Below are 144179 nucleotides of genomic sequence, written 5' to 3'. Positions count from 1 at the left end.
AATCTATCATGAAGTCTGAAAAAAAACAATTGTATAATCTTACTTACAATTATATAAAACTGGTAATGGGATGTTTTACGTTGATTCTATTTGCATGATTCATTAACCGAATGGATAACGTGATTCTGATATGATGTTAACATTATTAGACCTATGTAAGTGTATCTAGTGTAAAGGTGTGTGATATTATATTTACTTGGTGTATGCTATCTCAGTTCTCAGCTTGAGAACGTCACATCTCTTGGCCAGTCCCACAAACTTCTGGTGTTTTTATGAACTAGAAGACGCATATCATTCCAGTATTCCTGGTCTTATCAATTTATTGTTGTAGTTTGTCCTCATTATTTTGATATACAGTTTCACGTACATTAGTTAAGATTAGTATCAAGTATAATGGTATAATTATGCTGTTTGGTATTACAGCTGTATATACTCTTTCCAATGATCATTAATTGAAGTAAGCGTGGATTACGTACCGAGTACATGTTATAGCTAAACGTTAATGCATACATTTCGATGTTACATCAATATTCTATTTTGCGAAGAGAAAGCCATGACTCTATGTACTACAGAGAAAGAAAAAAATAGGAAAAACCTCCAAAATATTCAAAATACATTTAATTATTATAACGATGCAATATCGAGGAACATGAAGACAAGAAAGACCTTCAAAAACTCCAAAATACGCTTTATATATCAATGCGAATACAAAAAAGTATCTAGAAACAATTAGATAAGAAAGGGCTCAAAATCTCCTCTTGAGGATACAGAATTAGTTTCAATTCCTCCTAATCTTACACACACAAAAATATACATCTAAGTATACGTGGTTTCTATTCATTAATATGTTACACAAGTCGCAGATAATTCGATATTCAAGGGCCTGTTCCCACCATCACGATTTTCTTGCAAGAAGTCGTCTACTGACGGACAAACTCGTAACACAGGGGTTCAGAACTCAATGGTTGATGAACATTATGAAGAAGTGTAATGGTTACATAGTGCCCCTATTGTGAAATACCCTATTTCTTCGTGCGATATGAAACTGGACGTGTTTGACTTGTCTGTTGGTTCCGTTGTTGTATACATTGTTCTCATCTGAGACCGTCATATTACTTACTTGGTTTGACCAAGGTTTACATGGCGAGTGTGGTCGTTGAAGCAGAAGACGCATACTCTTCCAGAACACCTAGTTTTATTCTCCTTGTAAACCTTATAAACTTCTAAACCAACTTACCTTCATCATGGTATTGGACAGTTATCATAACATAATGATAGACTTTAAGTGCATTTATCTAACAGGTAAAATATAGAATAGATAATGATTTTACACTGATAAGTAAAGAAAGAACAGTAGGAAAAAATAAAGAAAGACTAAAGTACTAAAGATTGGCAGTCCAATAACAATAAGGAATGCCTTTAATTGAAAATTTACTGTTTTTGTTTCATTTGAAAAAACACAGTTATCCCAGACTTCACATGCATATTCTAGAGACGTATGTAAATCAGATAGAGGTTTTCCTACTTAGTGTATATTTTAGTCTGAGTAAAGTTGATATATATATTTAGTGGTATTTTCTATCAATCTATTTATATGAAATTTCCACTTATGGTTGTGATACAGTAAGTATTACATTGTTATCAAAATTTTTAAAAAATGGATTTGAATACAAACAAACAGTTGATAAATGCTGCAGTTTTGTTAGGATTAAAATTCGTAAGCCACTTTTTAGACAAAATATTTAGCTCTTTAATCATTAATAACACGGTTAATATGAAGAAAATTTTCTGATGAATGGCCGAGAAAGTAGAGTGTCAGAAATACCATTTATGTACCAAAGAAAAAGGAATAGCTTAATGACAGAGTCGTAGGGGACTATAACTTTCTCTCCTGATGACAGAGTCGTAGGGGACTATAACTTTCTCTCCTGATGACAGAATCGTAGGGGACACTAACTTTCTCTCCTGATGACAGAATCGTAGGGGATACTAACTTTCTCTCCTGAGGACAGAGTCGTAGGGGACACTAGCTTTCTCTCCTGATGACAGAGTCGTAGGGGACACTAGCTTTCTCTCCTGATGACAGAGTCGTAGGGGACACTAGCTTTCGCTCCTGATGACAGAGTCGTAGGGGACACTAGCTTTCGCTCCTGATGACAGAGTCGTAGGGGACACTAGCTTTCTCTCCTGATGACAGAGTCGTAGGAGACACTAACTTTCTCTCCTGATGACAGAGTCGTAGGGAACACTAGCGTTCTCTCCTGATGACAGAGTCGTAGGAAACACTAACTTTCTCTCCTGATGACAGAATCGTAGGGGACACTAGCTTTCTCTCCTGATGACAGAGTCGTAAGGGACACTAACTTTCTCTCCTGATGACAGAGTCGTAGGGGACACTAGCTTTCTCTCCTGATGACAGAGTCGTAGGGGACACTAGCTTTCTCTCCTGATGACAGAGTCGTAGGGGACACTAGCTTTCTCTCCTGATGATACAGTCGTAGGGGACACTAACTTTCTCTCCTGATGACAGAATCGTAGGGGACACTACTTTTCTCTCCTGATGACAGAGTCGTAGGGGACACTAACGTTCTCTCCTGATAACAGAGTCGTAGGGGACACTAGCTTTCTGTCCTGATGACAGAATCGTAGTGGACACTAGCTTTCTCTCCTGATGACAGAGTCGTAGGGGACACTAACTTTCTCTCCTGATGACAGAGTCGTAGGGGACATTTCTCTCCTGATTACAGAGTCGTAGGGGACACTAGCGTTCAATCCTGATGACAGAGTCGTAGGGGACACTAACTTTCTCTCCTGATGACGGAGTCGTAGGGAACACTAGCTTTCTCTCCTGATGACAGAGTCGTAGGGGACATTTCACTCCTGATGACAGAGTCGTAGGGGACACTAGCTTTCTCTCCTGATGACAGAATCGTAGGGGACACTAGCTTTCTCTCCTGATGACAGAGTCGTAGGGGACATTTCTCTCCTGATTACAGAGTCGTAGGGGACACTAACTTTCTCTCCTGATGACGGAGTCGTAGGGAACACTAGCTTTCTCTCCTGATGACAGAGTCGTAGGGGACATTTCACTCCTGATGACAGAGTCGTAGGGGACACTAGCTTTCTCTCCTGATGACAGAGTCGTAGGGGACACTAGCTTTCGCTCCTGATGACAGAGTCGTAGGGGACACTAGCTTTCTCTCCTGATGACGGAGTCGTAGGGGACACTAGCTTTCTCTCCTGATGACAGAGTCGTAGGGGACACTAATTTTCTCTCCTGATGACAGGGTCGTAGGGAACACTAACTTTCTCTCCTGATGACAGAGTCGTAGGGGACACTAACTTTCTCTCCTGATGACAGAGTCGTAGGGGGCATTTCTCTCCTGATTACAGAGTCGTAGGGGACACTAGCGTTCACTCCTGATGACAGAGTCGTAGGTGACAATATCTTTCTCTCCTGATGATAGAATATTGCCCAGAACAACGCACGTTTTTTATGTAATAAGTTGTTTCCAGTTAAATTTAGGCATTTGCCTCGGATGTCATATATCTCACGTTTTAATAACAAATCTCTTTGCCAAACACGGTGAAAAGCTTTGGAAAAATCTCAGAAAATCAATACATTATGTTTCCTGTTCTCTAAGGCCATAGGAATACTATGATATAATTCAATAAGCTGGTGAGTTGTAGAACGGTTTAATAAAAAGCCTGATAGTAATTTGTTGAGAACGTTATTACTTACAAGAAGATTATATGTGTATTTACACATAACACACTCAAATAGTTTTCCAACACAACTAAGTAAAGATATAGGTCTATGATTTTCAGCTAACTCAGTTTCACCCTTCTTGAAAATTGGCGTCAGGAAATACTTGGAAATCGACAACGATTATATACTTCGTTAAACAAAATGCTCAAAGGTTCGGATATTTCATTAGCAACCATTTTCAACATTTCAACACACTTACAGCCTCTAACACTTCCTGGAATGAAATGTGGATGTTTTAGTTTCAATAGTTGGTAGGAGTGAATTTGAATCATCAATGATGTCTTATAGAAGTAATAAAGAAAACGGTAACTATTCCAACAATGTATTGATTTATTGATATCCCATTGTGTGCTGATGAATAGAACATGTATCCACAAGGACAAACATATAATACTCAGTAGTCGAAAGTAAACTTTGTACATGGTTTACTGGAATACATAGAATAATTCACATTTTAGAAAGTAAACTATGTAGATGGTTTTCTGGAATTTATAGAATAGTTGACATTTTAGAAAGTGAACTATGTAGATGGTTTACTGGAATTTATAGAATAGTTCACATTTTAGAAAGTAAACTATGTAGATGATTTTCTGGAATTTATAGAATAGTTGACATTTTAGAAAGTGAACTATGTAGATGGTTTACTGGAATATATAAAACAACTCACATTTTAGAAAGTAAACTATGTAGATGGTTTAGTGAAATATACAAAACAGTTCACATTTTAGAAAGTAAACTATGTAGATGGTTTAGTGGAATATACAAAACAGTTCACATTTTAGAAAGTAAACTATGTAGATGGTTTAGTGGAATAAATAAAATAGTTCTCATTTTAGAAAGTAAACTATGTAGATGGTTTAGTGGAATATACAAAACAGTTCACATTTTAGAAAGTAAACTATGTAGATGGTTTAGTGGAATATACAAAACAGTTCACATTTTAAAAAGTAAACTATGTAGATGGTTTAGTGGAATATACAAAACAGTTCACATTTTAGAAAGTAAACTATGTAGATGGTTTAGTGGAATAAATTAAACAGTTCTCATTTTAGAAAGTAAACTATGTAGATGGTTTAGTGGAATAAATAAAATAGTTCTCATTTTAGAAAGTAAACTATGTAGATGGTTTAGTGGAATATACAAAACAGTTCACATTTTAGAAAGTAAACTATGTAGATGGTTTAGTGGAATATACAAAACAGTTCACATTTTAGAAAGTAAACTATGTAGATGGTTTAGTGGAATATACAAAACAGTTCACATTTTAGAAAGTAAACTATGTAGATGGTTTAGTGGAATATACAAAATAGTTCTCATTTTAGAAAGTAAACTATGTAGATGGTTTAGTGGAATAAATAAAATAGTTCTCATTTTAGAAAGTAAACTATGTAGATGGTTTAGTGGAATATACAAAACAGTTCACATTTTAGAAAGTAAACCCTCGGCGGATAAGAATTTAGATTTTAAAAAATTAAGCTGGACGAGTAACTTAATAGTCATTCCCCGAAGGTTGAGGTCTACATTTCCTGACTTGTTATATATAAACATGCATGTACCATGTTTTAACAAGTACATCTTATGAAGAGTCTCAAGTATCATAATTTTCTTCCTTACAGATGCTAGTTATCTTGACGTTTTAGATGTCACAAATTCATAGATTATATCTATAATTGAAATCAGTCAAGTATATCCTACGCCCATTTTCTTCCTAGATTTTTTTGTAATACATGTATATACTACTTATGTCATCGTATGTCCTCGTCTCATTAAATTAAGTATTTATTATGAAACAGACAAAACAGTAAAGATAATACATTATCAACAGGTAACATCACCTTAAGTCATTGATAAACTGTAGTTATTCATTCAAAGGAGATGTTGATTACCAGTCAATGAAATGGACATAATACCAACTAGATTGGCAAAAGAAGTAATTTATTGTAATGAACTTGCAGAATAACTGATTTATTATCGAATAATTAATTAACACCAACCGATAAATGTACTTAAAGTTTTACAATCGATATCATCAAAATCAACGTCATACACAGTATAATAAATGTGCATTACTAACTTTATACAAGTGATGAGGAAACCGTGTACAGATACAGTGATACATTATCTGTAGATGAATCAGTACATCAAATACACTCAGATACCTTTATTGACTCGTAAAAAGTAAGAGGCGTGAATGTTAAATGTTCTGAAAGTTCGCATCATCAGTCAATTGTAAACCTATATGTGAACGTTTTTGTCGGTTGTTGAAAGTTAAATCTTTCACGGTTCTAGCAAAAGTTTAAAGCCAAAGAGATGTAGCTTTTGCGGAAGTCATAATATGAACTTTGGTGATAATTTCCATTATCTTTTCCAAGAAACTTGTTTTTACAGTCATGCTCTTCATCCCCCAAATCAGCTAAAACGGAACACTGCGATAAGTAAAACATTACAATGCTAGCTTTACTCTCAAAAGAAACACTTTTCACCGTATGCTTACTGCCGAAAACGAAAGAATGGCATTCATTTTGATAAATTATATTTGCTGAAATACATGTTTGTTAATGAATGGTGGAATATTTTTATCGTGATTTTAGACGAACAAGATTCATTATGGCTATGAATAGTGTCAAGAAAAAGACAATAACCAAACATTTTTTCGAAAGCAATTTGCACCGTGGATTTTGGTAAGTGTTTCCCACCATTGTCCTTTTTATTATTTTCGGAATACAGTTTGTATCGTCGTTTATCACAATTTGTCAGTGAAATATTGAGAACATAAATCATCTTGCAAATTTGACAAAACCATAGAGGCCGGTACAAAACATACAAAACTAGAAACCTGGCCCCACTTGTATAAAACATCTCAACTTGAGATTTCCTCAAGTCAAGATTTTCCTCAGCTGATATTTCCTCAAAAACAGATTGTATAAAATTTTCTCAAGGAACAGGAGGAAGTCATCGGCTAGGATGTCCTGAAATTCCTTGAGGATATTTTCAAGGAGATATTAGCTGAGGAAAATCTCGACTTGAGGAAATCTCAAGTTGAGATGTTTTATACAAGTGGGGCCAGAAGGGGTTGTTTACTTGTGACACCACCTTCAATTCCGTGGTAAACTTTCATTTCCATAAATGTCAGCAAACAATACAACGCAAATTACCTTATCAGATATCAAATCCGAAACCGAACATCTTGAATGTGGAACTAACACGTTGTAACAAGTTGTTACCAGTTAGGTTATCTCTGGACATTTTACTGCGAGTTTTGTCTGTTAGTGACATGAATAAGTAACATTTCTTATGTTAACATTAAAAGAGATTCACATTGAAATTTGTTTTTGTGTTTCTGTATTTTTAATGAGTTTTTTGAAGGTAACAGTACACTGTTTCGCGATTTAGCCATGGGTGTACTCCATTATAAAGGTTTTTAATTTTTTGTTACCATAACATTGTTGTTGATTCTAAGGCAGGTGTTCAGAAATAAGTTTATGCTAGAAAGTTGTAGTGTTATGTTGGAATTAGCAGTATTTTAGCATTTTGAGCATTTTTTGAGTTGGTAACCAAGGCAACTCAGGCTGCGCATTTGTGAAAGATACCATTATTAAAACAATTTGTGAATTAAATTTGTTATTAGTGAAGACACTATTAGATATCCTCTGTTTACTTATGATGGTGTAGAATGATGTCGTTAAGAATAAATATAATCAAACCTAAAAAAACGATACAAGTAAATCGATTATATACATATATAAATTGTTAAGTGTTTTGTGATATGAAATAGCTTCTATCTGTAACTCTGTAGTATATGTAGATATTTTGGGGCATGACACTCGACCTTACAGAGAGAAAAAAATGACATATCGGTCATCGTCCGTACTCTTGACCGTTAATGTCGCCGGGACATGTCACGGTCTAGTTTATTGGTCAGGGGGCAAAATAAATATACCTAGGTGATACATCACATTGACAAATACATAGCTTTCACATTCTGTATACTATATTTATGCTGTTCATTTCATTCGCTGTCATTGCGGTAAATGCTGTTGCTTTTATTTCAACCAGAAAATACCCAAAATTTGACACATTTCATAAATATATTCGATTTCGTTATTGAGCTGTGAAAAACACGTGATTAGAAATATCTGAAAATCCTGTCAATTCTCTATTTAGGAAAAAGAAAAAAATTAGAACGAATAAATGAACTGATAAATGACTTCAATTGATCAAAATATTATTTTTCAAAGAAGAGAAATACCTAAATCAAGTAATGTTAGACCGCCTTTCATGATAAAATTTCGGGTACTATTACCATATTCGATTTTACATGAACCTGGCTCTGGCAACAGGACTGTGTAAGCACAGTTACCTCTGGAATCTAAGACTTCATATTACGATTGGTGAAGGCATTTATTGTTTCAAAATACAGTCAAACTTCATTATTTCGAAGTCGGCGGGACCGTTGGATAACTATCCGAGTATTCGATTTAAGTGAGATCAAATGATTGTTAAAAAACAGACGAATTAAACGGAATCTTCGAGTTAAACGAGATCAACATAATGAGATTCGACTGTAGAAAATGATTGGTAATACATTAATAATACAAAATGATTGGTAATACATTAATAATACAAAATGATTGGTAATACATTAATATGTACAAAATGATTGGTAATACATTAATATGTACAAAATGATTGGTAATACATTAATATGTACAAAATGATTGGTAATACATTAATAAGTACAAAATGATTGGTAATACATTAATATGTACAAAATGATTGGTAATACATTAATAATACAAAATGATTGGTAATACATTAATATGTACAAAATGATTGGTAATACATTAATAAGTACAAAATGATTGGTAATACATTAATAAGTACAAAATACAAAAAAAGCCACACTTTGGAGCCTGCACATGATTGGTTTTTGTTGGCTACTTTCTGCTTATTTTCAGTGTTATCTTGTCGTTTCCTATTTCAGTCTTCGGGATTAAGAGTAACTTTGTAAATTACCTGATTATAAGCTTGTACGACAGAAGATTGAACAGAAGTTGTTGTCAGTACTAGTGTTATGACTGTGTGTCAAGTTGTTTCGTACAGGAAGCAGATCTTGGAGGTATTGGGGTGCTAGTCCATGAACTATTTTGTGAAACTTTAATTATCTTGTGATGTGTGCATCACCGGTTAAGTGGAAGCCAGCCAGGTTCTGCATACAGTTTGGATCTACCTTTTAGCCTTGTTGCACCAGAGACAATGCGTGCAGCTTGTAACTGAATATTTTCCAAAAGATCGGATTGTGCTTGGGTGAGATTGTCCCAGATAATGTTACCGTATTATAATATTGCAGGAATGAGAGAGAAATACAAGGGCAAGAGTCTAAAGTAAACTTAAATTACTGGAATATATCTAACTTTGGCGAAACCTTTGTTAGTAAGTATTCCAACTCCCATTATTAGAAAGAAATACGCCAAGGTGTTTGTGCGATGTTACTTTGGAAATGTGAATATTTTTCATTGCTAGTGATGGATAATTAGGAGTGACAGTTTTCCGGCTTATGAGAAGCGCTTCTGTTTCAGTAGGATTGAAGTTCAATAACCAATCATTTACAGCCATGTGTCGTCTGCTAATCATTTAACAATGGAGTTAATGTTTTCAGCAATATCATTTATAAATAGAAGAAAGGTCCAAGAATAGAGCCTTGTGGCGCACCGGCCTTAATATAGGACCAATTAGAATGTTTAACATTAATAACAACTCTTTGTTTACTTTTGAGAAGATAATATTCGAACAATGAAAGAAGTGGAACACCGAAGATCTTTGTGCCAAACGCGATCGAATGCTTTGCTAATATCGCAGAAGACCATTTGTATTCCATTGCTGCGGTCAAGTGAAGAATATTTAATATTTACGATACATAGAAGTTGGTTGGCGAGTCGCCATGTCTAACAGCTGAGTGGAAATGGAAATGGTAGGTATGAAGTTATATACATATTTAAAATATATAGTTCCATTAATTTTCCTACTATTGATAAAAGAGAGATGGTCCTGTAATTGGTTAGAATAGATTATCTTTTTTTAAACTTGGGTAACATCAGCCATTTTCCATTCAGTAGAAAATACGCTAGTGTTAATGGATTTATTAAACATAAACTTGAGGATAACAAAGGATATCTGAGGCTTCTTTGAGTAACCGAGGATTGATAAGATCAGGACCGACGGCTTTTGAGCAATCAAGATTTAAAATTGCGTCTTTAACGTCAGTGATTGTTATATTCATTGTTAGTAAACATGCATTAGTTTTATAGTCAATAGAAGGAAGATTTACGTTAGAATCATCGACGTTTGACTGAGCACGGAAAACGTTATTAAACAGGCAAGCTTTCTGAGATTATAGGATCATTGTGTATCAGAGAGGGTATGCCAGATTCACCGGAGTTAGGTAATAGTAATCGAACAGTTTTCCATTAGTCTCTCGCACTAAGGTTAAAGGGTTTCTAAAGTTTTCCTCATAAGTTATCAAGATATTGAAGTATTGCCTTCTTGATGGCGTTAACACATACATTTCGAACGTGCCGGAAAGGCAACCAGTGAGCGTAAGACATGTTATTCATAGCATGATTCATTTAATCATTTGACTCTACTATATCTTGTGTGATATTGAAAGGTGCTACCCGTTTTGTATCTTATGTGTCTCTTATATCATTTATATCTTAACTAACTAAATATTTATTTCATAAAATTGCGAAACAAACTGTCAGGATATATTCCTTACTGTTATATTATTTGCGAACAATTCTACTTTTATATTCAGTTTTTTACATAAAAAAAGAATACGCATTTCAATCTTAGGCATCAGTTCAATACGATTTCTTAGTAATTAGGTCTGGTGCAACAAATTATCTAAGTTTTTATAATCAGTCAACAGTTGCACGTCCATTTTTTTCCTCGTTTTAAAACCAAATTCGATAATTTAGTGCTTGTAAGCAGCACATTGTATCAAAGGGAGAAAGTGGAGGCAACGCTGACCTTAACAGTGGCAAGAATTTAATCGTTATGTACAAATTATTTTAACTTTTGATCAATAATATGTAATTGCATTTACTTTTCGTAATTTTCGTCGTGGATTTCGTCGATGTCGTCAGTACTAATAATCCATTTGTATGTATTTGCCCACAACCTGTTAAAGGTTGATTTATAACAATAACAAAATAAAGAGTTCACAAAATACACAACTACTTTATGTAATTATGTATCAATTTATTGCTTTTTATAAAAAAAAAAACAACAAAATTGAGGCAAATGAAAGTATATTATGTTCTATTAGGAAAAAAACAGTAGGTCGTAAATTTCGCAATAACGTCTAAATATTGACTTGTTTAATAATCGAAATCTGTGTCGTTGTTTACGATATCATATGTTAGAATCATGCATTGACCTTTAATTGAATACACTATTTTTCTAAATAAATGTCTGTACTGTTTCATTAAGTGCTGTTTCATCAGACAGTGTTTCATCAGGTGCTGTTTCATCAAGTGCTGTTTCATCAGACACTGTTTCTACAGGTGCTGTTTCATCAGATACTGTTTCATCAGGTCCTGTTTCACCAGACACTAATTCATCAAACACTGTTTCATCAGGTGCTGTTTCATAAGACAGTGTTTCATCAGGTGCTGTTCCATCAGATACTGTTTCATCAGACACTGTTTCATCAAACACTGTTTCATCAGACAGTGTTTCATCAGGAGCTGTTTCATCAGATACTGTTTCGTCAGGAGCTGTTCCATCAGGTGCTGTTTCAACAGATACTGTTCCATCAGGTGCTGTTTCAACAGACACTGTTTCATCAGATACTGTTTCATCAGGTGCTGTTCCATCAGATACTGTTTCATCAGATACTGTTTCATCAGACACTGTTTCATCAGATACTGTTTCATCAGGTGCTGTTTCATAAGATAGTATTTCATCAGATACTGTTTCATCAAACACTGTTTCATCAGACAGTGTTTCATCAGGAGCTGTTTCATCAGATACTGTTTCGTCAGGAGCTGTTCCATCAGGTGCTGTTTCAACAGATACTGTTTCATCAGGTGCTGTTTCATCAGACAGTGTTTCATAAGGTGCTGTTCCATCAGATACTGTTTCATCAGACGCTGTTTCAACAGACACTGTTTCATCAGGTTCTGTTTCATCAGACACTGTTTCACCAGACACTGTTTCATCAAACACTGTTTCATCAGATACTGTTTCATCAGACGCTGTTTCATCAGGTACTGTTTCATCAGACGCTATTTCATCAAACACTGTTTCAACAGACACTGTTTCATCAAACACTGTTTCATCAGGTGCTGTTCCATCAGATACTGTTTCATCAGATACAACTGCAATGCACGTCTTGGTCAATCCAGTACAGATTGTAAATAGCGCCATGTTCTCAAATGAGTGTCAGACTATACTATATAGGCATTATATATTTACATCGATTGCTGTCACTTTTGATATTTGCCAGTGACTTTTTCTCATATCTTAATCCTCTAGCATCACTGAGGAGTCTCAAAACGACAAAGCAATTGTATGGTGCAGTTTAATTCATTGTTTGACTATTTTGTAGCATATTCTAAATTTGTATTGGAAATTGTTATTCACGTGTGTTTTTTTGTTCATTCCTTTATCCTACCATACATAATAATATCGATGGACTGAACATATGCCCACTTAATGACCTTAGTCGTGTGAAAGGAGTATTCTCTGTCATACTTGTGGTTATCTCACAAATCGTCCGGAAAAGGGGGAAACAAGCTTTACGTAATGACATCATTACTATAACGTATAAACAAATTAAAGGTGTTGGTTCAGATCGTGTGTTGAATAGGTAAGTATGGCTACAGTTATGAATCAGATCGAGAATCAGACGAGCTACCTTTAACAACAACAACAGCGCACTGACACCAGGTACAATAATATGTCTGTACTGCCTGTTTATCTGTAGTATTTTGTATAGGCCATTCATCAAAATCCGGATTTCCTCAATTTGATTTTATTGTCGCAATCAATCACAGATTATGATTTATCCAGTAGAAAAACACTGGAATGCATAAAAGACAAGAATGAATTACATGATATTTTTTCCGAATACGTTATGAACGATAATTCTCTTAAGAAACGAATTAAATACTTTTTTCAAAGCCGAATTAATGGTTATGTATTACGCACTTTATTTAAAATTACTGTTTCTAATTAAATCATTTCTTTTAATCAGCCTTTTATTTCACTTGCATATATTATACACATTGGGTATAAACTACAGTCAGACTTCGTTATTTGGAAGTCAGCGGGACCGTTGGAATATGTTGATTGAAGTGAGATCCAATGTTTGATGGAAAGTTTGGCCGCAACAGACGAAGTACTTCGAATTAAACGGGGTCTTCGAGTTGTATGAGTTCGAGTTAATGAGGTTCGAGTGTATTATTTGTGGGTCAAGTCCACCATAGACTTTCTTACATCAACGGAGATCAACAATTGTTATAATTCATCTATTGAAGCATGGAGAACAACAGCTCTGTTTCCCAAAGTTATAGTGTTTACATGTCATGTTTATTCTTAAAGGACATGTTACCAATATGACGATTTGGGTACAGAATGTCAGCAACTGACTGAAAACTCTCAACATAGAGAGAAACAAATTAATGAAGATTTTGAAGGTTGCAATAATGATATCATCATATTCCATTTCATTGTGCTATAGGACGTTGAACGTATTTGGTGTTCTTAAGTTTGTATGGTGGTGCCAATGTTATTTCTCTAATTCAGGCTAACATGGTCAATGGCCTTATGAAGTTGAAGACGCCTACCATTCCAAAACACATGGTCTTATTCTCCTTGTACTTTTTAATAATTAAATTTGAATTTGAATGTCGGTATAGTCCCTTTTTATCATTTTTTCAGAAAACCTAAATCATTTTTTATAAGTGCGTAAATTATCCTTTATACCACATACTGCAAATTCGTTGTATTTTATTTCCGATGTCTATTTACAACTACAAAATAAACTGCAACTGTTTCCATGTAACGAACATTTTCATTTCAAATTTTTTGTACATAAACGGATTGGAAAGAAGATTAATATAGCATACATATGGGATAATATGTCCCTTACGATATATCTAAAAAAAAATGACTTTCAGCGCCTTATATAAATTACGTTATGCTCCTCGTTTAAATGTCATCAGTTACTTTTCTACATCATGTAGGATGTTTCCTTTTGCGAAAAAAAAGTTATTTACAGTTAAATTACCAAACAGATAACAAATTTACAGACTGTTTGGCAGCACACACGAGCAATTTTGTCTTTTTGCTCCCTTTCAGTTTGTAAACTTTCTTGGAAAAAAAAGACAAAACAATTTGAAATAGATGATTTTCTACAATAAAAGAATGGACCAGAAAGCATACTGGATCTTAAGACCTCCGAAGCAGTACAACATATGATTTATTCTACATGAAGGGCGATATACCAAAACATAACTGAGGAGTTTCACGTAACTATTCAAATGTGCGGGCTACATTTTCAGAAGAATATGGACGTGAAATGTAATTTTTACAAGCTCTAGGGGTTTTGGTGATCCATCATAATATATTCGGAACGCATCGGACCATTGAACCGTGCATATTTTTGTAGTGGGATTACTTATAAATGTGATTTTAATCAGTGCGTGAAAATTATAAGCCGGAGATGAAAAATGATTTTTCTCAATGCGATCACCGTGTTTATGAGGTGTTCGTCCTTCCAAATTCCTTCTAATTTAGAACGAATTTGGATCACCTATTGTAAATTGTTTTGAATTGTGATGATTTATTTGCTTTTTATCTTTTTTGTTATGATGCCAAATCTATAAGGTTTAAATGGACAGAACAATTATATGTTTTCGTATGAACATGTGGTGCAAATAAATGCCGAGGTTCGAGAATATTGGTGGAAAGATGTGTTGATTGTTTGGATATGTGAGTAGAGGTAAATATATTGATACTGTTTAGAGTGACAACAACATAACAATATTTAGAATGTTTATTTTGAAATATCTATTGTGTGAATGTATGGTATTGATAAAATTCCTACATTATACGTTTATCGAAAAAACATTTGATAAAAATGTTTATTTAAAAAAAGGGGAATTTTATGCCGGGATTAAGACATAAAAGTATAGTCGAATCTCTTTATCTCGAACTTGTATAACTCGAAGACCCCGTTTAATTTGAAGTATTTCGCCTGTTCCTACCGGATGACTGGACATTTTTCCAAAGGTAGCGCCGACTTCGAAACAATAATGTTCGACTGTTTAAATTAAAGTGACGTTTAAATTTGGTGATACATCGATCTTAAGATAACACAGTTTATGTTTGTTTGTGTGAAAATGCGACATTTGGAAATTCCGGAACTAGAGGGTTTGATTTTTAGTATTGAATTTCACAACAGAAAATAATTTGTTTGAAATCAGAAAAAAATACGTGTATTGAGTGTAACCTGAATGTAAATGAAGAACTCGACCTGGGGCGACGGGTAATTAGTACAAGGATCAGCAAGTATGTACAATGTATTCTTACCGGCTAACCTTAATGACAGATGACCTGTATACCCTGTATACAAAATGTAGCAGGAAATACGCAAATTTATTGTGTCAGCTTGATAAAGCAACGGATAGCTGAAAATTTACTGTGTCAGTTTGATAAAGCCTCAGATAGCTCAAAATGTACTTAATGAAAGTGTTGCATATCAATATGCATATTCAAAAGGAATTAAGACATCACAAAATAGTTTTACCTTCAAAACATTTCTATTTAACTTGTTTGGTTGACATTCCTACCATACGAATACAACCATAGAGTTGGTTTTTTAAAATCATTATTGGACTATTGGTTTAATTTTTAAACTCTAATACAAGTTATCTCATATGATTCACAACCAGTGCTGATAGTGATGCAGGATCAGCAGATTTCGGATGAAAACATCAAAATATAAATGAAAGCAAGACCTATGCCGAAATCCTTCAAAATCAAAAGGAGAATAGCTTTGACCGTCGACATCAAAATGTCATGTTCTCAATATGAGTACCATGTTAACGAATTCTACATCTGCCATGTCTAAGTAATCTTCTGAAAAAAGAAACAGTTAATTATATAACATGTAATGACACTAACTGTATATATTGTTATAATTGTGTTGAAAGATTATAATCACGTGGCAACAAAACTACAAAGCTTACTGACGAATACCGTTTGATCGAGTAGCGGTATTGTTGCTATCTATAGACGGGAAATTCACATAGGGAAATTACAATTGTCATGCTTAGCTTAAAGCTTTTAAGTAAACTGGTTCCTCTCTGTAATGTTAATAGATCGGAGTACGCTACTGCTGTTGAAGACTTTACTTCTGACTGCCATGTACAGTCAAACCTCGTTACATCGAGCTCGATTTCGTCTACCCCGGCCAAACTTTTCACCAGGCATTCGATTCACTTCAATCGAATATTCAGATAACTCGAAATAACCAACGGTCGCACCGAAATAACGAAGTTCGACTGTAGTTTGTGTGATGTCCATTGTCAATTATCTTCTGGTTATCTAAAGTCAAAGCATCTTTACTAGATTTAGAATGACATGGCAAACCTTTGTACCTTGCAACTTGTTATGATAAGCTCTTCGATAATTAAGACTCGTATCAAATACTAAAGCAAGTTTGCCGGGAGAGATATATACAGTTACTTCCATTGTCAAGCAAAAGTTCAATCGACTCCGCCTTTATAACTGTGACCTAGAAAAGGGTGTCACTTTGAGTTTGATATCTTACCATATATAATGTTAACATAATTGTACTTTTGCTTGTTAAAACTAAAATTGAACATTTTTGTTGGCTATTTAAAATTTTGATCAATCACTTTCCAAATGTATATGCTGTTTTGAATATGCAAATTATCTTTCATGTTACTGTATACTTACAAGACGTAAACAAACAGTCATATTATGGCCGATAAATCAATCTAACGAACGCTTGTCTTGACAATGTCAACCGTGCATGGTTTATGTAGATAAGTTATGGAAATTAAATTTAACAGATCATACGACGATCATTGGGGTGTACAAGATGTATTTGTGTGCTCGTATTTCAAAACGCTTTACTCTGCATACCTATATCAATCTCACATTATATAATTTGTGAAAATGGCGCCTTAATTATTGAAAATTTTTTACCTTTGTATTAATTTTCTTACGGTTGATTTGGATATATTTACATCGTTACCTTTCAGGCTGAAAAATGACATTTTCGTTGTTAAAACTTCGGATTGTTTGACACAATTTGTCTATGTCAAATAGTGATTTTAAAGTAGAAAAAAAATCAAGCAAGTCATTTGATGACTACTAAATAAGGTTTAGCCTCTAGGTAGACACACCTAACATGGATTCATCCTCATCGTTGTTAGACTAAAAGCGGTTCAATCTATTCGTATTACTGTCCCTTCTTTCTAATAGTGATATTAACCGAATATAGGTGATGTGATAGTGATATTAAGCGAACATAATTATATCGTATAGTTATATTTTCCAAATATAGTTAAACTTAATCGTTATATTAACTGCGTAGAGTTCAGTTCAATTGTGACATTGACTGAAAATGGTTCGGATTAATGATAATGTAAACCGGTTATTGGTTTCTTGTATATTGTAAATCTTTAAAATACATAATATATTTTTTGAATGTATGTCACATATTTTCATCAGTTAAATCCCTAGTCTTGCATCATTAATCAGAAGATACAAAAATATTTCATGTCGAACCTCTAAACCATTGTTGACGAACACTACAAATACAAGTAAATACGAGTAAGGTGTTTATAAGATAGATTCGAATTTTACACAATGTTACAATTTGAACACTACAACAGATATCTCTTATATGTAAATTTTATCGCCAACGTCATTGGACAGATAGATGTGCAAAGAATTTTACATAATGTATTAGAATTTCTTATTTATATACAGGTATAAGCATATAGACAGAGATGGCGCGTGGATTCTATAGGCGTGTGATAATACACAGTAAATTGTATACAACATATAAGAAACACTAGTATCTAGAGTACTCCAATTGTCTCGCTTTATATACATACCTACGGATCATTTCCCACTGGTGCAGATTGACAGGCGATGAAAGAGTGTCGTATACTGATCTAAGCATGAAAGAGATCCTGAAGGGTTACATCGTCCACAATATAGACAATGTAAGCTTTCTCTCCGGGAGGTTCCATCTGGGCCATGCAACCTGCTTACTCAGTTCAACTGATTTCTGCTTCCGTCTTCCCTCTTCTACTCTCTGTACCTCTTTCTGAACCATCTGTCGTCGCTCCTGTGTGTTTGCCCTTTCCCACTGCTGGAAATGTGAACAGCCAACACCTTGCCTTTCGACACGTGTATTCCCAATATTATCCCTCAACTCCAGCAAGTAAACGGTATGACACTTGGACCTGGTGCTGATCCTGTTCTTGCCTTCTTGGCAATGTCTTGAAGTTCCTTCCACGTTGGGGACTTGATATCCAGTGGAGTAGTTGGGGCATCCACCTCTTCGATTCTAGGACAATCTTCCAGAGGTTCTACTCTCCTGTTATCAGAGTGAACACTGCTTAGATGACCCTCCACTTTCTCCTTGGAACTTTCAAGACGGCATAATCTTTCACCCTCCAACAGGGACTTTGTGAAATGGAATGAGTCTTTCACGAAGTTTGCTCTTCTCTTTGCTCTATCCTTCCTTTCCTTTCGAAGTTTTTCTGCATTCATTAGACGGCGAAGTATCCCTCTAAGGTCATCTCTAAGCTGCTGTAGCCCATACTTCTGCTCATCAGGTGCTTGCTTAAACCGCCTCCCTAAGTCTCACAGCTCACTTCGTACTTGCACAATCCGATGTTGTCTTCTGTTCGCTCGTTGTGGTTGGTGATAGATGTGCAGCTTAGCCATTTCCACTCCAAACCGCTCCTTACTCACGTTGTATACAATGGACGTAATTGCCTCCAACTTCTTCTCCACTGTACCCTGTAGAGTCACGTCGAGTATAGCTTCCAGGTCGTGGTCAAGATTTGCCCATGCTGTTTCCTCATTCTGTATCAACGTGTTTAATATCAAAATGCATTATGACATCATTATGTCAAAAATGTACAGACTGTTTGTAGACCCATCTCAATACGTCGCAGCAGGCCTGTACTATACAGAGACAAAGGGGCTCATAGACACTCGCACATCTGTTTCCGGGTTTTAAACAAAGCGTAGCTGATTCGATTTAAGTGGGATAGTGCATTGTTACCACACATGGAAAATCAACAATTCGGCCTGTTATTGCTACAATCCTTTCGTCATCTCGTCACACGTCCGCCTAATTGTATACAAGATAACTACAGCCAAAGAGTTCTGTGATTCTATCACCATCCCGTGCACTATATACCTAATTTTAAATGATCTGTGGATTTCTCTGAATTTTCTACTTTTATGATGATGATGAAAAATGAAATAAACTTCTCGAAAATAATATAACATTCATAAATTTTTGCTACATATTAAAACCAAATATAAAAACGAAATTTTACATTGGAATATATAACCATTTTAGCTCTATTTTTAGAAAGTGATGACGTTATACACTTTCTATCTAGACTTTTGTATCTGGCATGCACCCAACACACTCTCTTGTCCCCAACCCCCTGCACATGGTACATCATCCAATTTGTACTTTTCGATGTCGTAAACTCTAACTCAAAAAATAACAAAAGCTGTATAGTTTCTTTCAAATTTCAAGTCTTTTGCTTTTTGCGAATTTATCTTTAAATGTGTGTTGTAAATCGGTGGAATAAGCGAAGTTAAGCTTACATTTAACCATTTCCAGTTTTGTTTGGATTTACTACATGTATGTCATGTGTTGTTATACATATTGTAAAAACGTCCAACAGCAAATCACAGAGGACGATAGCGGAAATATACACAAAAGACCGGACATCAAGCATAAAGAAATACTTGAACAAAAATGATACACAATACGAGTATTGCATAATCTGTGGCGGGGACATGTTTCCAGCATTTGCACGTTTGATAAAGTATTCGTAATGTGTAATTATTTAATGATCATTGGAAAGTACTAAAATATAAATCGATATGTTGCATTTATTACATAAAACAAATCTAAGTCATCAAAATCGTAAACTCCCACTGTCAAAAAGTAAATAATGGCCTATTCATTATAACGTAGGTGTTTAATTGGTCATGCCTCATCTGTTTGGATGAAGGACAATACAACTGGCAAGTACTAAACACTGTTTTGTCACGCACAGTTGACCTCTGAACTTAAAATAATCATTTCACAGTTCATAACGTTTGGCATGTTCGTGATACCGGTGAAAAATTATCACAAGTGAACCATCCAGTTTAACCTACTGGTCTAAATGTGATCTTCACCGGCTTGTACCGATTTTTCTATATTGAGCACAGTTCAGCATTTTCTAAAATTATGCTATTCTAAGTTCAAAAGGTATATCCTACGCTTTGAAAACGAAACAATCAATTTATTTACCCTATAAGTACATATGTTGTCTTGATTTCCTTTAATCTGAAGATTTATAAATTTGTACTGAAGTTTGCGGTTCACGTTTTATATAATACGTATATATATAATATCAAACGTTTGGCGATTTACTCCGTGGCATGTTTACACCAATAGGTGGCGCTGTTGTGTATTTGCACATGCGGATTGTACCGGTGTTCCCGTAGTAATTTTACCTAGAGTCCTTATTTCAAAGTTAGGTTATGATTCATGGTATTGATATACAATGTTATTTTTGATAGATGGGGTTTTAAATGGCCTAAGAAGCAAACATAACAGTTTAATGTGCTATAGGTAGTCTCTGTAGTCGTACGTTTACAAAAAGGCATGTAAGTCCTAACTTGTACAAACGCAAAAGTACAGTGCTCTTTTTGTACCAAAAGGGGATAAATGTATAGTTTTTGGTGAAAATGCTGCAACATCATTTCTTCATTTTTTAAAGAAACTAAACATGAAAATGCTGATAATAACATGAAAGATATCATACATGCAAAGAAAAATGTGATGGGTTTTGAGAAAGAACATGCTCTTACATTAAGCGAAATTTGCTAAAGGACAAAAATACAACTTCCTATTTGAGTACATTCGTAATTACGTGCTAAAACATCTAACATTATCAAATAAATTCTCCGAAAATAGCCATTCTTACAACTGCTGAATCACTATTCTAACAAGAATGATAAATGATAGATTTAAGTTGGTCTACACATTAAACCACCTAATTTGGAGTCCAATAAGGCTTCTTCGTCCTAGAATCTGATTGGCCATGTAAGCGTTGGTCTAAATCGTACAGTAATGTTGTTCTAATTATCTAAGTCAGTCATACATAATACCTTGAAGATTATAGTTGACAGCGAAATCTACATTACTTGAGTTTTGTCTTAAACCTTTTGACTTTTGTATGCAAAGGCTTACTGCTTCCCAAATGCATGTAGTATCCTAAATAGTACAGGATATTGGCTATGTGGGCACATACCCCCATGGTTCTGTGTCCAGTAGGACACTGGCAATAATAATTCTTTATGGCATTAATGGTGTCGGAACTGTCATGCTGGATCCAAACATAGTATAATACACTGTTCCTCGAGTGGATCTGACATCGTACAATGTCTCTTGAGTGCCGATAGATCCAGACCTCGTAGTTACCATCATCACTGAGGTGCTCACTTATGTAGCCAGCTGACAATGATATTAGGTATATGCCACATTATATTGTCCGAAAATATTCTCTAGCGAACTTCGGAAAGTCACAATTATCCACAGTAGCATCTAGTTTGACAAGTAGTGACTTGGCCCTTCTGGTATGATTTGGTTCAATTTTTTACGCTGAACTAAATTGCTGTGAACACTAAGGCACCCTTTCTTTTTGGCCGCCAGCGCCCTATCCTTTGCATCTCATTGTTGTGTTCTAACATATATGGGCCATCGGATTCCATTGAAACATGCTTTTACTATTCAAACGAATGTCTCGATGGCATGAATGGAATAGTTGGAGGCAAGTTGTGTTTTGAAAAACAGCCATTGCTTGAATCGTTCGTGATATGACTCAACTGTCCATCTGGTTTTAATCATGAATCTATCAAAGTTAGCTTGTATGTCGTCATGTTGAGTGTACCCGGGCTTTAGATAAGACGGAATATTTGTTGTCAAACATTCCAAATCGTGTAAAACAACCCGTAACCCTCGATCAACAACGACGTTGTCATCTTTCTCCAGCCAGGACAGACTATCCATGATGACTTTTGTAACCTTCGCATCATTATCGCTTGCAGGGAAAAGGTCCTAGCGTGTCCAGAGTGTAACCATCAGGCAGAGCTATACACACGAATTTCAAATAGTTCCGCTTCTTCTGATTACAGTAGATTTGCTGGAGCTTGTGATCAGAACTCTAAGGAATACAAATATTTGTACCGTTAAGTATAAAAGTCACCCACTGGCCGAGAAATGCTTCTGAGAACACAGTGTTGTGCTCCAGTATATTTTCTGTGTAAGATGTTCACGTCCAAGGAACAAAGGAACAATGGATATTTATAATGCTTTATTTTACTATGGAATGAAATGTTTTCGATATACTGGAAATTGACATGTTGAAAAGAGTTGACCACTGTTTCTCTGATATGTCCGTCTTCATTTTTACCTAGAACAACAATAGTGCATCCTCGTGGTGTGGAGTGTAAATATCACTGACAATAGAGGATGAACAATAAGAAAGAATTTTTCGAAACTGTATTCTTGTCCGCCTCCGCCCAGTCCAGGCATTACCATCTGCATCATTCAGAGAGGAGATACGCAGAGTAAAAGAAGACCCCTGCTTTGATAGCATATGTGATTTCTCCAAGAAATCATTGATGCTTTCCTTTAATCTGGAAGGTAGCTGGGAAGTCAACATTTCTCTTTCATCAGTGCGGATTTAAAGGTTAGGGTTAAGTTATCCCCTATCAAATGTGAACAAAAAATACGTTAGGACCAAGGACACCATGGCTTGTGATGAAAGATGAGTAGGTGTTTTGCGCACTAGGGCAATATGGTCGAGTTTTGATCGAAACTCTTCATACATAGTGTGTATTTTGCGTGGGAAGACTGTCCATAAACCAGATCCTGTGGATAATAGTGGAATGTTTCGACACGTTTCAACACTTAGCACTTATACCAGTATCTTGATCAGCAGTAAAGTTATTGCCATCTGTTTTAAAACATCGAACAACCAGTTGTGCTGGGAAAGTGTAATAGTTCTAGCAGATTTCTTGGTTTTAGTGTCTCTCCTGAAGACAACTTTACCGCCCCACCTACACATCTACCTCTCATTGTGACAACGGTACTGTATTAGGCGTTTAAAGTTTCGATCTTGGTAGAAAATGCAGAAAGTAACGTCAAACGAACAATTGATGATATTGGGGTATATGAGTATATAACATATTGATTTGTATAGTAACTGTCGGTCATATAATATATTGTATTTAACGTCCTAATTACAATAGACAGATATAGTCATTCAAGAACAGGATGGCATTACTTGTATGCGTGCTAGTGGTTGTTATATATTAGGAAAGGTACATGTGTACATGAAGGTCTGGAGTGTAAAAGGGTGGTCTCCTATGTTCACTATCGTTCAACATGCCATTGGGGTGTTGTGCGTCAAATCCAAAAATCAACACTTTGCATAAATTATGAAGTTTTAATCTTTGGGCGGGATTAGGGTAAGAGATAAAGCATCTATTTGCTGAACAATTTTGAATGAACTAAATATGGAAGACATTCAAAATGTCAGTTGTTCACAAAAAAATGACTTTTTCTCACAAAATCAGCATTGCTGGAAAACTCCACCTTTAAATGGAATTAATTGTTAGTTACGTCAAACCAGGAAAAATTGACGAATAAAATCTTTTAGTTTGTACTTTTGTGGCAAGTCAGTATATTAGTTGAATAAGTTATGCGGTGCCTCTTTTCGCTTTGAAAATACATTTCTGTTTTTGTGTTCTTAATTACCTTAAACAATCTAATAAGGAACAGCACAGTAATCGACTATGATACCATAAGCATTGTCTTAGCTTTATGTTAACATAAATTAAAGTGATTGCTAATTGTCGAATGTAAAATAAATTATACCCATTCAGATACATAGTGATATACACAGTACAATAAAAAAAAATTCCTACAGCAAACAAATTCCGTTTGGTGGTGCTGGACGGTTTACCTCCCTTTACCTTTAATTAGTGATAACAGCAATGCATCATTATTATGTTGATACTCCTGTCACATGTTTGTAACACTAAAAATATCTACAGTCATTTTTCTACGTATACACATTATAAACTTGGTGATCCATTTTTTCAATTACGTACGGAATGCTACACATTGAACATATTTTCATAGCATATAAATTTCGGCGTGACCTCTTTAAGATATATATATATATCATTTTATAAATCAAGCACGTGTGCTTGATACAAAGGTAGTTCACGCTAGCTTGATCGATCGACAGGACAATTACACGTCATCTTTTTATTCTTTATCTGTAAATAAACAATCCTGGCAGATCACATCGATCTATCACGACATGATTAATATGAAACAGGAAAACCATTTAAAAAGCGTAATATTTGTCAACCTACAGCGCCAGCTTACCTTTACCAAAACGAGGCTGCTATTTAAAAGGTCACAACGTTTCTTTTGTGATTTTAACAAAGAATAATTTCGTTTGGCTCTTGAAAGGGCAGCTGTTGATTCAACATATGTGAGTCATCGCTCCACATTACCCGCGGTGGTTTGTGTTTATTAGGAAGTTGGAACGTACCATCAGCATCGGTGTCCTTGTAAAGACATTTATCTCAAGGTGGCATACGGAGGGCCTCTCGTTTGTTTTTCAGTGGTGTAGCTACCACCTACCACAAGGAGATCGTCCCTCAAAATGACCCTCAGTGTTGAATGGGGAGGAAAAAGGCTATTTATCGTGTAAACAAAAAGTATTATCTTTTTCTTATTTGTCATTTATCTTTTTTATTTATGCAGAATATCATGAAAAAGGATTTGACACATTTCTGAAAAGCACAAACGGAGTGACGTCAGAACGTGTCCACCATCATTACGCTGCAGGATATTTTTTTATTAGTGGTGACACGATGACGTATTCATATCTTGCCAAACTACAAAGGAATTACGACAGTGCTTGTGTGACTCTGTGGTAACAATCAATCTTATTTCGAAACTATGTCTTTCTATCAAGGTACGCATTTCCTGTTTCCATTGTAATACTGAATCCGGGCTACCCGACGCCCAACAGGATCTTAATATCACTTGCGTTGTTACTAAGATCGTGTTACATGTATACGATATTTGAAAAAAAAACACTTCATGTTGTCTCAACAGATTGGTTTTGCATTGTATCAAATTTCTTCAAAACTACCATTTTCTTTTAATTATTATCATTATTTATTTATTTGTTAAATGATAACAAGAGAAGCTGCTCCCTTCATATGCATTGTGTTTAGATATCCAAAGACACAAAAAATAGCACCCTTAATCTAATAAATTTCTTGATCTCAAATTTTACGTAGGCATATACGTATGTAATTCAGGATACAAGAAAAATTCTTTACCTTAAACGTGTCCTTAAATTTTGGATTTTAAAAAGAAAAAGTTTTTGAAACTTTGACCCGCAACATTATATCTAGCAATTCGTCAGATATATACTCCTTCATTACATACACGTAAAACAATGAAAAGAATTCACAATACGTTGTCTGCTTAATGAAATACTGGCAATCGGAAAAACCATATCATTCTCTGCATATAAGAAAAAACTTCAAAACCAGACAGAAAACAAACTAATAAAAACAATAGAAACCCTAGAATCTAGTGATAACATAGATTATACATTATTAGATTCTAAAAAAGAAGAATTAAGAAAAATTAGACAGGATAAACTAAAAGGAAGTATTATTAGATCTAAGGCAAAATGGACAGAGGAAGGAGAAAAACCATCAAAGTATTTTTTGAACCTTGAGAATAGAAATTTTACTTCAAAGATAATTCCTCAGATAGAAAAAGAGAATGGAGAAATTGTAAGGAAACAAGAAGATATTTTAAATGAAACAAAGCTTTTTTATGAAAAACTTTATGCAGGTGATATGATATGATATGAATTTACAAGACTTAAGTGAAATGAATATTCCAAAACTTAATCAATTTGAATCACAAAGTCTAGAAGGTTTACTAATTATTAGTGAGGCTTCTCAAACATTGAAGAAAATGAAAAATAATAAGAGTCCAGGCTCTGATGGTTTCTCTGTAGAATTTTTTAAATGTTTTTGGAAAGAACTGGGTGATTTTGCTGTTCGATCAATTAATTATGGTTTCTTCAATAAAAAACTTTCTGTAACTCAACGCCAAGGAATTATCACTTGTTTACCAAAAGGAAATAAACCTAGACATGTTATAAAAAATTGGAGACCAATTTCACTGCTAAATGTAACATATAAGATAGCATCAGGCTCTATCGCAAATAGAATTAAAACAGTCCTAAATAAATTGATAGATTTAGATCAGTCTGGTTTCATTGAAGGTCGATATATAGGAGAAAACATCAGGCTCATTTATGATACAATGCAATTTGCAGAAGAAAATGATATACCGGGTCTTCTATTAGTTGTTGATTTCGAAAAAGCATTTGATTCGGTTGATTGGAAATTTATTGACAAAGTACTTGACTTTTTTGAGTTTGGTGAAGATATTAGAAATTGGATAAAACTTTTTCTTACTCAACCATGTTCTTCTATTAATCAAGGGGGGAATTTGTCAACATTTTTGAGATTAAAAGAGGGTGTAGACAAGGGGATCCAGTTTCCCCTTACCTATTCATTTTATGTGCAGAAATCTTAGCGATAAGATTGGGAAATAATGAGAATATAAAAGGTATTCAAATAGAGAATACACCTATTCTTTTATCACAGTATGCAGATGACACCACTATCATTTTAGACGGTTCCAAGAAGTCGCTAAAAGAAACCTTACGTGAATTAAATGATTTTGCTAAAATATCCGGATTGAAAATAAATGCCAGTAAAACCCAAGGTATCTGGATTGGAAGTAAAAAATATAGTCAGGAAGTCTTTTACCCTGAACTCAATCTACAATGGGGAGACCATAAGTTTACCCTATTAGGTATTGATTTCCATGTTGATCTACACAGAATACCAAAACTGAATTTTGATAAAAAAAACTTAAGGCAATTATTAAAAGCTGGAGTAGGAGAGCCTTGACTCCATTTGGGAAAATACATGTTATGAAATCACTTATAATTTCACAATGCAATAATCTTTTTATATCAATACCAAATCCAAATGAAAGCTTCCTAAAATGCATTACCACTGAAATATACCATTTTTTGTGGAACAGCAGAAGGGATAAAGTGAAAAGGGAGGTAATTACAAAACAATATGAAGAAGGAGGACTTAAGATGTTAAATCTGGAAAGTTTTGTCAGATCTCTGAAGCTAACATGGGTAAGAAGACTATTACCACAAAGTGGAAAATGGCAGATTTTGTTAAATACAAACATTGATATAACTATGTTAATGAGTTGTGGACCACAATTTATCAATGAATACCTCAAAATATGTAAAAATCAGTTTTGGAAAGATGTCTTTAAAGCTCACATAGAACTTAGCCGGACAGAGGAACTTTTCTCAAATAAGACAACATCAATATTAAAAACACCACTTTGGCATAACAATAAGATAAGAGTGGGGGACAAGACACTTTTTTATAAGAAATGGTACTCCAAAGGGGTTATGATAATTAATGATTTGATAAAGGATATTAATTCAGGAGTCTTCTATAGTTTTCAGGAATTTGTAACCAGATATGGCGTGCCAACTAATTTTTTAGAATATCAGGGGGTAATTCATATTGTTAAAAAGCTTATTTCTGACACAGATATTACCAATCATCCAGTTGTATACCCATATTTACCAAAGGCTTTTGAGATTTACTTTAAAAATAAAAAAGGATCAAAAGATTTTTATCTTTTATTATGTCACAACAATACATTGTCTACAGGTAAACAAAAATGGAACACCATGTTTGAATACAGTGACGAAAAATGGAAACAAATATACAAATTGCCTTTTAAAGTAACAAAAAATACCAAATTACATTGGTTACAATATAGGATAAATCAGCATATTTTAACTACTAACACTTACCTATCAAAAATAGGGATAGAAAATAGTTCTTCCTGTTTCCAGTGTGGAACAGAACCAGAAACAATTATTCATGCCCTATGGGAATGTGAAAAAGTACAAAGATTTTTACAGAATTTTGAATATCTTGTGGACAGTCTTTCAATTCCTTTTGCATATAATAAAGAATCCTTTTTATTTGGAATATTGAATAGGAACAATATCAATTTTGTAGTGGACAACACAATAATATTGATAATGAAACAGTACATCTATAGCTCTAGATGTTTAAAAACGGAATTTTCTATTCATGGTCTCAAGAATCTAATTAAGGAAACATATTGTGTCCAGAAATTCATAGCTACTGGAAAACGGAATCTGGTACTGGATGAGTTTTAAAAAGTATGGAGGAAATGGGAAAAGTTAATTGAGATAACTTAGCATCATAAATTTGTGTTTCTAGGATGTGGTTATACATTCCCAGGCAGCTCCCTCTTAATTTCTCTCTCTCTCTCTCTCTCTCTCTCTCTCTCTCTCTCTCTCTCTCTCTCTCTCTCTCTCTCTCTCTCTCTCTCTCTCTCTCTCTCTTTCTCCTTCTGAGATATATTCCTTTTATGTAGTTATGTGTATTTGTTCTGTGTTTTTTGAGTGGGTGAAGTATGAGTGATAATAACATGTAAGAATGTTTGTATAGGTGTAGTATATAGGTAAAGGATGAGTGAATATGAATACATAGTGGAAAAATGAGTGAACACATCCTTCAGGGGAGTTTGTATAGGTGTATGATATATATATGAAGAATTAGTGAAAATGTAGTGTATGAAATATAAGTGAATCAGTCTTTTATGAGTGTTTTTGTTATATAAATGAGGTGCAGGTGAAATATGAGTGAATGTAGTATAGGTGAAGGATGAATGAATATATCCTATATAATAAATATACCAGTTGGGAGTGTTGTATAGATGAAGTGAAGGTGATGTATGAATGTAGGTGTATGATGAGTGACTGAAAGAAGAAAAGCTGAATGGGATATAAAATATAAATGAGAAAGTGTGGTATGTTTATTGTCTTGCAATGTATCCTGTTTGAAGAAAAAAAATAAAAAGTTACAAAAAAAAAAAAGAAAAAGAAATACTGGCAATCGAAGGGACGTAACTTATAATGACTTATAATGAAGTGGAACTTCAGAAATTATTTCACTTCAAAATATATGCAATGTATATACATGTATGTCACTGAACAGGAGTGAAAATGGAATGGAACAGGACAGAAATAATGCTATTTTTTTTTTTTTTTTTTTTCTTTATGTTCGACAAACAATAAAAAAAAAGATTTACAATATGCTCAGGACGCTCAATTCCAGTCTTGGTATACCGGTAATTTAGAGGTGACATTGTCAATGATTTTAAGATAATTAACAACCAGCATGACTGGGGCGTAACAAAAGGAATCTTCGAGCTTGATACGTCAGCTGGAACAGGAGGACATGCACAGAAAACCAGGAAAAATTGGTAATACTAAAGCTGGAATAGTACTTGCCAAAGATAAATGATTTTTTAAATCAATAACCTTGATCTGAAATTTAAATAGCATCAATTGTCAGACAAATAAGAAACATAAAGAAATGATCATGAATAACTTTCTAAAGAAAATATGTTTTTAAAAACTAAGATATTGTTGTGGAAGCAAAATATCTGCCTACATCGACTTATGTATCCTTTTGTATACTAGTCTTTGAACTCCTGGCCTCCCTAGAACCTACGTCTCAAGCTTGCTAATGGAATCTCCAAACTCCCCACTTCTCCAAAGAATGTCTTTGTTCTCCGAAAGCCGTCTTACAACAGACATAACTGAATGCGTGTTGTTCAGCAATGTTTTCCTGTTTGTTGGAAAATTGATAAATAGAATCAAATAAAGTGATAATTTCGTACGTGTTTGTTTCTCCTATCATGTTTTTTTTTCTTACAATTTCATAATAGTTCCTGAAACAAATGCCAATGGTTCGATAGTTCAGTCTGGTGAAACGATTAAACCAGAGGTTATACGAACATGATTCACCTTCGGAACATTCGACATTAACTAGTGCTAGAAATAGATAACTTTACGGCGAATCCAGATCATCATTTGACATCAGTTAAATATGTTAGTTTTGATAATTGGATCAAGAAAAGCTTCTCAATCAATATATATAGATTGGAAATTATCGGATCTAGATGTTGCCATTGATCGAATGTTTGTGTGATCTGCACGACCAATACTATAAAACTGAGCTGAAATCATCAAAGTAAATCCACCCTATCACATTGTCTGCTCTTCGGACCGTCAAAATGAGATATGGGATATTTTCCGGCGGTTTAAAAAAACTTATTTGTGTTTTCTCAATTTTCAACACCATGAATGGCTTTACATGAAATAAGACCGAATGAACCAAAACTTATGTATAATTGATAAAATAATCAATTAATGTATGAAATAATGTGAAAGTATTTCAGACGCTGCAGTTGAAACACAAACTTTTTTTCTCTCTCTACTTTTTGAGAAAGAGATTCTGCCACAAAAACTCCATGTGTTATCAGTTTACAACCCTATATGAGAAGATCCGAGGCGTCCGGTTTTTGCTTTTTAGATCATTGTTACCTACATTTTTCTTAATAAAACATATCATGGAAGAAAATAACATGTACATATTATATTTTATATTCTCATCATATTTTTTTCGTAACGATATTTTCCTGATTTTTAGCCATCGTGCTGGAGAAAGGGTATCCACCTGAAAGAGAATGCGCGCTTATATGTTCTGTATAAAACAGTTACATATGTACGGTAGTAGACTTAGTGTCTAGATACACAGTATGTTTACGTCCGTGCCTTACTACACACCAGCAGACTGATGACTTCCAACAGTCCAGGCTTGTTTGTATAATATTACGGTTGCATGCAGGGAGGTATACTATAAAACATGTAACAGATATGTATGTACCATTGTCTTCATACCGAGTGAACTGCCAGATCGGAGAGACAGACCGACCCCCTCCATTCCCTCCCCAGCTTCCCTGTCACGACCCCCTCTCACGTTAGTGAGGGCATGCATCCCTGTCTGATACACGTGTTGTAAGTGATTATTGATACATGACAGCGCTACTCCGATAAAATGACCGCAGTCCTATGTTTCCCCCTTATGGTATCCCCATTAACGTGCCCCGTTACACCGTAAGGAAAATTAACATCTTTACCAGCGTTTGAGCTCTTGGTGCCCCTTTGGGGCCCCATATAGTCTACATGTTGCAGCCGTATTCAGCGTCCTCGAAATACTACTCGGCTACTTGAGAAGTTCGATATGAATGCACGTGTACTTGTAAACCAGGATTATATGAAAAATATGAACGTGTAAACGAAATAGGTATATCATTAGCTGAAAAGGCCTCTGCACGTGCAATTGAATGACAGGACAACAACAGGTAAGCCATTTATTTGTTATTTTCGTTTTGTCTTCAGAAAGTTTTCTATTGTATATGATACATACTTGTATATAGTACACGAGACGCCATATCTGTTCTCATAAAAAATACCATGTATGTGAAACAGTCATACAATATGATATACATTTCACAGGAGACGTAAGATAGACAACACGCAGCCTGAAGTATGTTTCTATTGTATTATTTGACAATAATCGAAGTTTTGGGTGACACAATTTAATTTTTGGTATCGTAATTTTGTACTTTAAAATTTTCATCTTTAAAATTGAAATAATACGATATTTCATCCGTTGTTTGTTTAATATATAGCACTCTTTCAAGTTTCTGCAGCGCACGTTGGAGAGATTGTTTACACATGCGTTGTATGTACGGTATATATATATGTATGTCATATCACACTTGCCTAGTAAATCGTTCGCGGTATACAGTAACACACAAACAAGCGCCTGCCAAAGAATATATAAAGATCAGTTTAATATAGAGAAACAATTACTTCTAAAACTGAACATCTTTTCATTGTGAGTATATCAAACATCACATGTAGACCTTACATTTCCACAAAAATAACCTGTCATGATATTTTTTGAGAAAGTAACAACTTTTTATCAAAACTGATTCCTTGAACATAATTGTAACGGAAATTTAGATTAAAGGAGAGGGGGGTGGGTTCAAATTCAGTGATACATTTTTTTCCATTTTTGAAAAAAAAAAAAAAAATAGCTGATGAAGACGCCAGCAGTGGCCGTGTATCAGCATCAGGGACTTGGCACTAGGCCTATACATACATGTTTAAAGGGATTGTGAGGGTGGAAATCACGGACCGTGGATATGGAGATTTGTGACAAGTATATCTGATAGCATCTACAACATTTGTTTTAAATAAAAATCTTTCCAGAGTGACATCATGGCAACGTCGGCTTTACGAGATCACCAGGAGCTATTGCTTAAGGGGTTACATCACTTCTACCGCCAAGAACAGCTATCTGACGTCACACTGATTGTTGCGGACCGGAAGTTCCCATGTAACAGAAACGTGCTTGCCTCCACTAGTCCTTATTTCCGGTAACGTGCTTAATTCAAATATATTGAATTTGCCCGAACAAATGTGAGAAAAGGAAACAAATCAAAGTAGATTTAATTAAAATATTGTTTTTTTTTCTATGGCAAGTGAATTATAACTTCATTCATATCTGTCGGAGTAAAACGTTGAGTTTTTCTCAAGTTATGGGTTACGTTATTCTGAGACAAATATCACACTTGTTGTGTGTAGTGTGCACTCTCAAAAGCGATATCAACAAGGATGATTTTATCTCAGTGGTCAGACAATATGTTGAGTCTTCTATCCACCAAGTCTGAAAATATAAACGGTAACATGATTTACAGTGTGTTTAACAGATATTTCCAGATTTGCGGGGGTTTAATGTTCATTTCCATGACTCCTAACAAAATATAAAAAAAAAAACTTGTACGATGTTATTTCTACAATCGTTTATAAGTATGATAACTTTATATAAAACATTTGTTTGTTTTCAGAGCAATGTTTACAAGCGAAGTTAAAGAGTCCGATCAACAAATGATAACGTTGCATGACGTCATACCAGAAGTCATCGCAGACATCTTGGATTACATGTATTCGGGAGAGATTGCGATTACGGACGATAACGTACAGAACCTCTATATAGCGGCCAACCTCTTCCAAATGATGCCTCTAATCGATATATGTACCGATCACATGATAAGGGAGATAAGTCTAACTAATTGTCTGGATCTTTTTAATTTTAGTTCCTATCACTACAACAAAAGACTGAAAGCGTTGTGTAGCACATTCGTTACGGAAAATTTCACAGAAATTTGTAAAATGGATAATTTCTGCTCGAGCATCGACGTAGAATTCTTAGAATTTCTGATCTCGCGGGATGATATTGACATAGAACTCGAGGAAACTGTTTATGAAGCTGTAATGCAGTGGGTTGAATTTGACATTGATGAACGAAAGCGTCATCTTGGTAGACTTTTCAAACATGTCCGACTTCCGCTTTTAGAAAAACATTATTATTTGACGAACGTAGCCCAGAATCCATTATTATCTTACGACACATTCAGTAGGACTGTGTTGTCCTACTTCAATTCGTGTACAATGGACAATATCGACGGCATCAATGTCAAGGACATTGAAGAGGAGGAATATGAATTCCAAATATCGGGTAAACGAAGACTTGGAATGTTTTCTCGAAATTTAATCGTCTTTAGCGGTGGAGCGTATGGTCCGACTGAAAGATCTTTTACAGCACATGACCCGGAAACACGCAAGAATTTTGTTGGAATAAAACCCCATCCAACATTTGATTTCAAATACAAACTGGATTACTCTCAGTTAGTTACTGTGCTGAGGAAATATGTATATTTTCTGGGAGGAATTTTTTACGAAAACCATCACTTCGAGGACGCTGGCCCGGCGCTGAATACCGTTTACCTTTATGACCAAAAATCGAGTTCCTGGATTCCTAGAGCGCACATGCTGTTCCCACGATGTGCATTCTCTGCCACTGTGGAAGGTGCCAAAATTTACGTGACAGGGGGCAAACCTACCTTCCCAAAAGGAGATACTTTTGATAGTATGGAGGTATTTGACACAGAAATGAATAAGTGGAACATTCTGGAACCCATGCCGTTACGGCTATATCATCACGCGTCCGTCATTCATGACGGCGGATTATTTGTTTTCGGTGGACAAGATGTCATGGACGAAATGTTGGAATGCTTTTTTCGATATGATATAAGGAGTGGTCATTGGGCTATAGTGACCAATTCGTTGCCAAAACCCCGTATCGAAGCCAGTGCTATGGTCATCAGTGATAAAATTTATATTGTAGGCGGTTCCCACCGGCACGAAAATGCTCTAAGTGTTGATATTTATGACCCGTCGCTCAACAAATGGAAACGCGGATCTGACTTTCCTGACGAACGGAAATTCACCGCTGTCACAGCAATTGATGACGTCATCTATGTTTGTGGTGGCGTGCGAGTATTTGGCCGACCCGGTCGACGTTCAAGGCATGTGGAAACAAAGGATTTATATAAATATGACGTGGCCACCGATACCTGGACAAAGGTTATCAAGATGGTCCAGTTTGCTACTATAGGAACATGTACATCAGCTGTGGTGAATTATAAATATCTAACCGAAAGTGAATTTATAAGTACGACTGCTGAACAGTAGAAATAATTCTGTTAGATCAGTTATGTGTTAGACTTCAGACACGTAAAATATAGAATGTTTAAATTTATATAAGTTGTCGAGGATATTCCATACAAGTGCCCGAAGTATGATGCCAGGAACACAGTTAGATACCTGAGAGGAATCTTACGAAATAAAGTCGTATTTATGTATTTGTTTTATTGATTATATCCGGCAATATCCAACAATTATGTCAAAGACGGAAGTCAAATGCTCACTTAGCTTAACATTGATGGGAAAAAATGTTAAAAATCCATTTTTTACCGGAATCAATCGAAAACGCTTCAACCCAATATCTAAAGTTACCAACAAGAGGATACTCCAGAGCAGTATATAGGTTACAATAATTGACGGTCAGAGAACTAATGAGTCATTTACCACAACTGGTGGTCAGAATAATTCGTTTTGGTATTATATGAAATATTTTGTATCTTCGAAAGATGAACTAAGAAAATATCCATATGATGTTTTACAAAATGACACAAATTAGAAAGATATAAAAATGAATCCCCAATCAGCAGCGGATTCGTTATTCGAACTTCCAACCCGCTACTTGCAGTGTGTTCATTACTCAAATTTCTAATTTGTTGCTTGTGTAAATTCTTTGAATGAAATCAAGTACCTTAATGATAATCATAGATTTTTTCCAAAAACCAACAAATTAAAAAGCTCGAATTTCCCATCTGGCCCTGCTGGCAGTGGATTTGTTATTGGAACCACTAAACTCCAATATCAAATCCGCTGCTTACGTCAAACCCCTTGATTAGAGGTGAAAATAGAAAACCTTCACCAGCAGCATGAATAATTTCTCAACAAATATACTCTTCATCATGGCAGGGGTTTACAAAGCCATAATTGATATCGACATATTTATTACGACAACTTTACAAATTGTGGATATGCAAAAAATTGATTTCATATGGAATATGATTTCACATGAAATGATTAAGGAAAAACATTTCAAGCAGCACAAAACCTATAGAGTGATAACAGCTGTAGAGACAATAAGGAGTGTCGTGAAATCAAACACATTACGGCTCATTGTTCATGAACATGATTAACCCGACACTATCGTGTTTTATTTGTTCCCAAGCAGCTCTGACTGCCGATCAAACTGGTCATACTAGGGCCTTCATTGTTTGAAAGACAGACTATCTTTCTCGTGTAGACATACCCCAGTTCCGAGTGAGGTGAGTTGAAATTAGTGATCATGTTCATTTAAGATATTGTAATTGTCTAAAACCAAGCGTGACAAGCTATGACGCAATCACATAGCAACAAAAGACAAGGTTTTTACGCGGAAAAAATACTTGCAAATAGGAGACCTGGAATGGCACTTATTCACCTTTTCTGAAATAAAAATGGCCACCATGAAATGGTCTACAGACAAACCCATCATATTCGGATCCGTTTTACGATCAAGAAGGCCACAGCGTTTGTTACATCATAGATACAGCAAATATCAGGTGTAGATATGGCACTTATCTTTAATTGTTACCTGTTGATTAGATCATAAGTACATGTATCTAATCACGTTCTACACACTCTAGTGAAGACCCGAGGTGTATAGTTAGATCCCTACTCGGAGAGGTTTACGGTTCTCGGGCACCGAGGAAAGTGATATGATAGACCATGATGAACTCTTAAAAATCGTCAGTTGTCTTAGATGGCGCGCGATGGACCCGTTTAGTGAGATAACAACAGGACAAATGGACCTGTTTAGTGAGATGAAACCAGGGCTACTGGACCTGCTTAGTGATATAACAAAAGGACTACTGGGCCTGTTTAGTGAGATACCAACAGGACAAATGGACCTGTTTAGTGAGATACCAACAGGACTACTGGATCCGTTTAGTGATATAACAACAGGACTACTTGGCCTGTTTAGTGAGATACCAACAGGACTACTGGATCTGTTTAGTGAGATACCAACAGGACTACTGGATCCGTTTAGTGAGATACCAACAGGACTACTGGGCCTGTTTAGTGAGATACCAACAAGACTACTGGATCCGTTTAGTGAGATACCAACAGGACTACTGGGCCTGTTTAGTGAGATACCAACAACACTACCGGGCCTGTGTAGTGAGATACCAACAAGACTACTGGGCCTGTTTAGTGAGATACCAACAGGACTACTGGGCCTGTTTAGTGAGATACCAACAGGACTACTGGATCCGTTTAGTGATATAACAACAAGACTACTGGGCCTGTTTAGTGAGATACCAACAGGACTACTGGACTACTGGATCCGTTTAGTGAGATACCAACAAGACTACTGGATCCGTTTAGTGAGATACCAACAGGACTACTGGATCCGTTTAGTGAGATACCAACAGGACTACTGGATCCGTTTAGTGTGATAACAACAGGACTACTGGATCCGTTTAGTGAGGTAGCAACAAGACTATTGGGCCTGTTTAGTGAGATACCAACAGGACAAATGGACTTGTTTAGTGAGATACCAACAGGACTACTGGGCCTGTTTAGTGAGATAACAACAGGACTACTGGACTACTGGATCCGTTTAGTGAGGTAACAACAAGACTATTAAGAGACTTAGTCTCAATGTGACGTTAGCTGTTAACGGGGCGATAAACATAACAAAAAAAAAAACTACACATGCATGGTAAATATACAGATAACGATATAATAAGTCCACAGTGTCTACATATGCCAAAGAACAGCCATGCTTATACAAAGAGGAATAACTCGAGAATACTCGGCTCCTTTCCAGAGTAGCCTGTAACACGTCACCTGGACTTGTTAGATGTTGTAAAGTCCAGTGGTTGTAAAAAAACATACGTCTAAGGAGATTACATATTTCAAGTTCATATATAAAAGGAGGCTTACTAAATACATGAATTATTTCTGCAATGAAGAATAAGATAGTTCAACAAATATGCCTAGTTGTAAATATAAAAATATATACTTTCAAACACATAGTTAAGTTCTAGTTAAGGTTGATGGTACTTTACTCAAATGTTAATATTATTTATGTAGCCTCTCTGTATTTCTTACCTGGATTTAAGACGCGATAATTCCTCCTTCTGTTCACGTCACGTACATTTTACAGCTTTCTCGGCTGCACCTATCGTTTTAAACAAGAGTTATTCCTCTTTGTATATAAATTACTTCTTTGGCGCAAACAAAACCTCTAACAAGGTACGATTTTCCAACTTATACAGTATAAGAACTATTATATCTAATTACATAATGTTCTCACATAATCACATAAGCATGGCTGTTCTTTGGCACATGTAGACACTGTGGACTTATTATATCGTTATCTGTATATTTACCATGCATGTGTAGTTGTTTTTTGTTATGTTGATCGCCCCGTTAACAGCTAACGTCACATTGATACTAAGTCTCTTAATAGTCTTGTTGTTACCTCACTAAACGGATCCAGTAGTCCTGTTGTTACCTCACTAAACGGATCCAGTAGTCCTGTTGTTACATCACTAAACGGATCCAGTAGTCCTGTTGTTACCTCACTAAACGGATCCAGTAGTCCTGTTGTTACCTTACTAAACAGGCCCAGTAGTCCTGTTGGTATCTCACTAAACGGATCCAGTAGTCTAGTTGGTATCTCACTAAACGGATCCAGTAGTCCTGTTGGTATCTCACTAAACAGGCCCAGTAGTCCTGTTGGTATCTCACTAAACGGATCCAGTAGTCTTGTTGGTATCTCACTAAACAGGCCCAGTCGTCCTGTTGATATCTCACTAAACGGATCCAGTAGTCCTGTTGGTATCTCACTAAACAGGCCCAGTAGTTCTGTTGGTATCTCACTAAACAGGCCCAGTAGTCCTGTTGGTATCTCACTACACAGGCCCAGTAGTCCTGTTGGTATCTCACTAAACAGATCCAGTAGTCCTGTTGGTATATCACTAAACAGGCCCAGTAGTCCTGTTGGTATCTCACTAAACAGCCCCAGTAGTCCTGTTGGTATCTCACTAAACAGGCCCAGTAGTCCTGTTGGTATCTCACAAAACGGATCAAGTAGTCCTGTTGGTATCTCACTAAACAGGCCCAGTAGTCTTGTTGGTATCTCACTAAACAGGCCCAGTAGTCCTGTTGGTATCTCACTAAACAAGTCCATTTGTCCTTTTGTTATCTCACTAAACGGATCCAGTAGTCATGTTGGTATCTCACTAAACAGGTCCATTTGTCCTATTGGTATCTCACTAAACAGGCCCAGTAGTCCTGTTGGTATCTCACTAAACAGTCCCAGTAGTCCTGTTGTTGTATCACTAAACGGATCCAGTAGTCCTGTTGGTATCTCACTAAACAGGCCCAGTAGTCCTGTTGTTGTATCACTAAACGGATCCAGTAGTCCTGTTGGTATCTCACTAAACAGGCCCAGTAGTCCTGTTGGTATCTCACTAAACAGGCCCAGTAGTCTTGTTGTTATATCACTAAACAGGCCCAGTAGTCCTGTTGTTGTATCACTAAACGGATCCAGTAGTCCTGTTGGTATCTCACTAAACAGGCCCAGTAGTCCTGTTGGTATCTCACTAAACAGGCCCAGTAGTCCTGTTGTTATATCACTAAACAGGCCCAGTAGTTCTGTTGTTGTATCACTAAACGGATCCAGTAGTCCTTTTGGTATCTCACTAAACAGGCCCAGTAGTCCTGTTGTTATATCACTAAACGGATCCAGTAGTCCTGTTGTTATCTCACTAAACAGGCCCAGTAGTCCTGTTGTTATATCACTAAACGGATCCAGTAGTCCTGTTGGTATCTCACTAAACAGGCCCAGTAGTCCTGTTGTTATATCACTAAACGGATCCAGTAGTCCTGTTGCTATCTCACTAAACAGGCCCAGTAGTCCTGTTGGTATCTCACTAAACAGGCCCAGTAGTCCTGTTGTTATATCACTAAACGGATCCAGTAGTCCTGTTGTTATATCACTAAACAGGCCCAGTAGTCCTGTTGTTATATCACTAAACAGGCCCAGTAGTCCTGTTGTTATATCACTAAACGGATCCAGTAGTCCTGTTGTTATATCACTAAACAGGCCCAGTAGTCCTGTTGTTATATCACTAAACAGGCCCAGTAGTCCTGTTGTTATATCACTAAACGGATCCAGTAGTCCTGTTGTTATATCACTAAACAGGCCCAGTAGTCCTGTTGTTATATCACTAAACAGGCCCAGTAGTCCTGTTGTTATATCACTAAACGTATCCAGTAGTCCTGTTGTTATATCACTAAACAGGCCCAGTAATCCTGTTGTTATATCACTAAACAGGCCCAGTAGTCCTGTTGTTATATGACTAAACGGATCCAGTAGTCCTGTTGTTATATCACTAAACAGGCCCAGTAGTCCTGTTGTTATATCACTAAACAGGCCCAGTAGTCCTGTTGTTATATCACTAAACGGATCCAGTAGTCCTGTTGTTATATCACTAAACAGGCCCAGTAGTCCTGTTGTTATATCACTAAACAGGCCCAGTAGTCCTGTTGTTATATCACTAAACAGGCCCAGTAGTCCTGTTGTTGTATCACTAAACAGGCCCAGTAGTCCTGTTGTTATATCACTAAACGGATCCAGTAGTCCTGTTGTTATATCACTAAACAGGCCTAGTAGTCCTGTTGTTATATCACTAAACGGATCCAGTAGTCCTGTTGTTATATCACTAAACAGGCCCAGTAGTCCTGTTGTTATATCACTAAACAGGCCCAGTAGTCCTGTTGTTATATCACTAAACAGGCCCAGTAGTCCTGTTGTTATATCACTAAACGGATCCAGTAGTCCTGTTGTTATATCACTAAACAGGCCCAGTAGTCCTGTTGTTATCTCACTAAACAGGCCCAGTAGTCCTGTTGTTATATCACTAAACAGGCCCAGTCGTCCTGTTGTTATATCACTAAACAGGCCCAGTAGTCCTGTTGTTATATCACTAAACGGATCCAGTAGTCCTGTTGTTATATCACTAAACAGGCCCAGTAGTCCTGTTGTTATATCACTAAACAGGCCCAGTAGTCCTGTTGTTATATCACTAAACGGATCCAGTAGTCCTGTTGTTATATCACTAAACAGGCCAAGTAGTCCTGTTGTTATATCACTAAACAGGCCCAGTAGTCCTGTTGTTATATCACTAAACGTAACCAGTAGTCCTGTTGTTATATCACTAAACAGGCCCAGTAGTCCTGTTGTTATATCACTAAACAGGCCCAGTAGTCCTGTTGTTATATCACTAAACAGGCCCAGTAGTCCTGTTGTTGTATCACTAAACGGGCCCAGTAGTCCTGTTGTTATATCACTAAACGGGCCCAGTAGTCCTGTTGTTATATCACTAAACAGGCCCAGTAGTCCTGTTGTTGTATCACTAAACGGGCCCAGTAGTCCTGTTGTTGTATCACTAAACAGGCCCAGTAGTCCTGTTGTTGTATCACTAAACGGGCCCAGTAGTCCTGTTGTTGTATCACTAAACGGGCCCAGTAGTCCTGTTGTTGTATCACTAAACGGGCCCAGTAGTCCTGTTGTTATATCACTAAACGGGCCCAGTAGTCCTGTTGTTATATCACTAAACGGGCCCAGTAGTCCTGTTGTTGTATCACTAAACAGGCCCAGTAGTCCTGTTGTTGTATCACTAAACAGGCCCAGTAGTCCTGTTGTTGTATCACTAAACGGGCCCAGTAGTCCTGTTGTTGTATCACTAAACGGGCCCAGTAGTCCTGTTGTTATATCACTAAACGGGCCCAGTAGTCCTGTTGTTATATCACTAAACGGGCCCAGTAGTCCTTTTGTTGTATCACTAAACGGGCCCAGTAGTCCTGTTGTTATATCACTAAACGGGCCCAGTAGTCCTGTTGTTATATCACTAAACAGGCCCAGTAGTCCTGTTGTTATATCACTAAACAGGCCCAGTATTCCTGTTGTTGTATCACTAAACAGGCCCAGTAGTCCTGTTGTTGTATCACTAAACAGGCCCAGTAGTCCTGTTGTTGTATCACTAAACAGGCCCAGTAGTCCTGTTGTTGTATCACTAAACAGGCCCAGTAGTCCTGTTGTTGTATCACTAAACAGGCCCAGTAGTCCTGTTGTTGTATCACTAAACAGGCCCAGTAGTCCTGTTGTTATATCACTAAACAGGCCCAGTAGTCCTGTTGTTATATCACTAAACGGATCCAGTAGTCCTGTTGTTATATCACTAAACAGGCCCAGTAGTCCTGTTGGTTGATTAATGTTAAAGTAAGCCTGCATGAACATTATCGTGCCACTATAAAGTAATTAAATGTACACGACCATTCATTAAAAGCTTTACACTAATTAGAAAACTATTTTCACAATTCTATTTTATTCCATATTAATATTAAAATGTTATCATATTGCTTTTCTTGTAATCAACTACTGTTGACCATTGAATAACAAACAACAGTTTTGCAAAATATATTGTTTTGCTCTACTCAACCTTACTCTTAATTTGCAGTAAGAAGTTTTATTCACGTACGTGTCTTTCATACAGTTATCAATCCTTTTCAGAAACTTTGAAAAAATTGCACATGTTCTATTACTGATTTTTTTTTCAGCGAAAATTTGAAAGAAGTTAAAAATCGTTATAAATATAGTTTTGATTATTTGTAACAGTTACGCGTTTAGATTTGATTTCTAAACTTTAGAGCAGTCTGGTTTGTCTAGTGGGTCAACTTTTTCAAAATTTCTTGATATCATTCTTAGTATTATCAAATCAGGGTTACAGTCTCATTGTGATATTTTTTGCATAAAAAGTGAAATTGAACCCCAAAATCCTTTTTTATCAATCATCTCTTCTCATCATTTCTTTCCTATAAAATAATTTGTTTTTCTGTAGTGTACACTACCATACGCCATTCCAACTGAAGGAATATTTGCGTTCTATCGTTTTGAGAACTTTTTTAACAAAGATGAATGATATCGTTCAAAATTCGCCCATATCAAAAGAGAAATAAACGGAGGATGAAATGGTTAAAAGGGTATCCCAGTGCCTACCACAAAACTTCCAAATCCAAATATACTTTTCTGGATTAACCTGCATCTCTTTACTCCCTACAGGCTGTTTGTAATCTGTGGAGACCATGCACTGAATTGTGACAAAGCAAACAAACCCGTGGATATCAAATCAGCTGCGAAATATGTTGGATTATCAGGGTTGATAATATCTAGACAGTGAAAATGTACAATAGGGAAATCGGACAGCGTAGCAAACAGCAACTTTTTGAAAAGTTGTGCATGCTTGTTTCCTTGCAGCAGGTAAGCGACTGATAAAGAAAGGCTTTCTGTGTCCTTGATTTCAAATATAATTCTGTAAATGCGATGGACGTGGTTTGTATTATGCTATTGTCACACATCAATGTGTCTCAAAGTGAAATTGATTTTGAGACTCATTTTCACGAAATTTTATACTTATTATCATACCACACTATTTTGCAGACAGATAAGAAAATACCAGTAAATATTTTCACAAGGATGCCAACATCGGTATGATATTTAAATATCGTTTGGTTTGGTATTGGTATAACTGGTGTCGAAATGGAAATGTTGACGTCTCTAAGTTGTGATAACTTGTGCCTAATCCTATTTGTTATATTGGACAAATTTATGAACAAATAGAATATGTTAAAGTCAAAATCAAATCATCGGAAATGCTTTGCGACACACTATATTGACTTGTATTGTACCGTGTCAGTATATAGAAGGTTGTTTCCTCCCAAAATATTGACTCTGCCCTCACCCTGTTTCCTGTTATAGCTATGCTCTTTTCCTACATGATTTGTTTAAAACGACATGTTGATCCAGCTGCACTATGCGTTCGAGGCAACACCACATTTGGACCTGACAAGAAAGCATTTCATATTTCGAGGCCCCTCCCACAAAAAAATAAACATGCAGGATGGATAGACACGTGAATTTCAGGTATCGCGCTACCTTGACAGCTTTTTTGTACGAATATTTGTTTTTTATTCACGCAAATGAGAAATAGCGAAGGAGTCTGTAGTGATACTCATTATTGTGTGGCTACTTTTGAAAAGCTTTTCTTGATTTTAATGTTTTCTTTGATGTCTGTCATCAAAAATGGTCATTTTCACTGCACGAAAAACACGTGTTCTCTTATCCGATATTTCGTTTGCTTCGCTGGTAATATGCAGTCACGTGCACTCTTTTTCTTGTAAACTAATAATTAGATTTACGTTGTTTGGATACAAACATATAATCTTTCAGTGAATGATTATGAATATTCTGTCTCTCGACCACGTTCGAAGGGATCACACTGATTTCGCCTAACATCTCATTTTAGAAAGCTGTTTTGGAGCTCTTGAAAATCCACATACTATTAACTCCACAGAGCAAACAGTCTCTCAGACTGTAACCCTAATTTGAAAGTTCTGAAAATTGTAGGAAGAAACCGATCGGGCTTTGTTAAACAGTAAGACGAACAAGAAATAAAACGCTAATGATGTTATTTTGGAAATCCTTATAAACGAGGGATGTCCGCATCTTTCTCATTAATTATCATGATACTGAAGCATGATGTACCATTATTACGGTTTCCAAAAAAAATGGATGATATGTAGGTAACGCTTCGTTCATCATAAGCAAGTCTAGTTCTTTTGTATCCATGAAATGTAACGATGTTGGATGTTATATCTGTGGGTATAATAACATACCTATCGTATTCAGTACATTGCTGGAGAGGTTAATTCTAAAAGTACTTAACTGCAATATTGGTAAAAAAAAATGAAGTATTCTTTTTTCGAAATTCTGAAACGTCGGGATTATTTTCCAAAATTTCGGACCTGTATCTTAATTGATTGAATTAATATGACCTAATTAAAAAAATATCAGAAGTGCATTAATTCATAAATGTATATGCCATACATACTTAATGACATACATAAGACTGTTTGACACACATCATATTTCATTTGGTCAGCAAACAGTAAATGCGTAAGGCACTTTTAGCCTTAAATAAAGCATTTTGGTAAAATTGATGGCGTTCTTATGTTACTGTGCACTAACAACATAGGTATATCAAAGCAGTGTTGACATGTACATACATGGAATTTAACACTACAGTACAAGGTGTTAACATTACTTGCTGTGTTACAGACAGATTTATGTAACACCATATTCGGGTAAGTGAGTATTAACTATGGCACCAGGGAAAGGGCAGTGTTAGTAAAAAAAAAAGTAGAAAACTTCATTTTACATATTCATTTACACTCAACAGAAAAAGAAATCGCGTTCGCAGGAGATCTTTTTTAATGGCCATAAAAGACAACGTTGTTCATAATTCACTAAAACTGGGAGATGGAAATAACTGCTTCAAAGATAAACGAGGGCGTCATCCACCCGTAAATTAAAGTCCAGAGGCTACCGTAAAACTCCTAAAGTAACACATTGAATCAATCCCAGTGTCGGGTACTCCTCACATAGTAAAGAAAGTTCCGAGGAAGTGATTTGGTATCACAGATATAAATACATACAACTCCAAAAGAATCCCGTCGGTACAGCTATATACAGAAAAAAAAAACATTTTCTGAGGATTACAATTACTCGTTTAACATTAAAAGAGACCAGTGTCGAATAAATAAGAGTCTTATAAAGTAAAAAAGGAACAGAGTATGAAAAGAGCCCCTGCTGCAACTTATGATATCCAAACTGTCCTAAAGAGTAACGGTTATTCACGCGAGTGTGTTTTGTAATTTTTATAACGACTTTTCGGGACAAGAAAATTATAGTAGTGTCATATAATACATTCTGACATACTTATCAAAGTTTCGTATTTGTTATGCCATATAGCATAAAGTAGAAATAAGATGTGGTGACATCGTCCCTATAACAGGTTTTTATAATGGCAGATAGTTCTAACGGCAATGTCATTGTACTGTACTTGGTGCACATTGTTTGTGTCAAAAGGTTGTAAATATAGCTAGGATGTTACTTCACTTACTCTTTGTATATTGTTTTGTTATGCCAGAAAGATTCAGGATAAGTATTACATATCTTAACTTTTTACATACTACACTCATAGTTCACCACATGATATATAGATGTGACTGATATACTGTTTTATCTACATTAGCAATAAATTGAGATACATAATGTCATCCGCCTTAATCTGTATTTCTGAACATTTTCTTCATGTTGGTAATGCCAATAGAATAGAAATTCTTATAACACAACCAGTAGAAGATTCGAGTGTGACGTTTCCATGACTACACAGTCACCTTCATCTTACAACACAACCAGTAGAAGGTTAGAGTGTGTCGTTTCGATAACAACACAGTCACCTTCATCTTACAAGACAACCAGTAGAAGATTAGAGTGTGACGTTTTGATGACTACACGGTCACCTTCATCTTATAACACAACCAGTAGAAGATTAGAGTGTGACGTTTTGATGACTACACGGTCACCTTCACCTTAAAACACAACCAGTAGAAGGTTATAGCGTGACGTTTTGCTGACTACACGGTCACCTTCATCTTACAACACGACAAGTAGAAGATTAGAATGTGACGTTTTGATGACTACACGGTCACCTTCATCTTAAAATACAACCAGCAGAAGGTTAGAGTGACGTTTCGATAACTACACGGTCACCTTCATCTAACAACACGACAAGTAGAAGGTTAGAATGTGACGTTTTGTTGACTACACGGTCACCTTCATCTTAAAACGTAACCAGTAGAAGATTATAGCGTGACGTTTCGATGACCACATGTCCATCTCCATCTTATAACACAACTAGTAGACGTTTAGAATGTGACGTTTCGATGAGACCATACGGTCACCTTCATCTTATAACAAAACCAGTAGAAGATTATAGCGTGACGTTTCGATGACCACATGTCCATCTCCATCTTATAACACAACTAGTAGACGTTTAGAATGTGACGTTTCGATGAGACCATACGGTCACCTTCATCTTATAACAAAACCAGTAGAAGATTAAAGTGTGACGTTTTGCTGACTGCACGGTCACCTTCATCAGACAAATGACCAGTGTGAAGCGTTTTAGCACTGACGTATGTAGTGTCCGAGATGGTATGGATTCAATCAACTTTTACGGCTGTACTATAATCCTATGTACACTAAGGTCGAAAATAGTGCGACGAAATGGTAAACAGATAATAAAACAAAACATATACAAAATGGTAACAAAATGGTAACAATTTTCTACTAGTTGTGTAATTAGAACTTCAGTTCTATCCTAAATCTGCGTTTTTGTTTTTGTTTTTTGTTTTGTTTTGTTTTTTTTTTTGTTTTTATTTTTCTGTTTTTGTTTTGTTTTTTATTTTTGTTTTTTGTTTTTTGTTTTTGTTTTTTGTTTTTGTTTTTGTTTTTGTTTTTTTTTGTTTTTGTTTTTCTGTTTTTGTTTTGTTTTTGTTTTTTGTTTTTGTTTTTTGTTTTGTTTTTGTTTTTTGGTTTTTTATGTTGTTTATTGTTATTTTCCCTCAAGATGACAATTGCTGCAGTTAAGCCTTTTTGGACTTCACTCTTTGTTTATTTACGAAGTTTTTCCGTTTATAGGTTATGATGGTCTTTGTGTATATTTGATAAAAATGATTGTATGGTGGTTTTGTATTCTGGTCGTAAAGATTTTTACGGTTATTTCTGTTGTGGTCCTGGAATTGCCAGACGGATACGCTACCGTTGTTAATTAATCGTGCATGTTCTTATTTCATGAGACTGGTGTCAGGAATGAAATGTTTAACTTTCGGCCAATCGTGACTTTATAGTGGAGGCTTTTGCTCAGAAATCACTGTTGGGTCGCTAGTACAAATGTCCACATATTGTCTTTTCCCTCTCCATCTCCCTATCCCTCTCCTCTCCCTCTCCCTCCACCTCCCTCTCCCCATACGTGTATTTGGTGTCATCACTCGTGTTGCGCATTCTTGAGAAGTATCAACCCTTTAGCAACACTTGACGCTGTTAATATGATTATGATAAAGTTTCTGGACTAAAAAAGAGTGGAAGCTAAGCGTTCCATACATCAAAGACATCGAGCCATATGTGACAAGCCCTAGATAGTTACAAAGACCGGTCTTAAAATCTTGTAATATGTTTTCAGTTGTTGGAGAGTGAGTGTCATTTTTTTGAAAGAAAATATATTATATCACCTTGCAAAAATATCTTCAAGAATGTTTTTAACAAACAAAATCGTTCCTATTGCAAGCTTAAGATCGTAGTTTTAAATCTCCTTAGAGATTGTTGTGTTATTGTCATTATCGTAAATTGCAGTGTGATACAAAAAATGTACCGGCATGTACAAAGCAATGCTTTTGATTTCTGTTGCTATGGCGAGTGTTGTCCATCCATGAAGCAGTACAGGTAGAAACTGTAACAATATCCCTCACACACTCTCTATTTTTCATTTGATGAACTCGACCTTAATCCTTGATTTAAACTTGACAATGGGAAGTAACTGCTTAATTACAATACAAGAATACCAGTATGTCCATAGGAGCTTAATTAAAACTCAATGTCGATTAAACAAAACAACACGTCACCCGTCATTTACATGAAGGGGTGTGATTTTCTCCATCGAATAATTCATTACTATTGAATCATATGTCGTTGTCGTTTGCATGAACAATATGTTACCAACGTGATCATAGTTGAATGTGATTTTTGCGTACATTCGATGCCATTCCATCGAAACGTCTCGTCATTTATTGCCCCGCGGCGCTATATTATCACTTGGTGAGAAAGTCACACTCGTTGCGTACTTTCTGTTACCTTTATTTAAAAATAGCACAACAATGATAATTTTTGTTCTAATGTTCTTTAATCTGCTCCATACATGTACATAAATAAACTACAGTGAGACCTCTGTGTTCCCGCTATCTCGAGTTGAGACCTCTGTGTTCCCTCTATCTCGATTTGATAATGATCTGTAGACATAATAATGGTGCAATTCTCATTATCATTATAACTTATGGTTAGGTGGCATAGAGGAACAGGAAGCCAAATGGTACTGTATTTGATATTGAAGACTTTGGTTATTCTGTCTCCTGTTTGGTCTAATTGGAAAGTCAAATATAAACTGTCATAATAAACATCAAAGTCCTACAGCCAACTCCAGACTTGTCCGAGAAATCGTGAGAAGATAAGCTCACCAGAGAGTTTTTGATTACGTCACTTCCATCTACAATTCCCCAGGCTTATAAGTTTTTCCTATAAAGTCTCACGTGATCGCGGGTACACAGAGGCTAATATTAATTGCATACTTTGTTTGTGACCATCATGACCCATGACTTCATATTTATCACATGATATGACATGTTGTACATATATACGTAACAAAACAAGATTCTAGTTTACTGACGTCAGTTCCGTTCCAATGACGCCAGTTCCGTTTTGACTACTTCCGGTACAGTTCTTCAAACAAACACATGTAGTAATACACCAAGAGTGGATTTGTTTATATTTCACATCGATACAGTTGGACGCATGGAACACAACTCTTTTCAGTTTAAATGACTTCATGCATTAATATCGCGACTTCAAGTCATAATTACGAACAGAAACTTTTGATGATTAAACCATTAAAAAACTATTTCAATGAAGTTTAGATCAACACTTGAAAATTCAAATCCAACAAAACAGTCTGAATTTGGTTAATGTATAAATACTGAAATAGTTTTCGAGGAATAAAATTATCTTATATATTGGATAATAAAATATCGCAGACTTTATGAAAGACAACATTTTGTAGAGATGTAAGAGCCCGCCCACAATGGGCGTGGTCTAAACTGGGCGTGTCTATGATTGACGCTTCTATCAGGGGAGTGTTGTATATGATTTCCATTAAAATATGTAGAAAAAGTCTATGGTGCATACGTCTAAGGAAAGTGATACAATGTGACATATATATAATATCAATGAAGACTGTACATAGTAAGGGCTTCTTCCAGTTTTTAATATTTCTTATTGTTTCAAAATACTGTCGTCAATTTGTCCGTTATGCGATTATCTCCCTTGCATGGTAATCCTTTCGGTACGAAGTGGGAGTATACACGAAGTATCATGAAATGTTCACCCTATCACATCCATTATTATTGCTTAAAAATGAAAATGAACTCATTAACCTGCTCAAAACCAGACATGGATAATAGTTCTATAACTGAAAACGGCAAAATTATAAGTATGCACTAAACGAAAACGGAAACATTTTTACGTCCGGTATAAGTTATTTCATAGATAAATAAGAAACCCAAATAACCATGTTTTTTTTCATAAAAATGATTTATACGTGTAACGTATGAATATATATAGGATGTCAATATGGTAAATTCTGTACACAAGGCTTGTACTATTGATATAAGAGGAATGTATCGTTATATTCTGACAACATTTACAATACCGATATTGCTATGTTGAATAAATATCATAATAACGACGTGATCATAAATTAATGTAATCAAGCCTTGTTCATGATGCGGAACACAACAAATAACAAATAATCTAGGAAAATAAATTGATCATTTACGTACCTTTTAGCACTTAGAAAAGCAAACTGTTTTATCAGTTAAAAAATTTAACAAGCGAAAGCAAAGATGTTTTAAAGACAGCTGTATAACAACAGTATAAATTAATTTAACATGATACTATTAAAAACCATTCAAGAAATACCAGAATTCGAAGTTCAGTCAAGCGCACAAAGTAAATACGCATAACTGAGTAAAGCAAATACATGAAAACAGACCCTGCAAATATTACTTACAAATTGCATAACAGTTTTGTTATTATATTCAACCATCACAATAATGCGCACGTGGAGGAAACGCCTCTCCGGAAGCAACATCTAGTCACATCTTGCTCATGGTCGTATCTAAGGGATGCCGACAGAAGCCAATGAGGCTAGGTTTAGACGAGTATTTGACCATGGTTATCGAATGCAAACGAACAGTTAGTAGTTGTTATCAACTGTGTGGACGAGGAAACCAATTACAGCTTTACCGATTATGGGCGAGGAATATTCCAATGTCAAAAACTTTATACAGCAAAGCAGTTTCCCTTTACAAAACGTTAGGGAAGCGATGAAGTGATGGGTAGCTGTGTGTCTATACGGTCAACTAGTACTCTAGATTCACTCGAACACAAATCTGTTCTTGTTTATATAATCTTCTATCTCAATAGTCGAAAAGATAGAAGACATTTTACACGTATGTTGCAGGTATGTGTATTCCAGAACTATTCTCACACTGCTCAGTTAGATGTCCCTGGATGCGTACGGTTTCTGGTGTCACATAGCCATTTCAGTTACGATCCATATGCTCTTCGTGTCAGAAATATTTAAGAAGTGTTGGAAATTCATATAATAACACTTTTTGAGGCGATCATGCCCACCACACATGTGTACACTACTTGTGTGTTCTTTCACGCACACATCCACCCACACACACATACACTAAACATCCAAAGTAAAAAGCCAGCCTCTCGTACATCCCTCGGTCTAACATTATACCATCTTTGATCCGATAATAGTCGCCCCAGGGAACGTTATTTCAGTTCAGTGATTTACTCCTTCTGTTGGCACTTTCCTCAAACGACACCAGTAGGAAGGCAAGGATGACATAATTGGCTTCTCACGTGTGACACAAATAACACAAATAAGAAATTTACTCGTTCGTTATAAAAACAGCAGAGAAGAAATATTATTTTTCGTAGAAAGTTGTCTGTCATTTGTAGCTTTAACAAGAACTGCGCACACTTATTGACATGGTGATGATGATGATAACAGAACGACCGGAAGTTATATGGCCCTGCGATATTATTGCTGCTACGTCTACATATACATTAAACAATTGGTGATATTTACACTTCCTCAATACTACCTGTAATTTGATTGGTCCGTGAGGTGTGTCAGCACCTGTTTGATTGGTCCGTGGAGCGCCAGTGGCCACCCTTTCATTAATTCGTACACAAGGGTAGTTGTATTGGCGTTCGTGTGAATAGTTTGTGGCCAAGCGATTTCTGGGGTTTCGACTTCTTTTTGCTACCTGATGACACTTGGCGAAGTTTGAGAATTTGACTCCGGCAAATGACGCACCGGAGTGGCAGTGACCTCTGCGCAATCGCTGTCTGAATGGTCTTGACAAAGCACTTCCGGCACACGACCTTGTGCTCGCATGGGTAGGTCTGCATCGTTGCCTTGGCAGCCATACATATCACACACTGTAATGTATGAACGTTATAATTACATATACGGGATACTTAGATGTGACATCAAAGGCAAACTAGATTGGAAGAAAATGGATTTTGAGGAGAAAAAAACAGACATTTCTTTCTAACTGCCGTCAATGACAGACAAGCAATTCTGTTGTACCTTCGTAAAATCAGTTGGCGACACTGAAGACTCAGTGATCCAGTCGGTATTAAATCTCGTTACTTGATTTGCTGCCACTTCAGTTTTGAAAGGGAAATACTATTCAGTTTAGTTTGAAGGATATGACTTATATATTACTAAAGATATCTCCCCTCGTTGAGTCGGTAGAAAGCGACCATTTTTGCCTTGTGGGCAGCAGGCTTTATTGACTTCAAATATAAATAAACACTGGCTTAGACACACATCGAAATGTTTGTAATGTCTAATCTAGGTATTTTTACGATTCGATTCTGAGGTAGAAGATAAAGTCGACAGTGGACCAAAGAATGTCTTGTGGGAGACAAAATATCACTTGATTAAAACACAATATCATGTACCTCTGGGTCAGTGTGGGAAGAGGTGAGTCCGTATTCCGCCATGATCATTGTGTGTCTTAAATTATATATACCTCAAGTGATATTTATTTTCTGGGGCTTCAAATTCATCTGGTTTATCACCAGCTAATAGACCGTGCGACTGAAAAAGGTTGCGACTTAGATTCTGCTTTGATTTTTATTTGTGGATCATACTCATTGTTTGTGACATATAGATCTACTTTCGGGACAATACAACACCATGTATAAGAGGAGTCATGTATAGGTTGTGTGATGTGTACTACGTCATCGGCGTACTACAGGTAAGAATACATACATCTCATGTAAACAACAATTGTGTGTGTCCGCGGATTTTGTGACTAACATATTTCATTGTGATATAAATTCTAATTAAACGTAGACAGATATAGAAACGTGTGTATTTCCTATATCGTCAGCATCTGACATAGTCTATCATGTATTTTACTAACCTCTTCGTCTTCTTTCGGAATCTTCGTATTGCTGTGTTCGTGGTCGTCTATCTTCGCCAACAACTTGTCCTGTAAAACAAGGGTAAAGTACATCTTTGATTTACATGTATCAAGGCCATTTTAAAAGAAACAAGTTGAGAACTGAATCTCAGGAAAACATAGAACAGCTTCTATAGCGGAATTACAAAATCAGAATTCAATGTAGACATTCAAATGTTGTCATAGAAACATGAAGATAACTATACAAAAACATTATATCGGTATTTATAGAACTATAAATGACAGCTCCGTGCCGAATCTGACGGTGTAACTTTATCAAGAAATCTGGAAAAAAACTGGATATGTTGGCAGGCATAATTTGAATTTAAGTTAGATGATTAAATGGGTTTGAGATTATCGAGGCGTTAGCTAAGCTTGGGGATTACTTATTACACTTATGTCATTATATATAGTAGTAACAAGCATGTCGCGTGATCTTAAAAACCAATTATTGCGAGACAAGCAATAGATTATATCGACATGTCTATCTATCCAGTTTACTGACATTGCACTATACGTATTTATCTTAACGAACCGTTGATTATAGAAAATTAAGATTCGTATTAAGATGTTGCACTACGTCCTGATCTGGTAAAGAAGAAAATGTGCATAATGATCATGTACTTTGATGTTTGTACAAAAGCCTGATCGTACAGAGCTTAAATACCCCCACCCACACCCCACCCCATTCACTCCTTCCCTCCCTCCCGTGACAGAATATACCGAATAGAGCTTTAATACATGCACCTTAAGCCCCCTCCCTCCCGTGACAGACTATATCGTATAGAGCTTTAAAAGTACCCCCTCCCTCCCTCCCTCCAACCCTCCCGTCACAGGATATACCGTACAGAGGTTAAAATGATATAGCTTCCCACACCCGTCCCTCGTTATCCGGCTCTGTCGATAACATGTTAGATGTCTGCACGTATGTCTAATCCCGTCCCTCGGTATACCATGAATATCATAATCTGCTTTATTGATACACGTACGCCCCTCCCTCTCGTCCGATGATATTCTGTAAAGAAGATAAAGTACTTTATAACGGTTATGTTCCGTCTAGTTCCTGATATCTTCAAAAACAAGATAAAATCCTTTTTTCTTGTCTTGTAAAGAGAATGCATTGCATATCGCGTTATGATTATGTCCAAGCCAGTCACAAGATATCAGGTAGACAGGACATACAGCTTTATGGTCATCCTACGTCCCTCCAGTCAACTGCTATATATGATAAACAGTGTCGTATTCCCCGTTCCGGAGAGCTGGCATGAATTAGAGCAGCGTCTCAGCAATACAACGAATTGGCAATGTCCTTAGACGTTTGTTTCCTAAAGGAGCATGTTCACTTGTTATTGGAGAACATGTGGCTTTTCTATTGATCTTCAAAGAATTAACACGATACAGAATCATGGTACTAAGCGAGATGTGGCAGACTCCACGTGTACAAAACACGAAAAATAGTACAAAGACCTGATACGATGGCGTAGCCATTCACGTGTACAAAACACGAGAATCGGAACGATGACGTCATGGGATGGTGTAGCCATTCACGTGTACAAAAAACAGACTTTCCTGGATTAATTTCAATCTATATTCTTTATCTTCATATGAAACCCTTTTTCCTAAATCTTCCTATTGTACATGTAAGTAACCATGAACTCAAACTACCAGTGGAGATACATGTTTATCTCTGTTCAGATTTCTGATGCCTTTGAACGCTGCTTTACCATCAATTCTGGTTTTACTTATTATTATTCTGTCCACAAATACCATTTATTACCAATATACTGACTGTTATGAAAAAAATCGCGGATGCTTTCGAACAGTTGATTGTATTCGATTGAAAATCTGTTTGAGGAAAGAATACAAATAACGTAGTTTAGAATAGGAGAAAAGGACAACAGAAAAAATGTTATCCGACTTGGAAAATTAGGTTTCCTGACACAAGTAAAGGAATGATGGTTGTTTTGAGAACTACATCGATCAGAATCTAACGAATTGTACATATAACAAATACCTTCTTTTACTTTTATCTGTGCAAGAGTAGTTTTGCCTTTTTCCCACTTCGCACTTTTCCTTATCTTCGTGTATTTGCCTTTAGCTTTAGAGGTTTACAAGATTTTAAAAAAACTCTATCAAGCATTATATTTCGATGTTATCATTTCACGAGAGCTCATTGTCGCATGAGTTCGAAATCGAAACAAAAAATTGAAAATGTAAGTTGTTTTGTTCGTGGAGAAATCGAGTTAGTTTTGTTCGTGGAGAAATCGAGTTAGTTTTGTTCGTGGAGAAATCGAGTTAGTTTTGTTCGTGGAGAAATCGAGTTAGTTTTGTTCGTGGAGAAATCGAGTTAGTTTTGTTCGTGGAGAAATCGAGTTAGTTTTGTTCGTGGAGAAATCGAGTTAGTTTTGTTCGTGGAGAAATCGAGTTAGTTTTGTTCGTGGAGAAATCGAGTTAGTTTTGTTCGTGGAGAAATCGAGTTAGTTTTGTTCGTGGAGAAATCGAGTTAGTTTTGTTCGTGGAGAAATCGAGTTAGTTTTGTTCGTGGAGAAATCGAGTTAGTTTTGTTCGTGGAGAAATCGAGTTAGTTTTGTTCGTGGAGAAATCGAGTTAGTTTTGTTCGTGGAGAAATCGAGTTAGTTTTGTTCGTGGAGAAATCGAGTTAGTTTTGTTCGTGGAGAAATCGAGTTAGTTTTGTTCGTGGAGAAATCGAGTTAGTTTTGTTCGTGGAGAAATCGAGTTAGTTTTGTTCGTGGAGAAATCGAGTTAGTTTTGTTCGTGGAGAAATCGAGTTAGTTTTGTTCGTGGAGAAATCGAGTTAGTTTTGTTCGTGGAGAAATCGAGTTAGTTTTGTTCGTGGAGAAATCGAGTTAGTTTTGTTCGTGGAGAAATCGAGTTAGTTTTGTTCGTGGAGAAATCGAGTTAGTTTTGTTCGTGGAGAAATCGAGTTAGTTTTGTTCGTGGAGAAATCGAGTTAGTTTTGTTCGTGGAGAAATCGAGTTAGTTTTGTTCGTGGAGAAATCGAGTTAGTTTTGTTCGTGGAGAAATCGAGTTAGTTTTGTTCAAAGCAGAGTTTTCTTAGGGTTGTCTCTCTTGTCTATGTCGTTCGGCGAAGGCACGATGTTTTGCCATCAAACACATGTTACATTTGTCACGTTGAGGCAAATCTACGGTCACGTGACTGCCAAAGGCTGATTGCTTATTTCCTTAACATGGCGAGTAAACAATCAGAAAATTGGACCGGTACGGTCACATAATCACTTCAATACTGACGATGATGGTCTTTGACCGGAAATCGATTTTTGAAACAGGAAGTGACTATTGATGCCAACTGTGGCCTCCATTATTTTCCTCTTTAACGAACTATTTCCATCCCTTTAATGCGGGAGAACTGTGGTTATTTCCTGTACCTGTACGTTGTTGTAAACCGTCAGAGTTATTATTGTTATGACTAGTGATTATCAAACCAGGCATCTTCCTCTGTGGTTGATCAATGGAACAGTAACAGAAGATTCTAAATATCAATAAAATTGGGGAATTTATTATAGTTTTGCAATAATTTTGCAATGACTTTCGGTTTCTTTTACTTTCAAATTGTTATCTCAACAAGAGAGAACTAATAAATAATCAAAGGGTGTGTTTTATGTTCAGTTATTGATCAATCTTTGACAGAAACGTATGTTGATGAAGAATGCCAAACGACATCACTGTCAGAGGACATAAATTGCTGAGGGGTGACAAAGGCACAAGTGTGAGACGAAAATTGCTGATGACAAAGGGAGCTGAATGATACATGTGACAGTGACACTCTAGTGATAAAGAGGTGCACCGAACGTTGATGAGTGATCGGCTGGCGCCTTTCATCTGGACGTCCCGGGTTCGTTTCCCCGAGCGGATATGAAAAGGAATTGGGGTCATCTGAACGGCCACGTGAGTTTTTTGCTGGTATTCCGATTTCCTCGTACCGTAAGACCTCTCGACGCTTCAATCCGAACCAAAAAAGGCGATTTATTTGAGCTGACTTGTTTTTCAATTGTTGTAAAACGACTAAAGCGTATAATCATATTTATGCAGCATATACATGATGTCCATCCCTGGTTCATGGTAATAAACAAGAGTAAAAATAAAGACAACACTTTAATGTCAAATTGATATTCTTTGTGCTGCGATAGCATCACAATTGCATTGGTTAGTTTTTGCTTACATCATGAATACGATGCCAAAAACGTCATCGTTGTCTTAATTTCTTCACTCCAGCCGTAAAATTATTTTAGCTTCAGTGTTCCTATCAACTGAAGAACATAATTGAGATTCGAGAGATGCAGGATAACGACTATTGGTAAGTTTTATGGTCGATCTCAGGAAGTCATCGGGATAAACCCTGCTTTCTTGAGCCTTTTTTGTGGCTGGTTTTTTTGTTTTCTAACCCTGGTTCTCCTTTGGACACATGTATTTCTTTCTTGGGTTGACAAAGATTAACAGTTTGGGTGTCGTCGATGAAGCAGAAGACGCTTACCATTTCGGAACATCTGGGCTGATTCCCCTTGTAAATCTTTTTTCGTTAATACATGTATTTTGGGCAGACATTAGTTTTAAACGTGGGACCTAAGATAAAGACTGTGAAAAGAATAGCCATTTCTCCTTAAACAAGTACAAATGTATTCTGAAAGTCGTGACATATAACACTGAACTGAAACAATTAATGTAATCAGTTACGATGGATACCAAAATGTTTGGTTGTTATTGGTCAGCTGGCGAAAAGTGCCAAGTTGCATGTCGAGTGATAACAAGGGACTTTTGTAGCAGTACACTTGTTGGTACATACTGTACCAATGGAAAGTAGAAATTTTATTGATTTAAGTTGTAACTGTCCATGAGCAATATGGATGCTAGATAGCTTGGATGTATTACAGTGAGAACTCTCACGGTGATATGTGTTTGTTGTCTCTGACACAAGTACAACTTAAACGGCTCGTTTCACGCAGGACTCTATTTAACATCACAGCAAAAATCAATTCCGAAATCCTACTCAAACGAAGTATTTAAGTCCCAGGCGTTTCTAAAGAATGGTTTTAATATCACTGGTAAATCGAGTGTAAATTAAAGTTGGTTGTAATATTTCTACACCTGAATACTCTCTGTTTGATCTATAACAGTGTGACTAATTGGCTGTTTAAATTATTGCTGAATGTTTCCATTGAAAAAGAAATATTTATTTTTAGTTAGATATTGGACGGTTGGTAACGTGTTCCTCACTTCTATAGTGTGTATCGGCCAAATCAACTATCCTGTCGCGGTAAAAGAAGAGTTCCAATGTAGCATTTTTTATAGATCTGAAACCTACTGAGACACCTACCACTGACAAACAGCTGTCGATTCACTTTTTATGGGGCTAGTAAAAACTATATGGTGACACTGCTTGTTTACTAAAAAAAAGTATTCATAAACTAAACCCGTCAATTTTTTTGTGTGATTATCAACAGATCCAAAGAAATTCAGCGTGACGATTTGTTTCGGTTAAAGTATTTGTTTTTCGTGCTTTTACACCAAACCATCAACCAAAAATCAATTCAAAGCGTTTCACATTTTACTGAAATAAACCGACGATGAATAGGCCTTACATTAATTCATTATTGACATAGGATGGATTATCATAACGATAGGTAGGCTTTGATTAACAGTAGGGGGTGCTTATTGAATACGCAATACATAATGGGCGGAGATTTAGATAACAAAGGCTAAACCATATATTAAAAATGGTCAGATAACGAAATACATGATGAACCGTTGTGAGCGAGGCTTTACGTTAAGGCAGTTGTTGGAATTATAATAATAAACAATTAATGATAGATTGACTTCAACTATAATACCTGTATCTTTATTCCATAATAAAATTGACAGGCGATGCTTGGTGGGCGGAGCTTGCAGCAATGAAAGATGTGGATCCTTGCTAAAAGTGGGCGTTTTTTCTTTCTTTCTTTTTTTAAGACTTAACTTCTGGTTGACATGTTTTATATAAGCCTAGTCTGGGATGACAAACTGAAGGACCGCCCCATCGTACGTTATACGTAGTTAAAAGATCCGTAGTGACGGACAGACTATTGGCAGCTGCCCGTTTGGTTTGATTGTCCCCAGTTATGGACAAATTCCATCCTAAAATAGTCGTCTGCTCTCTCGTTGAATCTGAGGACATTCCAGAACCTATCATGGAGTTGTATTTAGTGTCAATCTTTACCGAGTCGAAAGGCGAGAATGAAATCAAATGCCTTACTCCGATTAATTGATCGATTGCTTTTCTCGAACATAATACCAGTACGTTAATGCCATGAGTCATTCGCTAGGCCCAGAAAACTGCCTCTGATTATAGAAGATGTCTTTGGTGAAATATTAGGCTTAACGGCATACACGTATAATAATCTATCAAACTCGAAAATTATTAGGAGCCAAAAATAACTTTACGATCCCGTGCAGTTCAAGGCACGAATGACAAGGATAGCTCTCGATTTCCGATTGTTTAGAGATACAGTGTACAACAAATGTGACAACCTTGCTATGTAGATCGACAAATTAATGGCCCCTATACAGCTCCATCACACGAGGATCATGCATGGTTCAGGATTCAACTTAAGAACCTCTTTATCTGGACGAGCAATTTCCAATGTTAAAATCACAAACGTTAAAAAAAGTTTGATATCTATATGGTAAGCTATTGAAGACATTCAAACTAATTGTGGAAATGTCAATATTTAGATATACATGTACATCTGATATGTTTCTACTACAGTTCGATATGTTTCCATGTTTAATAACTATAAGCATTCTATCATATAGGTCTATAGACCTAAACTATAACTGGAAAGATAGACAAGTGTATATTTAATTTTTTATAGACGGTCGTATCATAAGACCGGAACATGACCTCTATTCAATTTGTAGGTGACTTGCGCTATTTTGGCGATAAAATTATACACTTAAACTACATAGACATGTGTAGAGGGCACCCTAGACCACGGTTAATTCTCAGCATCCGACTCAATGGCGGAATAGCGTCGCCATCCGAACATCTAATCTTAAATCTTGACATCTTACTCTTGGACTTCCTGTTCCAGATGACCTCATCCGCATGACTAAGATGTTTTGCGCCTGGCAATATGAATCCTTTTTTGTAAGAGAAAACATACGTGAAATTTTGTTGGACGAACCCTGAATGTAGTGGCTGAACAACGGTCAGGACCTCTTCTACTTTCAGCTCAGGGAAGAAAGAGTCTTTTACGATACTTTCTAGAATAAACAGCTAAGGTCATACTAGCGGCTCCTACAATGGAAGGGCGTTTGACAGTTGTATACAAGGTACTATAGAGTAAAGCACGTCTAGTACTGTATATATATATAGCAACGGACCATTGCTTTTAGACCAGTCTTGTTAAGACAATGTCCTCAGAAAAGGAGTGACGATCGCTTTAATATGACATCCGAAAGAAATATCAGACAGAGAAACACAACAGCCATTGGCTGAAGTAACTCTGACATGATATTAACCGAGGCACCATACAGATCTGGATTATCAGGAAAGTGTCATTGACACCATAACCAAGACAGACAACATTTTTTACAGGTGTTACTAAAGAAAATTTATTGACGTTTTAAGGCACATAAACTATACTCAAATTAAATAAAACTAGGGTTAAATATGAACAAAAGAAACATTTACAACGATATTACTGAAAAAGTAAAAGCAGCATAAAACCAGGTGTTCCAGAAGAGTAAACGTCTTCTTCATTGATGACTACCGCCATATTAATCTTGGTCAATTAAAGTAAGTAGTGTCACGTTTTAAATGGGATAAAAATATACGACAACAGAACCAACAGGCATACTAACAAACATCAAACACTTTTAGCTTGACATCCTACAAAGAAATGTAATATTTCTCAATGAGATCACTATGATTCCCCATAGTTTTCATCAATCAACATCTTTTTAAACCCTGTGTTATGAGTTTGTGTGACGGTTGACGACCTCTTGCACAAAACTCGTGATATTTGGGACAGGTACTTGATTATCGAATCAATTGCGACATGTAATGGTCATAGCATGAAAATAGAGGTTCTTGCTATCCAGAAAAGGAAAATTCACAAAATGAAATTGCAATCGTCACACTTATCATACATGGCGGAATGCTCTGCATAATGACTTTGTTGAAGGCAACAAATAGAGACAGTAGTTGATGAAGAAGAGCCTCTCGTGTTCGTGATTTCCAATTCTGAAGGGTATATATACGATGGACGTTATCAATATATCTCTTGTTCTAAAGACAAGACATCATCAATATATCTGAAAGAGAAACTGAAGGACTTCGGATTGTATTTGTACCCTGTTTTGATAAGCTCTTTGATTGATTTAGACCCGTATGGAAAAAAAAACTATTTAGCGAAGACAGAGACACGGTTAGTTGTCATAACCAATAGTCTTATCACCAATATTGTCACCATAATGATTTCGTCCACTATATTTTACACGAAATACGGTTAACCTTAATTCAAAACCATATATTTGTACCGCCGTTCACCTTTCTTGGAGACGAAAGCTCTCATAACAAGAGAACGAAGACAATATTTTGGTATAGAATGGAGTATTGTGGTGTACAGAGTCCTGTACAGTAACGCCGGGACCTGAACACTATGGTATTGATATATCTCCCCTTAACATGTCCAATGCTATTGACCAAGAGGGATAAGGTAGAAACGTACTTTATACTTCACATTGATCTTTACATATACAATATAACCTCCTACAGAGAGAACAGTGTTTTTACCACGGTCTCCTCGGGGTCGACTATTGGAGTGGGCTGATGAACGAGTCGGCATGAGCCGGTCGTTACAGCAATTACGTCACAGCTTTCTACGTGGCCATATGTCATTGTAGGGCAGACTATTTGTGACATTTGGTCCAGCTCCCTGATTTACCTACTCCTAGAAAGCATGTCGACCGCGAGAGTGGGGACGTGTCGTGCATGCTGATGGTCTCTTTATCTTGGAAGTACCTTTAACTGGTAAATAATGACATCAATGGATCTTGATTTGTTCCTAATGGAACGGCTAACCTAAGCTGTTTTACCTGATTTGTAAGCAGTTCAGATAAAAGATGAGTACCAGACTTAGATAATCTTGTTCTGTTTCCAAACAAAGATATGCGCGTGCATTCCCTGTGATCTGTACACACAGAACAAGCTACTGCTTCATTTGGCGTGCCTAACTATTATAACAAAACACACACACATCCTATTGTCACATTCACAGGCTATATATTGTAACATATGACGTGTACAAAGTTGTGTTATCTACACCACAATCGGTGACGAGCGTGCAACTTGTGTACATTGTTATGACGTGAAGGTTTTGGGTAACCAATGCCCTCTATTTATAGCGTGATGGGATAAGAGGCCGTCATTTGTCGTAAACTCGTACATGTTGGTGTCACTCAACGCCCTACATCTGATGCATATCTCATCTGTGTTATATAGCCTTACTATCAATAACATTAGCATGTTTACCTATCAGATCGACTAAGTTCTACAAAAGAAAATCAATGTCAAGTAGGCAATAGAAGCAAACGTGAATGCTGTTTTCCTTGTGATGTGACGTCATTAACGAGAGTTGGATAATCTCGATATCTCTCAGAGTATTATATTTCAGAATTGATTTCCAAACGTTTATTTCATCGTTATTTGTTTAGTAACGAGCTCGGAAATAAAGATTTAAAAAACTGATTAATTGTATAATAGTAAAGTATGTTGTTCTACTATTATTGTACAAGACTAACACTGTTCTACTATTCAATCACACCAAAGTGTCTGTACTAACACAGTTCTACTGTACAATCCGCACAAAATACAAAATACAAAAACAAATTATTTCATTTTGGAATCTTGTTTATCTTAAATCGATTCTTGTGTTTGATTTTGGAGTAAATGTTTTGGCAGCATCGCCCTTGTCTACCTAATTCAACTTTCTTTCATATACTTATTGGCTTTTCTTAAACCAATTAATTAATTGAACAGCACCTGCCAAAAATAGATCAACACGTGCATGGCGCTTTATCAGAATATGATCAGGTATAATAATGCATCACCGATATCAGAAAATGGTCAGACATATGTCAGATATGATTAGACATGTACACCACCGTTTGTCGGAACGACGGCAAAATCAACTGTCACGACAATAACTGCAGCACATGACGGCGTGTAAATAAGATACTCCGACTATGGGATTCATAGTGCATCTAAAAAAGTCACTGTCTTAGCGACAGCGCCGTCCGACAACGTTGTTAACAAGACAATCACTGTGGTCATCCGAAGGGGCGCCGAGGCAGGACAGGGGAGACTGTGATTGCTGTCATTTGAAGGGGCGCCGAGTCAGGACAGGGGAGAATGTGACTGGTGTCATCTGAAGAGGCGCCGAGGCAGGACAGGGTTGACAGTGAGTGCTGTCATCTGAAGGGGCGCCGAAGCAGGACAGGGGAGACTGTGATTATTGTCATCTGAAGTCGCGTCGAGGTAAGACGGGGGTCACTGTGATTATTGTCATCTGAAGGGGCGCCAAGGCAGACAGGGGAGACTGTGACTGCTGTCATCTGAAGGGGCGCCGAAGCAGGACAGAGAAGATAGTGAATGCTGTCATTTGTAAGGCGACGAGGCAGAACAGAGGAGACTGTGACTGCTGTCATCTGAAGGGGCGCCGAGGCAGGACAGGGGAGACTGTAACTATTGTCACCTGAAGGGACGCCGAGGCAGGACAGGGGAGACAGTGTCTGCTGTCATTTGAAAGGCGACGAGGCAGGACAGGAGAGACTATGATTATTGTCATCTGAAGGGGCGCCAAGGCAGAATAGGGGAGCCTGTGACTGTTGTCATCTGAAGAGGCGACGAGGCAGAACAGGGGAGACTGTGACTGCTGTCATCTGAAGGGGCGCCGAGGCAGAACAGGGGAGACTGTGACTGCTGTCATCTGAGGGGTAGCCGAGGCAGGACAGGGGAGACTGTGACTATTGTAACCTGAAGGGGCGCCGAGGCAGGACAGGGGAGACAGTATCTGCTGTCATTTGAAAGACGATGAGGCAGGACAGGGGAGACTGTAACTGCTGTCACCTGAAGTGGCGCCCAAGCAGGACAGGGGAGACTGTAACTGCTGTCACCTGAAGTGGCGTCGAAGCAGGACAGGGGAGACTGTTACTGCTGTCATCTGAGGCGTGGGGGACGAGGCAGGACAGGGAAAGACATGACCGTCGCGATAGATCACTAAACCCTTTGCAAGAAGGACATATGATATCCGCCTGGTAATTGTGTTTTGTTTCCCAAAATCCAATCAATTTTAATCTGCAATGTTTATATTTAAAAAACTATATATATATAGAATGCCTACATTTCCTTTGTGTATTTGTTACTCTACGTTCGTTTGCGGTCAAGTCAGGTCATGTGAAGACGATGTCGACAGATGTTGAGGGCACTGATGAACACTTTTGTAGTGTCATCACACTGAAATGAACCAGTCCGTACCAATACACAAACTCTCATTACATTGTATTGACAAAGGACTTGCTGGGCGATATTCAAAGAATACGAATACCCTTTCAATGGCTTTGTCACCATTTCTGGAAAAGAATATACCCTCACGTGGATAACCAGTCAAATTAGAGAGTGTGAAGAGCCACGTAAGAAAACATCCTATGTTGTGTCGCGTCTTACGACCATGGATGGAGGCAACATGTACAATTCATACGCTCTACATATAGGGCAGGTCCTATTTTGCAGACCTTAAAAACGTTTCGATCTTTATTTAAATTTTGCACGCCCAGATATTTAGAAACACGCTATGTGATAGAATATATAGTTAATTATCATGCATTCTAGCCCAATTTCACAGAGCGAAGCGAGAGCTCGATAAACGCAATCAATTTCGAATTCTCGGTGTTGCAACCGCCTCGTAACACACAGTATGTGTTTGTTTTGTTTGTGTGTAAGAAAACTGCATATAATTTGCTGTAGAATGTCTCTGCTTACATTGTATGCTGTGTGAATGTGTTCAAAGAAATTATTAGGAGGTATGCAGTGGCTGTTTAGCAGCCTGTCAAAATATTACAAGGAATACTAAGATAACCAGATAGTGTAAATGCTAACAATGTGATTTATGTTCGCTTACCAACGACGACTAATTTTCTCATTATTGATCAGTCACATGCAACGTACGCATTAAAAATAATTACAGTAAAAAGTATTAACAAAATGTTCGATAGAAAATAAAGATGAACAAAAAGATCAGCAGTTTTAAATCTTTTCAGTGCTCAATGATTTGAACAGTCCGTGAAAACTACTTCTGGTTGTTAGCAACATATACCATCCGTAAACTGCTCGTCTACAAATGAAGCCGGAAAGACCATTCTTAATGACGTTAATAATCTCAACTGACACGTCTTTTAGATGACGTCATCAAAAATGACATGACCCGGAAAGGATAATGGCATTCCATTTCCTTTAAATGTTACTAGTGTCACCAACTGTAGGCATATCTCAGAAATATCTGCACAAACAATGATAAACTATTGATTTCAGAGATGATATGAATATAGGAAAATAAAACCCGAAATACTTTCACCGAAGTATGCAACTACTGACTTCCGGTTAAGAACGAGTTAATGTTCTCTGTGTGCTTGGTATGCTCCTCGGGTAAGGCATGGGGTAACTTACCCTAGAAGAGATAGGTTAGAAAGTATAATCGATCCCAACTGTATCATGTGAACACAGAAGTAATACATTTAAAATATAGCGCTATATTTTACAGTGAGCAAAGTTTTACGAAGTACGCAGTGCTGACCTGTCCTTCCACCAAAGTTTTACAAAGTACGCAGTGCTGACTTCTTCCTCTGTCAAAGTATATCAAAGTATGTAGAGCTTGCATATTCTTCCATCAAAGTCTCACGAAGTATACACAACCATTGTGTTCACTTAAGATGCCACACATCAATTGACTGCATTAATTGTTTAACAGATGATTATACTACAAAGTCACTGAAGTGTAGCAGGGTAATGTCATCCGTGAAATAGGTGTCACTATAAATCTTCACCATTGGTGTTTCCATGGAGACGATAATAGCGATGAGATCAGAAGTGTTTCTTTTATCCATCAGTTAACATCGCCAGATGATGTGTTTTATCGCGTGGAGAATTTAACGCGTCGATTGCGTTTAAACAGTATGAAATGAATGTACGGCACAATGATTTGAGTTATGTCCCTTCGAAAGACACATTCTTACAGTATTAAACCTGTCTGTCACCCTCGGTCAAAATGTATAATAAATATTCTCACATTGACTGACATTGTGAAAATTCTGTCGATCGCAATAAGATGCATTATATGACGAAAATTGACCTCGAATGGTAACGTGGTCAATTTCTCCACCGTTTGCTTTTAAAAAATCCCGTGTTCCGTGACAGAACAAGGGTTCGCGTGCTTCTTTAGGTGCAAAAATATTGATAACATTCAAAGAATCTCCACCACTTAACTATATAACAAGTGCACTTCATCCTGCTCTATAACGTGTTTATTTTGATAAAAACTGTCCACCATATACCTGATTCTCCAATGTGATGTCTGTTGACATTTTCCGTATATCTCCGTCATACTTTATGTTAACTATATACCTCATTCTCAAATGTGACGTCTGTTGACATTTTCCGTACATCTCCGTCATACTTTATGTTAACTATATACCTCATTCTCAAATGTGACGTCTGTTGACATTTTCCGTACATCTCCGTCATACTTTATGTTAACTATATACCTCATTCTCAAATGTGACGTCTGTTGACATTTTCCGTACATCTCCGTCATACTTTATGTTAACTATATACCTCATTCTCAAATGTGATGTCTGTTGACATTTTCCGTATATCTCCGTCATACTTTATGTTAACTATATACCTCATTCTCCAATGTGACGTCTGTTGACATTTTCCGTATATCTCCGTCATACTTTATGTTAACTATATACCTCATTCTCAAATGTGATGTCTGTTGACATTTTCCGTATATCTGCGTCATACTTTATGTTAACTATATACCTCATTCTCCAATGTGACGTCTGTTGACATTTTCCGTATATCTCCGTCATACTTTATGTTAACTATATACCTCATTCTCCAATGTGACGTCTGTTGACATTTTCCGTGTATCTCCGTCATACTTTATGTCCACTATATACCTCATTCACCTGTTTGACGTGTGTTGACATTTGCGTACATCTCCGTCATACTTTATGTTAACTATATACCCCATGTCCTACGTACAGAATGTAACACCTGTCGACGTTTTCCGTACAGTGAGATGAAAGCAATCATTTGACGTGAAGCTATTGTTATAAATCTATGTACTGCCACTAACGGCTTTATCAGCAACAGCTTGTAGTACTCCTGGGCAATGGTGTAACAACATTCGCTCTGAATAATTCAACACTTCACTTAACATCATTATTACGTTAATAAAGCGACCGGTACAAATAATAGGACGGCATAGAGATGTGTGGCGTCAGTTTTCACATAGCACCGGTACATATAGGGGTCATCTTTCCCATTACACCGACAACATAACAAAGAGCTCTTCAAAAATATTTTCACAAGAATCAAATGAAGTCGTCCATTGGTGTGCGGGATGTGAGATACGTTGCCTGTGAAGTGTCTATTGGCCTGGTCCACTGAGAGTTAGTAATATAATTCTGGCTGTATACTTGGGCGGGGTATACCCAAACGGGGTTCCTTCTCATTCGATTTCTCTGTCACGTAATACAACTGTAGCAAAAATGCAAAGCAACATCACGAACAAGCGTCTGTCCCTTTAGGTAGGTCCAGTAAGCATCCCAACCAGAGCCAGTGTGAATATTTTGGTTCAAGAGAGAAACAAGAAGGTCGAGTGAACTGAAGGGTGGGCAGTGGCTGATAATTAGACTTATTACTTATATACAGCGCTCTGCCATGTCGGAATTTCTTGTTATATTTCCTTTTAGCGTTGAACGAAAAACTATGTTTTTCAAGTCTCTAAATGGTAAATTTTCGCATGGGAAGAGTGTAGTTTATATAGTTACATGTATTTCCGGGTCAGGGCTCGGGAGACAGGAGCGAGATTTACTCGTAAAATATCCGAGAACTGAGAGAATTGGTCAGTTTTTCTATGACATTCTTATGTGAGATGGAGGCAGTTTTTCATGTACGTTTGAGCTCGCGGTGAAGAAAATAAGGTATTTCTCCCTATGGTAGCAGAAATCGCTAGGGTCGAAGATGTGCGAAATACCCTCGGGGAGGAAGACGCCCTTTATCTCCCGAGATAAGAATTCTGTCTGTGTTTCAGTGGTATCTTTCAAGATAGCACAATCAGACGAGGCAAGCTAATTACGAGCATGCTGGTCCCCCGCTGTGGAATAGGAGCCTGCGACGAGGCGTTTATTTAATAGCACGGTACAAACTAGATAACGCGTATGAAATATGCGCATTCAAACCTTCCCGTCATAGAAATACGAGTAATCTCCAAATGACACGCAAGAAAAATGGCTGCATATCTAAATGATTGTGAGCGGTATGCTGATGCCACCCTTACTATGAGTGTAGCTGTTTTATATTTTGACGGATTTCCTTCCCTCGGGACCACACTTTCACTCTAAATAATCGAGGGGAGTTCCGAACGTCTGCCCCGTTGCCCTGATCGCCGCCTGGTACGTGCGTTTGTGTGTAGGGGAGGAGGTAGAGTGAAAGGGAAGGTTAAATAACACGTGCAGGCAAGTGCGAGCCGCAAAAGTTACAGTATATGGCCCTTAGTGACCCTCAAGGGACTACTAGTCGCTACACTTACAAGTCGGAACTTCATGAGTCAAGCCAGATCCCATCGTTTTTTCCGGTGTGGGACTGGATATCATCCAAAACAGTGCATGAATCGTTGAGGGTAGAAATAGAAATGTCATTCCTGCATAATTCAATGCCTGCTCTATAATTCCACAATAACAAGGGCACGCGTGGTTCCACCAAATATATAGTCGATATCGCTCACCTCAAAGGACCATCCCATAGTCAACAACGCCCTTTTCATACATACATTCCATAGCCAAATGTGCCCACCTTGTAGGTACATCCCATAGCCAAAGGTCCCCACCTTGTAGGTACACCCCATAGCCAAAGGTGTCCACCTTGTGGGTACATCCCATAGCCAAAGGTGCCCACCTTGTAGGTACACCCCATAGCCAAAGGTGCCCACCTTGTGGGTACATCCCATAGCCAAAGGTGCCCACCTTGTAGGTACACCCCATAGCCAAAAGGTTCCCACCTTGTAGGTACATCCCACAGCCAAAGTTGTCCACCTTGTAGGTACATCCCATAGCCAAAGGTGTCAACCTTGTAGGTACATCCCATAGCCAAAGGTGCCCACCTTGTAGGTACATCCCATAGCCAAAAGTATTCAACCATTCTTTGATCAGAAGTGCCAACACTAAGTCCATCCCAGAGGTACTTACACACTCATGTATCGTGTCTCAACATTGAATAGAAATCACAAAGTTGCCGAAATCTTGACCCGGAGAGACGTTAAATGTGACCTTTGAACTGAAAAGAACCTCTGACCACAACTTCCACTCAACCTCAAATCAAAATGTAATGAATCCAGGGTGGGATTACTCATCCACTACCATACGTATATTGAACAATGAATCACTCTGTTTCGTCAATGCAGGCTTCATGCAGGTGAAAAATACCAAATGATGAACCGAACATGCTTTATTTCCCTTCTTTTCTTTTCTTCAGCGAAAAAAGACTTGTACCTGAAGAAGGATACTACACTTTCATCCATGACATTGGCCGGGTATCATACCTTCCTCTCTGACAGTGGCCTCTGACAGTGGCTGAGTGCCATACCTGAACCCAAGACAGTGGCCAGTTACTATTACCTCTGACAGTGGCCGTATAACATACCTGTATCACTGACAGTGGCCAGAAAACATACCTTCACCTCTGGCAGTGTCCGGGAACAACAACTGCACCTCACCTGGTCAAGTACCACACCTTCATCTTGGATAATGTCCGAGTATCACACCTGTGCCATGGACAATAGCCGCGTACCACTACCGAACCTCGTAAACAGGAGAGACAGATAACCACGGATAGATGCCGAGAAGTGGCTGTGAGGAATTATTAGCCACAGTAAGACTTTTATTGATGGACAATGAAATATTAATAAACCAATAGATAGAGTGAGAAAGTCCGCGCGTCTCGATGTAACAGCCTAGCACCTGTCTGTACTGCTGATTGAAGCGATCTAAGTACCAGCCACACTTCTGTCGTGGATCAACCGAACTGTTGTCACCACCACTAACCGAGAGTCATCCGCATGTCGGTATAATCCGAATACATTCCTATTTGGCGTGGCTCTTCCACCCACCAATGTTTCACCCGTCTAACAGATGTACAATGTCTCAGTATAGGTATACCATTATTTGTAACTCTCTCGTTATGACGGAGAGAACGTTGTCGTAACTCCAATTAGTATGAAGCATATCCCTCTGGATTACATCATTATGTATTAGAGTGATTCTCCCGAGAATAACATCATTACCAACGAAACTCTAGGACATCCATGATTATTCAGAGACCTAGGACAACCATATACTTCCGGAGGTCAAGGATAATAATTATCCGCCCTACCACAAGGACATTTATGGATTTCCGGAGACCTTCAACAGCCATGGACTACTGGAGACCCTCGGTCAGGAATAGACGTCGGAGAACGTGGATATCCATGGACTGCCAGAGATCAGGGATAATTTTGTACTGCTGGAGGTAAATGCAATCAGAACACCCATAGACCACCGAGGAACTAGTACAGCAGTGGACCTGCACCCATGGACCACCGATGAACTAGTAAAGCAATGGACCTACACCCATGTACCACCGAGGAACTAGTAAAGCAATGGACCTACACCATTGTACCACCGATGAACTAGTAAAGCAATGGACCTACACCCATGTACCACCGAGGAACTAGTACAACAATGGACCTACACCCATGGACCACCGAGGAACTAGTACAACAATGGACCTATAGCCATGGACCACCGAGGAACTAGTACAACAATGGACCTACACCCATAGACCACCGAGGAACTAGTGCAGCAATGGACCTACACCCATGGACCACCGAGGAACTAGTACAACAATGGACCCACCATTGCACCACTAAGGAACTAGTACACCAATGGACCTACAGCCATGGACCACCGAGAAATTAGTACAGCAATGGACCTACAGCCATTGACCACCGAGGAACTAGTACAGCAATGGACCTACACCCATAGACCACCGAGGAACTAGTACAACAATGGACCTACACCATTGCACCACTAAGGAACTAGTACACCAATGGACTTACAGCCATGGACCACCGAGAAACTAGTACAGCAATGGACCTACAGCCATGGACCACCGAGGAACTAGTGCAGCAATGGACCTACACCCATAGACCACCGAGGAACTGGTAAAGCAATGTATCTACACCCATAGACCACCGAGGAACTAGTAAAGCAATGGACCTACACCCATAGACCACCGATGAACTAGTAAAGCAATGGACCTACACCCATAGACCACCGAGGAACTAGTACAGCAATGGACCTACACCCATGGACCACCGAGGAACTGGTAAAGCAATGTATCTACAGCCATGGACCACTGAGGAACTAGTACTAGTTTAACAATGGACCTACAGCCATGGACCACCGAGAAACTGGTACAGCAGTGGACCTGCACCAATGGACCACCGAGGAACTAGTACAACAATGGACCTACACCCATGGACCACCGAGGAACTAGTGCAGCAATGGACCTACACCCATGGACCACCGAGGAACTAGTACAACAATGGACCCACCATTGCACCACTAAGGAACTAGTACACCAATGGACCTACAGCCATGGACCACCGAGAAACTAGTACAGCAATGGACCTACAGCCATTGACCACCGAGGAACTAGTACAACAATGGACCTACACCCATAGACCACCGAGGAACTAGTACAACAATGGACCTACACCATTGCACCACTAAGGAACTAGTACACCAATGGACTTACAGCCATGGACCACCGAGAAACTAGTACAGCAATGGACCTACAGCCATGGACCACCGAGGAACTAGTGCAGCAATGGACCTACACCCATAGACCACCGAGGAACTGGTAAAGCAATGTATCTACACCCATAGACCACCGAGGAACTAGTAAAGCAATGGACCTACACCCATAGACCACCGATGAACTAGTAAAGCAATGGACCTACACCCATAGACCACCGAGGAACTAGTACAGCAATGGACCTACACCCATGGACCACCGAGGAACTGGTAAAGCAATGTATCTACAGCCATGGACAACTGAGGAACTAGTACTAGTTTAACAATGGACCTACAGCCATGGACCACCGAGAAACTGGTACAGCAGTGGACCTGCACCAATGGACCACCGAGGAACTAGTACAACAATGGACCTACACCCATGGACCACCGAGAAACTAGTAAAGCAATGGACCTACACCATTGTACCACCGAGGAACTAGTAAAGCAATGGACCTACACCATTGTACCACCGAGGAACTAGTACACCAATGGACATACACCCATAGACCACCGAGGAACTAGTACACCAATGCACCTAAGAATGTCTATGGGTGTCATTGACTGGCAAGAATCTCGGACAACCATGAATTGCATGAGGCCGAGGACAACACCATGGACTGCCTGAGGCCGAGGACAACACCATGGACTGCCTGAGGCCGAGGACAACACCATGGACTGCCTGAGGCCGAGGACAAAACTATGGACTGCCTGAGGCCGAGGACAACACCATGGACTGCCTGAGGCCGAGGACAACACCATGGACTGCCTGAGGCCGAGGACAAAACTATGGACTGCCGAGGACCTAGGACAACACCATGGACTGCCTGAGGCCGAGGACAAAACCATGGACTGCCGAGGACCTAGGACAAAACCATGAACTGCCTGAGGCCGAGGACAAAACTATGGACTGCCGAGGACCTAGGACAAAACCATGGACTGCCGAGGACCTAGGACAAAACCATGAACTGCCTGAGACCTAGGACAAAACCATGGACTGCCGAGGACCTAAGACAAAACCATGGACTGCCGAGGAGCTAGGACAAAACCATGGCCTGCTGAGGACCTAAGACAAAACCATGTACTGCCGAGGAGCTAAGACAAAACCATGGACTGCCGAGGACCTAGGACAAAACCATGTACTGTCGAGGACCTAAGACAAAACCATTGGACTACCTGAGGCCGAGGACAAAACCATGAACTACCTGAGACCGAGGACAAAGCCATGAACTGTCGGAGATTTCGGATAACCATAGAGTACTATTGCATACTATACGCATTGCCGGACTGTTAAGACAACCATTGCCGAACTACTGTTTAGACAACCATTGCCGAACTACTGTTTAGACAACCATCGCCGAACTGTTTATACAACTATTGCCGAACTACTGTTTAGATAACCATTGCCGGACTGTTTAGACAACCATCGGCGGACTGTTTAGACAACCATTGCCGGACTGTTTAGACAACCGTAGGCGGACTGTTTAGACAACCATAGCCGGACAGTTTAGACAACCATTGCCGGACTGTTTCGACAACCATTGTAACAAGAGACCTGGAACAACATGTACTGCAGGAGATCTAGGACATATCAAGATTGTCAAAGTACAAATAAACAAACCAAAATCTATTATTCAATATTAGTATTTTTCCAAAGTTTTATTACATATTGTTTTAATGGTAACACAGAATTAATTGTGCTTGGGTAGCAGAAGTAAACACAATGCAATTGTAGTTATAAATATAAGGCGGTTTACCCGTACCAGCTGTCGCCGTTCCAGAAATATTCGTCAGGAAACAGATCCCTGGTCGTGCCCCGCCCATAACATCATGTGGGCTGTGTTAGTGAATTTCCTCACACAAACCAATCAAGTACCAGTAGAAACTGTCGCACAGTTTGTTTATTGTGTCTGTGTCCTCTGATTTATCAAACTTTCGTCGGAGAAAAAAATCTGCTTTGAAATCGGCTATAATATGAAGTGATAAAATAGCTGCTGGCTGAATGTCACAGATCTTGATTCATATCCCACGTGACTCCCCGTCCACTGCGAACGTTCGATTAAAACTATAAATATTCCGATAACGCGACTTCTGAAACTTTAATTTGTTTTACACATGCTCAAAGGAAATATATGCAACTACCAACCTACAACAACCACAAAGCAGTTGATGGAATTGACAATGTTGTGGTGAATTTTATGTGACAAAGCACACATTTGTTTTATTTATCGAAGATAACATAGTTGTAATCTGATACGTGAGTTGCTTTGTTTGAATACTGATCTGTTACCTACAATATACAGCAATGACTTTGTACGATCTTCCGTTTGTAAGACCTAAATGTATTCTCAATGAGATGATCTTGGTGACCACTTAAAAACTTCCCAGTAGTTTTAATCAACCTCCTTTTTTGAAACCTTTGTGTTATACATTTTTTTCAAGTCATGATTTTGGAAACAACCTATTGAATAAACTGCGACTTATAAACACTATAGATCTTGGAAGCAGAGTAATTACTACAAAAAAATGGAAAATTGACACGGAAATAAATGACATCAACAAACAGTATTTGAAGTGTTTGATAGACCAGAAGAGTTAATTTCAAGATCATCACACATTTTTGTATTTTGATACTACTCTGTAGAGTTATATCATATACCATATACATTGTTTTATATTTTGTATCGTAACCACAAAAAGGTGTTTTGAAATATTGCAGCCTTACTAACTCTACATCTGTAAACCGTATTATGTAAACATACATATTCTTACATTTACCGAAATACAGGTGTAACATTGCGGTTTCAAACGAGCTAATGTGTGTTGTAATACTCCACAAGAGACTTGTTATAGGTGAGAAAAAGGTGTTCCGAGTCCAACCTAGTACATCAACACTCCTATATCAGTTTATAGCTTTGTATATTTTAAATTGTTTTAAAAATACCAAACCCACAATATCGTAGACGCTTTCTAATTAAATCTTGGAGAGTTTTGTTCTTAAGTGCATAGAGTAATTACCCCTTCCGAAAAGGAAGCCATTCTGATGTATGAGAATGTACCCACCAGGCGGCGCCCGTGTACTGTTCACGCCTTCAACAAGTTTGTAGCTGTAAAGATTCGAGAGGGGATTGAATTGGGCGGATAGCTAATGTCACGACAAGACATATAAAATGTTGTAGTCTTCGTATCGAGAGTGTCGTAATACATGTACGCTTGCTTATACCATGCAATATAATGCTGGTGTTTCCGAATGATATAAGCGTTCCCTCGATACAGATCGTAGCGGTTAATGTACTCCTGTGAAGTGTTCCGATAAATCATCGTCTTTAGGTAGGAAAGTATTATTAAATAAACTTTGGAAAATAAAACATGATACATGTATATTAGTATTTTATTGTTGATGAAGAGTTTCACGGCCGAACACACGGGACTGACTCACATCCCTTAACCATACACAAACTCTACTTTGTACTCATTATTCTAATTTCGTAATAAAAAGGGAATATGCAAACCTTCACTTGATAAAAACTTAGATCGAGATAGCGTAGGCTTTTCATAATTATATTATAGTCAAATCTTGTCGGCTAGTATTTGTAAAGTTTATCGAATAGCTCTTTTTTATTGACATCAATTGGCCCATGTTTATCCATATCTGGTCTCTCGGGATATCGTCAGACATTTTTACGATGATGAAGTGTTTTGTAGCCAGTAACAAACCTGGACTAGCCATTTTTATAAGACAATGTTTTCGACTCAAGTCTTATCAACAAAGGAGATATCCAATCTCTCAAATCATCTACGTGTCGACATTCTAGCTGTATGGTAGCGGATGTGACGTCATATCGGTGGATCTACTCAGCAGACTTTAACCAGCCTTTCCCCCCTATTAGACGGCACAATTGTCTCCAGACTTATAAACAAAAGATAATACGCCGGTGACCTAGTCTGGTATATAACACTGGAACAAAAATGTTACCGACATACATTTTGTCAACAGTTTAGTTAACGTATAAACTGGATATGATGACTTATCATAATCGAATTTAAAATATTCTATCATGTGCATGATAATGTATTTGCCTATTGTATTGTCTCCATGTTTCTTAAGATTAATGGATCTAAGGCTTAAATGTCTTACCAAGTCCTCAACTGGTTTGTATTCTGTCTCTAACGTTGTCTTAAGAAATGGTAATTCCAGAAATGCCCTGAATATTTTGATGGTTCTAAGGCGTATATCTTACGGATCTTCACTACCCATTAACATTAAATGCTAGATGAGATATCAGCAGATCATGGGTCCATGTGTTACAGGGTAACTCCGATTTACGCTCTCTGCCTAACTTTGTCATGACAATGACCTATTATGTATCGGATTGCGGAAGTGACGTCACAACGATGGGGTGATGATATATTTCCATTACTTCTAAGAATTAATGTTGCGTAAAGCCTCTACATACATCTGAATGTGTAGACAAAACGTTTTCAGGAAGGTCAAGAACGTATGTGGATTTACACGATACACGTAAATTGTGAATCGCTGTTGTTTTTCGTTGGCTTTTTCATTATCAGAACGGGGGCGATAATGATAGTTAATCTTATTGCACGAAAACTCAAATGCTGACTTTGTCAAACGGTCACGATCCCCTTAATACCATCTCTAACATTGTTCTGCTACACTTGTTTCACGTGCAATGACGTCGTAGATACAATCCTCGTTATGATAGGCTCCATTTACCGACAGCAATATGGCCTCTTTATGAAATTATGAGGTAGAGCAAATATGCCCATCTGTTAAAGCTATTGAGATTCGGTACATGTTTCAGTTTATCGAAATCTACAGCTAGGACTTTGACGATTTTTTGTCAATTTCATAAATTCTCTTGAAATTTTCGGATGCATTGTCTCTTATTTGGATATAACATATGTCGTGCCGGGCATTCAATGTAAAGTAATTATCCGCGTATTCATTGACCAAGGTGTCCTTATGGCGCGTGCTGAGGACACGTCCGAGAGCTCCATTACATACGTCCTGCATGTTGTTGTTTGTGTGACCACAAGTGGCCTGGATATGAGAGGATTAATTAGACGTTATACCTAGAATTATTGCTTTTCCGCTGTAATGAACGACTGTCATGTAAACGGATGGATCCCTAGATACCATCCACTCCCTTAAGTGTGGCAAGAAACCGGACTTAATGGACAGTCCTAATGGGGATAAAACGTTTTCATGACTACAGAACTAGATAAAACCTGACTTCAGGATTCACTGTACCGTACAACTATGTAATCGCGCCACGCTACACTATGTACACCGTAGTTGCGCACATGCATTTGAGGACAATGTTACACTATTTGTTACACTTCTGAATCATATGCAGCTGTGAACATCAAACTTATTTTTGAAATTGTCTTCTGTCTCAATCCGAAACCACGTTAAAGAAAGCAGAAGCTATCGGTAATGAAATATTCCATGCGGATTTACTCAAATGTTTCTGTTTTCTTTTGGCAGAAAAAATGAATGCATAAGTGATATTTTAGGTGTTATCCCTTATATCTGTAGTCCCCTATAACCAAAAGTCAGTTGTCATGTTTGTATCAAACAGACATTTTTTCTATTATCCCGATTTCATTATGAGGGAATGGTTATGAAGTTCTGTCACGAGTAATGAAATCAACATATCAGACATAGATACGGACAGTTAAACATTTTTTCCCTCTACCATTTATCATTATCATGTTTCGTGCTCTCAAGTTCCTGTTTCTTGTACAGTGTCACGTGACTCACGGTCGCGTGACTTTGTTGACAATCAATGTCGATTCATTTACCAAACTTCGCTAGAAAAACCTGTGTACAGAGGGACACAAGTTACAGTTGCCGAAATATCAAATTAAATGTACACGCGTAAAAGGTTCGTTGTCTGTGAAGTGCATGTGAAGAGCGCATAATATAAAATATTGGGTCAGAGGACAACCATCGGTACGTCCTATAGAGTCAGTAATTATGTGGTGGTACCACACAATCGGGGCTTGCGCAATGAGCAATCGGAAGAAACTGAAGTAATATTTCTCCCCTTCAGAAAAATGTTGAGTTGGAAACGTGTCATAAAAATATGATAGAATCGTTGATACCGATGTTTTACCATCTATCTTTGTTATTAGGACATTCAGATTATCAAGCTCCCACTTTCTTTGTTATTCTGGTTTTTATCAAATAGCAAGAAATATGATAATCTTCATTATTCCTACTCAGGTCCGGGATACATGGTGGCCACACAACCTAATATAGTAAACACGTAACTGTATGCACACAAAATGGCACCGGAAAGAAAACACAAACTGGGTACTAATCAAGGGGTTCTTGACAAAACTCGTTATTCATCTCTCGTGAGAAGAAGTCGTTTCGGTATTGGTGCTGTGAATTTGATACAAAATATGGAAAATGAAGTTGATTCTGATGGTAAAATCAATTGTGCTTTAATTTTTTTTTTTTTTTTTTTTTTTTGCGCGTGCCAATTCAACTCCAGATCGCATTCACCGGCTGTGGAAACGTAAAGACTTGCTTCCACGGCAGATCACTTCATATAGGACCAGTCGGCAAAGGAATGGATAGATGCTTTGTAAAGACAATTGGTATCACTTCATGAAAACAGCATATGATTTCCTCGGTGATAAGAGCGTACTTGATCAAATACAGTGTTATAGAATGAAAAAAAAAAAAGATAAAATATAACACACTATATATAGGACTGTAAAATACCTGATTAAATGTAGGATATTCAATAAAACAAATCTACCGTGAAGATCAGAGATTCTGATGAAAAAAAAAATATTAGAAAGAGAAGACTATTAAACTGATAAAATATTCCATACAGGAAACCTTTACGCACATGAGTCCAAGTATTGAAATTATGTCTACGACAATATGACGTCATATTCAGTCAGACACACGAGTACGCTGGTTTTAATTATCTCGACTACATTATGACGTCATGTTCAGGCAGGCACGTGAGTACACTAATTGTATTTCTGTCTCTGTTATAAGAAATCAGATTAAGTCAGGCACGTGAGGTCGCTTAGATGGTACTTCCGCATTATGACATGATGACATAATAACATTACGGTGATGTCACTGCTCTGGCTGGCGCTTAGTCTCTCATAATATGATGTCATATACATTGAGACACCTTGGCATTATGGTATTCCACAAGTTTTCAGTATGAAGAAACAATATGCACGTGGATCGTTATACTGAAGACCCGCTAGGGCCATCTAGGCCACAAAGACACGCTTAGAACACTAAAATCGATAGAATATCATTCTATATATCAAATTATCTTAACGAAAGTGGTTTGTGGCATGCCTGATACAACAGAAATTCGGGGGTAAAGAGAACATTACCAGCTTTAAAGCTATATTTCGTGTCACTTAGATATGATTTCATCTGCAGAAAATTAGGACGGTAGTTCATCATACATATTTATCAGCTGTGCTGGGTGACAAGAACAAAACATTTCGGAAAAAATGATGTTTCGAAGCACGCGTGCCTTGGTCGGATATTTGGTAAGTAAGATATTTCCCGTGTTTGATCGATATATTCACAATCAGAAACTTCTGATCCAAACAAAGAAAAGTGTGTTTCAATTAAATATTTATGTTTTGTTCCTTATGTATAATTGTTTTTTCGTTTTTATCTTCTTCAGACACAAAAAATAACTTAATACAGTAATTTGCTAACAAATTTAGAAATCTGCTAACAAAAGCTTATCACCAAGCTATCTCAGAGAATATACAATGGTCCTCTGTCAATGCTATACGTACCAAGAAGTTCGTTTTCTACTATATTTCCCTAGCACATGATCCCATTAAACGGCCGTATTGTGTCCAACAAAGAATTGTCAATAGTAGGAAAGTCATAGAGAAGTTCCTACTTCACGTCCTTTTGGAACTATTCAATATTGAAGATCATAAAATTGATCGAATTTAATGGTTGGTGTTCCTCCTGAATTGGGTTTGGACATTTCTTTTGATCAATTACAAATTTTCCTAGGTCATCTAAGTTTCAACAATTTAGGCCCTTAGTACCACTGACGAGTCTTGGAACGACAAAATAGCTGTATGACTGAGTTCATTTAATCATTTGACTCTATCTAATTCTAAATAAGTATTAAAAGTGCTATTCACTTGTGTTTTGTTTAATCTTGATCAGCTTGGTACTTTCACGGTAGAACTGGTGTACCAATTGTCTTCACTTCACTGTACTGCTGTAGTTCGTTCTATTATCACTCGTAATATCAAGAATAGGTCGCTTATTCCAACTCCTTTCTGCGTATCGTTTTCAACTGAGAAATATTACCGTAAGAGATAGGGCTCTGTTCTTGAATTACAATCAGCACCGCGATAGTGTCCATAGCCTCAACCTTATCAGTACTAGAAGTGAGAAAGCGCTTCTTTGGAGCGACAACATCACATAATCTGTACAATTATCGCCACCACATCCTTCCGCCGCGCTTTTTCTAATTTCCAAGTGTCGACAATACATATTTTAAGGAAACGTGTTGAGTGTGCGACACGTCTGTAACACGAAACCTTCCGCTTCGCACCTTCCCATCGTGTTCCTCTTATACCGAGCCGCGAAGCCCCAGTACATAACCCCCCTTCTATTTTCATATCTACTGGAGGAAGTGCTCCTCCACCGGGCAAGCTGTACGGTTAATTGACAGCCTTTGAGTGATGGAATCGTATGTCAATTATGTTCGGCACTTATCGGGTGTTGGATGTAATTTAGCTGATGAACTTAAATAAGACAAATTTTGAGAGATGAATACCTTTGTTCATTTAGTTGGCAACACGTCGTTTTAGGAAATAAGGATTAAGATATTACAATGGTAGTTTAGGTCGTATTTACTTGTAATGAAATTTATAAGGGAGGTTGTTTAGTACTGTGTCTGGATAAATTTCTGACAATGAAGACGAATGTTTTACCAGACTAAGAAACATGGTTTGACGATTTAAAACGTCTTCGTGCAATCCATTTTTCGATAATATCCAGCATTCCTAGCCGACACGAGGCCTTCCGCTTATCACTAACAGCATATGGCTTTCATTTCTCACAAACAGCACTAGACCACCCACTTTTCACAGACACAAATAGATCGACTTCTCACAAACAGTAACGGCCTCCATCTTCTCACGAACAGCATTAGACCTCCACTTCTCACAAACACAAATAAACCGACTTCTCACAAACATCAGACCTCCCACTTCTCACAGACACAAACAGGTCGACTTCTCACACAAACAGTAAAGGCCTCCATCTTCTCACAAACAGCATTAGACCTACCACTTCTCACAGACAGAAATAGACCTACCACTTCTAACAGTCAGAAATAGACCTACCTCTTCTCACAGACAGAAATAGACCTACCTCTTCTCACAGACTGAAATAGACCTACCTCTTCTCACAGACTGAAATAGACCTCCTCACAAACAGTAAAGACCTCCATCTTTTCAAAGACAGAAATAGACCTATCTCTTATCACAGACTGAAATAGACCTCCTCACAAACAGTAAAGACCTCCATCTTTTCAAAGACAGAAATAGACCTACCTCTTCTCACAGACTGAAATAGACCTCCTCACAAGCAGTAACGAACTCCATTCTCACAAACAGAAATAGACCTACCAATTCTCAGAGACAGAAATTTAATGATTCTCACAAACAGTAAAGACCTCCATCTTCTTACAAAACTGCATTAGACCTCCAACTTCTCACAGATACAAATAGACCAACTTCTCGAAAACAGCGTTAGACCTCCAACTTCTCACAAACACAAATAGACCGACTTGATTTAAGACCTTTTTTCTTGCTAAAAAACTCAAAACTTTTCACAATTTAAGATCGGTCTCTTTTCTCAGACAGATCCGGATATTCGCCTGTCACATATAACCTGATACCTTCATCATGAGTTTTGAACGTTTACATATTGCCAATTACTTTTACATGTATTCACATAAAATGATGTAGTATTCCCTTTTAATGTTAACGCTAAACTTCCTGTTTGCGCTCTTGGCTTCCATTTACACCCTCGTTAGCTGTCAGGCTGCTCGCTGTTCCATCTGATGGGGTCAAAAGAAGGGAAGTAAAACTGCCAAATCGGATTTATGTCTCCAGAATGGACAGATCATTCTTTTATAATATCCAATATTCCTCTTACTGTTACAAATCTTATAACATTTTCACTTTACTCTTCATAACTGCAACTACAAATGAAGTTTATTAAATTAGAATAAGACTAAAATTTAGAAGGATCTTGGATGTTGGTTTCCTGAGGTGGGCCCATCCATTTATTGACTTTTTTAGGTTAAATCAGCGACCAGCTGTCCCCCATACTCGAGGTTTGAATATAAATATTTGAACTCTTAAAGATTCCTTTTCTCAAACCCGTAAGAAGAAACATATATTACTGTTATAGTTAACTTGTTACAATTGTTAATTTATACACAGCCATTACTTACTGATATCTAATACAAAGAGAAATCATTATTGATACGACTGTCAATACTATAACAGACAACCAGGAAATGGTATATACAACTTTACTATTCAATTTTGTGTTGTTTGTTTAATTCTTGACGAGAGGGAAACTCGATTGTTTGTGTAAGTTATGCTGATATTGATATGGGATATCTAATGGGTGAATTCGTCCAAAAAGACAAGTTCATTTATCACGTTTCCCAGAAAGGATGCCATATCCTTTCCATCCCCTTTCCATTTTATGTTGGTGACAAACGGCCATGATTCTTAATTCCCAAGACAAATCATTCATTTCATAATAAATTTCTTACAAATTAATTTCAGGAAAATTGTAATATGTTTAACTAATGTAATCTTGAAGAATACCAAAAGATGAGAATTACATTATTAAATTTTATGAATAATATGTCTTTATCAGTCGGACTGTAACTACATCATGCAACACTTTGAAGCCCGTAATAGATGTGTGTGTTCGACCTCACGCGCGCGCGCGCGCGCGCGCGCGCGCGCGCGCGCGCGCGCGCGCGCGCGCGCGCGCGCGCGCGCGCGCGCGCGCGCGCGCGCGCGCGCGCGCGCGCGCGCGCGCGCGCGCGCGCGCGCGCGCGCGCGCGCGCGCGCGCGCGCGCGCGCGCGCGCGCGCGCGCGCGCGCGCGCGCGCGCGCGCGCGCGCGCGCGCGCGCGCGCGCGCGCGCGCGCGCGCGCGCGCGCGCGCGCGCGCGCGCGCGCGCGCGCGCGCGCGCGCGCGCGCGCGCGCGCGCGCGCGCGCGCGCGCGCGCGCGCGCGCGCGCGCGCGCGCGCGCGCGCGCGCGCGCGCGCGCGCGCGCGCGCGCGCGCGCGCGCGCGCGCGCGCGCGCGCGCGCGCGCGCGCGCGCGCGCGCGCGCGCGCGCGCGCGCGCGCGCGCGCGCGCGCGCGCGCGCGCGCGCGCGCGCGCGCGCGCGCGCGCGCGCGCGCGCGCGCGCGCGCGCGCGCGCGCGCGCGCGCGCGCGCGCGCGCGCGCGCGCGCGCGCGCGCGCGCGCGCGCGCGCGCGCGCGCGCGCGCGCGCGCGCGCGCGCGCGCGCGCGCGCGCGCGCGCGCGCGCGCGCGCGCGCGCGCGCGCGCGCGCGCGCGCGCGCGCGCGCGCGCGCGCGCGCGCGCGCGCGCGCGCGCGCGCGCGCGCGCGCGCGCGCGCGCGCGCGCGCGCGCGCGCGCGCGCGCGCGCGCGCGCGCGCGCGCGCGCGCGCGCGCGCGCGCGCGCGCGCGCGCGCGCGCGCGCGCGCGCGCGCGCGCGCGCGCGCGCGCGCGCGCGCGCGGGTTATTAAATTATAGTCAATCACTTTTCTAAGTAAAACATTACTACCGAGTGTAATGAATTATTCAGTCGTTGAATCGAATTAAGAAACACATTAATTTTACTTTGATAATTGACTAAATGTCTATCCTTACTGGCACTTATCTAGGCCTATCAATATACATTTAGATGAAATGTATGCCTCAATAATGATTTTGGTTGTGATATTCCTCGAGCGGTATATGTGATAGAACCAACTCATACAGCGATAACTACCTTTTTGTTGATCAAATATTCATCCGACTCAGTATGGGATACTATTGATGGAATAATGACGCATTTATGAAGGCCACACTGATGTGACACAGTGTATTACGCCGTCCTGAGATACATTTATGAAGGTCACACTGATGTGACACAGTGTATTACGCCGTCCTGAGATACATTTATGAAGGTCACACTGATGTGACACACAGTGTATTACGCCGTCCTGAGATACATTTATGAAGGTCACACTGATGTGACACAGTGTATTACGCCGTCCTGAGATACATTTATGAAGGTCACACTGATGTGACACTGTATTACGCCGTCCTGAGATACATTTATGAAGGTTACACTGATGTGACACAGTGTATTACGCCGTCCTGAGATACATTTATGAAGGTCACACTGATGTGACACACAGTGTATTACGCCGTCCTGAGATACATTTATGAAGGTCACACTGATGTGACACACAGTGTATTACGCCGTCCTGCGATACATTTTATCGTACCGTATAGGATTTGATTGCTAGATTAACGTTATCATGTCGCTCTTTCACGCCATCGAGTGTTACCAAAAATGCGGTGTTTACCATCATGCTTCATATTTTAATGTTGTTATTGCTAAATAAGCGACACCAGAAGTTAGCTGTGATGTCTTCGTTTGTAAATCATCACCATTGTTCTGTTGTAAATGCTTTTATTACTAAATGCTAAAAAACACAATCTGGCTCTGGTGTAAACGTTATTGCTTAATTATCGCAGTTGCTTGTTATCATTTAAAACGAAATAATCACCATTTAGCTCTAGTGACAATACCATCTTAACTAGATTAGCGTCATCACGTGTTATCAGGAAAATTGTGAATTCTTCATCAATACGACAATGAATCGTCCGTGATTACTTATTACTTACTTGTTAGTTACCCTTATTGTACCATATGGAGCAATTTCTACGGGATACCATAGGTTACCTCCCCTTAGCGCTTATCGGGTCGTAGGCACGAGAGCCCGCAAGTAGAACGGGGCCACTCGTCGATGAGTGATTTTATCCAGCTTAGTAGGTACCGTTTTACTCGGAGACCCTTACAGTCATAATTATATAGGTTTATGTTGTAGTGTATATAGCGGATACACACTTAACTTGTCCGTGATAACATAACTATCCATGTTCAAACAAAAATAACCAATTATTTGTGATATTTTTACTGTAATTAGTTCCGTGGATTTATACCATCAGCATATTAGAGTGCAATAAAATATTGGCTGGGAGTTTTATAGATTATAAATCTGGATTGATATTTTTTAAGTTGTAAAAGTATAAAATGGGAGTTGTACAAAAAATATATATTTGAATTTATATGAAAAACTGATTGAGAGTTGTAAAGATTTAAAATGGGAGTTGTATAAAAAATATCAAGTTTGATTTGTATAAAATACGGATTGAAAGCTGTTAATAAAATAATTGAAAGTTGTATGAAATATATACTGGGAGTTTGTATAAGAAGCGACCGGTTATATCAAGGCGAATTATTACAATGGTTTAAACTTCTTGTAAATGACATCGGCCATTTCCTGTTCAGGATTAGACAAGAAAGAACTTAAAGTGCCTTAAAATAATAGAATACAAAAACATCGATTACAATATGAACACGTCACACGTAAATGTGGAAGTTGTCATGAAAATCTACCATTACTCAGAATCACTAAACCTAATGATGCCTTAATTCAACATTATTTGAAAGTCGGAAATAGTGCTGAGCAAAAACCCAAAAGATGAACATGAAAGTATAAAAAAAACTGCATATATATTAGGCCTATGTTGGTAATCAGAGACGTTCTCAACCGTGATACAAATACATTCGTTAAAACCATTGCTTGACATGTATCTGAATTTCTGAATTGTTAACAGAAAACATGCACGTTCTTTAACATGGATTCAGAAAAAAAACCTTTGATTCTATTAATAGAAGTGGATAATGGAATGCGATAAATAAGGTTTCCATGAAGACCTACGTTTTGGGTATAAAAACTAAAACGAGATTTATAACACATATTTATTTTTATCGAAAAACCTAAAATAGAAAGCAATATAGCGCTAGTTTACTCTCATGGTACAGTAAAAGCTGTTTAAACACGTGAAAAGCATCGGCCGTTGACAACAAGAGAATCACTGTACTTCTGTCAACGTTTCAGTTATCTGGAAGGTCGATGACATCGGTAAGCCGGAGAGGATGCTGTAATGAATAGAACTGTCGATACTGATAGAATTACCGCTGTTATGTTCCCAAAGGATGGTAGAGTTAGATACCTCCTCTTATCATGGTATAATGTTTAATTACAAGTGCATGGGGGATTTTATTTACACCAGGAAGTGTTATAGGAGCGGGTAAACGGGACATTAAATGAAACTTGTCGACAATAAGAAATGTTACACTTTGGCGTATAAGAGTGTTTCATACTTCCGTTGTTGTCATTTACATTAGCTGCACAGCTGTACATCAAAAGTATGACAGAGAGAAAGTGCAACTACGGTTCTTAGAGGGGTTGCACGTGAAGGTACCGTCTCGTTCTGATGCACTAATCTATAACATTGCCATCAATATCCTACATTCTGTATTATGTAACTTTGGGAGTTAGTGCACTTTATGTATCAAATGTTGAGATATAAAAATTAAAACCCATTCTTTTATTTCATGTTTATTCCGTATGGATGGATATCTCTGTTGGAACAAAATCAATCAACTTTAGCAAAAAGTGGCTGAATAAAAATAAACCATCTACCAATGCAGTGTTGTTGAAAATAAATCGTACACTGAAAACTTTAATATATATATATTGTGTAGCGAGAAACGAAGCTAAGGAAACGTTAATTTTTTTCTTGAAATAGATTTAGATTTTTTATGATGCCGATATTAATACGAACATATCATTTTTAGAGCATGGTTGATGTTTGTATATCAAAAAAAATAGTTTACGTGTAAAAACTTATAGAAAAGTATATTATATATACATATTATATATACATATTATATATACATATTATTTATAGGATTTTCTCTGGATGTCAGTAATGATTTGACATTTAATTGATATCATTAAGGAAAGAAGGTCAAATAAGTTTAAGGCAGTGAAATAATTTATAACTGTCCACAAACACAGATATCAAGTGGAAACTGTAATTGGTATTTAAATAACAAATTGTTTATTACTTGGAAGTCTTACAAACAAGTGGCAATATACCAATGCTTGTATAGCCTTGACAAAAGAATCAAAGTAGGACACATCATTTCGTTAAGGTTATTTCGTCCTGGTACAATTATGTCCCTTAAGTGAACGACCTTTTTGATTTTTGACACCCGCAATCTTCCACAGTAGTTAACTGGTATTGGTATTGAAGGGCACTATTCACTTGTTTTCCTTTCGTAGAAAAGTGGCATGATTGAAATCATATAAATGTTGCAGTGTTAATCCCAGAACTAAGCTAAGGTTATAAAACCAAAAGACATCAAACTAACATGTGATACATGTGTGGAAAAACCAATGCCTAACAGATTTCTCTCTCAGCTTATTCTTTCTTTGTCGAATGATTATGTGGTAATGCTTAAACTTTACCTCCTAAACACTATGCTTGGTTCAAATCGTCCAGTTTCACCTTAAAATAATAGGTATATATTAAGGTCTGTTTGCTTGATCTCAACCTTTTTACCCATGCTGCTACAAGATTAAAGTGAAACTCACCTAAATAGGTGGTGGAGTTTGTTATTTGTTCCCGTAGGTAAACACAGCCTAAACAGGTTGCTATTTCAGATGTTTGGATTATCCTTTGTTTGTTTGTAAATCACATATCTATTGTTCACATGTGAATATTCTGTAAATATATTTCATAAGATCTGTGTAACATCGTATACCTAGTACAGTCGTCGTACTTCGTTATTTAGAAAACTTCGAGTTATCCGAGTATTCTATTTCAGCGAGGTCGAATGTTTGGTGAAGAGTTTGGTCACGGACAGACGAGATACTCTGAATTAAACGGATTCTTCGAGTTACACTCGTTCGAGATAAGGAGGTTCGACTGTACTTTTATCCAAAGATATTGCAGAATTGTTGTAAAACAAAATCCAAACATCAGCATTGTATGGAGTATTCAATGACTTTTCTTCCACCTACATACTCCACAGATTTACTGCCTTTTCTTAACCAAAATAGACATGGCTTCATTTGCAGAACGCTATTTTCCAATTTTGAATGCCAGGTTCGTTGAAGGTAAACCAGATATATCAGTAGTACTGCGTATACCAAGATGTGTATGTTTGATGCTGTGTTGATGTATAACAAATCTGTAAATAATGAGATCTGTCTTGTACACTGATATACGATTTTAAAACCATTAGACTAGCTTGTTTCAGTCGGTATGTGAAATGTTGACATTTTCAGTTTAAATGAGAAAATATATCGAATCCGTTTAAATGATTACAGATGTTGCTCTGTTGTCTAAAGCAGAATGCTCTTAGATCGTCTAAATGATAATGTGGTGGTGTTTTATCTTAGTCCGTCTAAATGATAATGTGGTGGTGTTTTATCTTAGTTAGAGTAAAACGATAATCTCTCTTGCACGCATTTGCATGCTCTGGTATGAAATAAACTGCTGATGAAGCAGGAAAGTGGAAAAATAGATTTTAAATCAAGTCTGGTATGAATTCTTCTGTTGTTTGTCTTTTTTCATTTTTACTGAATATTACATAAATGTACATGTAATAAAAATTTCATAGAAACTATCATTATATAGGTCATCTGAAAAGAGAATTCGATTTTCATGAGTGATATGTAAACTACAGATTCAAGACGAGAAAAGGTCAACGTCAGCCACCCGGGCTTCTACTGCTGGAACATCAACTTCAGTTTAAAGTTATGGATTGTGAAGTGGAACCGAAAGATTGTTTTACTCTGGTAAAACGACGCCAGATTGATCTTTTCCGGTATAAGGTAGGTCTATTGATTAAGGACAAAGACTAAATATACAGGCTTTTACCATCAAATCAGTTCTCCTGTGGAGCAATATCAGCCCATTCTTGTCTTTGTCACCGATGCCGAGTCAGGCCTGTAATTTAACAATTGTACTTATCCTATTGAAATCACATAACCAGTGTTCATTTATAGATCTAATTGTAGTTAAATTGATAGTGACAATAACACTACAGGAACAGTATTTTCGTTTCGATTTTTGGTAACATTTCTTCACTTAAAAGACGGTTTCTAATGAACCATGTAGGCCGAAATACAGCTGTTCATGATTTGTTCTCTTACATACAATATTATTATATTAAATAAGCTTAGCATTCAATACACCTATCAGTGTGCGGTTTATTGCCCATTTGTGTTGGGGGACCATAATACCACCGACACAATTATATTGAAAATTCTAAAGCGATATTATTATTTGTGTACCTTTAAGATAACCTATATTCTTTCAGATTATATACATGCAATGTAAGCTACACCATTGTACTATAGGGTTACTTCTCCTGTTCTGTATTTGAAGCCGATTTCAATCTTTCGACATTGATCCTTTCAAACCTAACTTCACTGTCCTTCTGACGTGAACTCTATGACAAGCTATGATATTGTGTCATGTGTGTTGTGACGCTGGAATATGGTAGATGTCGTTGTATTGCTATACAATACAGTAAAAATCTGTTACCCGTTATTACGAACTAGATATTCACTCAAGATGTACAGTCGAACTTTGTTATCTCGTTGTTGCGCTGGACAGTTGGAAACTCGAGTTATCTGAGTATTCTATTTGAGTGATCTAATGCTAGATTTACCTGGACAGACAAAATACTTCGAATTAAACGGGGTCTTCCCTTAGTACAAGCTCGAGATAACCAGGTTCGACTGTATATCTACTTTGTTTTTTTATATTTCAAATTTATTAAAATCAAAGAACAACAAATGATCCGATTCACTAGTAATGCATTCAATAATTGATCAAAGACCAGGTAAGCAGACTTTGACTCTCAGTCTCTGTGTTATAGGTAAGACTGTGTAGACTCGGGGCAATGAAATGTTTGTTAGTTACAAGGACACACATTGTCGTTACAAAGCAACTAGGACACCTTTAAAACTAACTGTAAATAATTAAATGCCGCACTTGTATTCCTATTAATAAAGGTATTTTACAACGTGCACACCTGCTATACAAGGCCGTTAGGTATGTAATTACCTGTCTCACGTCATCTTTTACCTTGTCATAGATCGAAGCGACAAACTCCCTGAATCATTCATAACACGACATTGAACTACCCACAGATATAAGATAGTCATCAATCACTGCAGGGATTTTCAGCCACTGGTAATGATATTATTTTCGACCCCACGAGGTCTGGTCTAGTAAAACCCAACCCCAACTTTACCCCAGTCATTGGAGTTAGATGTAGCTCATCGCCTGATACAGATGATTAAGTTTCAAATGATATTGGTCTGACACTTACGTACATGTGCGATATAACTGGTTTGATATACCCTACACTCAAGAAGCAATTTTTATAGCCTCGAATACCTGAAAAAATCGCTACCTGAATATATACCAGTATTTTTATCAGCCCTCATCACAGCCTCGCACACCTGATCTCCAATGCCGTGGTTTGTTTTTACGTGTATCTATGGCGCCCTTGTGCTATTACTAATTTACACCAACAGTCTTCAGTGTAAAATAACTCTATTCGACGAAGATTCCCAACTCAGATTTTCCTGGCAAAGAGTTATAGCGTGAGATCGATCTCTCCTAGCCAGCCGGGCTAGCCGGAACACATCCACCCGGAAACACTGACGCAACCACTTCAGTATTTACAGCCAACGAGGGGGCGGGGCGACCATCAACTAGGTCAGCCATTAGTCAGGTCTAACAGTAAAACCGGTCAGCTTCTCTCTAAAAAATGTTCCGCCGCCTTCATGTCTCCATTGTTTTAGTGCTGCTTTTGAACTCCAAAAGATTCTTAAGAAATTTGAGTCCTGTAGATGTTGTTTACGTCACAACACCCGCACTGTACTTCCGTTTCCGGGTGAACCGGACATCGAACCTAATGGGGACTGATGGCTGGTATCCTGTTTTACAGAGAGATGTCTTACAGACCTTTCTACCCATATATCACTCTACTATTCTGTACTTGCGTTGGCTCTATCATGTAGAATTGAAATAGAATTTGTTTTCTGTCTACTTCAGTTCCTATCAGCCAAAATTACTCGATAACTAGATCATTAAAAGGGGTTATTTTGCGTGTAAAAGGCGTCAGGTACTGTCTCGTTTTTGTATCACAATCAAACCCTACACAACGAGTGATATAATTTTGGATGCCGTTCAAGAACAGAAAATGTGATGGGTTACGGTGGATGTATTTGGAAATATTTATATATACTAAGGCGACCATGTTCCTCCATTAAAGAACGCAAAATTCCTATTTAGATAACACGCACCTGCTAGGTTTGTTGTTTCTAGTGTGGTATTTGAACACTTCTACTGAAACATTAAGTGTGAAATAAAAACTATCACCGGGTATCCTAGATATATACATATTCTATCAAAACTCTTTGAATATAAGTCTAGTTTACATAACAGTAAGTCTAGTTACAGAACAGTACGTCTAGTTTACATAACAGTAAGTCTAGTTAACAGAACAGTAAGTCTAGTTTACATAACAGTACGTCTAGTTACAGAACAGTAAGTCTAGTTTATATAACAGAAAGTCTAGTTAACAGAACAGTACGTCTAGTTTATATAACAGTAAGTCTAGTTAACAGAACAGTACGTCTAGTTTACATAACAGTACGTCTAGTTACAGAACAGTAAGTCTAGTTTACATAACAGTAAGTCTAGTTACAGAACAGTAAGTCTAGTTTATATAACAGTAAGTCTAGTTTACAGAACAGTAAGTCTAGTTACAGAACAGTAAGTCTAGTTTACATAACAGTAAGTCTAGTTACAGAACAGTACGTCTAGTTTATATAACAGTAAGTCTAGTTAACAGAACAGTACGTCTAGTTTACATAACAGTACGTCTAGTTACAGAACAGTAAGTCTAGTTTACATAACAGTAAGTCTAGTTTACAGAACAGTAAGTCTAGTTACAGAACAGTAAGTCTAGTTTACATAACAGTAAGTCTAGTTAACAGAACAGTACGTCTAGTTTATATAACAGTAAGTCTAGTTTACATAACAGTAAGTCTAGTTTACATAACAGAAAGTCTAGTTTACAGAACAGTACGTCTAGTTTACATAACAGTAAGTCTAGTTTACATAACCATACGTCTAGTTTACAGAGCAGTACGTCTTGTTTACAGAACAGTAAGTCTAGTTAACAGAACAGTACGTCTAGTTTACATAACAGTACGTCTAGTTACAGAACAGTAAGTCTAGTTTACATAACAGTAAGTCTAGTTTACAGAACAGTAAGTCTAGTTACAGAACAGTAAGTCTAGTTTACAGAACAGTAAGTCTAGTTACAGAACAGTAAGTCTAGTTTATGTAACAATAAGTCTAGTTTACAGAGCAGTACGTCTTGTTTACATAACAGTAAGTCTAGTTACAGAACAGTACGTCTAGTTTATATAACAGTAAGTCTAGTTAACAGAACAGTACGTCTAGTTTACATAACAGTAAGTCTAGATTACAGATCAGTAAGTCTAGTTTACATAACAGAAAGTCTAGTTAACAGAACAGTACGTCTAGTTTACATAACAGTAAGTCTAGATTACAGATCAGTAAGTCTAGTTTACATAACAGAAAGTCTAGTTAACAGAACAGTACGTCTAGTTTATATAACAGTAAGTCTAGTTAACAGAACAGTACGTCTAGTTTACATAACAGTACGTCTAGTTACAGAACAGTAAGTCTAGTTTACATAACAGTAAGTCTAGTTTACAGAACAGTAAGTCTAGTTACAGAACAGTAAGTCTAGTTTACATAACAGTAAGTCTAGTTACAGAACAGTAAGTCTAGTTTACATAACAGTACGTCTAGTTTACATAACAGAAAGTCTAGTTTACAGAACAGTAAGTCTAGTTACATAACAGTAAATCTAGTTTACATAACAGTAAGTCTAGTTTATATAACAGTAGGTCTAGTTTACAAAACAGTAAGTCTAGTTACAGAACAGTAAGTCTAGTTTATATAACAGAAAGTCTAGTTTACAGAACAGTAAGTCTAGTTACAGAACAGTACGTCTAGTTTACATAACAGAAAGTCTAGTTAACAAAACAGTAAGTCTAGTTACAGAACAGTAAGTCTAGTTTACATAACAGTAAGTCTAGTTTACATAACAGAAAGTCTAGTTTACAGAACAGTAAGTCTAGTTACATAACAATAAGTCTACTTTACATAACAGTAAGTCTAGTTTACATAACAGAAAGTCTAGTTACAGAACAATAAGTCCAGTTACAGAACAGTAAGTCTAGTTTACATAACAGAAAGTCTAGTTTACAGAACAGTAAGTCTAGTTACAGAACAGTACGTCTAGATTACAGAACAGTAAGTCTAGTTTACATAACAGTAAGTCTAGTTTACAGAACAGTAAGTTTGGTTTACATAACAGTAAGTTTAGTTTACAGAACAGTAAGTCTAGTTTACATAACAGTAAGTCTAGTTTACAGAACAGTACGTCTAGTTACATAACAGTAAGTCTACTTTACATAACAGTAAGTCTAGTTTACAAAACAGTAAGTCTAGTTACAGAACAGTAAGTCCAGTTACAGAACAGTAAGTCTAGTTACAGAACAGTAAGTCTAGTTTACATAACAGAAAGTCTAGTTTACAGAACAGTAAGTCTAGTTACAGAACAGTAAGTCTAGTTACAGAACAGTAAGTCTAGTTTACATAACAGAAAGTCTTGTTTACAGAACAGTAAGTATAGTTTACATAACAGTACGTCTAGTTTACATAACAGTAAGTCTAGTTTATGTAACAGTTAGTCTAGTTTACAGAACAGTAAGTCTAGTTTACATAACAGTACGTCTAGTTTACATAACAGTAAGTTTAGTTTACAGAACAGTAAGTTTAGTTTACATAACAGTAAGTCTAGTTACAGAACAGTACGTCTAGTTTACATAACAGTAAGTCTAGTTTACAGAACAGTAAGTCTAGTTTACAGAACAGTAAGTCTAGTTTATATAACAGTTAGTCTAGTTTACAGAACAGTAAGTCTAGTTTACATAACAGTACGTCTAGTTTACATAACAGTAAGTCTAGTTTACAGAACAGTAAGTCTAGTTTACATAACAGTAAGTCTAATTACAGAACAGTACGTCTAGTTTACATAACAGTAAGTTTAGTTTACAGAACAGTAAGTTTAGTTTACATAACAATAAGTCTAGTTACAGAACAGTACGTCTAGTTTACATAACAGTAAGTATAGTTACAGAACAGTAAGTCTAGTTACAGAACAGCAAGTTTAGTTTACAGAACACTAAGTCTAGTTTACAGAACAGTAAGTCTAGTTTACAGAATCGTAAGTCTAGTTTACATAACAGTAAGTCTAGTTAACAGAACAGTACGTTTAGTTTACAGAACAGTAAGTCTAGTTAACAGAACAGTACGTTTAGTTTACAGAACAGTAAGTCTACTTTACATAACAGTACGTTTAGTTTACAGAACAGTAAGTCTTGTTTACATAACAGTAAGTCTAGTTTACAGGATGATTGACATTCAGGTATATCATTTTGACGATATTTCTATCACATCAAATATGTTTACACTGCAGAACGGCAATACAACCGTAGAGAGCTTAAGTTTATTGTGTGCCATAGGCTTGTAGTGCGCTTAAGCAACATATCAGCATAAGTACGTCATAAAGAGGCTGTACCAATGAGTATTTAGGACAAGGTTGCAAGTTACTAACTGACTTCATATCAGGGTTAGCAGTGTCTACATCTGATACCAGCTTCTTCAAAGGACACAATGTCCCAGTATACAAATAGCAGTGTCTGCATCTGATACCAGCTACTTCAAAGGATACAATGTCCCAGTCTACAAAGAGCAGTGTCTTCATCTGATACCAGCTACATCAAAGGACACAATGCCCCAGTATACAAAGAGCAGTGTCTTCATCTGATACCAGCTACATCAAAGGACACAATGTCCCAGTATACAAATAGCAGTGTCTACATCTGATACCAGCTACTTCAAAGGACACAATGTCCCAGTATACAAATAGCAGTGTCTACATCTGATACCAGCTACTTCAAAGGATACAATGACCCAGACTACAAATAGCAGTGTCTACATCTGATACCAGCTACTTCAAAGGACGCGACGTCCCAGTCTACAAGGAACAGTATCTTCATCTGATACCAGCTACTTCAAAGGACGCGATGTTCCAGTCTACAAATAGCAGTGTCTACATCTGATACCAGCTACATCAAAGGACACAATGTCCCAGTCTACAAATAGCAGTGTCTACATCTGATACCAGCTTCTTCAAATGACACAATGCCCCAGTATACAAAGAGAAGTGTCTACACCTGATAATACTATAGGGGTATTAAGAGGACGTGTTCCTAAGGATACAGGCCTGTAGTAGCTATAAGGGTATTTAGGGGATGTGTTATTAAGTATACAGGCCTGTAGTAGCTATAAGGGTATTTAGGGGATGTGTTATTAAGTATACAGGCCTGTAGTAGCTATAGGGGTATTTAGGGGACGTGCTATTAAGGATACAGGCCTGTAGTAGCTATAGGGGTATTAGGGGACGTGTCATTAAGGATACAGGCCTGTAGTACTATCGGGGTATTTAGGGGACGTGTTATTAAGGATACAGGCCTGTAGTACTATAGGGGTATTTAGCGGACGTGCCATTGATTATACAGGCCTGTAGTAGCTATAGGGGTATTAGGGGACGTGTCATTAAGGATACAGTCCTGTAGTACTATAGGGGTATTTCGGGGCCGTGTTATTAAGGATACAGCCCTGTAGTAGCTATAGGGGTTTTGAGGGGACGTATTACTAAGGATACAGACCTGTAGTACTATAGGGGTATTTAGCGGACGTGCCATTGATTATACAGGCCTGAAGTAGCTATGGGGGTATTTAGGGACCGTGTTATTAAGGATACAGGCCTGTAAGAACTTTAAGGGTATTTAGGGGACGTGTTACTAAGGATACAGGCCTGTAGTACTATAGGGGTATTTAGGGGACGTGTTTTTAAGGATACAGGCCTGTAGTAGCTATAGGGGTATTTAGGGGACGTGTTATTAAGGATACATGCCTGTATTAGCGATAGGGGTATTTAGAGGATGTGTTATTAAGGATAGAGGCCTGTAGTAGCTATAGGGGTATTTAGGGACCGTGATATTAAGGATACAGGCCTGTAAGAACTTTAAGGGTATTTAGGGGACGTGTTACTAAGGATACAGGCCTGTAGTACTATAGGGGTATTTAGGGGACGTGTTATTAAGGATACAGTCCTGTAGTAGCTATAGGGGTATTTAGGGGACGTGTTATTAAGGATACATGCCTGTATTAGCGATAGGGGTATTTAGAGGATGTGTTATTAAGGATAGAGGCCTGTAGTAGCTATAGGGGTATTTAGGGACCGTGATATTAAGGATACAGGCCTGTAAGAACTTTAAGGGTATTTAGGGGACGTGTTACTAAGGATACAGGCCTGTAGTACTATAGGGGTATTTAGGGGACGTGTTATTAAGGATACAGTCCTGTAGTAGCTATAGGGGTATTTAGGGGCCGTGTTATTAAGGATACAGGCCTGTAGTAGCTATAGGGGTATTTAGGGGACGTGTTATTAAGGATACAGGCCTGTAGTACTATAGGGGTATTTAGGGGACGTGTTATTAAGGATACAGGCCTGTAGTAGCTATAGGGGTATTTAGGGGACGTGTTATTAAGGATACAGGCCTGTAGTACTATAGGGGTATTTCGGGGCCGTGTTATTAAGGATACAGGCCTGTGGAAACTTAAGGGGTATTTTGGGGCCGTGTTTTTAAGGATACAGGCCTGAAGTAGCTATAGGAGTACTTAGGGACCGTGTTATTAAGGATACAGGCCTGTAGTAGCTATAGGGGTATTTAGGGGACGTGTTACCAAGGACACAGGCCTGTAGTACAATAGGGGTATTTAGGGGACGTGTTATTAAGGATGCAAGCCTGTAGTAGCTATAGGGGTATTTAGGGGACGTGTTACCAAGGACACAGGCCTGTAGTACAATAGGGGTATTTAGGGGACGTGTTATTAAGGATGCAGGCCTGTAGTAGCTATAGGGGTATTTAGGGGACGTGTTACCAAGGACACAGGCCTGTAGTACAATAGGGGTATTTAGGGGACGTGTTATTAAGGATGCAGGCCTGTAGTAGCTATAGGGGTATTTAGGGGACGTGTTACCAAGGACACAGGCCTGTAGTACAATATGGGTATTTAGGGGACGTGTTATTAAGGATGCAGGCCTGTAGTAGCTATAGGGGTATTTAGGGGACGTATTACCAAGGACACAGGCCTGTAGTACAATAGGGGTATTTAGGAAATTGAGTATTGTAATTAACGAAAGAGACTTGTCAGGTGTATATATGTATTTCAAAACCTTGAGTTTTATGTTATATACATGTTATACCATCAATACAAAAAAATATTGGACACGGATTTTGTTCCAGGGTATAAAGAATCTCCAACATCTTTACTGATGTAATGAATTATTTACACATTATGCTGCCATGCGTGACTCTCAAAGTCACTCGGTATGCTTATAGTGTCGTATGCTGCCGAGCATTACTTTACGGTGCATGCTCAACAGCTTCCATATATATTTACACTCAGTATAAGCAGCCTGCATCTAAGACTTTCAGTAGACGTTTTCCTCCGGAGAAAAGCTGATGGCCTCGACCATTTGCACTATTGATCGCGAAGCTGTTACACATTGGTGATAAGACAGCCCTCGGTACACTGAGAAGCCTATGACGTGACGTCGCTCTCCTGTCTACGGAGATTAATTGTTGCGTCATGTTTGCTTTTTGTGATGTATGAGATGATAATAGCACATGGAACACTTACAATTAATTGCAAGTCGATTTTTTTTCTCCTTCTATTTTTGAAACACCTGTTTTATACTGATTGCTAAGACTTCTCTCCCATTATTCCGCTCAGACCTGAACAATCCGTACTATTCTGTAAACCACATCCATCTTTCTAATACAAGAGAAGTATTGACAGAGTTGCTGGGAATTTTTCGGTTTGTTGAGAGGAAACAATAACATATTTGCAGTAGACAGAAGAGTAGATCGCCTGTGAGACCTTTTATCAAGACAGTTAACGATAAAAGATCATGATTCATAACACAAAATACACTTTACGGTTAGTATATGTATACAACCGTTCTCTTCTGCTAGGTGAATCCCAAAATGACTTTAAATGAACGATATCTAGGTTGTTTACAGAGGTGACGTATTGGCTATTAGCGGTTTAACAAACGCTCACGTCCTTCATTCGGTCAATTTGTCAATAATTGTTGATGTAAACACCCTTTTGTGCCATTAGTTCCAATGATTTATCTTGTTATTATAAATTGCTCGCTTTGCTTGCAGACCACTTAAAGAGTATATATTCGAGCTTCGTTATTTCGAAGTTGATTGGACCATTGGAAAACTTCGAGTTATCCAAGTATTCGACTGAAGAGATATCGTATTCTTGGTGAAAAGCTTGGTCGGGAAAGAGGAAAGACTTTCGATTTAACGTGGTCAACGAGTTGTACGAGTTAGAGATAGCGAAGTTCGACTGTGCTGTAATACTAGCATACTAATCAAAGGCATATTTATTATCTATGTATGTTTTCTTTTCGCGATATTAGATTGATTTTGCTTATAAGATGAAATTTATTCTCACTCATAAATAATCAGTGAAGATATTTGTCTTTACTTATCTACATATATATTCATCTTTTTATACAAAATGATTCTTATAAGTTTCAATTTTAACTGCTTAAAACGACGAACAATGCGTGATGTTGATATTCTTAATCAATATTAATTTCAAATTATAGTCATATTGTTTGTTTTTATGAAGAGTGCAGATCGATTTTTCGTTTCTGTTTCTCTCTATTTTCAGTTACATAGCAACATGATTATATACGTTTTTATACAGACTATATTTATGTTTCCATAGCAATAACATAACACTACACATTATATAGATCACATATATTTCTCATAACACCGTGTGCCATGATTCTTAGTGACAAGACTGTTTACTTTCCTTATGGTCCACTTTAGTCCTATATCTTAACAATCATTCTCAAAGATTAATTTTAACTTTCTTATTTTTATTAATTAAGGTACAGTTTAATAAACGCCAACAGTAAAAAGATAAGTATAAAAAGACACACAGGTGAATAGCAATGTCAGTAGAGATGTAGAATTAGACAGAATTATATACAGTCATTTCGTCATTTTAGGACTCGTCAGTGATGCTAAGGACCTCAATTTTGATATCTAAGAGCCAACTGAGAAAAATCAGAAGTGATCGAAATGTCAAAATAGAAATGGGGAGTAGCCCCTTGATTCAATAAATAAATTTTATATATCACAAATCTCAAAGGAACGTCCGGTATATTATGAACTGTGCCTCTAGTCGATTGAATTAAAATGTTGGATGCATGTTACGACAAATCTCGGGGACTGAAAGTTCACCAATATTGTCTACCACATGAAATCTGTATGTACAAACGAGACGCAAGCACCTCTCAATTCGGAATTATTATTAGAACTTCGGATACTTTGCCTTGTATTTCTAGTACATTTTAGGTAAGCATACCAACACGCAGATGTTATTCTCGCTTCAATTCGTCTTTTTTAATTGACGTTTGGTTAGACATGATTTGAGAGAAGGGAAACAAATTACCGTAAGAATGTATGAGAACAAACACATACGGAAAGGTATGGAAACGACAACTGATTATTGGGAGTCACTGAACATTTTGAAATCCTGTTCTAACGACGGATTCGTGTGTCACGGATAATCAAACCTGACACTGCAGGTTCCCGAAATTATTCTGCAGATGCTCCGCACATTGTGGAGACAGGATCAATAGCAGCTCTTTACACGAATGATCTAGTGAATGTAGTAGGGACTCTGACGCAGATTTATTTAAATTAAATCTTACATTATTCCTTTTTCAAAATTGTGCATAGAAGAAACAACCACAGAATACAGATGTAAAACTAAAAAGGTGATTCTAACTTAAACCCACAAAACGAGGGTAAGAAATGAACAAAAGAAGGAAACCCCTAACCGTTGGCCAACAGTAAAACGACAATAGACGCCTTAAAATGAAATTGGTGGAAGTAATTTTCGTGTACATTGGTGATGATTGTTGTTAGAATAAAAACGCAGTAGAGAAAATTGTACAACAGACACAAAAGAAAATGAATATCATCCTCTAATACAAATCCAGCTACTCTAAAACGAAAACATGGAGTAAACTGCATCATACAGCTGTTTCGTCCTTCTAGGGCTAAAACATGGAGTAAACTGCATCATACAGCTGTTTCGTCCTTCTAGGGCTAAAACATGGAGTAAACTGCATCATACAGCTGTTTCGTCCTTCTAGGGCTAAAACATGGAGTAAACTGCATCATACAGCTGTTTCGTCCTTCTAGGGCTAAAACATGGAGTAAACTGCATCATACAGCTGTTTCGTCCTTCTAGGGCTAAAACATGGAGTAAACTGCATCATACAGCTGTTTCGTCCTTCTAGGGCTAAAACATGGAGTAAACTGCATCATACAGCTGTTTCGTCCTTCTAGGGCTAAAACATGGAGTAAACTGCATCATACAGCTGTTTCGTCCTTCTAGGGCTAAAACATGGAGTAAACTGCATCATACAGCTGTTTCGTCCTTCTAGGGCTAAAACATGGAGTAAACTGCATCATACAGCTGTTTCGTCCTTCTAGGGCTAAAACATGGAGTAAACTGCATCATACAGCTGTTTCGTCCTTCTAGGGCTAAAACATGAAGTGAATTGCATCATAACGCTGTTTCGACCTTCCAGAGCTAAACCATGAAGTATAAACCATGAAGTATAAACCATCACACAGCTCTTTCGTTCCTCTAGAAGAGTTAAACCATTAAGTAAATTCCATTATACTGCTGTTTCGTTCCTCTAGAAGAGTTAAACCATTAAGTAAATTCCATTATACTGCTGTTTCGTTCCTCTAGAAGAGTTAAACCATTAAGTAAATTCCATTATACTGCTGTTTCGTTCCTCTAGAAGAGTTAAACCATTAAGTAAATTCCATTATACTGCTGTTTCGTTCTTCTAAAGCTATCCGCATCATTCTCCCATTTGCTGTGAAGGGAACTCTTCATTGGCGTCACATACTAATATTTAAATGTTTATAGACTTGTAAACCTTAACACGAGTTTCCTTCCAAAATATACACGCCCTATTTTTATTTGTTTGTCTAGTATCTTGTTCCTCTTTTATAAGTTTGAAAAAAAATGTCTTTTCGCCATGAAAAGCCTCCGATCAGATGGAAGATTTTGGAGGTGTGACTCCCGTAATACTTTTGGGGATATGTTTTCTGGTATGACCAATGATTAATTAAGAGAAAACTATCGTGACTTTAAATCTATATTCTTCTTTTCACCAGCACAGGTATCACTTGAATATGTTGTAAGGAATAGACTTCCAGAACATAAATATACCTGATTTTCATAGTACAGGTGTACCGTTTTCCGATATATATGAATGTCTGTAGCTCTCGTGCAATTGTGCCATGTCTATCCTTTGGATTTGGAGTATTTGATTGAATTCGACAGACATTAAAAAAAATCAAACTTCACGCCTGACTGCTGAAGCTGTCTCATAAACATATATTCAGAAAGACATTAGATAAATACAGTATTAACCCTATACAATAACTTGTAACAGAATACATAATTAGTCTGCTTCAGTACTATCGTCATGATCTATTGCAATAAAAAACAAGTGTGAATACACACGGTTCAATAACAGTGTTTATAACACCATATTGTTTCTAGATCTGACGTGCTCGGTTTGACATTCAAGCAAATCTACATGTATGCTTTAGGCATTAATATTTAATGGACAGAAGCGATTAACGGTATTTCATTTCCATTTCCTTGTGAGACAATACGTGATAATTTAATGTGTTTGAAGAAATTTAATTCCTTGCCACCCAAGTAAACCATGTACACCATATTGCATCTTATACCAATTTTGAGACATAATAATTAACAAGTTATGGGTCGTGAGCCAATTTGGCGGATTGCTCGGTGGAATCGTGTGAGGCAAACTTCAATAAAATGCTACTGTGGAACTTGTGTACGGATATATAGCGTAATGGCGAGGTATCGACGGCCAATATATAATTAAATATATATACCAAATGGAAGTGTAAACAGCACATTTCCCATCCGCTATAGTAATTAACATGAAATAGATTGATTGGGTTTCCAAACATGTTTCCATTTCCAGATATTCCGTGGTGTCATTGAGTATCGATAACACGACATTGACCTGCGTGGAAAGAGTTGTCATGCTCCGCCAAGAGGAATCACATCATTTCAATATCAATATTCAAAACAACGTCATTAAAAATAATTTATATAGAACAACTGTTTGATAATTGAGTCCGTTATTAGTCGTGAACAACTTCCGGGTTATCATTTTACCAGTGTGGGATCTACATTTGTACACTTGATTCAGATTGCTGAAATATCTTGTTATCGGTGATGTTTTTACAATTAAGGTTTCAATTACTTTAAGTACAGACGGCTTATTTCAAGAGTTTAATTTGTTGTCCTGTGTTAACCTAATTTGACCAGGCATGTTATCTTGTTATCGTGTCAATGTTGAAGATTTAATGTGTTGTCCTGTGTTAACCTAATTTGACCAGGCATGTTATCTTGTTATCGTGTCAATGTTGAAGATTTAATGTGTTGTCCTGTGTTAACCTAATTTGACCAGGCATGTTATCTTGTTATCGTGTCAATGTTGAAGATTTAATGTGTTGTCCTGTGTTAACCTAATTTGACCAGGCATGTTATCTTGTTATCGTGTCAATGTTGAAGATTTAATGTGTTGTCCTGTGTTAACCTAATTTGACCAGGCATGTTATCTTGTTATCGTGTCAATGTTGAAGATTTAATGTGTTGTCCTGTGTTAACCTAATTTGACCAGGCATGTTATCTTACTATCGTGTTAATGATGTTTATACTTATGTGTTAGCAGTATAAAAGCGTCCTAAATGCAACCGTTAGTCAAGAAATCTCTTTTCAAACGATATTATCAGCTATGAGAACACAATTTCAAAACATACAAACTAATCTACTAAGGTTATATATATATATTCGTACAAAAACGCCTTGGCATTACTCTTACAACAGATTAGGTAGACATAAGAACACTATACTGATTATTTAGACTACGTCTTGCAATGTGAGACCAAGTCTTGTGTTCCATCTGAAACTTATCTGGAATGCCAAGGGGCTGCTTACAGGTATATGCATGCAGATTGCCTAATCAGATCCCCCAAAGTTTAAAGAAATAATTTGTGCCTGTTTCCTTTGTTTTAATGTTCAACCTTTCAAACACTGTTTTTGAATTCTCGCATAGACATCCTAAAGTTTAAAGAAATAATTTGTTCTGTTTTCTTTTTTTAGTGTTTTCCCTTTCAAACACTGGTTTCGAATTCTCGCACTTGTTACCTAATCATTTTTAGCTTCCAATGACAGTGTTTACATGACGGGGGAATGACTCCGTGTTGTACAGTGGAAGGCCATGTAAAACGGTCTCCGAAGGCGAGTGATGATCGGGGCAACAATATCAAATATTGTTAAAGGAAACTCTCAAACATTACAAGAAGCCATTGATGGCTACAATGGTACAATTACCATTTATCTTATGATTCAAAAGGAAATGACAAATGATGTCGTAGTAAAATTATATTTGGTGATAACGCTAGATTAATGTTTCTGTCTCGTTCCTGGCCAGAGTAATGATCGTGTCTAGTGCCGTGTCCCCGGGATATGTCTATAGCAAACTCCGTGCCCCCGGGCATGATGAACTGTCATCATTTGCCAATGTCTGGCTTTCATCAAACTACATAGACCAAGGGCACAACAAGCAACCCAACTATCAACCTGTACACAAAACCTGTTCAACATCTCAACACGAAATTAGAATCGCGAAATTTGCATTTGATGAATTCATTTTCTCTTCTTGATATTGCAGTTGATTACACTATGTAGAAAGTGATAAATAATATTTGTTGTTAGCGATATTAGAAGTGATAAGGCAGTGTATTGGGACGGTGGCACGCTCTGATCACGGGGTGACTGGCAGTACTGTGTCGAGTGCCGCTAGTATTTTGGACTGTATCCAAGTGTAGAACGTGGCAGTTTTAAGATGTTAAAAGTGAATGTGCATCAAGCGTCAAGCAGAGTGCCCTCCCAATCAATACCATTTTAGGCTATACACAACCCTAGCTCCCAGGTGGCAAAGCGGTCAAACGCATGCGTGCATTCACATGCGTCATCCAAGGGCAACATTTACAACTCACGTGCGCTTACTGGTGTGTCATAGTCATGTCAAAATAATGTGTAATGTGTATCTTTACAGTGTAACATCCTGTGAGAATAATATACTTGTATTTTGAATCACTATTCATTATGGATTATAACAGTTTACTTCATGATGTATTTATAGTAACTATATCAGTATATCACGTGACCTCTTCCTTGGAGGTTACTATGTTATTAACATTATTAACAGTTTATTACGTACTTACTTATTTCACAAAAAAAAACTTTACTCAGAAAAATGTTTCGTAAATCTAGGTGCGTGCTTTAAGTACAATCTTAAATCCATCTTGTTCCTCTCTACACGAACGTAACAACACTAGAGAGTAAATTATTTATTAAAACAATCCGGTTGGTAAGTAAGTAAATGACTTTTGAGTATTTATACATCACTGTCGGTAAGTAACTTTTGAGTATTTACACATCACTGTAGGTCGGTAACTTTTGAGCATTAACACATCACTGTAGGTCGGTAACTTTTGAGTATTAACACATCACTGTAGGTCGGTAACTTTTGAGTATTTATACATCACTGTAGGTCGGTAACTTTTGAGTATTAACACATCACTGTCGGTCGGTAACTTTTTAGTTTTTATACATCTCTGTAGGTCGGTAACTTTTGAGTATTAACACATCACTGTAGGTCGGTAACGTTTGAGTATTAACACATCACTGTAGGTCGGTAACTTTTGAGTATTGATACATCACTGTAGGTCGGTAACTTTTGAGTATTTATACATCACTGTAGGTCGGTAACTTTTGAGTATTAACACATCACTGTAGGTCGGTAACTTTTGAGTATTAACACATCACTGTAGGTCGGTAACTTTTGAGTATTAACACATCACTGTAGGTCGGTAACTTTTGAGTATTTATACATCATGTAGGTCGGTGCCTTTTGAGTATTAACATATCACTATAGGTCGGTAACTTTTGGGTATTTATACATCACTGTAGGTCGGTAACTTTTGAGTATTTATACATCACTGTAGGTCGGTAACTTTTGAGTATTTATATATCACTGTAGGTCGGTAACTTTTGAGTATTTATACATCACTGTAGGTCGGTAACTTTTGAGTTTTTATACATCACTGTAGGTCGGTAACTTTTGAGTATTTATACATCACTGTAGGTCGGTAACTTTTGAGTATTTATACATCACTATAGGTCGGTAACTTTTGAGTATTAACACATCACTGTAGGTCGGTAACTTTTGAGTATTTATACATCATGTAGGTCGGTACCCTTTGAGTATTAACACATCACTATAGGTCGGTAACTTTTGAGTATTAACACATCTCTGTAGGTCGGTAACTTTTGAGTATTGATACATCACTATAGGTCGGTAAGGTTTGAGTATTAACAAATCTCTGTAGGTCGGTACCTTTTGAGTATTAACACATCACTGTAGGTCGGTAACTTTTGAGTATTAACACATCACTGTAGGTCGGTAACTTTTGAGTATCAACACATCACTGTAGGTCGGTAACTTTTGAGTATTAACACATCACTGTAGGTCGGTAACTTTTGAGTATTAACACATCACTGTAGGTCGGTAACGTTTGAGTATTAACACATCACTGTAGGTCGGTAACTTTTGAGTATTTATACATCACTGTAGGTCGGTAACTTTTGAGTATTTATACATCACTGTAGGTCGGTAACTTTTGAGTTTTTATACATCACTGTAGGTCGGTAACTTTTGAGTTTTTATACATCACTGTAGGTCGGTAACATCTGAGTATTTATACATCACTGTAGGTCGGTAACTTTTGAGTTTTTATACATCACTGTAGGTCGGTCACTTTTGAGTTTTTATACATCACTATAGGTCGGTAACTTCTGAGTATTTGTAAATCATTGTAGGTCGGTAACTTTTGAGTATTAACACATCACTGTAGGTCGGTAACGTTTGAGTATTAACACATCACTGTAGGTCGGTAACTTTTGAGTATTTATACATCACTGTAGGTCGGTAACTTTTGAGTATTTATACATCACTGTAGGTCGGTAACTTTTGAGTTTTTATACATCACTGTAGGTCGGTAACTTTTGAGTATTTATACATCACTGTAGGTCGGTAACTTTTGAGTTTTTATACATCACTGTAGGTCGGTAACTTTTGAGTTTTTATACATCACTATAGGTCGGTAACTTCTGAGTATTTGTAAATCATTGTAGGTCGGTAACTTTTGAGTATTAACACATCTCTGTAGGTCGGTAACTTTTGAGTATTAACACATCTCTGTAGGTCGGTACCTTTTGAGTATTAACACATCTCTGTAGGTCGGTAACTTTGGAGTATTAACACATCACTGTAGGTCGGTAACTTTTGAGTATTAACACATCACTGTAGGTCGGTAACTTTTGAGTATTTATACATCACTGTAGGTCGGTAACGTTTGAGTATTAACACATCACTGTAGGTCGGTAACTTTTAAGTATTGATACATCATGTAGGTCGGTAACGTTTGAGTATTAACACATCACTGTAGGTCGGTAACTTTTGAGTTTTTATACATCACTGTAGGTCGGTAACGTTTGAGTATTAACACATCACTGTAGGTCGGTAACTTTTGAGTATTGATACATCATGTAGGTCGGTATATGTAACTTAACAATTGAGTATTGGTTCACTTTTTTTACTTTTCTAATATATTTTTGCATTCCTGGAAGGTGTTTATCTATGGAAACTTATCTATTACTTGTTGATTGTCTGTCGGGATCATCAAGGGGGTTGACAGATTACTTGTGATCTTTTTCCTCTTGATTTGTTTTTATCAGTATTTATTTATTTATTTGTTTATTTATTTATTTATTTATTTATTTATTTATTTATTTATTCATTCATTCATTTTTTCAAATTCATCAATTGCTTCCAAATCGTTTACTTTTCATTACTTACATATATTTTGTCTTTTTTTTTTTTTTTTTTACACATATCAGACCGGTTAACATTTGATGATATTTGTATTCAGTGTACCTTTAAAAAGAAATGTTTCACGGTGTTCATTAAAAAAGACAAGGCAAGCCGGCAATATATAAAGAATTGCAGTAGCATCATTACCTAAAACACAGCTGAATTCTAGATATTATCTGAATATTGATATACACAATTTATGTAATATTGGGTGAAAAGGTTTTTAACAATGTGTATTAATTAACACTATTCATGAACCGCGGATTGAATCTATTCTTTAGTTTGAAAATTGTATAAAAAAACAAGCACCTTCTTTAATACAAATGTTGAGTTAGATACCTTAGAGCAAAACAATTTAAAATGAGAATGGTAAAATAATGAAGTTTAAGGAGAAGAATCGATGTTTTGAGATTTTAGTTATTACTGTGTGCATTCACTACTCCGTTACTATCTGTTATCAAGCTATGAACTTTACCATCATAATTTAGATTATTTCCAACTAACAAAGGATTATTAATTGTGTACATATTTTGGTGTATTATCATAATAAACATATATATATATATGTATGTAAATACTGTAAGAATGAAGTTTAATCTCAATAGGAAGTTAACGCATGCAGCATCAGTAAGAACCATATGTTCACTTCTGTATAAATTACCTGTTTGTTGATATTTCACGCTATACTTTCTGTGTTATGTATCGAGCCTAAAATTGTAAAATTATAAAACAACACCTGGCACGAACGTACAGTATATACACATGTATGAATATATGATATATCGTATTTACATAATGACTCATTCTGTTGTTCGATATCCCGATAAGATACAATACGTTTTAATATTATCGTAACAAAACGTATGATGTTTTAGCACCCTTTTAAAGCCAGAAAAATCTGAAAGATTTCATACCTAAAATGATGTGGTGTATCATATGTTAAGACATAGATAGCGTTTATTACTATTCATGCATATAGCTGTTTATAAGGATGGTCGTCAGGGCTTTGTGTTTGTTTAAATGTAGCAGCACTTTATCTATTATAGTTCAACATCTTTTGAATTAAATAACGTACTAATTGTATTTTTCAGTTATAGACCATCACTTTTAATTAAGACAATAGAAATACAACAATTCACTAAGCCTTTGATTTTGTTATCAAAACGTAAATGTGGCATTCCAATTCATCCAAATAGTGGTACGGTCAAGAATATACACATGCACATGACCTTGTTCTAAAATTATCTGATATATAAAAAGAATGAAACTTATTGAATTATGGGGCTAGATCAAATCCCCATTTAGGTTTTGACATTTCTTTAGATCACTTTGGATTTTCCTCAGACGCCACTTAAGCTTCAAACTTTAGGCCCTACACATCACTGACGGGTCTTAGAAGGACGAAACAGCTGTACTATGTAGTATCACTGACGAGTCCTAGAAGGACGAAACAGCTGTACTATGTAGTATCACTGACGAGTCCTAGAAGGACGAAACAGCTGTACTATGTAGTATCACTGACGGGTCTTAGAAGGACGAAACAGCTGTACTATGTAGTATCACTGACGAGTCCTAGAAGGACGAAACAGCTGTACTATGTAGTATCACTGACGAGTCCTAGAAGGACGAAACAGCTGTACTATGTAGTATCAGCTTTGCTTCACTCTAATTATAAATTTGTAGTTGAAGGTGTTATTCAACTTTTTGTTTTTTCTACAATGTTCAGATTTGAAAACTGATTATATCATGTGTATATTGATTCATCTTAGACGAAGCGAATCGCTTTGACGTACACGTGGGTTATTGTAGGGATAATATATATAAATGATTGAATCATTTCCATATATAGGATTTCATGTTCTAGACATTTTGGATATGATTCTGTCTTCATTAGTCTTTTAATGCCTATTAAGATTCCAATGTATGACATACCACTGTGGAAAGTGCCAGCCCACACATCTCATATCTAGCAAGTTTACTGTACCGTAGAGCATGGAATTTGTCATAACGTCTACCATACTATCATCACCGCACATCATCCGTATCTATATTACACCTATAAGCGACGTCAAACATTCACTGAGTAAAACATTTTTTTTTGTCGCTGATGTAATAACAATTTGTCGTGTATGAGCTCAGTGTTATTCCGAAATGAAAGTTTAAAGTGAAACGGGCGTATTTTTAAAGAAACGTCATGGAAGAAATATTTATGGTTTTCGCTTTTTTTTTTTTTTTTTTTGAAACACAACAGCTCTTACAGTAGATAGAAATTGTAGTTTCTTTCTGTACCGCATAAAATAGCCGTTTAGAAATATGAAGCTTTATTTGTATGATGCGATTTAATTATTTGTTTCAAATTATGTCTTCTTAAGATGTGTTATTCACTTGCGTCTTTGATATGATATTTTACTACATTTTTATATTTCTTTCGATCATCTTTTATTTTCCTTATTCGTCTTCTAGATTTCAATCTTGTGGGCCTTATCATCACTGAAGAGTTCTAGAACGTCGAATCAGATTATAATGCAATTTAATTCATTATTTCACTCTACTGTATTTAATCTGACATTTGTATTGAAAGGTGTTATTATCCTATGTGTCCTTTGTTAATGTTACTGGTGTAGAAATATTTACTATACAAGGTACCTATCTCTGTATGATAGTACTTGTGACTATTATTACCTATATCAGGTATTGATCGTTCTGATATTAGATAGATAAGATTCACTTTACATCGATATATAATTGACAGAACAGGGAACGTATGAATAATTTATAGTATAGCTACCAATTAAAACACAGATATACGGAGTTTGGTTTAATTATAACAGGTGTCTTGATATGATGACATTGATGAAAAAACTGTAGATAGAATACATTAATGTTGGGCTTATAGTAACACGTCAATAATGTTTAGCAAATAAAAGTACTAGATTGTAATTTTAGGTATACGGGTATTAGTCGAATTGTGATATGATATAACTGGATACTGCATGTTTTATATTTATCTCCCAGAAAGGACAGAGATTTAAATGTTAATGTTCCTACTCAAACAGACGACATCTGTTTGGTCAGTACGAGTCTTAGAAGTCTTCAGAAAATGATATCAATAAGTGAAAATTATAGTAAAAGATGGCGTTTTTCATTCTCTGCTGTAAAAAGCAAAATTGTTACCTTCACAAACCCAAATAGTAGAACTTGCACTGTGTATAATGAGCTTTATCTGTACAATTGTATTATACCACAGACTGATGGCATTACACATGTTGGTATCTTATTAAACTGTAAACAGAACTCATTCGAGAGAACAGCACGTGCATGTAATAAGTTAAGATCGGGTACGATGTCCCTTGTTCGTTCTGGTGCACATCCTTGTGCTCTAAACCCTTTAACAGTGGCGAAGCTTATCAAAATTAAAGTTTATCCATCAGCCGTATACGGATGTGAGCTTTGGCAATTGACAAAAACCGAAATAATAATGCTAGAAAGGGCGCAACATTTTATTGTTAAATCTATTCAAGGGTTTGAAAAGAGAACCAGAACAGATATGTGTACATCTTTACTTGGTTGGACCTCTATCGAAGCATATATAGACATTAGAAAGTTGTTATTTTTTGAAAGATTGTGTAGATTGAAAACAATGTCTTTTGTTTATAAAGTTTTCATTACCAGACAATTTTTGTTTCGACTAGGTAGACCATACCAGATCGGTTTCATCCCAGACATAGTCAAAATATTAAAAAAGTATTCACTGCTTCAAAATCTAGATACTTTTGTAGAAACTGGAATTTTTCGAAAGAAAAGCCATTGGAAAACAACAGTATATAATGCTGTAATGAAATATGAAGAGTACAATCTAAAGGAACGTATGAAGTTTGATGATGATTTTACAAGGTTTAGAGAAATACATAACCAAACCAAACCTAGTATTTTATGGAAGTTAGCACTTCGATTTCCTCAATACAGAAAATATATACATCACATAATGAAAATAGTGGTAACCATTCGTAGCTTGACTACCATGGAATTATGTCACAAATGTGGGTTTCTATATCAAGACCCTATGACACATCTAGTGCTACAGTGTATTTATACTTCCGAGTTGAGGGACCAACTGTGGTGCTGTATAATTAATACCACAGATATACTGTTTAGTGTTTATTTACACTCTCTCCCAGACCTTCAGTTATTACATATATTGATTGGAGGAAATGTAAACTATCAAATTAGTGCAGAAGAGCTGATTGAATTCAGGATAAAATCCTGTATTTGTGTGTTCAAGATGTGTAAACTATATTATAATTAATATATATAATGATAAGGATAACAAATAGTCCATGTACATTTTGTAGGAGTCATGTGACTTAACAATTCATTATAATTTACCTGATTTGTGTCAGAAAATTGTATTTTGAAACTCTTTGGGTATACCTTAAAATACCCCCTTTCGCTTAATTTGCACTTGATATGCCTACTCCTAAAGCATAAAGTGTGTATCTATGTTATTCATATTCTGTAATCATTTATATATGTATCGTACGCTTTGTATATATGTTCAACATTCTTCTGTAATCTTCATCTCTGGAGGCAATAAAGAGAATAATAATAAAGAGAATAATAACTGGATACTGCATGTTTTATATTTATCTCCCAGAAAGGACAGAGATAAAACAATACCGGTAAGGGTACAGTTTATTTGGTAAACAAATAAAATACATACATAGTGTCAGGTATATAGATCCTATGTGTTTATAAGCCTTATTTAACTGTATTACATACAGCTTATAACAATTCTGACGACTTTTCTGTGTCCTACACGAGTAATTAAAATAATTGCTTCCCGTTAAGGGAAATGTTTCGCTGCTCGCTTGAAATATAGCAAGATATCCAGCAGAATACCATTAAACTCTACAATATATTCAAATGACAGAGAGACGACCGGGTTTGGTGGCAGTAGTGTTAGATAAGTGGCTTCCTTGTGTATTAAACGTTCTTCTGGATGGTGTAAATACTGAAGGAGAACTTATGTTAAACGCATTACCAAGCCCGTTTAGTTAAAACTTTTCAATGTAAAAATAGAGACGTGGATTTATTTGATGTTTAATAAATTTGTACGTAGTTCTGATAATTGGTAATTTATTATTTATACATCCTGAATTACATTATATACATAAAGAAAATTTAGAAGATGATATATTTCATATCTGTTATATATATAGATATGTAGATGTCAATATCCCGAAAGTTTTTGTTGTGTTATAACAGGAATGATATTCTGTATGGTTATAACTTATTAATTATTACTTAATGTTTGAAAGTAACAATAAACAACGGTAACATATTACAACATGTAAACGTTAGAATGAACTAGTTTGCATTCAAGAAAAACCTATTCGCTACTCCTGTAAAGTCCCCGCTAAGTGTAAATAAAAGGGTATTTGTATAATATATATATGTTATATCTAGAAATATTTCTTAACAACTCAATTATGTAATAAAGATATACAGGTTTTTCGTAAATCAAATATTTTATCTACTATAAATAAGGTTATATTTATCTTAAATGATCTTAGTGATTTCAGATTCCTCGTTCATCATCAACATAATTTTTAAAATGTGGATTCAGGTATGTAGTACACACATGTAGTACGTGGATTCAGGTATGTAGTATACACATGTAGTATGTGGATTCAGGTATGTAGTATACACGTGTAGTATATGGATTCAGGTATGTAGTACACACATTTTGTATATGGATTCAGGTATGTAGTGCACACATTTTGTATGTGGATTCAGGTATGTAGTACACACATTTTGTATGTGGATTCAGGTATGTAGTACACACATGTAGTATGTGGATTCAGGTATGTAGTACACACATGTATGTTGTAACGTTACACTGGTTACTTGATGTGCTTACAGCGTGGTCAGGATTCGACGGTTAAGTATGACATGTTGTTTAGGACGAGTTACGTTAATTTATTAAGTGTTCAGAAGTTAGGTATACAGTAATGTAAGATATTGTACGAAAAACAGATCATTTTATATCTGAGTTAAATTTAGTGACATAAGAACAAATGTAAAACAATATGAAACATAGATCAGAAGGTGTTTTACTCTGAAATTTAACAGCATTCGTAAATTTTAAAAATTAACCTGACATTTAGAGCTACGACAAATCTCAAGGATTAAAGTCGACCATTAGAACTGACCACTATTAAACTTCGAAGTCCTGGGGTACAACACTATATACATAATGCCGAATTTGACCCAAGGAAACAAAAGGCCTTGTGGTACAATGTTATGGAGCATTCGACAATTTCTGCAATAAAACAGAGCTAGTCAGTCCCGTTATTTGTAATATAAGTTGAAATTTAAGCAATTCACTGTAAAGTATGCGGAAGTTTGGCTATTAAAACTATATGCCTAATTACAGTTTAATTACTTGTAAAGAAAGAGATACTGTTGTTTAATCAAGTTTTACGGTTGATAGTACAATTCTTTGTCACGTAGGGGAATATTTAATATTTTACAAGGAAAGTTTGCCTTTTTAACTTGCATTTATAGCAAAGAACAATATTAAAAATTGACAGAACATTAGTCATAACATATCCGAATGTGTGATTTTCTTTCTTTCTTCTTTTTCGTATGATACCTCTTCATAAATCTAGCAATTTTCTAACTTACAAATAAATTTTAAGTATAGTGCTTGAAAAACACTTTTTTGTTAAACATAAACAAATCCTATATTAAAATGAAAGGGCTGGAAGAACAATTATGTGGATGTTGTACGATTATTTTGTTGATCGGAACTATATAGCTGACGATTAAGTAACGAGAATTGTAATATAGGAGTTATTGGACAGTTTAGTAAACATATATACCTGGTATGCAAACGAAATTATGATACCATGAAGTTATATGTGTAGAACGAGCAAGCGAGGGAAGAAAAACTGCCTACATATAAAAAGTGACAATGACATTCTTTATAAAGAATTCTGAAGTGTCTGTTTAACCTATGTATATATTTAAAACTAAAGGTATCAACTTTGATATTTCAACAAAACTGCATCAACATAAACTAATGGTATCAACTGCTGGGTAAGAATGCAGAAATCAACTGAACGTCACACTTATAAGAAAGCGGAAGTAGCTTAAGCAAAGTATGTAAAGCTGACAGTACAAACTGTACTTTGTAAATAGCTTGCCGCCGAGCTGACAGTAAGATGCTTATATTGTATAAGTAAGTTCCTCAATCAAAACTTTGATAGAAAAATAAAGGTGGAAGGTCTCTCTCTGTCTGATAGTAATGCTGAGGCTTATCTCTTGGTACCACAAAACTGACAGTTCAATATTTGGTAAAGTATCCGGAAGTTGAAGGTTTTATCTTTTGGGGCAATGTTATAATGACGATAATGTTAATTGATAATACAGGTTTTTAAAGGTAAAACGTGTACTTACAATTTTATGGTTGAGGTGGTCCAACTCCCTCTCTGTCACAGTTGTCCGCTTAGGGACAGTAGGATGGCTTGATTGGCGTTTTATCTCGTTGTATTTATAGAAGAGGAACATCCCCGGAACAGCCAGGGCCGATAGGGGCTTCAGCACTGGGGACGGGCTCCGGGGGGCAGGCATTTTCTCCCGGTCGCGGCTTTTCCAAAGTACGGGCATGTTGTAGTTTTGGTTGTTTTGCCGTATGGTGCGATCAATCGTAAGGACAGAACCAACCAGCTTTCACGATCCGCTCTCGTCGCGATCTTCCCCGCTACTTTGTTATGTGTTCCTACAACTTCCGACAAATGACATCGCCAATCGATAAACGATTTAAAGAAAAGAAAACAGTTGAATGGTGAGCGCGAGGCGGTTCTATGATCGGCGGGTTGGTCACGCCTCTCCTTGACTCCCCTTCACGTTGTACGGGAGGGCGGGAGATCTGGGCATGTTTGTCACGTGCTTCAACTGTCAAACGTTCCTTAAGAGCCTAATTCCACATTTATAAATTAGTAGTTGTGATAGTAGTAGATTTTCTTGGTTGTACGTGAGGCCATGCGCAGTGTAGGAAGTGTATTGATCGAGCCCCGACCACGGCCAGTGCGCTCTCCAGTACTCCGGTCGATATGCTGAGATCCTACACACGATTAAACAACAAGCTTAACCTGCTTCATCATGTTTTGTTTTTGAATATTAATGTAAGTATATCGTCGATAAGTGGGTCCGATAATTGAAGATGGATTCAGGCCACCTCTTGATGACTGTTGCCGTAAAGCTGATAACGACAGATCAACTGTCATATCTTAATATCCGTATGGATTTTTCTCCTCACCTCCCACATCTCCTTGCTATTGTCATAACACGTTCAATGTCAAACGGTCTCTAACGTTAGTGGAGACAACAGCGTACCTTCTCTCCGCCAGTCTGCCGTAACGTCTCCCACACATGGGGAAGTCTTCCATTCAATAATGTGAAAACCTACTTCCACTTTTCCCCGTACATTACATCCTTTCTACATTATCTATTTTTCACTTATGTTTTTAAGATAACGACCTGCACGAATTAGACAAGGCCGTCATTTCCGAGAATTTATTTTAACGTTGACAAGTCATGGGAGAAATTTATGAAAAAATTGCATTGTTATCTTAGTAGATTAAATATATACTGGAATGCCCATCCTGTAATTGCCATTTATTCTGAGAATGGCATATTGTGACGCCTGGAGATCATGAAATGACACCGCATTCACTGAGACCATAGACATCGAGTCTGGATAATTTTAATAATGACAGGAAAAATAATGATTTATGGAAAGCCTATGTAAACAATTAGTACCCATGTAATAAATTTCCTTATATTCCATGATTTTTGAAATTCGTCAAAAATGAGTCTCTTTTTCTAGTCAGAGGTTCGCTAGAATGATTTAGTCTGTGGATGATTTCTCGAGTCTACATGAAATATGTCAGTAGTGGCATAGCCAATGTTGCCGCTATACTTCAATGCTCTTTTACATTTTGTCGTTTGATGTTGGATAGTCGGCTTCATACTTACGATGCCAAAAGCACTGCATGAAGAGCTGTTTCAGAACATCTGTTTGTGTATTCGATATTTTGTTTAAGTTTCGATTTTAGCGTTGATAGTATGCACTCTTAAGGGTTGGTATGTAATATTCATAAGTAAATTTTCATCTTGTTATAGTTTTTTCTCTCTTGAGATTATAATGTAATGCTTTTGTGTTTTTACTATACCCTAATGTTATTTTGTTAGTCTTTGTTGTCACCAATCGTATGTCTTTTATAAAAGTACTTAAATATTCTGTTTGTGTGGTGTAAAACCACATGATCTCCATGTGATAATAAGCTTGATACGACAGCCGAAACTTTTATAGTCCGATTAATGCAGACGATAGTGATTGCATATCGAACCGGAACATCGACTTGCTTTATGTAAATTCCGATACTAAATACAGCTATAGGCATCTTGCCTTTTATCTATCCCTTTGATAAAAAAAATACCAACGTGTCAACATAATCATAATCCAACATCAAATCAATAAAACCAGGGGAAAATATGAACAAAAGAAAGATCTACCCGGATACTCCTGAAAAAAAGTACAAGGAGAATAAGACCAGATGTTACGGAAGAGTAACCGTCTTCTGCTTCATAGACGACACCAGCCATGTAAATCTTGGTCAATCCAAGTCAGTAATGTCATGTTCTCAAATGAGGACAAGGTATACAACACCGAAACCAACGGGGAAACTGATGAGCATAAAACACGTTCAGCTTCATATCACACAAAGAAATAGCATATTTCTCAATGAGATCACTATGGCGACCGTAAAACTTACCAAAGTATCCTAAAGTTTATAATTATCACTTACTCTGTGACTGCTGCCATCATCGGAGTTTCCAAGTCCCATTTTTATTATAGCTGATCATAATATTTCATTCGAAACAAAAGTGCATGACGTTTTGAAAAGGCATATAGAAATTAACTGCGATGTTTTCACAAACAAGTTTGATTGCTGTGGAAACCTGTTTACAGTTACGGTCATGAAGTTTTTCGTTAGTTTTTAAAGCAACAGTAAAGTAACAGTTATATTTTGTATGACTGTGTATGGAAAAATGAGCTAGTCTGTAGAGATAATCTTACGCTAAGTGTAAGTCTCTATACCGAATCATTGATCACTGAATCATGTCGTGTTGGTAAACACAATTATTTATGGCATCAACAACATAGTCAATGGCCTGCAAAACACAAGAAAAAGTCAATGACGACCAAAACAGGCCAAAATACGAACAAGTGAAAGATTTAAATGGAAACCCTCGAATAAATATTTGTTTTCAAACCCAAAGCCATCAAACCAGACCCATTTAAAATGGACTAAAACTGTTTCAATCGTGACAATGACAACCTTCGTCCGACCAATTCTCCCCGCTTTATATTGTGTCTCCTCACACTTAACACTACAACTCATTTAAGTGGCATATACATATCATTCTAGTATATTTTGCTCTTCGATACAACCATATTAGTTCATGTTACATGCTGGACAAAAAAAAAATGAAAAAAAAAAGAAATAGAAAACAAAACAGGAAAACTATTGTCTGTATAATCAACCCCGTTTTCCGCTGAATTCTGTGAAAGCTTATTTATATAAAGATCCTATTGGTATTCCACTGGGAGATAAATATGCAGCATGTCTAGTCAGTCTTTTGTTATACCCCTGCTGGTATCATTTTTATAATGTCTATTAAAGGAATGAGATAAGATCGCTTCTTTATCTTTTTCTGTCACATTCAGTTAATTGATGTTTTGCTCTTAAATCGCACAGATTCGGTAAAATATTTGCTTTGCGTTTCATTCATCCCCTGTGTTTCTGATTAATAATCAACCAGTTCCCTTATTTGTGTTCTTATGTTTTGTTTTCCTTTATTAAACTCCCATTATTTATAACAAAATGCTCACTTTCGTGAATTTTTCTGTACTGTTAGACAGATGTCATGACGAAATCATTCAGTAAATATATATCTCAAATTTCAATTTGTCTGTTTTCAATGTTTCCTAAATGCAGTTAACAGACTTACTCTATTTCTATAATGAATACAAAATCCATCTATTTTCGTATCTATACGAGATTATACCTATAAATATCATGTTCTACCGACAGATACACGAGATTATACTGATAAGTATCATGTTCTACCGACAGATACACGAGATTATACTGATAAATATCATGTTCTACCGACAGATACACGAGATTATACTGATAAATATCATGTTCTACCGACAGATACACGAGATTTACTGATAAATATCATGTTCTACCGACAGATACACGAGATTATACTGATAAATATCATGTTCTACCGACAGATACACGAGATTATACTGATAAATATCATGTTCTACCGACAGATACACGAGATTATACTGATAAATATCATGTTCTACCGACAGATACACGAGATTATACCTATAAATATCATGTTCTACCGACAGATACACTAGATTATACTGATAAATATCATGTTCTACCGACAGATACACGAGATTATACTGATAAATATCATGTTCTACCGACAGATACACGAGATTATACTGATAAATATCATGTTCTACCGACAGATACACGAGATTATACTGATAAATATCATGTTCTACCGACAGATACACGAGATTATACCTATAAATATCATGTTCTACCGACAGATACACTAGATTATACTGATAAATATCATGTTCTACCGACAGATACACGAGATTATACTGATAAATATCATGTTCTACCGACAGATACACGAGATTATACTGATAAATATCATGTTCTACCGACAGATACACGAGATTATACTGATAAATATCATGTTCTACCGACAGATACACGAGATTATACCTATAAATATCATGTTCTACCGACAGATACACTAGATTATACTGATAAATATCATGTTCTACCGACAGATACACGAGATTATACTGATAAATATCATGTTCTACCGACAGATACACGAGATTATACTGATAAATATCATGTTCTACCGACAGATACACGAGATTATACTGATAAATATCATGTTCTACCGACAGATACACGAGATTATACCTATAAATATCATGTTCTACCGACAGATACACGAGATTATACTGATAAATATCATGTTCTACCGACAGATACACGAGATTATACCTATAAATATCATGTTCTACCGACAGATACACTAGATTATACTGATAAATATCATGTTCTACCGACAGATACACGAGATTATACTGATAAATATCATGTTCTACCGACAGATACACGAGATTATACCTATAAATATCATGTTCTACCGACAGATACACTAGATTATACTGATAAATATCATGTTCTACCGACAGATACACGAGATTATACTGATAAATATCATGTTCTACCGACAGATACACGAGATTATACTGATAAATATCATGTTCTACCGACAGATACACGATATGTACTGATAAATATCATGTTCTACCGACAGATACACGAGATTATACTGATAAATATCATGTTCTACCGACAGATACACGAGATTACACTGATAAGTATCATGTTCTACCGACAGATACACGAGATTATACTGATAAATATCATGTTCTACCGACAGATACACGAGATTATACTGATAAATATCATGTTCTACCGACAGATACACGAGATTATACCTATAAGTATCATGTTCTACCGACAGATACACGAGATTATACTGATAAGTATCATGTTCTACCGACAGATACACGAGATTATACTGATAAGTATCATGTTCTACCGACAGATACACGAGATTATACTGGTAAGTATGATCTGATGACGGATATATTATCTTCTGTTTCTATTTTGAACAATCCTTCCCGTTCACGACGATATTTTCGTTTAGTTGAAGTCAATTCTATTGCACACAACAGACAAATGAATTGCACAAAAGTTATTACAACATACTTACGTCCTTTAAGTTACATATAAATACGTGCAAAACTAAGGTGTCAAGCAACAGCCTAAGATTCTTATAATATATACGTGTACGAGAGACTTTCGAGTTTAAGATGTTACAACAAATAGTGACACACCGGATACATAAAATATGTATGTGAAAATTCATTAGAGATCACATGTGTGACAAACTATTCTGAAATGGTTGATTTACCTTGGAATCACTGAAAAGGCATAATAGCAAATATTGTTAAATCAATTTAAAATCTATTCTTTATTGTCGAAAAACCAACACCAAAAACTACCTGTGTTGGATAGTACAATAGATGAACTTATAGATGAATATCAAAATATTTGATCTATGACACTGCACGTACAATAATTGATTGTACTTTGTAGATCTTGTCATTGTTTTATTTGCTGGTAATATTCATCTTTGTTTTACTTCTATATGGTTCTAGCGTTGTTTCTCTCTTGTTTTGTAGAGCTGAGCACTTAATTATTTTTCAAGTTGTCTAGATCAATCGAGCCAGCTTCTAAAACTTACACTGTTGAGCAAAAAGCATGCCACGCCGAAGTACTTTCACTATTCGGCCAAGGTAATCCACATTGTATATATCGAACGACATTCTAGATCGATTACACTATTGATATCGATTTAAACTCTTTCTAGAACTGATAAAAACTATTCAGACAATGTATTTCACATCATACCCATCAAACCTCTTTCTGGATCAGAAAAAAAATCAGCCGAGGTATTTCACATCATACCCATCCAACCTCTTTCTAGAACTGACAAACAATCAGCCGAGGTATTTCACATCATACCCATCCAACCTCTTTCTAGAACTGACAAACAATCAGCCGAGGTATTTCACATCATACCCATCCAACCTCTTTCTAGAACTGACAAACAATCAGCCGAGGTATTTCACATCATACCCATCCAACCTCTTTCTAGAACTGACAAACAATCAGCCGAGGTATTTCACATCATACCCATCCAACCTCTTTCTAGAACTGACAAACTATTCAGCCGAGGTATTTCACATCATACCCATCCAACCTCTTTCTAGAACTGACAAACAATTCAGCCGAGGTATTTCACATCATACCCATCCAACCTCTTTCTAGAACTGACAAACAATTCAGCCGAGATATTTCACATCATACCCATCCAACCTCTTTCTTGAACTGACAAACTATTCAGCCGAGGTATTTCACATCATACCCATCCAACCTCTTTCTAGAACTGACAAACAATCAGCCGAGGTATTTCACATCATACCCATCCAACCTCTTTCTAGAACTGACAAACTATTCAGCCGAGATATTTCACATCATACCCATCCAACCTCTTTCTTGAACTGACAAACTATTCAGCCGAGGTATTTCACATCATACCCATCCAACCTCTTTCTAGAACTGACAAACAATCAGCCGAGGTATTTCACATCATACCCATCCAACCTCTTTCTAGAACTGACAAACTATTCAGCCGAGGTATTTCACATCATACCCATCCAACCTCTTTCTAGAACTGACAAACAATCAGCCGAGGTATTTCACATCATACCCATCCAACCTCTTTCTAGAACTGACAAACAATCAGCCGAGGTATTTCACATCATACCCATCCAACCTCTTTCTAGAACTGACAAACTATTCAGCCGAGATATTTCACATCATACCCATCCAACCTCTTTCTAGAACTGACAAACAATCAGCCGAGGTATTTCACATCATACCCATCCAACATCTTTCTAGAACTGACAAACAATCAGCCGAGGTATTTCACATCATACCCATCCAACCTCTTTCTAGAACTGACAAACAATTCAGCCGAGGTATTTCACATCATACCCATCCAACCTCTTTCTAGAACTGACAAACAATTTCAGCCGAGGTATTCAATGTCAAATTAATCAAACTACTTTGAACACAGTCTACAATGTTCTTTGTATATAACGCAGTGCTATATCCCCATGTTTTTGTTTAATATTGTTTATGTGTAATTAGAATCCATGGTGTGATCATTAAATCTTAATTGCTTCCAAATATAGTATCTAATTTTCGACATGAAATATTTCATTGTGAAAATCACTTTGTTTCAATATCTACTATGATGATTTTTTTGAGATTTTTCAATGCTTTGCAATTTTCTGCATGTGTCGGGAAAACATGTTTACCTTACCTTTATATACTGGGTTTATGGACTAATCAGCCATGTGTAGATGAGTAAGGATGATCTCAACCTTAATTGAAAATATTAAATTGGCAATCACAAGGATTATTGAGTGATTGTCATCTAAATAATCTTTCCCGATGGATTGAGATCGCTCTTTATCACCCTTAAGGGGTGAATGTTTCCATACATAAAATGTTACTAGGCTCGTCTCAATGTTTGGCAATGCCAACGTGATGTTGCTGAATTGTTGCTATGACGTCATAACGTTGTCTGTCTAGTTAACTGTTATTTACAAATGCTTTTATATAACCCGTAGATTCGTAACCACACGTTGGGGTGCTACAGTAAGATATATGGTCATAAGACGTACATTATAGTGTATAAAACATATTGCCGAATTTAAACAGGGAATGACATTGAAAAATGGTGTGAGATGGGGCTGCCTATTTAAGGCTTTATGCTCTACTTTGTTATCAATCACTTCCTTCTGGACCAAGATGACAAAAAAAACTAAAGTCTCTGTTGCATTTTTCAGCATTTTATCAATCCTGTCAGTTTGGCACGCCAAAAATCTGAGTAGTAGTTGACAAGCAAAGAAAAATGTTTTCTGGATATGTCGAAAGTACAATCTATGGCTATTCAAAACGTTTTTTTGGGAATCATTTTATATTTTCTTATGTCTACATTTTTCTCCTTGGCAGGTATATGTCCATTAAATACAGTATGAAAATATCATCCATTTTCATATTCAGTTCAGTTGCAGACATTTTGAAAGTTGTTGAGCAGATCCAAAGTGTTTGTAAATGCAAATATTTAGCTGTCAAAGAAAACAATACAAAGACATACCTATGCTAAGCGCATTTCGATACAAATTTCAAGAGGTTGTATAAATGAAACATTTTGTTATATCGATCTAGTTAGATATCTCCAGACATTGTGAAGAATGCTAATCAACATTAGTGTAGTCAAGTTTCATAGAAAATAAACAAGTTATATACGACACAAGTGTAGGAGAAATATAACCGCACACTGTCGGCTGTTATTGCATGCTTTTATGACAGCTATGTTTTTTCGATCTGGTCATTGTCTCGCCAATATTTTCGTAACAAAAGAGATTGACGTTCCGCTTTGAAATATCATATATAGCAATTTTAACTAACAAAATGTTCACAATTTCGCATGAAAATAGTTTGACTTAAAAGGCAGGATCTAGTTACCTATGATCTGAGGATGGAAATGTGCCAGTTGGGAAACGTTATCTAATAGTAACACAGTATGAAGGTCATTGTCAAGGACAAACCAAAAAATGAGAAAAATCAGATTTCATTAGGCAATAACAATATAATTTATATATATATATATACACACACAAAGAAAAGAAATGCATGTGTAGACTTCACAACAAAGCATATCTAAAGGCAGAAATGAGAATCTAAAGAAAGATTTCTTCAAAAATGGCTTGTCGATTTCAACGCTAGTAAGACTATATCAATGGTAATAACAGATAAAAACAAACCTCTTCACCACCCTTGTTTGTGAATGATACCAAACAAACAGAGGTAACATGTCACAAACACCGCGGTGTCGCCTGAAGGAAGGTGGACCGTCTAGGCTCTTTAAAGACTGCTTTACGTCCTATGAATAGTTAATGGTGATACCAGAACCTGCCAGGTTTGGTTGGTTGAGAAAAGTCGGAATTTTCGGTAACAAACAACCAATCACCGCCAAATATCTGACGACTGCCGCATGTAGGCCTCGACCCCGAGACCCGGATGAGGACAGCTAATGATAAGGATTGTCAGACGTTTAATCACTCTGTCATCGCAACCCTTTTGGACTAATCATGTTCAGCATATAATTTTTAAAAAATCTTAGCCTTTTAACTTTGGGCCGTGCTTTATTTTTTGGAATGCGGTGGCGTGATATGTGACAGTATAACAATAGACAGAAGCCAAAAATATTCAGTTCGACGCAGTCAGAATTGTAAATGGAGCTTCTAAATTAGCTAGTCTTCAGAGAACATATTTAGAAACCGGTTGAGACCAATAATAATAATACGAAAACATAAAAAATAACACAATTTTATAAGTTTGTTCATGGTCAGTGTCCCTCCTACCTAACTAACATACTCCCTGCTCTTCATCCTGGCTTTAATTTCTATGACAATAGAAACACAAATACTTCCTATCAAATAAGGTGTCGTATAAATTCTTAAAACAATCCCTTTACTTTTCTCCGTTGATGTATAGAACGACCTTCCTGACGACGTTAAGCGTTATCCATCACTTGCTAAGCGTCCGTAGATGTCAATTAACACAATGATCTTGCACCATCTTATGTCATGTAGTAAAAAACCTGCATTTCCAAATGAATCAAGAAACACATTTTCTCCATTCTTTCAAAAGCCTGTAATGATTTTTATGCTATGCAAAGCTGGACGTGTTTGATACAAGTTAGTTTGCTGGTTCCTCTCGTTACTGTATTCCTTGTTCTTATTTGCGAACGTGAACATGACCAGGACTTACATGAAGTAGAAGATGATTACTCTTCCGGAACACCTGGTCTAATTCTCCTTGTATTTTCGCAGGCGTCTCTGTGTGTAAATATTTCTTTTGTGCATATTTTGCACTAATGAATTTTAATTTTGGTTATGATTATGTTGGCATGTTGATTTGTGATGCTTTTCTACCAACGAACTGTTATGCGTTTTCAGATATGTTTGTAGCTTTATGTAGGCAGAATAGTCGATTTTAAAAAATATTTTTCCTCGTGCTCTTTTTATAACTTTATGTTTCCGATGTTTTCTCAAATAGGGTAAAACACGTTTCTATATTGGTTTGATGGTCATTCCAATGTGTTTGCTTCCTCTTTTCAACCCTGGTCTTTTTTAATTTGTACCTTTTTATCAAGAGAGGTACAGTATATTCATGTCTCAATGTTTTGTGTGTCAATATTCCAATTCAAAGAAAATCGTTGATTAACATCTGGTACCGTCCAGTCATCTGAATTATTTCATTGTTGTTCACACTCAAAAAATTAAAATTCAATAGTAATGAAGGAATTCCGTGTTTGGAAATCAGATAAGAAAACTAATGAAAGATAACTACGTCTCGTATAGTTAGAAGTTCTTTTGTATTCCTTGTATATTAGTATTAAACACATGTAACCCGGCTCTAATTTCCAGAAATTGACATCATATAAATTCACCTTTATATGTAATGTATGTGCCTTCGATGGACATGCCTATTCTTCCAGAACACCTGGTCTTATTCTCTTTTGCACATGGTCAAGTATCTCTATGTAGATTTTTCCTTGGATCAATTTTGAATCAATAATTCGGTGTAGATACCGGTGTTTGGGTATTTAAATAGGACTTTGTACGACTTTCTATATACGACTTGCTCGTACTTCAAAGTCCTGAAATGATAACTATACATCAAAGTTAAGATGTTATTATTTTTTGTGCAACATTTGAAATTTTCTTTAAAATTCCCTTCGAGGAAGCGAATGCTACAAAATATTTTAGATACAATCCTCACAGAAGTTAATGGTTTATCCTGGTATTTTTCATGTCCAGTTAAAGCTGTGACAAGCATTGCTCGAGTGATATGGTGTCGTACATAGGGAAATGGTGTGTTGACCTTACAGAGTCCATTAATTAACTAATTCTATTGATGACTCACAGACAATACATAGTGATCATGTTATCAGACACTACTCTCCAGCCTTGCAGGATCGGTTTAAAGAACTAAACATGTTCATCATTTAACATACTATAGACAGCTTAGCTCGCGGTTCTATTTACTATTTAAACACTTTTAGCAAGTCTTTTCCTTGGTTATAACTTATTCTCAAAATGTATTTATTGTGTAGGTTTTATCATTGATAAACAGTCGAACCCCGTTATATCATATAACTCAGTGTTTCGTCAGGAACGACAAAATGTCATACTGAACATTCCAACTAATCTTAATCGAATACACCGATAACTCGAAGTTTTCCCATAATACCGCAGACTTCGAGATACTGAGGTTCAAGTATATCTATTGCATTTATTTTAAAAAAACGATGTAATGTGCATCATATAGTTCTGGTATCGTTTTCTGATTAGAAAAGACGAGATGTAGAAATCGGATGTATCTAAACTCAGATAGTTGTTGACTTCAAAAGGTTTCGATTCATCATCTTAACATGAAATGACGTATTTCTACGCATATTGCCAGTAATTAACTTAGCTGTGAATTACTGTAAAATACCTCAACACTTACTGATTCGACATGTGTGTATTCTGTTCATTTTTATTCGTTTCTAACAACTTCAAATCTAAACATTGTAATTTGCTAACCTTTTAGCCATAGATTAAAGTTTCGGTTGCCATAGAAACAGTATTAACAAAACGCTATATTTGCCCCAGGGAGAAAGTCGAATGTCCAGGTTACTGAAATTGATGTTAATTAAGATACATTGATTTGGTGTTCTCATTTTGTTTTACAGTTCTTATTTGCCATGGATTTAATGTTTAGTTAAGGGTATACTTTTCCATCGAACATTTAACACTGATCTTCCACAATCACTGACTCATCCACCTACCCATCCATGTTCTTTTTACCTTGACATCATGGACACGTTTCTTTTCCAAACAATTTTTAAAATTTACTTTATTTTCTCATTTAATTTGCGTTATTATTTTCATATATACATGTAAACATGTGTTATTAATGTACCATAATTTCAAGCATACACACCATATGAAATTTTAAATAACTCTACCTAACATTCATGTAATTAATATTATCAGTGTCGTAGTTCACCATTCCTTCCAGACAATAAATTCTATTCTGTTAGATTTGTTGTTACTACTTTCTTCCTACAATTTCATTTTGTCTACTTAAATTGCCATTAGTGATAAATTTTGATTACAACTCATTAATATTTTTGATCGTGTTTTTGTATTTGACTGATATCATATATATTAATCTTATATAAGTACTTGTCGCGTAAAAATTTGTTTCTATTTCTGAAAAATATTCTCATAAGAAATGCTCTGTTATCGTTTTAAAATTGTTTAGTTTAAATACAATTCTTTTATTTTATGACCGATTTTGTTTTATGACTGCCTACACTGTATTTAATCTTTAAAGTAAAATGCTTTTCCTTGGTTAACCATCATTTTATTACGTTAACATATCACTATTAGCGAGACATCAATAAGAATCTTTGTGTACTTTAACAAACATTGTGGAGCGATTATACCGAATTAATGTAGAGTTACCACTTAAGCGTTATTCTCAATACTACAAAAACATGTGAAGCAACAGTTATGATGCCCTGGTGTAGTAACAGTTATGATGTCCTGGTGTAGTAACAGTTATGATGTCTTGGTGTAGTAACAGTTATGGTGTCCTGGTGCAGTAACAGTTATGATGTCCTGGTGTAGTAACAGTTATGGTGTCCTGGTGTAGTAACAGTTATGATGCCCTGGTGTAGTAACAGTTATGATGTCCTGGTGTAGTAACAGTTATGATGTCCTGGTGTAGTAACAGTTATGATGTCTTGGTGTAGTAACAGTTATGGTGTCCTGGTGTAGTAACAGTTATGATGTCCTGGTGTAGTAACAGTTATGGTGTCCTGGTGTAGTAACAGTTATGATGTCTTGGTGTAGTAACAGTTATGGTGTCCTGGTGTAGTAACAGTTATGATGTCCTGGTGTAGTAACAGTTATGGTGTCCTGGTGTAGTAACAGTTATGATGTCCTGGTGTAGTAACAGTTATGATGTCCTGGTGTAGTAACAGTTATGATGCCCTGGTGTAGTAACAGTTATGATGCCCTGGTGTAGAAACAGTTATGATGTCCTGGTGTAGTAACAGTTATGGTGTCCTGGTGTAGTAACAGTTATGGTGTCCTGGTGTAGTAACAGTTATGGTGTCCTGGTGTAGTATCAGTTATGGTGTCCTGGTGTAGTATCAGTTATGATGTCCTGGTGTAGAAACAGTTATGATGCCCTGGTGTAGTAACAGTTATGGTGTCCTGGTGTAGTAACAGTTATGATGCCCTGGTGTAGTAACAGTTATGATGCCCTGGTGTAGAAACAGTTATGATGTCTTGGTGTAGAAACAGTTATGATGCCCTGGTGTAGTAACAGTTATGATGCCCTGGTGTAGTAACAGTTATGATGTCCTGGTGTAGTAACAGTTATGATGTCCTGGTGTAGTAACAGTTATGATGTCCTGGTGTAGTAACAGTTATGATGCCCTGGTGTAGTAACAGTTATGGTGTCCTGGTGTAGTAACAGTTATGATGCCCTGGTGTAGTAACAGTTATGATGTCCTGGTGTAGTAACAGTTATGATGTCCTGGTGTAGTAACAGTTATGATGTCCTGGTGTAGTAACAGTTATGATGCCCTGGTGTAGTAACAGTTATGGTGTCCTGGTGTAGAAACAGATATGGTGTCCTGGTGTAGAAACAGTTATGGTGTCCTGGTGTAGAAACAGTTATGATGTCCTGGTGTAGTAACAGTTATGATGTCTTGGTGTAGTAACAGTTATGATGTCCTGGTGTAGAAACAGTTATGATGTCCTGGTGTAGTAACAGTTATGGTGTCCTGGTGTAGAAACAGTTATGGTGTCCTGGTGTAGTAACAGTTATGGTGTCCTGGTGTAGTTACAGTTATGGTGTCCTGGTGTAGTAACAGTTATGATGTCCTGGTGTAGTAACAGTTATGGTGTCCTGGTGTAGTAACAGTTATGATGTCCTGGTGTAGTAACAGTTATGGTGTCCTGGTGTAGTAACAGTTATGGTGTCCTGGTGTAGTAACAGTTATGATGTCCTGGTGTAGTAACAGTTATGATGTCCTGGTGTAGTAACAGTTATGATGTCCTGGTGTAGAAACAGTTATGATGTCCTGGTGTAGTAACAGTTATGGTGTCCTGGTGTAGAAACAGTTATGGTGTCCTGGTGTAGTAACAGTTATGGTGTCCTGGTGTAGTTACAGTTATGGTGTCCTGGTGTAGTAACAGTTATGATGTCCTGGTGTAGTAACAGTTATGGTGTCCTGGTGTAGTAACAGTTATGATGTCCTGGTGTAGTAACAGTTATGATGCCCTGGTGTAGAAACAGTTATGATGCCCTGGTGTAGTAACAGTTATGATGCCCTGGTGTAGTAACAGTTATGATGCCCTGGTGTAGAAACAGTTATGGTGTGTCCTGGTGTAGTATCAGTTATGGTGTCCTGGTGTAGTAACAGTTATGATGCCCTGGTGTAGAAACAGTTATGATGCCCTGGTGTAGAAACAGTTATGATGCCCTGGTGTAGAAACAGTTATGATGTCTTGGTGTAGAAACAGTTATGATGTCCTTGTGTAGTAACAGTTATGATGTCTTGGTGTAGTAACAGTTATGATGCCCTGGTGTAGTAACAGTTATGATATCCTGGTGTAGTAACAGTTATGATGTCCTGGTGTAGTAACAGTTATGATGCCCTGGTGTAGAAACAGTTATGTTGCCCTGGTGTAGAAACAGTTATGATGTCCTGGTGTAGTAACAGTTATGATTTCCTGGTGTAGTAACAGTTATGGTGTCCTGGTGTAGTAACAGTTATGATGTCCTGGTGTAGTAACAGTTATGATGTCCTGGTGTAGTAACAGTTATGATGCCCTGGTGTAGTAACAGTTATGATGCCCTGGTGTAGAAACAGTTATGATGCCCTGTGTAGAAACAGTTATGATGACCTGGTGTAGTAACAGTTATTATCTCCTTGTGCTGTAACAGTTTACTTCTCCTTGTAGTTTTAATATTTCTTCGTGCTAATGTTGTGTCCTTTTTTTATCTAATTTGTGGTTATATTAAGATTCTGTTGATATGTTGGTACCTCCTGTAATTTAAAACAAAGATTTATAATGCTAACACTACCTTGGTAAGCACATGGATCCAATAAAAGACTTCCAGGAGAAAAGGATCCACTATGGACACATCAGGAGTGAATGGGTTGTTTTACTATTCCGTCTTTATACAGCTATTATACTGATCTATTGCTTATTTTTCATTTTTATATATCTGTTTTATTTCACTTTATCTATTTTCATTGTTCATTCTGTTGGCATGATGTTGTCTGCTAGATATTTAAGGACATGTGTATTTGATATTTTTCATGATTTCAATGTTCGCGTTGAGAATCCATCGCAAATATAGCAAAAACGGAATACACACAATCACAAAATCACACAATCTCTCTCTCTCTCTCTCTCTCTCTCTCTCTCTCTCTCTCTCTCTCTCTCTCTCTCTCTCTCTCTCTCTCTCTCTCTCTCTCACACTCACACACACACACACACCATCACCATCACCACCTTCAAACACACACATACACATACATATCTGTGAAATATTCAGTTTACAGTTGCATATGAAATGTTTCTCTCAGCTATATCTTGATACTTAGATACTTATTTCAATACACACAATGGACGTTATGATAATTGTTAGTAGAATATTATCACATATTTTTCCCTGTCATTGATTAGGAAACATTCTTCGTCTTCACGTCTAATCGTGGACTGCCAGCGATTTCATCACTAATAATTTATCCACATATTATCGAATTTCATGATTTAATTTCGCAACCTATACAAGGTTGTTCACTCTTCCTACGACATCCATCTGCAACTTGAATTGGGTAAAAATAAACGACGCCAAGTCGTTCCGTGTTTCTCTTCTCCTTAGAAACAGACAGTGTTTATTGTGTAAAGATGATGATACATTTCCTTAACAGAAATGAAACAATTACCTTTGCTTGATCTGGTAGGACATGCACAAGATATTACATGTGGCACGTAAAGGTGTTGTTTGTGATGTCTCAGTTTTGGTAGAGGCTCGCATACTTCATTGCGTATCTTAATTAATAATTCTGTGTCGTTGTATTTTTGATGACAGTCATTACTTCAGTTGACATTTGAACTTTGGCTATGTCTAGACAGAGTTATACCCTTGTCATGCCATAGTGCAATGTATTTACTAACGTCTGACCTGACTAGCACCTGAAGTAATTTAATCAACAATTGTCGCCTCTCTCATCACACCTATGCGACGTTTTAAAAGATTTATATTGATCGTAACTCCGATTTTTGAAAGTAACAGGGTTGTTTTGATTCGGAAGCGCTTTGACTGTAGAATTCAGTCTTATATATACACATAAAAGTCACGATTGTTACATACATTTCAAAAAGCAAATTAACTTAATGCAGGGATGTCAGGTGCAATTACTTAGAAACTGTGACTTATCTATCAATAGGCATTTACATAGATAGTTGTTTATTTCATAATCTATACAACTATCACAAGTAACATGTAAGAGGGAAAGTAGCGTAGCACGATGTCACAAAAGAAAATGTGAGACATACAGTCGACGTTAGGTAAAAGGTATGGCACACTGAGAAATGTTTGTTGTTGATAGCAAGGGTGCAACGTATTTGGGAGTGAATTGATGGGTTGACGGACTGGGAGACAATTGAAGCATTCACAGGTTCTTATGTTCTTCAGGACAACCGTGTTTCACAACATTCCATAGATTTAGAATACCTCTTCTTCCCATTAATGGCATAGGTGATTTAAGATATTGCTTTTAAGTCTAGCGATATAGGAAAACACGCATTCATAGACTGGCCATCCACGTTAAGGAACAAAGAGGTATTTCACAGATTGACCGTCCACGTTAGGGAACAAAGAGGTATTTCACAGATTGACCGTCCACGTTAGGGAACAAAGAGGTATTTCACAGATTGACCGTCCACGTTAGGGAACAAAGAGGTATTTCACAAATTGACCGTCCACGTTAGGGAACAAAGAGGTATTTCACAGATTGACCATCCACGTCAGGGAATAACTAGGCTTGTCATGAACTGAAAACCCATGCTAAAGAATCACAACATTTACTATAGACTGACCATCCATGTGAAAGAACCAATAATTTCTTACAAGTAGACAATCCATTTCAGTGATTAAGAACTATGTTATCGATATGATATCGACGCTACGTAATCTATGCTGATGATTGTAACCGTAAATCCCCACAGCGTACTTCCAGACATGGCTAAAAAAAAACGACTCTTAATTTTTTGTAGTTGTCAAAGCAACCAGGAACACATAAAATGAATATAGCATCAGCATTAAAGTACTAATCTTTGTTTCCTCTCTTTCTCTCTGTGTTATTAACTGTAATGAGTTTCCATTGTTGTCAGAAGAAGCAACGAATGTGTGTTCCACTTTCGGAGAGGTAAAATTAAAACTGCTTCAATGGAACTGCACTCTGAGTGTGTCCCGGCACTAGCACAGGCACGTTATTTGATTACTGTATATAGAGCGGCAATATGTGTCGTGTCTCTTTGGTTTTACGAGTGGTGCAGTACTGAGTAATTGTTTTATTGGCTGGCTTTAATTGATACGGAAGGCCGTCACTTACTTGGAATACATCACTAGTTTAATCACCATTTGTGCTCGTTAAGGGAAATAACTGCACCTTTGGTTTACTAGTAATTTTGAACGGACTAGCATATTGATGTTTTGCAATTTGTCTTCCACTTCTGTGTCTACTTAAGTCTAGACCAAGGGAAGCCAAGTATATAGCCATCTTCAATACCATAGACAAAGAAAACAATTGTTGACAATGCACAGAAAATGTAATACTATGAGTTCCACTCTTGCTTTGATATGTAAGCTGGACTAATACTGTCACATAGTCCTTGTTGCTTACCTCACATCGTTAATTACTCGCGACTCGCGAACACAGCACGTTGATTTTTGTCATTGTCGTGTTAATCATTTTGCTTTATCAGACATTCTGTATTGAATAGATTTTGAACATTGGAATTTACACACGTTTTTGACGTTCTAAAATTGTCTGTTAAATGAAAATTGCGATATTTGTTTAATCAAGGGGCTAGTACACTTTTCCATCTACATTTTAACTTTTCTTTCAATGACATTGGATTTTTCTGAGTCGCCTCGAAGGCTTAGGCCCTTAGCATCAGTGACATGTCCTAGAAGAGCGAAGCAAATTATGATGCAGTTTAATTAATATTTTGGCTCTACTGTATCTAACTTTAAATTTGTGTTAGAAGATACTATCAACTTATGTGTCTTTTGTACAATGTTGCTGTCCTGAATGAAGTATAAAGGTGATTTGGGCATTAGCTTACGTCCTTAATCAAAACGATTGTCGAATGATTTTTAAGCGATATAAAGCATTTCTTAACGACCAACGACCTGATGTACAACGACAAATGATTCAAAAGATTTTCCTAGTTTCAGTTTCCTTAAGGTGATATTTGAATTCCCTTGTATAACAATGACTCCGGAATATCTGTTCTGTTACACCGTTGTAATCCTTTATTACAATTTGCCTGCATACAGAATTGTTGTAGAAACTCTTCAAAATGTTTGGCTACAAACTGCTGGTTAGACAATAATCTATACACTTAGATAAATCACCCGTGTGTATCAGACGTCATGGTTGGCTAAACACCTGCTGCCTCACGAACAAAAAAACTGCAAAATGAACCTCATGATATCGCTTCTACCTACACAGTTTATCACCTTTCTATGTGGAATATCGCAAGCAGGTCGTTTATCGTGTGCAATTGCATTAAGGTGTATCATTGGAAGGATGATTTATTTCGCCTAGAGGAGTGATCGCCTCATCACACTCTTACGGGAAACAAGGAACAATTCAATCAACTTGTTGGAATTTAAGGGAGTTCATAGCCAATAGAAAAAGCTAAATAAACATTAAATATTAGCTTATGTTTTTTTTCGCACCAAACATAAGGTTTTACTTGCCTAATTGGTTTTGTTTCTTTTCCAATATATGCCTTCCACTTGAGGTCAAATCGGGTGCAGTATTTACTGCAAGTTACTAACGATTTAAACCCAAGAGAAGTATTCTTATGTCGAAATAGACATAAACCTTGTTACGGTCACTAACTTCCTTATCTCGAGAGCGTATGTTTTTGCTATAACTTTGGAAACAAAACATTTAATGTCTAATCAAATGCGAAGTGCAACCATAGCAATTTTATGTAAAACTGATATTTTTTTCGCAAAATTTTTACTATACAAACCATTACGCTTGATACACTGTCTCTTACGTGGCAAACTAACCTCTTGATGACATAACAAGTTAATATAACGTTAGATAACTGGGGAGTCTGGAAGTTCCTTGATTCATTAAGTTCTTCTTTGTCAATAATTGTTATATACGTTAAATACAACACATCATCATGTTTCAGTTGCTAGCACTTAAAAATTCTTTGGTAAAAACAGCCTCGCATGAAAACAATGGGTTTCTTTAGCCCGTTTCCATAGACATGAAAACGGTGTACACCGATCGAATCCATCCTCAATCCAGTCTTTGTTTGTCTTATTTGTGTCTCTCCTATATTACCGTAAACAGTTTTATTTCGATCGCGAGTGAAGACCAAGTGAGTTAATATTAGTTTACTGTAGTGTACAGAAGTAAATATCAATGTTTTGATAAACAGAAAAGAAGTTTTTCTGCAGATGTTTAAGATGGACAACACACTCTAAAATCGATTTCTTCTAAATCTATGCTCCATTAATTTCACCTCAGACAAAGCAAATACCAGCATGTTAACAGAATCCAAACTCGAATTCAATCAAGTAGGGCAAAATATGAGCACAAGAAAGATTAACACGGAGAATCCTGAAAAACTACAAGGAGCATAAGACCAGATGTTCTGGAAGAGTACGCGTCTTCTGTTTGATCGACGACATCCGCCACTTAAACCTTAGTCCTGAAAGATACGCTACCACTGGTACGTCCTTGGTAGTTCGAAGTTTGAACAGAAAGGCTAGGATGAGAAACTATATGATTTTTTTTCACATTTATTGAAGTGCGCTTCTCACTGTGAAAGTAGAATGTGTAATATATCGTCTTAATCTACATAAATATCAAGGATAACTTGACTGTGTCATATATATATATATCAAAACCTTTTTATAAATTTACACTTTGTAGTAGAAGAAGTGTTTTTTTTTCACCTCAGTGCAGATAAATTCATATTTCCTGCATTTTATAAAGACTGGAGAAGGTAAATTAAATCAAAACATTACTGGCGTAGTTCCCTTATTGTCCATCAGTGACCCACGTCATGTGTATATCGAGACAATTTGTAATCCGGTATCAAACCACACTCATTACTGTATTGCTGAAAACACTGCAGTTAGACTTGTTTTCCCTTTTTGCTAAATCAATAAAGATCCTGCGATGTTGTATCTAAGATAAGTCTTTGTTTTAGTAAATATGATGTCCAGCAAGCACCCCCCCCCCCCCTCACATAGGTAATAATAAGAACGCTTAGCAATTAATCTACATCAAAATGAAAGAACCTGTCGCTTACTCCGTGAACGGTGCGTGCTTCAACCAACAAATTCAGAGATAAAAATTTATTATTTTTAATAAAAATACGAAGATAAAAATATCAATTCCTCAGTGTGAAATTTCATATCTGTTGTAATAGAATTGACTTGACATTAAAAGTAACCAAAATAAATAATCCTTAATTTATCAAAAGGACAAACATTCTCCCGCAGGGAATGGTCGGCAAATACATGGAAGTTTCCATCAATCTTACTTTGTTATTTGTGATAATCATTTTCAATTGACTGATATTGTAAAACCAGGAATTTGATTCGTGGTTTTATGGTGTAGTGTTCTGGCAAATCATGGCGTGCTCGATCGGATGAGACTACTGAAAAGGCGGCACAGAGCTTCACTGAAACAAAAAACCTCGTGAAATGTTATTATCCTATTTCGTTTAATTTATGGATCTCAGAATATAATTAGATCTAAATAACTGTATTTAGAGAAAGTGTTTTAACGATGGTGACTTAGTAACAATGGTTACGGACGTGATACAAATTAGCAAAAATAAAAACGCAACGCAAAGTCACCTGAAAACAACATCAATGTAACATGCACCACAGAGAGGACAACATACGTACAAGTGAAGGACGTAACTCAAACAAGCCGTTAGTTCTATATCTATACAAATTCAAACGTACACACGACTTAGCACATATATAGACAGAAAGTGAATGGGCGATATATCAGAGATATTACGATATCATCTATTAAAAACCAAGAGCGTTAAATATTGAACATCATGTATAATTCACATCCTAAATATCACGGGGTCGGCACTCCTTATACAAACATGTCCATTAACGCTGAATGACGTCACAATCCTTACTTCAGCATTAGTCATTGATCCTGATATAAAATAACCTCCGCCTATTATCAAAGATGATGAGTGCTTCAAAAGCTTTACAGAAATTCCGGATAAAATAGCTCAAGTAATCTTTACTAATTTCCGCTTAGAAACTATTTTGAAATGTCACTTAAAAATGAAAACAGTCTAATTTGTTTTTAATCAATGGATTTCCTCAAACCAAATTTATTTCCCCCACAAAACGTCGTTCTAAATAGCCATAATGGATGTAACATTTTCGGAACTTATTGGATTTTGGACCTAATAGAGGCTGTTGACAGCGATTCGATGGTATAACTTTGTAGACGTTTGACGTCGCGTCACGTCGACGGCCTTGGAAGCTGTGACATAAACAAAAAGCTTTCAGCATTAGATTTGATTTGATATGCCACGTGACAGATAACGACGCTAAACACATGTAAATAAGGCTCTGCCGATTATTTGTGTGTGTCAGAAAGGCTACACCAAACCAATGTCAATCAGAATTGTATCGCAAAGTCAATTTCATCCAAATCAGAAATGTGAATGCCAATTCAGAACTTCGTAACATCAGAAAAGTGTTGCAAATTCAATGTTTGTTAGCGTCCAAAATGCCATAAATCTATACATATCAATTAGGAATATAATATACCTCCTCCTGAATTCGTGTGCTTTTGGTCACAACAACACTAACGAGTCATAGAAAAATAAACAGCCGTTGTATTCAGTGTTCAACCACAAATTTTTTGATACATTACTGTTCACAAGTAACCATTCAACAATTTTTTTATATATATTACTGTTTACAAGTAATCGTTCAATAAAAAAAACAGTATATATTACTTTTCACAAGTTACCAATCGACAAAAATGTTGTATATATTACTGTTCACAAGTAACAATTCAACAAAGATGTTGTATATATTACTGTTCACAAGTAACAATTCAACAAAAATGTTGTATATATTACTGTTCACAAGTAACAATTCAACAAAGATGTTGTATATATTACTGTTCACAAGTAACCATTCAACAAAGATGTTTTATATATTACTGTTCACAAGTAATCGTTCAATAAAAATATTGTGTATATTACTGTTCACAAGTAACCATTCAACAAAGATGTTGTATATATTACTGTTCACAAGTAATCGTTCAATAAAAATATTGTGTATATTACTTTTCACAAGTAACAATTCAACAAAAATGTTGTATATATTACTGTTCACAAGTAATCGTTCAACAAAGATGTTGTATATATTACTGTTCACAAGTAATCGTTCAACAAAGATGTTGTATATATTACTGTTCACAAGTAATCGTTCAACAAAGATGTTGTATATATTACTGTTCACAAGTAACCATCCAACAAAGATGTTGTATATATTACTGTTCACAAGTAATCGTTCAACAAAAATGTTGTATATATTACTGTTCACAAGTAACAATTCAACAAAAATGTTGTATATATTACTGTTCACAAGTAACAATTCAACAAAAATGTTGTATTTATTACTGTTCACAAGTAACAATTCAACAAAAATGTTGTATATATTACTGTTCACAAGTAACAATTCAACAAAAAAATTGTATATATTACTGTAAGTAACCCTTCCGTAAACGTGTCTTATGCAAAATCATTGAGAAAACAAAATCTTCACTAAAAAGCTATTTACCATTAAACTTTGAAGAAATACGACAGAAAGGATATTTCAAAGTTCCAGCAATTAAATAACAGATTTAAGATATTTACGTGTTGTCACCCTGGATTTATCAATTCTGAGCTAAAATTACGACTTTCTTATAACTTCACTGTTGTCTTGTTGTTCCGTTAGCAGTAAGATCTGTTATGATAGTCATTGATTCTGGTATTGACTTAAAGAAGTGTACATTACAAAGTCTTAATTATCTCTTAAATATGTAACAACATGGATTTCTCCATGTGAAGTATTATTGTTATCACCATCGATATTTAAATTAGTGGTGCACAAATACAAATGGATATAAAATAATATTTTAAGAATTTAATAAAAAAAAAAATAGGTTGCATGAAATAGGTATTTTGTTTAATTTCGACAAAAGACTGACAGATAAGTAGCACAATAGGCCAAATCTGATGGTTAATATTTTCTGTAAATGAATGTACCGTTGGTCACTCATAAAAATCAGATAAAATGTCGGGTTTCAAGAAGAGAAATACAAACTGTGACTAAGATTTCATAACTGTTTTAACTACATTATAAAAAGAATCAAAAGTAAATGATATCAAGTTAGAATGTCTTACCTACCTTTTGGTAGTCCATTTTCTTTTCTTTTTTTCTTTTTGTTGGTTTTTATATTTTTATTTTCATATTTTAAGAATGTTAATTTCATTCATTCATTGTTGCACAAAAGGGAGATTTAACCCTTTAAAAGTGCTTATTCGTAAAAATAGGATTTTCCTTATTTTCTCAATCTCGTAAAATGTCAAAAATATATTTTTCCAGAGTTTGTTTATTTCTTGGTATAAGACTGAAAACCACTATTACAGGAGAAAGACAGTTGAAAGAGCATGTGGGATGAATAAAGTTATAGTATTTTGCTCTCACTTTTCCCTGTACATCTCCAAGGTGCAGTGTTTAACACACGGAATCAATAAACTCATCGAGAAGACAATTATTTCATAATTAAGAATAACGTTTATCTTAAATCGTAATATGTTTTATAGTCGCTGGTTGCGGACGTAAGACCGATGTGTAAGTGGGAATGAGTAGTCGTGTCCTAGTGTCGTACGTTAGTCCGGACGGTCGATAAAACCCTGCCTGGCTATATATGGAAATAGATGTACGCCTTTCTTGATACATCTGCGGGTGATTTATTGGTCCCTATCGCACTTATTACAGACAGGTGCACGCTCAGTGGTCGCAGATAGTCCTTAGATATCGCGCAGACAAGGCCAGGTACATTATATGTAGTGTGGACGATATACATATTGTAAATCATCGTATAACTTAAATCACAAGGAATTCAATTAGGTGAGATATTGTACCTACAATCCCTTGTATACATACACAATCAACAATGGTGACATTAAACGGTTTGATCATAACAGTATTGCTGTGTTAGTTAGTGTTAATTAGTGTTAATTAGTGTCCTATTATGAACAGGAATTATCAAGAAAATTTGATGAAGCTTTTTTAGAATGTACATATAAAACCTGTAGATGTAATTATCATCGTCTGACAGCAGATCGTTAAGAATTTCTTTCTTTTTACAGTTAAAGGTTGTTAGTAGTGAAGACACCTAACACTCAATCCACAGACCGACTCTGTTCGATAATGTCTCGCTATCTTACTAAACAGGAACCACTATATTTACAGGTTCTTCCATCACCGAGGCATTTAAGTAACTTCCCCACAATCCATTCAACATGGTTTCTCATCACACCATCACTAAGTTTCCCTACAGACATGACTGACGTGGTCTCTCATCACACCATCACTAAGTTTACCTACAGACATGACTGACGTGGTCTCTCATCACACCATCACTAAGTTAACCCACAGACATGACTGACGTGGTCTCTCATCACATCATCACTACATTTACCTACAGACATGACTGTAGTGGTCTCTCATCACACCATCACTAAGTTTACCTACAGACATGACTGACGTGATCTCTCATCACATCATCACTACATTTACCTACAGACATGACTGTAGTGGTCTCTCATCACACCATCACTAAGTTTACCTACAGACATGACTGACGTGATCTCTCATCACACCATCACTAAGTTTACCTACAGACATGACTGACGTGGTCTCTCATCACACCATCACTAAGTTTACCTACAGACATGACTGACGTGATCTCTCATCACATCATCACTACATTTACCTACAGACATGACTGTAGTGGTCTCTCATCACACCATCACTAAGTTTACCTACAGACATGACTGACGTGATCTCTCATCACACCATCACTAAGTTTACCTACAGACATGACTGACGTGGTCTCTCATCACATCATCACTACATTTACCTACAGACATGACTGTAGTGGTCTCTCATTACACCATCACTAAGTTTACCTACAGACATGACTGACGTGATCTCTCATCACATCATCACTACATTTACCTACAGACATGACTGTAGTGGTCTCTCATCACACCATCACTAAGTTTACCTACAGACATGACTGACGTGATCTCTCATCACATCATCACTACATTTACCTACAGACATGACTGTAGTGGTCTCTCATCACACCATCACTAAGTTTACCTACAGACATGACTGACGTGGTCTCTCATCACACCATCACTAAGTTTACCTACAGACATGACAAACGTGATCTCTCATCACATCATCACTAAGTTTACCTACAGACATGACTGTAGTGGTCTCTCATTACACCATCACTAAGTTAACCTACAGACATGACTGACGTGGTTTCTCATCACACCATCACTAAGTTTACCTACAGACATGACTGACGTGGTCTCTCATCACATCATCACTACATTTACCTACAGACATGACTGTAGTGGTCTCTCATTACACCATCACTAAGTTAACCTACAGACATGACTGACGTGGTTTCTCATCACACCATCACTAAGTTTACCTACAGACATGACTGACGTGGTCTCTCATCACACCATCACTACATTTACCTACAGACATGACTGTGGTGGTCTCTCATCACACCATCACTGCATTTACCTACAGACATGACTGTAGTAGTCTCTCATCACACCATCATTAAGTTTACCTACAGACATGACTGACGTGGTCTCTCATTACACCATCACTAAGTGTTACAGACATGACTGACGTGGTCTCTCATCACACCATCACTACATTTACCTACAGACATGACTGTAGTGGTCTCTCATCACACCATCACTAAGTTTACCTACAGACATGACTGACGTGGTCTCTCATCACACCATCACTACATTTACCTACAGACATGACTGACGTGGTTTCTCATCACACCATCACTAAGTTTACCTACAGACATGACTGACGTGGTCTCTCATCACATCATCACTACATTTACCTACAGACATGACTGTAGTGGTCTCTCATTACACCATCACTAAGTTCACCTACAGACATGACTGACGTGGTTTCTCATCACACCATCACTAAGTTTACCTACAGACATGACTGACGTGGTCTCTCACCACACCATCACTACATTTACCTACAGACATGACTGTGGTGGTCTCTCATCACACCATCACTGCATTTACCTACAGACATGACAGTAGTAGTCTCTCATCACACCATCATTAAGTTTACCTACAGACATGACTGACGTGGTCTCTCATTACACCATCACTAAGTGTTACAGACATGACTGACGTGGTCTCTCATCACACCATCACTACATTTACCTACAGACATGACTGTAGTGGTCTCTCATCACACCATCACTAAGTTTACCTACAGACATGACTGACGTGGTCTCTCATCACACCATCACTAAGTTTACCTACAGACATGGCTGTAGTGGTCTCTCATTACACCATCACTAAGTTAACCTACAGACATGAATGACGTGGTCTCTCATCACACCATCACTACATATACCTACAGACATGACTGTAGTGGTCTCTCATCACATCATCACTACATTTACCTACAGACATGACTGTAGTGGTCTCTCATTACACCATCACTAAGTTAACCTACAGACATGACTGACGTGGTTTCTCATCACACCATCACTAAGTTTACCTACAGACATGACTGACGTGGTCTCTCACCACACCATCACTACATTTACCTACAGACATGACTGTGGTGGTCTCTCATCACACCATCACTGCATTTACCTACAGACATGACAGTAGTAGTCTCTCATCACACCATCATTAAGTTTACCTACAGACATGACTGACGTGGTCTCTCATTACACCATCACTAAGTGTTACAGACATGACTGACGTGGTCTCTCATCACACCATCACTAAGTTTACCTACAGACATGACTGTAGTGGTCTCTCATTACACCATCACTAAGTTAACCTACAGACATGACTGACGTGGTCTCTCATCACACCATCACTACATTTACCTACAGACATGACTGTAGTGGTCTCTCATCACACCATCACTAAGTTTACCTACAGATATGACTGACGTGATCTCTCATCACACCATCACTAAGTTTACCTACAGACATGACTGTAGTGGTCTCTCATTACACCATCACTAAGTCAACCTACAGACATGACTGACGTGGTCTCTCATCACACCATCACTAAGTTAACCTACAGACATGACTGACGTGGTCTCTCATCACACCATCACTAAGTTTACCTACAGACATGACTGACGTTTTCTCACATCACACCATCACTAAGTTTACCTACAGACATGACTGACGTGGTTTCTTATCACACCATCACTAAGTTTACCTACAGACATGACTGACGTGGTTTCTCATCACACCATCACTAAGTTTACCTACAGACATGACTGACGTGGTCTCTCCTCACACCATCACTACATTTACCTACAGACATGACTGTAGTGGTCTCTCATCACACCATCACTAAGTTTACCTACAGACATGACTGACGTGATCTCTCATCACATCATCACTAAGTTTACCTACAGACATGGCTGTAGTGGTCTCTCATTACACCATCACTAAGTTAACCTACAGACATGACTGACGTGGTCTCTCATTACACCATCACTAAGTGTTACAGACATGACTGACATGGTCTCTCATCACACCATCACTAAGTTTACCTACAGACATGACTGTAGTGGTCTCTCATTACACCATCACTAAGTTAACCTACAAGCATGACTGACGTGGTCTCTCATCACACCATCACTACATTTACCTACAGACATGACTGACGTGGTCTCTCATTATACCATCACTAAGTGTTACAGACATGACTGACGTGGTCTCTCATCACACCATCACTGCATTTACCTACAGACATGACTGTAGTGGTCTCTCATCACACCATCACTAAGTTT

The 144179-nt window shown here is 37.0% G+C and overlaps 2 protein-coding genes across 2 annotated transcripts; one reads left to right on the top strand and one right to left on the bottom strand.

Annotated features, from left to right (window-relative positions):
• Positions 1–31058: 31058 nt before the first annotated feature.
• LOC132565457 (kelch-like protein 20) lies at positions 31059–34946 on the top strand. The gene is made up of 3 exons (XM_060230096.1): positions 31059–31535; positions 32452–32618; positions 33090–34946. Exons 1-3 carry the CDS (start codon positions 31518–31520, stop codon positions 34774–34776), a joined length of 1872 nt encoding a protein of 623 aa, XP_060086079.1. The 5' UTR covers positions 31059–31517; the 3' UTR covers positions 34777–34946.
• Positions 34947–51703: 16757 nt separating this feature from the next.
• LOC132565460 (uncharacterized) lies at positions 51704–115449 on the bottom strand. Its single transcript, XM_060230099.1, has 3 exons — positions 115240–115449; positions 52963–53031; positions 51704–51967 (listed from the first exon to the last, which is right to left on the bottom strand). The coding sequence occupies exons 1-3, from the start codon at positions 115447–115449 to the stop codon at positions 51704–51706; spliced, it is 543 nt and encodes a 180-aa protein (XP_060086082.1).
• Between the last annotated feature and the right edge of the window lie 28730 nt (positions 115450–144179).

Source organism: Ylistrum balloti, unplaced genomic scaffold, assembly GCF_031769215.1.
Source record: "Ylistrum balloti isolate Yb309-2 unplaced genomic scaffold, AGI_CSIRO_Ybal_v1 Utg369724, whole genome shotgun sequence".
Taxonomy (NCBI): domain Eukaryota; kingdom Metazoa; phylum Mollusca; class Bivalvia; order Pectinida; family Pectinidae; genus Ylistrum; species Ylistrum balloti.
The sequence above is the reverse complement of the archived record's forward strand: the minus strand, read 5'-3'. Positions and strand labels throughout refer to the sequence as shown.

Bases quoted from the DNA above. Each gene is read 5' to 3' on its own strand.
- LOC132565457 (XM_060230096.1), top strand. The intron at 32,619-33,089 runs GTAACGTGCTTA...GTTTGTTTTCAG, and splicing joins TCCACTAGTCCTTATTTCCG to AGCAATGTTTACAAGCGAAG.
- LOC132565460 (XM_060230099.1), bottom strand. From the start codon at position 115,449: ATGCCCGTACTTTGGAAAAGCCGCGACCGGGAGAAAATGCCTGCCCCC. The intron at 53,032-115,239 runs GTAAGTACACGT...CTTGTTTTACAG, and splicing joins ACCACCTCAACCATAAAATT to GACAAGTTGTTGGCGAAGAT. The intron at 51,968-52,962 runs GTTAGTAAAATA...CATACATTACAG, and splicing joins TTCCGAAAGAAGACGAAGAG to TGTGTGATATGTATGGCTGC.